Genomic DNA, 126,503 nt, shown 5'->3' with positions numbered 1-126,503 from the left:
CAAATCAATTGAACTTGAGTTTTGGGTTCAGTCTCTGAAATATTATATGAAATATCCTTTTGATACAAATTTTTTTTACTAAGAAAAGTCAGTGTGGGCAGGAGAATAATCAAGAAATTTGAACATCATACAGGGTTAGCTAACTGTGACAATGGTGTTTGAACCATGTTCTTTACTTCAAAAAAATTCATGTATAACATGATTTTAGCCAGACTGACAGGAACCATACATACATATTTTCCAGGAAAGCATCTTATTTTTTTAAACCAACAACAAGGAAACGTAAGTTTTATCTTTCACAAATTTTGAATGCATGCAGTATTGCATCATGTCCATTCAAAAAGTCCATGTGGTACTATTATGCTAGTACCTTTGTGAGGTACTTCACAGGATTTTATACATTGGCATTAAACAAACAAATGACAGTATGCAGTGCAGACGACATGTTTTGTTATAATCCAGCTGAAAATTTTGGAAAATTTTCCACTTTTTTTGGATGAAAAATTGTCCTTATAGGAGTATTTTGTGATCTTGGCATTATCTTTTTGAAAATGCTTATTCCCTAAATTTCAGTTGATTCCGATTTTGCGTTTGCGAGTTATATATGCATTACACTGCTCCATATAGGCCACTGTTGTAATTTCATTCTGGTACACCAGACATAATTCAAATTTGACAATATTTTTGTTAAACAAATTAATCTGCAAGAATTTTTTTTATGTACATTATACGTTTCCAGTGGTATAAAAATCTCAACTTTTTTTGAGAAAAGTATGGGGGGATGAGGCTGTGGATCACGAAATGCCCCTTTAAGGGGGGGGGGGGTCAGATAGAATAGCCCATTAACAAATTAAAGCAGCATCGTATTTGAATAACAATGAAATAATGATTACTGGTTCTATTGACAAAATAATAGAGCACATAAACAGGTATGTAGGCACTGTAAACATAATGCTGAAATGTACCAAAAGATAACATTTTGGAGGAAAAAAATCACTTTGTGTCCACATTTTTGAGTGAAAATGTTCTAATCGGACCCATGAAGTCATAACTGCAGCATGGCACACTGGTTAAGGTCTTTGGCTTTGGTGCAAGAGGTCCCGGGTTCAAATCTTCGTAGGGCCCACAAAATAAACAAAAATCTGCTCCCTGTGGCTCATCTGGAAAAGGTGTGGCAGATGCCTTGTTACAGTAGGTTTCGATTAGGGCAATACTTATGATTGTTTGCCGGTCCAACCAGTTGTATAGGGTGACCTCTTTCGTAAGGTCACTTGTGCCTGGCTGACGTTTTGTCAGTGTTATCTCCCAGATTCAGCTGTTAATGGCTAGATAATTATGCTTGACATAAAAAAAATATAACAATACCACCAAGTAATACAAGAGAATAGGATCTTTTCAAACAAAGACCTCAAAGTTACCAAATTATTATACATCAGGAGATGTATGTTATCAAAATGTTTTTGAGTTTTTATTTAAAAAGTTTTAGAACTATTCCAATTGATATCACAAAGTTTTGAAGGAAAGACAAAATATGCTGTAAAAATCAGATCACGTTTGATGCCTTCCATTCATACACAAGTAGTAGTATATTGACTCCCAAAGGTCACTTTATTAAAGCTCCCCGCTGTCAGCACCTCAGCGGCGTTGGAATTAAAGAGTTTTTTATGCATTTTTTAAAATTAAATTCAACTTATATATTCAGGGTTGGCAGTATAATTAGGGGCAGTCTGGTTACGCCAATCAAAAAATAAATTTAGGCCTTATGTGTTGAGTGTATACAAGCGTGAACACAAAAAATGTGATAAACAATCACAGAACAAGGTTGACCATCAAGTGCGTAGAAGGGCAAAGACATCACTCTACATGCTGGAGGATCATCATATACCCGGAACTCTGAACAATAATGAAATTTAGGCCAAATTTAAAAAAAAGCTTGTCTCAAAGCTCTCCAATGTGAAATGCAGGATTTTTTTTCCAAAGATTTTTTTTTCAAATGTGAAAAAACCTCAAAGTCCTATTCTACTGTATGAAGTGTTGTATTTAACAATAAAGTGATGCTGCTATTGTATTGAAGTGAAGTAATCTAAGAGCAGGGGTCTGGTGGTTCATGTTGATGTACTTTTCTCCCCCCACCAGACCCAGGTACAGGGAAAATATGAATTCTGGAGGTTTAAAAAAATTGTCAAAACAGCAATCGATCCTATTTTTTACACTTTTTCTGGGAAAAAAGGTAATTTTTTTAAAACTATAAAGTATTGAACTGAGGGCCTATAGATAATAACATCACTGCTCTTCTCCATCTGACTCATTAGCTCAGTTGGCAGAGCATCAGTCCGGTGATCCGAAGGTCCCAGGTTCAAATCCTGGATGGTCACTAGTGAATTTTTATTTACTGGCTGTCATGTATGTGGAGACTTGTGTTAAAAAACCTTTCTCAATTTTTTTTTTTACTTATGCGGGTGAAAAAACTTATGCGGGCGGGAGCTTTGAGACAAACTTATTATAAATTTGGCCTTATATAAGCAAAGTAATGCCATATAAGTTCTATAAATTGTCAGCAATTGTATTATGCCCTTTCAATGAAGCAAAAAGATTGTTTGTTTAATTGTTGTTTACTGCCAAAAACTTATCAGACCGTAAATGGCCAGAACAGAGAAGTTATCTTACACTTCCCACAATGCATTTCTTCCATTTCAATTTTCTGTTCTGATTTGATTAGGCATTATGGGTCGATAGTGACAAAAAGTATTTCAATGAACAGCACATTCAGATCTTGCAAAAAATTGTTTATTTGTTGACTATCGACTTATTTTTAGTCAGTCTATTCCCAACATGTAAACAAAGGGAAGTGTCATTTGATGTGATGAAGTGATTCATTATGTTGCAAAGGATTCTGGGAAGGGTGAGATAGCTTGGTCAATGGTTATATAGCTGGGTAGAAAATATCACTTAGTGTGTGAATGGGCAGCCAACTAAAATATGTCAAGAACAGCTAAACATGGTGCTTGGGTAAGTTAATAATTGTCATGTTTATTTTTTATATCAATTATTGACAAGATGGGTGTAATATTAATTGGATATTGAGTGAGTGCTGGAATGTGATAAGAGCAAATTTTGACTTCTTGGAGCGCAAAAAGGTTAAATGCTGAGTACATTCAAATCATTGCCTTATACACTTATATATGTGTAAAGGGCATTGGTCATTTCATAAATGTAGTGTAGCTGATTGCAGTGCATGTAAAGACTGATCGGACATTTCAGAAATAGATACCCTTGGTTTTTTCCTTGAATTATGGGGAAAGGCGACTGGAATTATGCCACAATTCAAGAATATGAAAAAACACCCAACCTCTTTGCTCCAAGCAGTTGGAATTTTGAAAAAATTGCTCTTTTGTGGCACAACTCAAAACGTCCATTTTATTTATTTGAACTTTGTAGATATGTACCCCGGTGTCGTCACTTAACATTCAAAGGCGTAACACATGATCGTTCCCTAAGTCAAAAATACCCCCCCTATGTTGCGCGGTTTCAAGAACATTTTCGTCATTTTTTACCCCTATTGTACACGAAAACGGGTACAAATTAGCCTTAAAAAATACCTCTATTTTTTGCATTTCAAGTACACTTTTACAAAAGTACCCCTTTTTTAACATTTCAAGAACACACACAAAAACACTTGTTCTGATTCATTGTCTTTTCTGAGGAGAACTCTGTTGTCCTTTTAATATATAAATGAGGAAAATAACAGAAAAATATATACAAATACATCCAATAGGATGCATCATGTGATTTCAACATTATCATGATTCAAAAAAATATACCCTATTTTTTAATTTCGAGTACACAGTGGTAAAAAACAACCCTATTTTTTAAACATCGCAAACATTTTATTTTCGCGAACATAGTTTAAAAATAACCCCTTTTTGGCGAAATTGGGAACAATCATGCGTACACATAGTCAATGTTAAGTGACAACACCGGGATATGTACACAAGTGTGAATATTCACCACAAGTTCAGCAGTGATGTCAATTATTTTTACATTGTTTTCAGTGCTGCAAGAGTGTCAACAAACCTCTCTTGTAAACATGCATGTCGCTCTGCATGATTAACAAGGGGATTAACATTACGCACATGATTCAATACTGCAACCAACGACCAAAATATGGGAATATGTGATACGATCTGGTCCATGGGGGCCAAAGGCAGCAAATTTGAAACTAAGATAAAGGTAAAAATATGCAGTAAAGAAACAATAAAATTTATAAGAAAATAGACATCAAAAAACTTCATAACTTTAGAACCATGTATGCTAGCTAGACCTTTGATGTTTTCAGTATATGATAGCCTATTGTATGTATAATGTAATAATTACAGTAACTCAATTTTCAAAAAATGTCTCCGTTGACCTCCATGGACCAGATCGTGTCACATATGTTGTCAAATTGTATCATACAAGATTTTGATGATGTAGGACTTTTTGTATTCTACAGTATCATATATATTGTTTGAAAATAAAGAAATGAGATATATTATCTGAAGAATAATGTGTATTAAAGAGGCATGGTCCGATTTTTAGGTGTTCCATTTTCTACCTTATAAATTGGATTGAGGCCATAATGTTTCCAAATTTTGAGTTGTATTGCTCCAGCGGTTTTGAAATGAGAAGCTAAAACTTCATAAAAATGGCCCATAGCATGGTATAGTATAGTACATACATACTTCCGGTGTGGTTACCACAATTCACCACATTTTTCTTTACACCATTTAAACAAAAATGTCTTTTACAAAAAATATCTTGGGTGTTAAATTTCGCTGGAATAATGAGAAAAATATCAGCTTTCCAATATCTCAATTTTAATGAATACAAATGGGGGATGAGGCCTTTATGTGTACTTTCAAAAAACACCCAAAATAAATATGGCAAGTGTTATTTCTACTGATACAAGTGTTGTCAGTATCGTATTGCCTTTGTGCAAGCTAAGTATCAATTTTTGGAACAGTGCTTTGATCTTGAAAATGACCATTTTTGTGTGAATATTTGTTCACATATTATGATACCTACTGGTCAAAGAATACAGACATGTCATTGTTTGAAAAACACAAAATCATATTTTCACACTTCAAAAACAATTTTATCACAGAAAACTTGTTAAAAGTAAGCTCACAACGTATCGCCTAGTCTCTTACCGTAACCAATTACTACTGATTAAGCGAGTTGGACGGTGGCAGATTTATTCTTTTGCAAGAGGTTATATAAGGCCAAATAAAAAAATAAACATGTTTCACGTCCCCTCCGCTTCCTTTTTGAGGTTTCTTCAATTTTATTTTTGTTTTTTGAAATTCAGTTATAACTTTTCAACAAATATGTCTAGGAAGTAGAGATGCTTTCTATAGCCTAGCTAATATACAAGAAACACTTTTAAAAGGTTCTGTGGTAGTTGGAGGGGGCCTATCTCTCAGAACAACAAATAAAAAGAGGCCTCCTCCTTTTTTCAGGCATTATTGTACATGTTAAAACACCGATTTTGTGATAAAAAATAAAAAGTCCCCTCTTCCTCCTTTTTTTCAAAAACCCGGACGTGAAACATGTTTTTTATTTTACTTGGCCTAATAATACTTCGTGACATGCTTCACCAACCGCTTGCCTGAAGCCCTTTCTGGTCAAGCTATCAGACAAAAGAACCACATTTTGTGAAAGAAAAGCACAGGGCGCCCATGATTTTCCATACAAAATCTAGGGAAACTACTACATTCCAGGAAAAAAAGGTTGGCACACTTTGCCTGTCTTTTGGTATATTTCTTTCCCCGCTCCCCCAATTCAATGTTGAACCAAGCCATGTTGTCAACAGGTCCGTGAGACCCTCCAACATTGAAAGATGGGGAGTGGGGATGGGTGGGATATAGGGGGGAGTTTGTACTTCACATATATTGCATGCATGTTTCACTCGCCTCTCCAACTTTGATAGGGCACGCATTTCCATTGTTTAGTGCAAGTGTGCCAACTATTTTTTTCCTGGATTGTATTTATTTATTTATTTATTTATTTATTAGAACAAACGCTTTTATATCAGCGGCACACATCTACCCGACGGTGCGTTCACAAAATTACAAAGTAAAACAGGTAAACACAATAAATCAACAAAAATGAAACATGACAAAATGTTAATGAGTACAATATTATCGATCCACTAGGCACAATCCCATTTTCATGAGCGCGAGCAGAGAGAGATAGTGGTGCAATGGCTAAAAGCGGGACTGCCTACATTGTAGGTGGAGGGCGCGCATTTATCAAACAGACCAGAGCACAAGCAATCAAATATGGCAGAGGAATAAAGTGTGATTGTGACTTGTGGAACAACAAATTTACTCAGATGCAAAACAGAGTTTACAATTAATTACGCAAAATGTACATATAAAAATTAAATTACTTGCATGACTATCTTAAAAACTTAGTTTGTGAGTTCATTACGAAGTTGCCACGCCTTTTTTAAGAATGATTTACAAACAAAGTCAAAAATATTCAAAGCACAATCAATATCAATACCACCTATATCAAGAAAAAAGGTGTTAGATAAACCTAATAAGAAGTATGTCTTAAAGGCCCATATAAAAATAACAGATGTGGAAATAGGAGTATAAACTGACCAGTAGATACCAGTTGTAGTCCAACTAATTCATGGCATATTAGATGGCCTAGGGGAAAGTTGGCCCATATTTGCAAGACTATCCTTGCCTTCAAGGTGAAACAAACCTACTCATGTTTCCCTCTGGCCATGGGCTGGCCTGGTGTCAGATCTTACCCAGGGAAAGATGACATTCTAATATTGGTTTTAACATTTAAATCACTAGATATAAACAAATACCATATAGCATCTAAACGATTATTTTTCAAATTATTTTCGAGACTTTGATATTCGCCGGCTCTAATACTTTGAAGTGAATTACAAACAAACAAGAAGTGATTAGTTGGCACTGTCTGTGAATTGCGCCTCTCCCCGCTGCCGTTTGAAAATGTAGAAATATTGCCAACGCTTAATAGGATTAAAGGCATATCGGCATGCATGGCATTATTCCCATTCAAAGTTCATTTTAGTTCCTAAGTTTATAGGTTTACTATCCATGCTAACCATTCCAAACTACCAGGACATAATTTGCCAAAATTGATTCTGGCATGTTTCAGCCCAAACTTCAAACCTAACTTTATGATTTTGGCCCATTTTAGCAAATTTTCGCGCGTTTTTAAAGTCATTCTGGGAGACGGTCAGCGGGACGAATTCGCACCCCCCGGAAATTTTGACCGGTAGGCCTACGGCGCCACTGAAATCAGCACCATTTGGAAACTTTTTGAGCGAGTGTTTCCCTCTCCCGACGGGACCCCGGGACAGGACATTTCTGATTTCTCCATAATTTATAATTTGTACGAATCTGCGAGTTACACGCTTAATGATCGCATCATCGCGCTTGCTTGCATTTAGACCTATACCATAGTACTATATGACCCCAGCGGTACTGAAAATAACAGTAAGTGGAAATGATAGCTCCCCATAATACCGATCACGCAATTGTTTATTCGTTATATTGTTATTGTGCATCCAGCATAACAATATTTATCGTTGACCTTTTATTTTTATATAACGGGATAGTGGCACCATGTGGAATATACTGGTGGCAACGTCATGGTCTAAAGGGCTGGTCTATACATCGCTCCAATATCTCTTAGGCATATATACACAAGTAAGTTGAAGGTTTTTCTCTCGGTTTTTCTTTGATGTGAATTTATGGCGTAGAATTCTTTGGGGTAAATGGTGTTGGAAAAAGTTTCCTTGAAGTATAGTGAATCCAGCATCTTTTGGCGACATAACTCATAAGCGCGTAAAAAATCAGACAAGTGCATTAGTTCAAGATCCCGGTTCAAGTTTTACTGCTAGTTCTATGTTTTCATAGAGTGTGTAATTTCAAAAACGTTCGGCGCGGCGGGACTGAGTTTACATAACGTGGAAATTATTCGTATCAGCGTTATAATTATAACTTGATGCGATTGTGTTTGCGGTCTGCTAGTACAGACACATTATGCCTACTTTGGTCCAGATGCAGGCCCAGGTACGGTAAATTGTTCAAAAAAACTAAACTTATTACAATGGAAAGCACACAAATGATAACCACATTCCTGGTGTGTTGCTTTTTTGCTGATTTGGAGAAAGCTTTTGATTCCGTTGAATGGAGTTTTCTTATGGCAACCTTGAAAAAATGTAATGTTGGTCCAAACCTGCTTTCATGGGTAAAATGTTTTTATTCAAATATTAAAAGTAATAAATAAGGGGTTTTCTACTGGTTGGTTTGATTTGACCAGGGAAGTGAGACAGATGGAAGCCGGTCAAAGAATACATCAAAGTGAGTATCAGACTTACCGCGATGCTGAACAAAAGAAGTGCAGATGGGAGGGGAACAATTGAGTCAACGTGTAGCATGTCAAAATCAAAGTTCCCGCTTAAAAATCAATAGCAGTACGAAGACATGCGCTTAGTCCCGACAATGGGCTATGTTACATTACCGTAGAGCGTGACTAGTTTTATAAACCCAAACAGGTTTCATAAAATCCCTACGCAATGCTCAGAATGCTATCAGTTTCATTCATACAATTTTATTAAAGCTATTTAATTATGTGAAAAGCTACTAATTAAAGGTATAATTAAGTACGCTCTTAGATAGCAGCGACGAAACAGAAAATGAAAGGAAATAAAATTTATTTTTCCGCAGAATGTAAAGATAATACCAGACTCTAAAACAATCTCGTCAACAGCAATGTTGGGGTGGCCTGGAGCCCACAAATAGGTGCGAGATTTATTTTACAATGTAATTTATGTGTCAAATTCGCATATCAATTTATAGCAATAATTGGCGGTTTAAATGTAAATGACTGATTTCCAATATTTTAATTTTTAAAGAAATCTGTAAGCATATGGCCGAATACGATTATTTTGGGTTGATTTTCGTAATTATGGACTATAAATTTAATGTCACTGTCACTTTTTCTCGAATAAAGCGACACATTTGAAAATTAATCGAGAAAAACACAATGTTTGTCGATAATGATAAACCTGTTAATAAACAAACTGGCAGTAGGAGCGGTATATCAAATCAAAGGCATGCTGACTACATTGTTAGCAGAATAGCTTGGGTCGTACCTTCTATAGAATGTTACGTAAATAATTCAATAGATGTTGGATTGACCACTTTCCATCTGTCTCACTTCCCTGATCTAACACGAGGTGTTCGTCAAGGATGCCCGTAATCAACAGCATTATTCGTGTGTGTCATAGAAATGTTGGCTTTAATACGGTAACTTTGAAATGTAAGGATATAAATGGCATAGAACTCCCAAGTGGGGTGGAGCTTTTAGTGTTCCTTTTTTGCAGATGATGCAACCTTTTTTCTATCCGATTCAAAATCTGTGGAGAATCTTGTAAGAGAAATAGATGAGTTTGGAAAGTTATATAACATATTGTCTTTCTCGTGTGCCGACGGACAAACAAAGTATTTAAACTAATTTAAAAAATATGCACAATATTGTTCTAGTCCTATATTATAATGTAAGAGATGCTTTTGTATTTGTATTTGTGTTGTGTATGTTGCTTTTATTCTTTCTATCTTTTATTTTCTTTTTTCTCAAGTTTTTTGTCTTTTGTCCTGTTTAAAAGCAAAATGAATAAAAAAATTAAAAAACCAACGGTGTCTACCGATTAGAGCCTTCATGATCGCAACCCGGGATCGCAGGTTTAGACCCGGGGTTTAGACCATGTTCAACATAATCGGAGCAATGTTCATTTTCGCCCCTGTGGAGCCCAAATTCGACCTATGATGTCACAATGTTACCTATTTGCCCATACCTCCATAACCGCACGTCGTAGATAGGTCAAAATATACTTTTTCTGAATCCTTCCGATTTCACACCACCAAATAGTATTACACGGTTGTGCGCCCTGAATGCATTTATCAGAAAAACCCATGGACGGTCTAAAGTAAGCATTAAAATGAGCAGATTTTTGCATAACTTTGGCTAAATTTGGATTGATAGCAATATCGAGTATTTTTAATGATTTCAGTCTTTTCTATACAGAAACACTGGCCTGATTTTGCAGGTAAATTAGGTAACTCCCAAACATCATAGGCCAGCCGTAAAAATAATGACAGTCAACCTATATTTTTCCCAGTCAGAGGGAAAAGGGTAGGGCTAATTTCAACCATCATCTGCATTTGGTAGCTACTGTGTAATCTCCAATAGGATGTCCAACACAGGGCGCTGACGCGGAGCAAGGCAGCAGGCAATTAACGAAGAGCTGTCGCTAAGAACTGAGTCGCTCTTGTGAAGAAAAAATGACGTTTTCTTGAGGCAAATTTAGTACATATATCTATGGGGATTTATTTGGTGGTGTGAGATCTTATGACTGGATGAACTTATTATTGCTGTTTTAACCAAGTCCGAACAATTTTGAACTTGACAAATTGTGGGATAGGCTTTTACGAGTTCATAACAATTGGTAAGTTTTTAGCGAGTTCGCCGTTGGACAAGTTTAGAACTGCCAAGCTTTCATCAGGAGCAGCTTTACTTCTCCAGGGCAAAGTACCTAAGAATGAGACATGTAGAGCGTCCCTTGCCTACTGCCCTGGTGACTCTGAAAAGAGCCGAAAACTGTCTCCTGTCAACAGAGAACAAGTAGATCTCGCCTATCTGCTGATGTAAAAGGTTTGGTTGCTCTGAAAAGAGCCGTTCACTGATGACTGCCCCTTGTCAACAGACTAAGCAGACCTCGCCTATCTGCTAAATTTAAAAGGCTTGGTGGCTCTGAAAAGAGCCGTTCACTGAAGACTGCCCCTTTGTCAACAGAAAACTAGCAGATTAGCGGTTTTGTGATTGGTTGTTTGAAAATAGAGAGCGCGACATACGACTGATGTCTTTGCCGTCATTTATATTGATGATAGAAATTTCAATAACTTTCTAACGCTTCACGTGTCAACCTCATCCCCAATCTATTGGACTATAATGGGGAGCTTTTAGGTGACGCGGCAGCGGAATGAATGCACCAAATGTAAAGCACTTTGAAAATTTAATAAGGCACTATATAAATAATATTATTTAGAAACGGAAAACAGAATTGAGGAAAAAGAACAGGGACAACAAATCACGCGAACAATAATATTGTTTTTGCTACCAGACTTTTTCACAAGGAATGAGTTTGAATTTAGGAGGGAATCCGAATATTTTGAGCAAAAGCGAGGGGGGTTGTCAAAACTTCCACCCCCTGGCGTAAATTTTGTATACAAATACTATATTATATTAACCTATTTTGTAAAGATTCACAATATTTAAATGTCAGTGGAAGCTATATTTTTTGTTTAACATAATTTCAACCGCGCTTTTTCTTCTTCCTTATTAGTGCAAACCTAATATGTATGAGTAGTGTCGCACTGCGTACAGACAAGCTGTACTTATTTTTTACTCTGGACCCTAGAGTAGATGAGTGTATTGTTGAAGTACAGTCAACAGTACCCGGATGATCCCCTGCTCTTTTCGAATAGCCTTTAACGTGCACACTGCATTAATGTCAGAAATACATGTACACGGCCGGGACCGACGGCTTAAAGTGCCCTCCGAAGCACTAAGCAAGTAGAGTGAAGTGCCTTGCTAAAGGACACAAAGAGCCAGCCGAGCTCCGCTCAGATTTCGAACCCGGCAGCCTGCGAGATTCACAGTCCAACGCCTTAACCACTCGACCACGCTCTCCCTGCAAACCTAACACTAACACTAATTGATAAACCTGTTTGCTGCATGTGAACATTATATTAATAGTCTTGTTGAAAAAGATGAGAATTTGAAACAGGCAGTCGAAACGGCCCACCTCCTCTTGTCAGGTTTCATCATGTTTCTCTCTATAACGTTGATCAATTTTGTAGTTAAATTCGATGTGTAAAGCACATTGTGAAACATTTTTACAACGTATTATAATTAATGGTATTATCCCAAGATGTTGGAAATCTAAAGGCGATTGAAAGGAAACAGAACAAACATCGTCTTCAATGTTAACATGATCGTAAAGTAATGAATGCAAAAAGTAATTATTATTACGCCATAAGTTGTTTTGTTGAACAGAAGGGAATGTTGGACAAATGGTCCCGTCCCGCGATGTCTATGATGCCCCAAATGTATGACGAATATCACTTTGTTTTTATCTTGTTTTTCTCAACAGACTTGTAAACACCTAGTTCGGTAACTGCTTATGTACCAACAATGGCATTTGAGGATCAAATGAAATCTCAAAACACCAGTGAGTTAGTCCAACATTTTGAACTTTCCGCGAAAGATTTCAACATCCTTGTCGAACACCATCTTAGGCCCACCAATCAGCAACCAAGCTTAGACCAAGGCTACGAGAGCGCCTCCGTAACGCCGCCAGTTTGTCCGACAGCGGCTACGTACAATGATACCCAAGATGCGCCGATAGACCTAAGAACATCAGTCAGGTGTTCCAGATCGAGAAGTTTCAAAGAGCAGGAGAACAGTTTTAACCCTCAGAAAGTCTATAGTAATCTTTGTCACCTAGAATGTGATGTATCGCGCACCAGGAAACCTGCTGCTCCAGTCAATTATGAGAAACCTGACATGCTGCTATATAATGATCCTGGGATCTCTCATGACGGTGCATTTGATTTTCATGGTACACCATACCATGGATCAATGCCTTCGGATTATATCCCAATACGTTCATCGCCAGATTTGAATAATTCTATGACAACAAATGTCTGTGACGAATTGTCACGTTACACAATGTCACATGTTTATCCACGGTTGCATGCTCCTCTTAATTACAGCAATTCAACACAACACAATCTGAAGAACGTTGAATCAGCCCAGGAAACCCACCATACCACACCAAGGCGTGTTCCTGGCTTTCATCCCTTGTTACCTCACAACAGTCTTCATGTAAAAAGCACTCCAAATATTGCGAATTCATTACATCAGATACCTGCACCTCTCTCTAGTGTTCTCTCGGAACACGCGTTAGATAATCAAGATAAATCTACATCATCACTGCATCCGAAGACCACAAGAATTCCATTTACTGGGACGACACATCGCACCATTCCAACACATTCTTCCGGGATATGTCAGGACAATGTGCCAGCACCAGCAAAGAAATCCATGCCGCCACCAGATTTAAATAGATTAAAGGATTTTGGAATGTCCGCATACCCCAATGGGCCGAACAATATGTTCCCATCACGTCAATTGCTAGCTCAAAACACAGATGGTGTAAGTGCAAACCCTTACGACCATGAACTTGACGTTTCGTCGCACAGAATCGTTTCGATGCATGCGGATAGATTAAAGTCTATTGGAATGTCCGCATACCACAATAAGCCGAACAATATGTTCCCATCACGTCAATGCCTAGCTGAAAACACCTTAGATGGTATGTGTGCAAACTCCTACGACCATAAGCTTGACGATTCGTCGCACCGAATCGTTTCGAGGGATGCGGACAGTTTAAAGTCTACTGGAATGTCCACATACCCCAATGGGCCGAACAATATGTTCCCGTCACGTCAATTGCTAGCTCAAAATACCTTAGATGGTATGAGTGTAAACCCCTACGACTATGAACTTGACGTTTCGACGCACCGAACTGTTTCGAGGTATGCGGACAGATTAAAGTCTACTGGAGTATCCACATACCCCAATGGGCCGAACAATATGTTCCCATCACGTCAATCGCCAGCTCAAAGCACAGAGCTCACAGGTGGTATGAGTGTAAACCCTTATGACCATGAACTTGACGTTTCGTCGCACAGAATCGTTTCAAGGCATGCGGACAGATTAAAGTCTATTGGAATGTCCGCATACCACAATGGGTCAAGCAATATCTTCATGTCACATCAATCGCCAGCTCAAAACACCTCGGATGTTATGAGTGCAAACCCTTACGACCATGAAGTTGGCGTTTCATCGCACCGAATCGTTTCGAGGCATGTGGACAGGTTAAAGTCTACTGGAATGTCCGCATTCCACAATGAGTCGAGCAATATATTCTCGCCACGTCAATCGCTAGCTCAGAAAACCTTGGATGGTATGATTGTAAACCCTTACGATCATACCCTTGTCGATTCGTCGCACCGAATCATTTCGAAGGATGCGGTCATGATGCATTCCTTACTACAGCAGGATGATAAGACAAGAAGAAAACAAAGCATTACCAGTTCGCATTTTTTGCCTCCGTCAGTACCGCAAAGTTCTCCCTCGGTACATTCATCATTACCGTCGATCATCTTGCCAATTGTGTCGTCGACGAAACGGCAATCGATGGAGACTCCGTGCCAATCCCAATGGCATTCAGTCATTTCCCCGACATCGTACAGACAAACCTCAACTGATCAAAATGTTACCTATGAGCAGAGAAGAGTCCTGAACTGGAATCCGTCTTTTCCGACTGATACCATGGATACGGTGGCATCACAATATGAAAGTTATGGCAAAGATATAAAAGAGATATCTCAAAGGGAAATGGAATCACCTTTGTTTCAACTGCCATCAAACCCATCTAAAAGTATAGGTTACCAAGAGTTCAAGGCAGGGCATTTCAAGAAAGTCGCAGGTACAGTCGGTGCTGTCGGTGTTCCAGTACAAGCCTACAAAGAAAAGTGCGTTAACACATCTAACCAGCCAAACACGCTTATTCATAGAGAAAACAAAACGACTAATCTGACAATGAGAAAAAGGTGTTTAGAGAAAACCAATTATGATACCACAATCAATTCTAGATATTCACACAGGCTTGACCACGTCAATGTGGATGATTCTTATAGCGCGATTGCCACGAAACATAGCCGCGTCAATCTTCGCCACAGCATCAATTGCGAGCGACAAAAACGCGTCTGTCACCGGAAGTCAACTTTTGTAACACCTGCTTACAACTTACCAATTTCTGCGAGACCAAGTAGCCTGACATTGGGTAAAGGTCTCTGTGAGACAAAGTAGAATGACATTGAATAAGAAGGTTTCTGCGAGACCATGTAGCATGACATTGGATGAGAAGGTATCTGTGAGATCAAGTAGCATGACATTGGATGAGAAGGTCTCTGCGAGACCAAGTAGCGTGACATTGGATGAGAAGGTCTCTACAATACCACGTAGCATGACATTGAGTAAGAAGGTCTCTGCGAGACCAAGTAGCATGCCTTTGGGTGAGAAAGTCTCTGCGAGACCATGTAGCATGGCATTCGATGAGAAGGTCTCTGTGAGATCAAGTAGCATGACATTGGATGAGAAGGTCTCTGCGAAACCAAGTAGCGTGACATTGGGTGAGAATGTCTCTGCGAGACCAAGTAGCATGGCATTGGATGAGAAGGTCTCTGTGAGATCAAGTAGCAAGACATTGGATGAGAATGTCTCTTCGAGACCAAATAGCATGACATTGGATGAGAAGGTCTCTGCGAGACCATGTAGCATGACATTTAGTGAGACGGTCTCTACAATACAAAGCAGCATGATATTGGGTGAGAAAGTCTCTGCGAGACCTAATAGCATGACATTTAATGAGAAGGTCTCTGCGAGACCAAGCAGTATGACATTGGATGAGAAGGTCTCTGCGAGACCACGCAGTATGACATTGGGTGAGAAGGTCTCTGTGAGACCAAGCAGCATGACATTGGGTGAGAAGGTCTCTACAATACCAAGTAGCATGACATTGTATGAGAAGGTCTCTTCGAGAGCAAGCAGTATGCCATTGGGTGAGAAGGTCTCTGCGAGACCAAATAGTATGACATTGGATGAGAAGGTCTCTGCAAGACCAATCAGTATGACATTAGATGAGACTGTTTCTGCGAGACCAAGTAGCATGGCATTGGATGAGATGGTCTCTGTGAGTCCAAGTAGCATCGCTTCGGGTACAAAGCCAGTATGTAAACTAGAAGCATGTGAACATATTATTTCTTATAACGATACACCTGGTCAACTGACAAGGACGAATGCTACACGAAGCGAGGTCTGTGACAAAGACTGCAGTCAAAATGTGAGTATTTGGTGTTGCCAGTTATCTGTGAGCAATTCCGGACCGCAAAAGGAGAGCCATCAACACAATAGTTCTATACTGAAAACGTTACTACTAAAAGAGAAAAGTACTACTGATACACTACCTTTGACACGCAATAAAGGAACAACTCCTCCGATATCAGGAACTGAATTTGCTGATCACACTAGCGATCTTGCAATAAGGATGCCGGAAATAAGCGATCTTGCAAAGTTAGGGTTTAGTGACTTGTTTGGTTACAAAAAGAAAAACACTTACCAAAATGGACACGTTATCACTGATGGTAAAAACAACACCGCTGCAAACTATGACACAAAAACAGAGTCCAGCAATTTTGACACCACAAGTGCCCTTAACCATCATGCTCGAAGAGAAAATAGTGCGAAGTCGATATCACCGATATCCGATATCACCCCATGCATTAACGATAACACATCAACATCACTGGTTAAAGTCCACGAAAATACAATAGTTGAGGAAAATGAATCTTCTGGGACCTCAAGACTTACTCAGCCAAAAGAATGCTCAAGGTCATTTCAAGATGTATTCATTGATAGTTTGTCAAAAAAATGATTCAGATGCTTTTTTTTTTTTAATATTTAATTAATGGTGATCATCATCAGCAGCAGCAGCAGCCGTTGTCGACCCACTGCAGGGTTAAGGCCTCTCCATGGTGACGCCAATCTGATATATCATGTGCTTTCCTCATTCAGGTTAAGCGCAATACAGTGATTTATAGTGCGCTACGCACAGGTACAACGCCTAGACGTTGATCCACAACTCAGCACACTTTACAGGTTATCGCTGACCACTACGGCCCCACATCATTCCATAAAACATTTAACAACAAATCAGGGACTTTGCTGCTTCAAGAGCGCACAGCCTAGACATTCCACAAATAACCTTCGCAACCAGGATCAGCTCCCCAAGTTTCGTACGGGTTACAACGAGACAAATAGCCCACTTTACATCTTGCAACTGCTTTATTTCATATCCATCTTGACTTTCTGCCTTCCTGGATGACTACCAGATACCTATTGCATCCGTCTGCACAGGTACACCGTCGCTAAGGTATACTTGGCTGGTTCTGTGAGTACCAGGGAAAGTACCAGTATGCTGCATTGGTACTGTGAAGGTACTCTGTGTGTACCAGTCAGGTACCTTGGCGACGGTGTACCTGTGCAGGCGACCGTAATAGAAATATGACTTATTAATGACTTTTTAATAATACTTATTAATACCTTATTATCTTCATATGCAGTGTGATATTCTTGTGAAATGTTCATATGTCTAGCCACCCCACTGTGAACGTTTTGACATCTACATCTGGCGGACACTTTTGATCTACTGTTTACGACAATAGACAGGTGTTATTCGAGCAACACGGTTGCCAGGTGTCAGTTTGTTTTGAGGCAGAATCATCCACATAATGCACAATGAGCATGTGATTTATTGGTCTGTATAGCCCGGTCAATCATGAAATCATTAACCACGTATTGCACTAGAATCCATTTCACACGCGTCCATCTCCCAAAAGCTCACACAAAAAGATATCAAAAGTGCCTAATTTGCATAAAATGGCCACTAATGCAGGGGGTGAAATTTCAAAAGAAAAAGGTATAGTTTGACCTATCTCCGATGTATGGTTCTTGAGCTACAGTGGAAAAGGTCAAATGTCAACATTTTGATTCCACTGGGGACAAAAAATTAAACATTCTCTGATTTCGATTTTTTTTAAATTGTCTCAGATTGCTCCGCTTGCAAAGACCTTTAAAAAAAGAGAATAGTTTGCAATATCGCAGGTGGATTGTTATCTTGGTAACATGTCCAAAAAGATCAAAATACATTGAACTCTGTTGACCTTGACCTATTTTGCGATGTTACCAATGTAACAAAACATCCAATACAATTTTCTTGATTTACTTTTACCAAAGTAGATTTTGAGACCAGTTGGGTTAAAATTTGAACATTTTTCGATTGTAGACGCCTATGGACCCCAAAATTTGACCTTTGACCATGTGGCCTATAATAACTCATGGATTCTAGAGAGATGGACGCATGTGAAATGGATTCTAGAGTCAGAGACAGGTCAAACTATACTCTTTTGGAATCCTTATAATGAGATCAATACATTGGTATGGTTTTAACAAGATTTGACCGGCTTTGAAATTTCACCTGCTGTATAAGCGACCATTTTGGATTTATGCAAATTAGGCACTAATCTACTATTTCGATTTTGATGTGTTATTTAAGAGCTTTGCTGGAATGATTAGTGATTAAATTGATTCTGTTGCAATAAGTCCAACCAAGTCAACCCCTTATTTGTCTTAATTTGACTGGGCTAGTATTAAAGCTTATAAATGACTCGGACACCCACCTTTGCATAGTATTTTTGTAGGACCTGAGAGCACATCTGATTACGAGGAATATCCTTCTGGTATCAACTAATTTTGATTTTTTTTTTTAAATTCGCAATACAATAAAAATTGTATGGCAAATTATTAAGAATTGACGTTTTTGACTTTCAACAACACTCGAAGTAAACTTTAAAAATCTAATAATATCCCGGAATAATATGTACGTACTTGAAGTGTATCTGGGAGGACAAGCCGTCCATCATATGAAAATGTTGATTTTTTGTGTATTAAAGATGTACATGAAATTAAACGACATCCAATGTGGCACAATTGGGTATCACGAATCGTTATATATGACGTGCAGTAAATATTCATATATTCTTTTATACATATGATGCTTCAATTTTGACACAAAAAATATTTCATTGAAAACACTCTCACTCGGCTATTTAAAAAAGGTAACCACGCTTCCCTAGAATGTGCAATAAATTAGCATTCAAAGTTTTCTTATTTTAGCAGCATTTCAGAAACACTTTGCGTTTGGCGTGAAGAGGAGTAGGCAAGGTCCGCAGAGCTGGCATAGTATTTGTGACCGTCCACCACGAAACGCTCGTAAAGTCGGACCATGGTCAATTTTGTTTTCTTTTGTGTTTAGAAATATTATCATAAGCTTTACAATGATATTTCATTTGACTTCAAACGATATCCAGAAGCGGAGTTATGGCTTGTTAAACTTTGCTCCTTCAGTAAAAGGGTACATTATTTTGGTCCTACATTATTTCTCTTTTTCCACATTGCTGGTATTAATATCAAATGGCCATAATTGGCGGTCACTTCAAATCATCCCCAAGTCAACGAGGTTCAGGAATGTCCTCACATTGGCTAACCCACCATTTGTACAGGATTTAGCCAAAGCAAACTAAAGCCGTGTTCACACAGTCGGATTTAAGTCACTTAATACCGGTAATAAGTCACTAATACCTGTTATAAGTCGCTTATTACCGGTAATAACTCACTTATATCCGACTGTGTGAACACGACTTAAGACTAGAGCTATTTACTAATTCTATACGTAAATATAAGCTTATTATCGTCTTCAACAATAGGATTAAAGATTGGTGTTTGACTGGCACTAAAATCTGGAGGCGGTTTGTGATGGACAGTCACATTTGTTCGCGGGCAACTCAACCCAAACCTCCACGTGGTGTCGGATGGGTAACGCAAACTTGGGCAATGGGGAACAGGCTTAGATGCAATGAAGTCAGCTAGCGGAGGATCATGTAAAAGTTTGGCCACATTCTAACCCTTCCTCGGCTGACTCAGCCTGGTGTGGCTCTGAAAAGACACCGTTTGGTTTTTAAACACGCCTGCAAGGAAACGAAATCATCGAGACATATACAAGGTGGCATCAATCTGATAGAAAATAACTAGGATGCAGTGAAGCATATAACGTTTTGTGATTGAATGAAGATATACAGGTGCAATTTGACAAAGGAGTGAGTACTTGCGCAAATAACCATATGAGTTGAAAGCGCCATTCAAATCTACAAAAACGAAACGTATAAGGTATAACATTAATATCAAAAGTAGAATATATATTATGTTGTGTCAAATTACATTGAGGTTACTGTTTTACATTAAGGTTACTCTTGCTTTCTTATCCTGCGGGGCCCTTATATCGTGGTCCCACTTGGAGACTCTCATGCGATGGCAAAACACTCCAAGTGGGACCGGACCCCAATATAAGAGCCCCTCGGGGCGAGAAAGCAAGAGTAATCTCAATGTAAAACAGTAACTTTAATGTAACATTGCAACATTTACCTTAATGTAATTTGACATTACATAATATAATTCTATTTTTGATATTTTAATCGAAGAGGCAGGAAAGTGCCATTTTGTACGCTTGCAAGCGGCTTTGCCTTCACCTTATATAGTGCTTATAAGCGTAACTTGTTCGTAAAACTTCTAACAGGAGTTAACGATGGGGTTTGGGCATTTTGCAATCCATTGTCTAGTATTGACCCTATATTGACAAGCGCTATAGTTGTGATAAATTTATGCATTAGTTTTATTATCCTGATTTGGGTGCCAGGTCAAATGGCATGGTAAGGTTTGCATTGTAGTGTATTCACCCGTGGACGGTGGACTACTGCGTCCTATTATATTGTTATAAAAGATATTTACGAATTAATTTTAGGTAGATGTAGCGCACAAAAGCATCAACATATCGGTTTTATATTTGGGATTTGGCAGTAGAGTATTATATGCTCGAATCTATGCACACTACACGAAAGTATTGCAACAAGAATTCGGCAAACTGTAAGTTGAACATTCATCCAATATTGATATAAAATTGGATCAGTTAAGCCCATATTTATTGGTCGAGCTATGAGTTTTAAAATATTGGACGAGACGTAGTCGAATCCAATATTTTACATCTCATAGCGAGACCAATAAATATTAGCGTAAAGCATCAATTTTATCATTATTATGTTTTGGATCCAATATTTTTACACACTTGGATCCATCAAAACATAATAATCTGTCTAATTAGATGGTAAAAAATGTTGCATGATATAATCGCAGACACTATAGAAAGAAGGTCTGTGATATAGTTATGATTGGATAGGAGATGTGCTCCATGCTATGGTGACATCATGTGCGTTTTCCAGTGCTTTCAATTGCGGAAATCCATTTGAACGCACATAAGAAGAATCTTTAAAAAAAAATGAAGTCCAAAAAAATGTCCAGATGCATTGAGAATGGTAAATGGTTTATTTGGTTTCTTCTTCTCAGTCCCCAGACCCTGAAGGACGGACTTTTGTCTTCTAAGGATGTTGCTTCCGTGAATCATTATCTCGCCACAATTTCCCTGATATGTTGCCGAACATAACATGCACAATCTGAGGCTATTGACGAACGTGTTGATCTCTCTTCACAAGAGTACGCCATCTCACTCGATCTGATGACAAGTGCGTTGCACCTTGCATTCCTTGGTTAGAAACCAGCTTCACGTCATTAGTCCAAGATGTTAGTGGACGTCCCCTTCCTCGTCAGCCTTCCATAGCCCATTGCAAAATTTGTTGTACACCTCCAAGGCTCCATGTTTCCTAACAATATGGCCAAAGTACTTCAGCTTTATCTCCATTATGCCGTTTCTGATAGTTAGACTTGTACAAATCTTGTCGAGGATCCAGGAAGTTGTTCTCCTGTTTTTCCATCTCACTTGAAGAATCCTCATGTAACACCACATTTCAAAAGCATCAACTCTTTTCCTGTCATTCTTGGTCACAGCCCAAGACTCACATCCGTAAGTAGCAATTGCACGAAGTAGGCGTACCTTGAGAGCAATGGATAGGCATTTACTGTAATCTATGAAGCACATGTAAAGAGGAAGTGTATGCTCTCTGCATTTCTCAATCAATCACATTCCTGATATTGACAATTTGGTCCCTAATCCCCTTCCTTCACAAAATCCTGCCTGCTCATCAGATATTTCTTGCTCCATTTTGTTCTTCATTCTCTTGATGATGATCTTCAGAAACCTTGCATGACAAATCAGGCTGATGGTCCGGTGATTGACACTCTTTCAAATTTCCCTTATTCAGCAGTGGAATAAATATTGCCCTGCACCAGTCTCTCGGCCATTTCTTCTTTTTCCAGATGATACAACATAGAAACCACATTAGGGATATCCCTTCTTTTCCAGTTGCCTTGTACAACTCGGAAGCTACATTGTCAATGCCAGGTGACTTAGCATTCCTCATTTGTTGCATAGGAAGTTCAACGTCAGATCTCAATGGTGGATGTTCTTCCTCACTCGTTTCACACTGTACATACACCTTGGCATCTTTGTGCCCCAAACAGCTGGGAACTATACTGAACCCATCGCCTCTTGATATCTTCACTTTCGGTAAGAGTGTTACCCTTCTCATCATTTATAACATCCATCCTGGTGGTCCACTTCTTAGTAAGTTCTTTGGCAATACCAAAAGCTCTATTTTGAGTCACCTTTACATCTTTCAATTTCCGCACATTTCCTTTCGATTTAGTTTATTTTGTCCTCCTTAGGGAACGTTCATAAATACCTTGGTGGGGGGGGCTGGAAAATTTGTAGGGGGGTCAAAAAAGTTTTGACCTTTCAAAAAGGGGGTCAAAAAGTTTTGACATGGCAAAAGGGGGTCAAGAAAGTTTTGACACCCATAAAAGGGGGGTCCAAAAAGTTAAATACAAATTTGTGCGCGCTACGCGCGCACATTGTCACAATAAAGCTCTTTTCATCCCGATCATAGGCGTAAATAGAGTAAAATACAAATTTTTTTCGCGTTACGCGCGCAGTAAAGCATTTTTTTAAAGCTCCGGTATAATGTAAAGCAACTGCAATTGTTTTTCGTCTGTGCCGCAAAATGTCCCCCCCCCCCCCACACCAAGAAAGCTGGATACACCCCTGATACATCCATGCAATAACTTTTGAGACCTTATTTGAAAGCAATTTATTTATATTTTATGATGTCCTGACAATTTAGGCCTAATAAGGCCTGTAAGAGTGACACTGATAAATGATTAATTTATTGCGGATCTGTTTGCTTGAATTTGTAACAAGGTTGAAACTGTATAAGTTTAATCCACTGTACTAGTAAAATAAAGCATTACCTATAGTGGAAACAAGAGTGGAGTATTTTAAGTACTAGTATACCTTCATTATGTGTGTGTGTGTGGGGGGGTAAAAAGTTTGGGTGTTTACAAAGGGGGTCAAAAAGTTTTCAGTCCATAAAGAGGGGGGGTTCTAAAAGTTTAACATACAGACAGAGGGGGGGGCAAAAAAGTTCTGACATACCGAAATCAAAATTTTCCAGTCCCCCCTACCAAAGTATTTATGAACGTTCCCTTAACACTTTTGGAGACCTCTTTGTTTAATCGTGTCCATTCTTCCTTTCCTCCATCTGCCTTTGCACTCTTCCTGTCATAAGCCAGATTTAAGGTATGCTGAGAGATCCATGGCTGTTTCTGTTTCTTCTTTCTGGGGATGTAATACTTTGCTGTGCTCTGGACTGCTTCTTTCATGTCTTCCCACAATTCATTTCAGTAATCGACAAACTTGTTCTTCACATTGAGTGGGGATGTTGTAGTTGTTGTCAACATCATACCTGGTATGTGGTGCATTACACCACATTTCGCCATAATATATTCTAGAAACGCTTGCTGTTAGAATAAGAAAAATTTTAATTGTAATTATTGCACAGGTCACGGCGACCCTGTGACCTTTCCGGAAAAAGCCGAGTGGCAGGTTTTTCAAATAAATATTTTCTGTGTAAAAACTGTACCATCAGATAGGTAATGGAATATATGAATATTAACTGTACATCTATCACAACAATTTTTGATAACAACTTGCGTCACAATTGATCTAGTATAGAAGGTAGATAATTTATTTCAATCTTATATACTCCATTTTTTTTTGGAATTAAGTGAAAATTAATTCTGTAAAAACTGTATTTTTTTAATGTAATTTTCACATTAGACCCGACAAAAGATTACCGTTTTGTTGTTATGATAATCTAATCTTTTGATTTTGTAAATAAAATTAGGGGTCTAATGTGGATTTAGGATGCAAACTGGAACAATCCAATGCCTTGTCAAAATCATTTGCTTCAAAATGGAGTTCGGATGCACTTCGTAATACAACTTCCGCCACTGCGGGAAACCACATGCACAGCAGAGCACATGGCCGATATCAAAATCGATTTTATGTATTGTGTATGTAGGCCTATTCATAGGACCCTCGTATTAATTGTCTCTATGCGCTTGAGAATTCAACAATATAAATAATGGTAGCTTTATTATAATACACATTAATGTTTTAAGCAGATAAAATTCCAAAATATGATGCAGTAATGAAGTTGCGATTTATTAATATTATATGTATAAATTTTCACGATGACACTATCAAGTTCTTCGTGGTCGAGCGGTCTAAGGCGCTAGATGTATGGTATACGTGATACTAGCCAAAGCGGTGAGCCGTGAGTTCGAACCCCGCCTCTGCCAAACTTTAAAAGAATTAAAATTAAAATTTTACTTTTTAAAAATTTCATATTGGGGAAATGTGACTGGGAGAATTTATGTATGGCGTGGAGTGGTGTGGTGGTGCATTGTCTCTCTTAGCTTTCTGTCTTAGTTTCACTTTGGCTACAAGTAGCTGATGGTCACTACCACAGTCAGCGCCCGGTCGTGTCCTGACATTTTGGAGTGATGTTCTCCACCTCTTCCTGACCATGATGTAATCGACCTTGTTTCTTGTTCTATTTCCGGAAGTGATGTGAATGTAATTATTCATCTTCCATTAATGATGAGAGTGTGATCCTCATCAATCTAGAGCAGGGGCATAGGCAACCTAACTCGCCGGGCAAGAAATAACCAATAAAATAAAGGGCTGCACATTTTTATTTTCAAAATACACTATAACAAGCATTTCCATAGCTATAATACTTTTCTACCTATTTTGTCTGAATATATGTTTGCATGTTTGCTTAAATCTGTAATCCTTGGCCCAAATCTGTGGTTATGAATTTTGAAAATTTGATGACTGCAAAAAAATGTAATAGTCCTTAGTCTACCTATAATGAACTTAATCTAAGCTTTATATAATTCATGGGTCATTGGATCAATGCAAAAATACAAAGGAAATTAATCAATTGAATCAAGTACCCATGGAAACCCTTGAAAAAGTCATGTATACATAAATCCTGAGGATATAAATCATTCGCTGTAAACAATTGACATATTATATGTCAATTCAGATATTTGCCCGTTCTGTGCCATAGTCCTTTTCACTCGTACAAGGCTCCTTTTACCATACACTTTTTCGCTTTAAAGCGTAGTGTTCCTTTTAAAGCCTTGATATACGATTACGGTCACATTTAATTTGATCATTCTTTGCCATAAAGGCATATAATATTATAGAGGTTATCCACTTCACTCCTGTGTGACTTTTAACAAAAGGCACTGGTTCCCGTAGTATTCCTCATTCAAACTAATTCAATGCACGACCTCGGAGTTACCTGCATGACTTTGGCGGGCTATTTTAAAACAGTCATGGTTGCACATGCAGGTACTTCTTTAGAATGTCCTAAACAAGGTATAGCAGTCGTTGATAGGATATGCAGCTTATATAACATGGATAACCTCTATTATGTTTTCTGATTCTATTATTATGTTTTTTTTTCATTTTATGCCAAACTAAGGAGGTAACATCTCAGCAGCTTAAGTGTGGTGTTCTAACGGAGGATTTAAAGTCATATGACTTTAATTCAAACTTGCTCTGTTTCCTAAAAACACAAGGAATTTGGTTGAATTCAATTACATGAAAGTTGGGACATGCATGTGTAAACATTACAATGCCAACAAATCAGGTTTGAAAAAAATTGATCAAACATTTTAAAAGATCGTACATTATGGCTTTAAATATCTCAGAGAGTCTCGCGGGTCGTACAAATTCGCCGGCTGGCGGCATGTGGTCCGCAGGCCGTAGTTTGCCCACACGTGTTTTAAAGCAAGTTACAAGTAAATCTGTGTTCTAAATAAATAATTCTCACGAATTTGCAAGTTGCAACCCAACTATAAGGAATTAAGAAAACAAGTCTGCGCTAAAATTGATTAAATATAAGTCTGAATTATTTTTGACCTTGCACTTCAGAACTTTTCATGGTTTTCTCTTTTGTTTATAATACATTTCTTCCTATGTTTATGTGTTGTTTCAGTCCAAGCAAGGTAAATTTTAATATTAAGCAGTATCTAAGCTTGAACACATGTCATTTCTAATATTATTATAATATTTGATTTAAAATAATTTGGAAACAACCACTGTGGTACGCACAACGTGATCATCCCTATATCAGAAATTGCGATGATAGTAGGTCGAATTTTGATTTCATCCTTTACCAGCTAAATTTTCAACATTGTGTTACGTAACACCATGGTCATGCACACCCGTATAAATTTTCTGACGAACAAAAAAGGTCACGAAGTTGCCGTCGCACTGGTATGCCACTATCCCAAAGTGGTCAATGCATTGCGTTCACACCGTGATACAATGCGTAGACACAATAGGGATGAGGCTGATGCGCGAGTTGCGTTAAATTTCGCGCGGTAACCACTGGGGGCCATTAAAGGAGCTTACATGTACATGATGTAAGTGTTTTTGAAATTTTATTACATTTTTGGTCTTGGTAAACTATAAAATTAAGGGAAAACTCGTAGAACTCGGCGAAGCTCCATTGATAGTCGATATTTCACCTCATGAAAATATTCTTACTATAAAACTCATAAACATGCAATATTTTATACTCTATTATGCATGCCATATGCTGCTGAGCGCAGACCAAAACCACAAAGTGAACATTAAGAACTTCGATTATTATGAATACGGTAATATTTTCAACAATTCCTATACAAATTACTAAAGAGTAGATCATGCATGTCAGTCGCACATTTTGTAACCATGATAACATCATGCCTCGTTGCCAAGTCCAAGTTCAAATTCAACCTCCATTCAACCTCCATAAATCAAAAGCTGACCTCACATTGTGGACTATGAGTTTTGTCTCAAAACATACAAAATTTATTCTATAAGTGTATAAACTTATTGTGGTAAAAGGACTTTGTACTGATGGATGAGAGGGTTTGAAATCCTATCACATTAACCCTATCTGTGCAAATTTCGAATACATTGTCACAGACGACATTTTATTTTCAAAATATTGCTAAAATGTTGAAATTATATTTTGTCGTACATGTCGAGTAGTAGTCCAAATATTCCTGTTATTAGTTGTTGGTAATATTGTGCTCTTTTGTGATATCAAACTGAAATAATTTTCTACAGATAATCCAGTGATCGATCATGCCACACACCTTGACCTTCCGTTTTTGAGTAGGTTCTCAAAATAGTTGCTACTTCCATGATAATTTTATTTCTTTGTGTGGCGCAGATTTGTATTCTGCCTACATTTTGGTGAATGTGGTGAAGCACGGGTGAACATATTGAAAGGCTCTCATCGACCATTTTATGTAACATTTCAATCACTCCATTTATGCTATATACTCAAACAGGTGTATATGCAATACATGAGTATTGGTGTCGTTTCGATCTCAAGTGGAACGAATCATGAATCACTTCTACGGACATCACCACTCTAATAAGATCCACGTGTTGTCGTAAAGGAGTTTGGAAGTGAATGGTTGGCTTGGATTTCTTTCTTGAACCCCTCGATTACATTGAAGATATAACTTTATGTAAGTTTGCTTTTTGCTCATTAACACCACGAACTTACGGAAAAGGTAGTTCATTCCCACAGCCGGCAGCCCTTATTTAGATTATGTGTTGGTAGTTAAAGAAAATGATCTACAACAGGATCCTAATGATATGTAACATCGACACTGGATTATGTGAAGTATTACTTAACGGTATTCATGTCAATAGTAAAACTACATTGATTCCTAGTAATGGTAAAACTACATTGATACTGGTATTCCTAACAATGGTAAAACTATATTGATGCTTGCCTTGATGCGGACAAATACTCCGGGTGACGTGGGGGTGTAGGGTGTGTTTCGTTGCCATACTCTATCATTGTAATGTATTGTAGAAAAGTGAAGTATTTAATGGTATTCCTAACAATGGTAAAACTATATTGATGCTTGCCTTGATGCGGACAAATACTCCGGGTGACGTGGGGGTGTAGGGTGTGTTTCGTTGCTATACTCTATCATTGTAATGTATTGTAGAAAAGTGAAGTATTTAATGGTATTCCTGGCAATGGTAAAACTACATTGATGCTTGCCTTGATGCGGACAAATACTCCGGGTGACGTGGGGGTGTAGGGTGTGTTTCGTTGCCATACTCTATCATTGTAATGTATTGTAGAAAAGTGAAGTATTTAATGGTATTCCTGGCAATGGTAAAACTATATTGATGCTTGCCTTGATGCGGACAAATACTCCGGGTGACGTGGGGGTGTAGGGTGTGTTTCGTTGCCATACTCTATCATTGTAATATATTGTAGAAAAGTGAAGTATTTAATGGTATTCCTGGCAATGGTAAAACTATATTGATGTTTGCCTTGATGCGGACAAATACTCCGGGTGACGTGGGGGTGTAGGGTGTGTTTCGTTGCCATACTCTATCATTGTAATATATTGTAGAAAAGTGAAGTATTTAATGGTTTTCCTGGCAATGGTAAAACTATATTGATGCTTGCCTTGATGCGGACAAATACTCCGGGTGACGTGGGGGTGTAGGGTGTGTTTCGTTGCTATACTCTATCATTGTAATGTATTGTAGAAAAGTGAAGTATTTAATGGTATTCCAGGCAATGGTAAAACTATATTGATGCTTGCCTTGATGCGGACAAATACTCCGTGTGACGCGGGGGTGTAGGGTGTGTTTCGTTGCCATACTCTATCATTGTAATGTATTGTAGAAAAGTGAAGTATTTAATGGTATTCCTGGCAATGGTAAAACTATATTGATGCTTGCCTTGATGCGGACAAATAGGCATCTTAAGTTGATTTTAATTCCTGATGTTTTTATTTTCTTATTATATCTCGATTTCAGGTTCTGACAGATCATGGCGTATAACAGTGATCAAGTAAGAGGATTGCCACAATCTGGTTTATATTACATAAGTGATTTACCAAAAGAACTCATCGACAAATTCGTCGTAAATCCACCCGTCTCGGTTGTTCAAGATGTGCGTAATATGGACGTGCACATGAATGACATTTTCAACAACAATTATATGTCTGGCAATACATGTGCTACATCAACTTATTCCAGTTATTTTCCTAACATACCTAAAGTGAACGAAATGATATATGACTCTAGCTTGAATTACCAACAAAGAGCCATGTTTATGGAGGACAATGGCGAGGCAGTGTCTCTTGCTTACGATAAACCATTGAAACAATTGTGCAATAAACCTAGTAGTAATTCATTGTCATCTCTAGAATGTACTCCAGAGAACAACGCGCCACTAGATCTTACAATGTCAGGTAATCAATACAGCTACAAGGATAAAATCGATAGAGTGGATTTATCAGCAGATACTGCCATTGAGAATGAAGATTGCCCCATGGACCTTAGCCAAAAGCAGTCACGTAATGTATTTGGTTCATCCAAATTGAACGACGGGCAGAATCCGTCGGATACATTGGATGTAGAGCATCAAATATGTGATGACCTTGATTTCGTCAGTACCCCGGTCAGTGCTGCGTTGACACCTGCTAGGAAAGAAATAATAAATAGCGGGATCGATTTAGACCACATAGACGCGTCTCTTCTACAACCTGAAACAAACACTCCATTCCAAAGCAAGTCTGTTACGAATAATATCCAACAACTCCAACCCGTGATATCAGCACCAAGATCATATTTCCTGCCAGATTATTACGATAGTGGTCATGAGAAACAACTAGAGCCTCTCAAAGAAATGACGGTACGTGGTCAACGCCAAGAACCTCCTTTCTGCTATACCTATGATCAAGAAATGTCCAACATTGTGGAAGGCTATATAATACCACGGAATTCTTACATACATGACAAACGTGATAATCATGGAGAGACCGATTTGAACTATCAGCTACCAGCGCGTCGCGATTGCTGTGACACTTCCCAAATGCATCCCAGTTCCAGCAGTGACTTTGAGTGCCCTTCCAATACTAATTCCCATACTAAAATATACGCTACTGAAACAAGGGACTCGATGATGATTCCACCTCCACTAAGTCATCATAAGTCTGAAACATTTCAAGCCTTTGACGATATGAATGTTCTCTCTTCACAAATAGACGCAGATCCCCAAGGAAGTGATTCATTTCAACAGAAGCCCAAGTGTGAACTGGGTTACTTGGACCGATTAAACCAGGTTGTATACGGTCTTGACCAACGCTTACAATTACAGTGTAAATATCGAGACATTGCTGCTAAAAAACGTCGTCAAGGTCAACGCTCCACGTCCTTGCCTAGAAACTTGACTACAACTAAAAGTTTCCGTCCAAAACGTAACTTGAAATCCAGGAAAGTTGTTGAACCTCAGTATGTTGGAAATGAATCGGACTCTAAACCAATTGATAATGATACCGATATTGAACAGTCCAATGGTACAGAGATCAGTAAACGTACCGAGAATAAGGCAGTGCAACCAAATCAGTTGGAAAACTTGCCAGACCAACGAAGTAATACATTAATTGAGCCAACTATTGGAAGTCTGTTTTTGAGATCTTTTGTGTATGATCACGCTGTGAAGAATCCATGTGAAAACAATACAATCAATATGGTGTTTCGCAACGCCAATCAAGACAACACCGTGACAGAAAATGACGTGACAGAAAACGACAATCAAAAGAGCATCAGTGAACAGATGACGAAAGACAGTGGATGTAATACCTTGCTTACCAACACTGGTGACCTTATAACGGTCACTCTTAACACTAACAAAAACGATATCTTGAATCAAGATGGTGTCCCGATCACTGATTGCACTACAAACAACGACAACGGCAGCAGAGAAAGCAAACAAAGTCCCCATGAACGCTATGCTACTGCTCCTACATGTACCGACACTCTGTCCAATGGTAACACCATCAAACAGAAAAAGGAAGAAACGAGCTCCCAATGTACAGAACATAAAACCAAGATCCGAGATTCAAACCTTAGACTGATATCTTTATTACAGGAACCATCTCATTTGAATATGAATTCTGCGACGATGAAGGCAAACTACTACAGTATCCGTCCAAATATGTCCAAGTCCATCGTCGTAAAGGATTCGTCAACTGGCAAACACCTCCCGATCTTTAATAGATCCAAGCCATCTTTACTGATTTGAGTATATATAATTTTGAAGACGTGTCACCTATGGCGAAGTCTTCATTGCACCAGCCGGCTATCAATGCAACATATGGTCCGACTTTTGATATCAAACATTTGAACGATAGACCAGAACCACCAGATATTCCGCCTTATTTGCCGCATTTGCCTATCTATGCCAGATCTGAATCAAGTGACGGTGAAACTAAAGATGGCCTAGAACCACCAGATAATCCGCCTCATCTGCCGCGGCTGCCTCTCTATACCAGATCTGAGTCGTGTGACGGTGAAACTAAAGATAGACCAGAACCACCGGATAATCCGCCTCATCTGCCTCTCTATACCAGATCTGAATCAAGTAACGGTGAAACTGCATCACATTGCGCAAACTCATCACCTCATCAACCTTCTTCTACTAAGTCTGGACCAATATATCGCAGTACAAATGAAAGCAATACGCAAAATGACGCAAAACCTTGGACTCATCGGCATATTGAAGCTATATCTTTATCAAACGTTCCCACGGAGTGTGAATACGGTAAGGTTATCACTACGGTTCGGTCGTCTGACGCGTTGACTTCGCTGACGAAATTGAATAAAGATGGTAGTGACGTCAAGTGTAATCATCTGGAGAAAGGAAGAACCAGCTTGAAGCGCGCAAAAGCAACCCCCGACGGTGCGTGTAAATGGAAAAAGGCAACATCAACACCGACAAATCACAAGGGTACATATCACGGTTTTGATCCATACCTGTTTTCAGTTGGCAATGACAAACAACTATCGATAGAAAACAAGATTGTAGAAACACAAAAAGAAGATGCAGAGGAGAAGGGTCCTCTTAATCTTGCCGATGGAGATGCTGAATGTGGGGCCCAAAAATGTCAATCATACAAGGTCATTCATACAGGATTTGGACAGATACAAATTGTATCAGCTCCCAAAGGTAATTTACCAATCGCGAGTACCACAAAGAAAATGACAAGTCAGAAACAAATCTTATCGACTCCCGAAGGTGAATTACCAATCGCAAGTACCACAAAGAAAATGACAAGTCAGAAACAAATCTTATCGACTCCCGAAGGTGAATTACCAATCGCAAGTACCACAAAGAAAATGACGAGTCAGAAACAAATCTTATCGACTCCCGAAGGTGAATTACCAATCGCGAGTACCAAAAAGAAAATGACGCGTCGGAAGCAAAAAAACTTATCGACACCCGAAGGTAAATTACCAATCGCGAGAACCACAAAGAAAATAGCGCGTCAGAAACAAAACTTGTCGACACCCGAAGGTAAATTACCAATCGCGATAACCACTAAGAAAATAGCGCGTCAGAAACAAAACTTATCGACACCCGAAGGTAAATTACCAATCGCGAGTACCACAAAGAAAATAGCGCGTCGGAAACATAGAACTCCTATTACCGAGATACCATCTTCACCTAATCCATCTGGATTCAAAGATGTGGCACCAGAAAACACACGGCTAAATAATACACATTCTTTGCTAGATTCTTTCGATAGCATCAAAGTGAAGAAATTGAGAAGAAAACGTAAAGAATCCACAAAGAAGTCGTCAGATAAATCTCCATTGTCCGTCGCAGAGTCAACACCAATGCCTTGTGAGACACAAAAACATCTCAAAACATTTCAAGACGTGTTTCTAGATAGTCTTAATAAGAATACCAATAAATAAACATCTAAAAAAAGCAATTACCCCATTAAATAATGACCATTATTAAAAAGCGGGCTATTGTATTACAAATCTGTAAAATGCGTCGGAAGCAAAATTTATTTCTGCATTTGAAACGATAGTTCAGAAAACAATAAAACACCGGTCAATTTAATGTAGTGAGGTCAAGATTTGAAAGTTGCACTTACAATAATACAAAAACAGTCAGATATCATTACACAGATTTCCGGGCAGATTTCCTTCCATCATACTGAATACAAATCAAGTAGAATTTACTGCAACTTGCAAATCTTGGGTTACATTGATTTAAATGTCGGCTATGACGTCAATATTTAGTCAATTGCTACAAATGAGGTGTCAACATGTGCAGAAATAAATTCTGCTTTCCACGCATTTTACAGACTTGTAATACAATAGTCCGTTTTTGAATAATGGCCATTATATAAAGGCCGGGGGTAATTACTTTTTTTAGATTAGGTATTTAGGTGTTTCCCATGGATATTGGACACGATAGCGAGGAGCAATTAAGAGACTGAATGTGTAGCAATAACTTTCAATCATACAAATTGTTTAAATTTAGAAAGCAGTGCTAATAGAATGCAATGTGTTGCTGACACTACGTTCTCAGATGTGTAACAATTTCCAACAAGATTAGAAAAGTAATCTGATTTGTGCAAACTGTGCCATATTCTTAAAAGTTGTTATAACAAAACGAACAATTGAGACCAATTTTTAATCAAAATCAGACACTTTTACACACTCTAAATTGTAACGGATAACGTAGTTGTGAACAAATGGTTGAACCGATTGTTGCAATGTCTTGATGCTACGTACTTTGAATAAACATGTGTACATAGAGTGCCTATATGACAATACAAATCCAATAATAGGTGTCAATTGTCTTTTAGAAAAGAGCTCGTAATTGGTAAAAGTAATATTTTGGCTATTTATATTGCACTAACACATAGTTGTCCCGAAAATACATGTAATTCGTATAAAGAGTAAAGAAATTGTCTTCTGACAATTATTACGAGCCTTTACCAAAAGACTAATTTTGACACATGACTATTTAATGATAATCATATCATATAAGCACTGCGTGTACACAGGTTTATTCAAGGTACGTAGCATCAAGAGAGTGCAACAAACGGTTCAACCATTTGTTCACAACAACATTAACTGTTGCAAAATTTAGAGTGCATGGGTTTTCTGTTTTGGACCCGTCCGTGTGGATGCCTATAATATTTCCCTCTGATCTTATTTACAGCAGATATAAGTCATGTAAGTCGTAAAGAGGTTAAAGAACTTCGGAGCTCTTAGGTAACTGTATCCTAATGACACGTGGAACATTTTGGAATTTACGCAATAATGTCCCCCGTGATAAAACTAAATCTGAAGTGCTTCAATTACAATATATTTTGAGAGTTTTTAATCAACCCCAGCCATCCCCGGGGTTTGTACGCCAAATTCCCACAGCTCAAAAGCAGCAAGTGAGGTTTCTCTCATTTTTCCTCACTAAAGATGAACAGAAATAAGCTTCTGGCAGTCATTTTTGGTAAAAAGGCTTGGAATTGGCCGGTAACTCCCCTTGGAATGACACATCATTTTTGGTAAAGAATAACAAAATTAAAATTGGACGGAAATCGTACATTGCTTTAACCATTATGATGCAATATGCAATTACGAGCTCATGCAACAGGGTGACAAAGTTTAAAGGCATGTTAAATTTATTTAACATGTTCACGGACACTGCACTTTGTGAATGAATGAATGAACAAAGGAACATCACAGTCTGGCAAATCTATTGTGTTGTAGGAATAGATTTAGATCTAAACATGATAAAAAGTATATCCAAGTTGAAATCAAATTACCGGAGTCTTTTGTGACTCTATAATTTATATAACTGCGCCAAAAAAGTACCCTTACACTTGGAAGAACTAAACCATATTTGGGTAAATTTATTCGTTTAACAGATGCACTATCTAATCCGGCAAATTATGACATCCTATTGAATCCAATGTGACTTCAAGAAGCAAAGTTACAAGCATTTGATCAGACGAAAGTCCAGTTTTAAAAGTGATAAACTGGCCTATTCTTATACGGACTAGACATCTGGTTTGAGAGTGGTGAATGGCTCTGGTGAATTTATGCGTGTCTATAATTTAAAACAAAAGGAACAAGAGAAAACTGAAACAAAAGAACTGACAAATAAAATGAAAGTTATGAAAAGTACACAGAGAAGTAAAAACTGAAATAAAAACTGCTTTAAATAAAGCTTCTTTAAAGAAACTGTGTTGTCTCTTTGTTGCGCTTGTTGGAATCTTTTTGCGCCTTGTATAGGCCAGTTTGTCACTTTTAAAACTGGACCTTCGTCTATTCAATTACTTGTAACTTTGCTTCTTGAAGTCACATTGGATTCAATGGGGTGTCATAATTTGCCGGATTAGATAGTGCATCTATCAAAAAAACAAATTTACCCCAATATGGTTCAGTTTTGCAATTGTGATTATTTTTCCAACTGTAAATACCTTCTTGGCGCAGTATAGAAGTGATTACGGCTCCAATTTTACCGAGATATCTAAAAATAAACGTTTTTCCGTTTCATACTAATTGAAGTAAAGTTGATACATCTGTTTTCGTTTGCGCAAAAACTTGCAATCGCGAACGTCGTGACGCGAGTCTGTATAAGGCCCTGTATCCATAGGCTGTTCCCTTGTGGCGTGTGCCCTTGTTCCGTGTTCACTTGTTCCCATGTGACCTGCCACACAGACAACCTATGGATACGGCCACTACGCAAAACAAAGGTTCGTATAAGCCCCGTATCCATAGACTGTTCCCTTGTGGCATGTGCCCTTGTTCCGTGTTCATTTGTTCCCATGTGACCTGCCACACAGACAACGAACCTTTGTTTTGCTTAGTGGCCGTATCCATAGGTTGTCTGTGTGGCAGGTCACATGTGAAGAAGTGAACACGGAACAAGGGCACACGCCACAAGGGAACAGCCTATGGATATGGGGCCTAAGAGTGCCCTCTAAATGTAAAAGAGGAGTTGAACGAAGGACAATCCGTTTTTGAGTGGAAAACACCCTAAAATGAAAGAAAGTACATTTTCTTTAGGCAATATTCACTCTTTTGAGAGTATACAGACTACTTTTTTAAAATCCTTTTGGAGTTAGATTTTCCACTCAAAAAGGGGTTGTCCTCCATTTCACTCTCTCACTCTTTTTTCACTCTTTCCACTCGGTGTACATTTATAGAGGGGGTCTAGGGACCCGCCTTAGGGCCCTGGTGGAGTCCAGGGGTGGAGGCCCCTTGGCCCTTGAAGCTGATGGATTTGAGACTCTTCTCATAACCGCGTTACGGACCCTCGTGTACATAGAGGGTCTTTACTTTTCAACATATGGGGCATTATGCTACTCAGATGCTATCGATATTAACGCAGTGTCCTGAAGCCGCTTTATTTGTTATTAAGCGGCTAGCCTTTTGTTAAAACAATTGGGGCCCTGTCGCCCATAATATTTGACATACAAGGCTCATGTACCCGTGTTATTGCTCAAGCGATATGGGTACAACTCAGAACCATGTAGCTGCTATATTTGCATTAGGGCCCTGGGGTAAGGCATTTAAATGGGCCACGGGTCCTTTGTAGTTTTAGAGCTAGCCTTGTCAATGTGATGCCCTTATTTTTAACATTTGCGGCAGTGGAACCCATACTAGATAACCTACATATATGGGCCTATTTGTGAATGTGTAATGCTATTTCTGGCTGAGAAACAGTATTCTCCGTATATATTATTACATTTAGGCCCCTGGGCCCTTGACCTTTGACCTCCGGCTAAAGCCAAAATGGGCAAAATGCACATCGTCGGGGTAGGTGTGTCGCATACCGGGCCTGAGACTTAGCTTTAGTAGTTGTAGAACTACCCACTGCACCTTTGAACACGGCTTTAACTTGATTTTTCTAAGGCTTTTGACGTTATCCCTCACCAACGGCTGCTTTTAAAGCTAGATTATTATGGTATCCGCTCCAAAACCAAAAGTTGGAGTGTGTGTATGTGTAAACGGTAAATGTTCCGAATGGCGTCCTGTTTTAAGTGGAACTCCGCAAGGCACAGTTCTTGGCCCACATCTCTTCCTGCTTCATAGAAATGACATTCTCCATAGCGTCTCAAGTACAACCAGATTATTTGTAGATGACTGCCTTCTTTATCGACCTATAAATTCATCTGTCGACGAAGATGCACTCCAAGAAGACCTTAACACCATGGTTCAGTGGTCTGAAGATTGGGGAATGAAATTGAATCGAACTAAATGTGAAACAATGCGTGTTTCTAGGAAGAGGCACTACTTATTATAGCATCACTGGAGTCAAATTAGAGGAAACAAACCATACCATATACCTAGGTCTCCACATTGAAAAAGATCTCCGATGGAACATTATGCTGCTGGCAGGTGTATCATGTGTATGCGAACTCATTTTTTCCGCGCACCATTAAGACATGGAACAAGCTTCAGAAGTCAACTGTTTCGCAACCAGACCCCTTCAAGTTCAAGCCAATACCAAGTACCAAGAGTCTGCTTTGTTGTTCATCACTGGTCTTGAGGATGAAGCTACAGTTTAATAATAACTTTACGATATAGTGTACCATGAGTCAGGCAGATTCCGTAACAGTAAGTGTCAGGCCTCGATGCCATACTGTGTCGTATGCAGCAGTAATGTCAACAAGGACAGCCCCGCATTCTCATTTGCCTCAAAGCAGTCGGGGGTAACGTCACTTAGTCAGCGGTTGAATGACCTTGGCGGAAGCCAGCTTGCTCATGGTGTTGCTTGGGTCCACTGATGGGATTGATGCGTCCATTGATTTGCAGTCCGGGGGTAACGTCACTTAGTCAGCGGCTTTGATCGGCCTTGACGGAAGCCAGCTTGCCCCTGGGATTGCTTGGGTTCAATGATGGGATTGATGAATCCATTGATCGGCCTTTCCAGAAGCTTCTATGATATACACAGTAATGATTATGTCTATTGCTCTTTATATCGTCTCTCGACTTGTTGGGCTTATGAAGTGCGATCACCTACATTGCTCTGTGCCAGATCTTCGGAATTTTACATCTTTTCATAGAAATTTGATATGAAGTTGCAAATCCATTCAGCGGCAGCTTCGCCTGCATGTAGAAGGTACACTGTGTGAATGCTCTCTGGCCGCTGAGTTACCGGCCAATTCCAAGCCTTTTTTACCAAAAATGACTGCCAGGAAGCTTATTTCTGTTCATCTTTAGTGAGGAAAATGAGAGAAACCTCACTTGCTGCTTTTGAGCTGTGGTACATTGCTCCTGGCATGAATTATTGATTTTATAAGCAGGTATAGAAAATCACACCATGTTGACTATGGTGTCAGAGTAAAGCACTAATGAACGAAATTGATTGTTGATTGATATGTTGATTAATTGATTGACTGATTGTTCGATTGATCGATTAGTTTCTATGTGACTTCTATTTCATTTGTTCTTACATTTTTGTGGCATACATTTTTTAGGCATATGAAATTCAAAAGTTTTAGTAGTCTATATAAGGAGCAATTTAACACTTTACAAAGACCTGCATGCAAAATACAAATGTCACGAATGATGATTAGAAAAATATAGCACACAATTAGCTGTTTTAGTTCGTGAAGTGGCAGTCTCCGTATTATGCAAGATGCAGTAATACTGTACCATGAATAGCCTTTTGTTCTCTGCTTGCCCATAGCAACGACAGAGAGCGCGGTACAAACAAATGAAACCCAATGAAACATTTGGAATCTTGCTTATTCGGAAAAAATAGGGTTTTTGTACTCAAAATTTGTAAATCCATAAATGAAACTTTGAAGGTGTTGATACTCTTCAAAAATGTGCAACAAGTGAAAAATGTCGTCGCTAATCTCCACGATCAACGCTAGATCTGTTAATACCGTGATTCACACCCACAGAGTCCCGCGGGTTCGATTCCCAGCTTCGCCTGTTTTTGTTCTTTTCCAAGACTGGGAAATAATTCTGAACTGCTAATTTAATTAATCCTGTTCTGGTGCCTGTGTCGCTTCAGACACCCTATGTCCGCCCTCTTATAGCACTTTTTACTCACCCTGTATAACAAAAATTATGAACTCGTCACAACCCCGAGCATCATACGAGTTTTAATGTCGAAATTTCACACAACTTTTTCACACAACGGTTTAATGTTTAAAGACACTACGTCTGTGAATGCACAAAAGAACAGCACAGTCTATTGTGTTGTATCTATTAATAGTTGCGAAAATAGATTTTGAACAATAGAAAAAAACCGGTACAAAAAATAAGGACAATCAAGGTGATGCGTTGCGTGAACTTGACCTGAACATACTCGTATGTCCCAGAAAAAACTGAGCCCTCGGATGTAAAAATGGTTGCAAGGTAAATTTGTCAATTTCTATTGACTTCAAGTCACACAATGCATAACTCATGGAGAGTTTTTAGCCTTACGTGCGTCTGTCTGTGGCTCAATGTGTCACACTTTTCTAGCTTTTTCTCAATAATTAAACCCTCTCTTTTGTGTAAAAAGTGAGACATGTATCCAATAAAGGAACTTCAAAAATGACAAAATTAAAACACCTACGGAAATAATCCCCTTTTGCAATTCTCACAAAATTTCCTATATGATGCATAAGTCACTCTTGTTCCGATTTTTGATAAAAAATCAAAAATTGATTTTACCCTTAAATCTCCTACCTCCCCCCCTCTGAAATGAACACTGAAAATTTAACACAATGAACAGCACCACTGAAAATAACACTGAAATAGTTCTTTTGTTATTCTGTATGCAAATAACCATTGTCCAACCACACTGAGAAATGGACTGAAACTCCTCTGAAAATCATTGGCCAGTCATTAATCCCACTGAAATGGATTTAATCACACTGAAATCAGCTGGCCTGTTCTATTGTTATGGAAATTAGTGCTCTGGATCATTGCTCATTATAGCAGACATTACAATAGCCATTTGTTATACCACTGAAAAATATACTGAAATACCTTTTGAAACAGATTCAGCAGGATCGTTCATAGTTCATTAATTTTGATAAAGGTTCTTTTTCAGATCCAATGAAAATGATACTACTCACTCAGAAATATTTCAGGAAATACCACTGAAAACAATTATTTCAGTCTAACAATTTCTCTTGTTTTCATGATTTTCAGTGTTACCCTGTCATTTTCAGTGTGAATTTCAATCTGCAAATGTCAAATTCCCTCCGCTACTTGTGGTGCTAAACATTATTAAATATAACTTGTGAGGTAACGTAACTTATGGTCACAAATTAGTCACTAAAATGTGTGATTTCTATAAATCTCCTAAACTTGAGGGGGAAAACACCCCTTCAGCAACCCCCTTCCTGCAAGCTCGTCGCGGCTGGTTGATCGCCGAGATTTTACATTTGCCAACGTGCAGTGACATTTTTTTCCTAAAATAGCTCCCGTGTTTCATACTTAACCTGCAAAGTCCACTGTAATAGACTCCATATATCATTTGCGTACAAATCCTCGCACAGACGACAATTTCCAAAACTTCACCATTCACTCCTTTCCATGGGAACAGTTACCATACACACTATTCCACTTTCATTAACAGATATGTCCCTTCATAAATCAGACTTCAGCAAGTCATAGGAAGATGTACAAATTTGCTTTTTGGGAAAGATGCCCCTTTTGCTTGGCGTACTCCAAATCTCCTAAAATAGTAAAGCTCTTTAGTTACGCAAAACAATTGACTGGTTTGCAAGTGCTCTTATTTGAGATGATTTATTTGTAATTTAAATTGGTTGTTATTAAAACTATTACGTTATTACCTCATACCCAATCCAGAACATAAGAAAATATTGTAAAGGATGATGTATCTGTTACGTCAGTTTCGGTACTTAATTCACTCGATAAAGGTTACCTGAGAAAACGAAAGCATAAATGGAAGTTTGGAACTTGTCTTACGATATATTCGATCATGACAGCCAATCTTGCACATTAATGTATGGTAGTATGGTATAGGGGTGGTAGTCACCAGTGGTCTAATTCTCTTCTTCTCTCTGTAGGGTCATAAAAGCCAAACTTTTGAATCATAGAAGCCTACATTTGTACATGTAATTAATGTAACGATATACCTGTCACAAGTGCCTTCTTAACCTTCCATTTTACCCGAGAAATCTAACACCAACCAGAAAGGCGGGAACAAGTGGACTAAACAATAAACGCTTGCTATTGCGATAGTGAAACATTTTCTCAAATTATCGTATTTGTACATTTCTAGGTGAAATGGCAATTATTACAAACACAACGGTACAATGTCAATAGCATGACTAAATTATGTAGGGTAATTTTGAACTTAGCACTGGATATGCGACTGTGGTGGATATAAAAGTGTGAAGTACACTCGGTGGCACCGTGTGGACAGGCAAACATTTACAGAAAGGTGGCAGTTTATTCTTCAACTTTAATATAGAAGCTATACTTCCACACGATGGTTTCAAATCCACTTCAATTCGAACTATCTAAATGTCTCTATCAAGTACAGAGAACTTGCGTGCCCGGGGACACTCACTAAAAATGGGTGACAGGGATGTGCGGCCACATTGACCCCATTTTTCAACTCCCTCTCACCCAATGACCTCCCTTTTTAATTTTACTAATTTCTGATAATCTATCACTGAATGACTCAATATTTTTTCAAAAGTTTTCAAATTTTGATGAATTTGTGAAAAATTTGTATCAACTTTTTTTTCCCAGTCTCACTGAATGACCCCCCCCCCCTTTTTTTGGTACGATTTCCCCAGTCTCACGGAAAGACCCCTCCCCCGGACCTTCTCACTGAAAGACCCCTTTTTCGGTGTCTAGGCTCTCACCGAAAGACACCTAGTTTCGAACAACTGACCGCACATACCATGATCCCCGTCACTTCCAAAGTCGAGTGCCCCCCCCCGGACCCAGGTACGTGACCGCCTATAATATGTATACGCACATTTATATTTGGCACTCGTGCGCATCTCACATACTTCGCGGGCATATCAAGTTTGAATTGGTTTCCTGGTTATCCGTACTGGATAAGGCCAATTAATAATACCTCGGATTAATCTAGTTTAAAATGTTTTGTTTGGAAACACCGTTGTCATCCAGTCACTTGTAAAATATTGACAAAAGGGTAGAAAGTGAAGGTCAATTGATATTCAAATATTTCTGCTGCTGTAACTCTTTCCTTGTATTTTAACAAATGGTAGTTTTTATTTAAATAAAAGTTTGTAATAATAATATACAATTTACAAAAAAATTACATTAAAATTAATATAATGCATATTTTATAGAATTGGTCTACTAAAATGGTATTTTATAATAAACAAATATTAGCCGATTTTTAAATATAAACAATACAATATAAATCCTTGTAAGCATTAACCCACCAGTTTTTCAAACCATTGAGCAATTCCGTTTGAACACAAACTGATCACAATATATTATTTTCATGCGTACTTAGCTTTGTTAAGATTATTGTATTCTATTCAACATATAGTTTTGTCTTATGCTGCAAATTTTAAGATTTCTCCGATAGTTACCTAATGTTATTTCCTTTTTCCTAATACCTTTTTTGTTTGGCTAAGATGGACTGCGATTTCAGATGACATTATCCTGGACATGATATGCAGCCAGTTTTGAAGTTAATTGCATTACGCATGTTAACGTAAGTATACCATTATTTACATTCAATGAAATTATGTGTGTCCGTGTCAAATGTAATCTCGGTCAGTCATTATGGCACAAAGGTGAATTGAAGTGCCATCGTCGATCTTCTACAAAGATATGATTTAATTTGAAAGCTGGAAAGTCTGGAAGGTAGGCAAGATGATGGCCAATTCATAATTGCAAAATCTGTAAGTTCAACTCGTTTTTTTATTCTTATTTTAAATTTTGTAAAATGTAGAAAAAAAAGGATTTTATATAGATTTAGACTCAAAAAAGCACGCTGCTACACTGCAAAATTAGCACTGCCCAACGTTGGGTCTAATATCATGTTAAACCTAAACAAACAATTTATTGGGCAAAATATAAAAAAATTTGGTAAAAAATTGCCCAATATTGTGTAAAACGTGGTAAAATTTGTGCCTATTAATGTAGATATATTAGACCCAACGTTGGGTAACATTTGCCTACTTTTATTTATTTAGGCCTATTTATTTTTTATTCATTAATTATTTTGCATTTCAAGTTGGCAGCACATAATATCATATAAAATCTACAGCTATCTACCGAGTTCCCCATGCCACCACATTGCTTCACACTAAGATTCACAAATATCACATTCCCAATTACAAAGTCCTGTGACCTCCATGCAACAATCACATCTCAAAGGTTGACCTCAAGTTAATGGAATACGAGTTTGCGCTCCCAAAACCTCCAAAGGTCATTTTGTGAATGGACAATCATGTTGTGGCTGAAGAACTGCGTCATGATAGATGAGTATGTTGGAAGTCCTGGCGTTAACTGGAAGTGACCACAAGTCAATCACGAACCAGTAGGATAATCTTGATAATAAACACCACGTAACACTCATATCAATATACCTTTATTATTATTATTATTATATTAGCAGAACTGAACTGTTGGTCAATATTTGATATCAATATACCAATCAATTTGCTAAAGAGGATTGGCATGCAGCATATAAGAACCAGTTTTATTTCAATTGCCATTTTTAGATGAACAGACTACAAACCAGGAATCCGAAGTGGTGGAACTAAACGAACCAAACAATCATGATAATTGTAGTCGTCGAATCAGTGATAAATAAGGGGTAACCCTTTTCGCTATAATATGCTGAGCAGGTAAGAATATCATACATATAGTATCATGACTTCTCTTTACTTTCCACCAACATCTTGTCGATTTTCATTATCTAAATCAATATATTATTGAAAAATAACACTTTGATGTTTTGCAAAAGTTCATTCTACAAATCATATACTTTGAAAATTTGCTTGATTCATTGTTGTTAATGAGTTATGTATACGTTTTACAAAAGTGTTGTTGCTTCAACCCTCTCTACAACATAACTCAATTTAGAACCACAGGACCTACAAAAGTATATCTGTGATATTTGAATTCTTCTACACGCTTATACGTTTGAGGTTTTGACAAAAACCAATCACAGGTTCCTATTTTCCACTAGATCTCACACAGCTTTTATGATGATATGCGTTCAACCGTGTAGTATAATCACAGACTGCAAAGAGGCTAGACTCGCTGTGCTTGGAAACATATCTGTGTATTCTGATGTATCGAGGTGGAAACTGTGCATCTGCAGATGCATTTATAAGAGAATCGTTTTTGTAGCCAAACCTTTTCATATGTGGGGGTAGTGTGGGGAGTGGTGGACCAGTGGGGAGTTTTGGTGTCATTAAATATTAATGAAGAGTTGATTTGCGGGGTCATTGGCATGCATTAAACCTGTTCAATAATTAAATTGGTCATATGAATAAGTGTCAGATGGCGTGTTATGAAGAGAATGTAAGATCATCATTCTGTTCAAAACACGCCATCTGACACTCATTCATATGACCAATTTAATTATTGAACAGGTTTAATGCATGCCAATGACCCCGCAAATCAACTCTTCATTTATATTTAATGAGATATTAAAGATATTATCATATGATCTGCAGCATACTGCCAGTGATATGTTGTACGTTAATTACAAAGCACGTACTATTTCCTCGCAACCTTCTGTCCGGTGGTTATAATATAAAATAGATCATCAACTATGCCGCATGCATGACATCATTATTAGATGCGTACCCTTCAAGGGTCGCGGCGTCGACGCACATACCACACATAGAAGCCCCTTAACATTAATGCTGCTTTTTCCCACCTTACAACCGTATGTCATTTGATGTGATATTTTGACAGAGCGTATGTGTAGTCATCACTGATCAAGTCAGGAAATAAATATGGAATAAAATGGCAGCCACGGACACACACGTACAAAGATGAAGACATATAAAGCGATGAGTTATGGACCGACCTGCCCGTGTTATCTTCAGTAGATGACGGCATTGCCGTGTTTGGATTTATACGTAGGATAGGCGTATCGCAGTCACCATTTTTTTGTAATTTATAATATCTTCGACTTAAGCTATATAAGGTGGGTATTTTATGATTATATGTAATGTAGCCATTTGTTGTAACTGTTCTAAAACGATTTATGTTATATTTTGTTAAACAGACCCATTTTGAAGCACGCTTTATCACCGTGTGTATGTGTGCATATTACATCGCATTGTTTGTATGTATATGTGTGTGTTGTCAGGTTAGGACATGCATGGATTTAGTCAAATATGAATTAAAGCAGCAAGAAGCACATATACACAGGCAAATCACAAGAATCAGATGGTATAAACAGTCATTTAAACCGCGTCATTTTCAATTATGCTATTATAATAAGGCCAAGAGGTTTATTCCCTCAATATCAATCATCGTATTACAATAAATCGGGATTTTTAACGCGTCCACAATGTCGTATGTCGAATGATACTGTGAACAAGTTCTTCATAATCGTACCAAATAGAAAATATGGTAGTTGTAGTGACGTTTCTCTGATAATTTAAAACTTGCCGTTATAAAAGCAAATGACAATTATTCTAATATTAATACGATATATAATACAGCTGTGTTCAGAAAATAGTAGCCATACTGTTATTTCCATATGCCTGAAGTGTTTTTGCTGTCTTTTTTGTTGTTATTGTTGTTTGTGGTGTTGACGATACTTTGTTTTTTAAAACCAAGACATTGTTGCTATCTTCAGTAGATAGTAATGTTCATTCCAGAAACAATATTGTCATTTTTAAGGTTTTTAAAAGCTTTTTTAGAGTAATACATTGTTGCTATCTCCAGGAGATAGTAATGTTCATTCCAGAAAAAATATTGCCATTTTTAAGGTTTTTTAAAAGCTTTTTTAGAGTAATACATTGTTGCTATCTCCAGTAGATATAGATAGTAATGTTTATTCCAGAAAAAATATTGTCGTTTTTAAGGTTTTTTAAAAGCTTTTTAGAATAAGACATTGTTGCTATCTCCAGTAGATAGCAATGCTTATGCCAGAAAAAATATTGTAATTTTTAAGGTTTTTAAAATTGCTTTTTTTTTTAGAGTAAGACATTTTTGCTATCTCCAGTAGATAGCAATGTTTATTCAGAAAAATATTGTCGTTTTAAGGTTTTTAAAAGCTTTTCATGAGTAAGACATTTTTGCTATCTCCAGTAGATAGCAATAATGTTTACATTTCAGAAAAATCCTTTACCACGTTTTTTAGAGGTTGTTTTTAAGACGTCGTTATTATCTTCAGTAGATATCAATAATATATATTTATTTCAGAAAAATCTATCGTAATTTTTTTAGACGATATTTTTTTTCAGAGTAACAGATTGTTGCTATCTTTAGTAGCCCTAGATAGCAATACTTTAGTAGATAGCAATATTGTTTATTTATTTCAGAAAAATCTATTATCACGTTTTTAGTTTGTTGTTGATGTTATTTTAGAGTAAAGAGATTGTTGCTATCTTCAGTAGATAGCAACAATGTTAATTAATTTCAGACAAATATAATATCACTTTTTTTTTTTTTTTTGTTTTTTAGAATAAGACGACGGTGTTATCTTCATTAGATATAGCAAAAACATCTATAGGCTATATATATATATATTTAAGAAAAATCTATTTTTTAGTTGTTGTTTTAGAGTAATACATTGTTACTATCTCCAGTAGATAGCAATAACAAAATATTTATTTATATTTAATAAATATTCTCATTTCACTTTTGAGTTGTTGCTGCACAGTTGTTTTAGAATAAGACTTATGCTATATCCAGTAGAAAGAAAGTAAAAAGAAAGAGAGAAACAAAGAAAGAAAGAAAAAAAGAAAGAAAGAAAGAATGAAAAAAAAAAAAAAAAAAAGAAAGAAAGAAAGAAAGAAAGAAAAAAAAAAGAAAGAAAGAAAGAAAGAAAGAAAAGAAAGAAAGAAAGAAAGAAAGAAAGAAAGAAAGAAAGAAAGAAAGAAAGAAAGAAAGAAAGAAAGAAAGAAAGAAAGAAAGAAAGAAAGAAAAAAAAAAAAGTACAATGACTCAGTATTCGATTTATTTCCCGATTCGATTATAAATTGCCTGTCACACAGAAAAAAAGCAGATGGATAGAATCAAGTGAAGCAAATGTCAATAAAGTCCATTAGCTAAAACATTGCGAAACAACAGTGATTCTACTAGAATGAATAGATGACATCAAATATAAATTACGATAACACACTTGCATTATGGTACTGTTCCTCATTGACCATTGCAAATCGCCAGTTTAACTAATATTTGTAACATTAAAGTCATAATGTACGATCTTATAATATGAATTTGGTTATTTTTTTCAAACCTTTGGCCATTTTTTTGGCATATTTGTAATGTTTACACATGTCACAACTTGCACCTAAATGGAATCAGCCAAATTTCTTGTGTTTGTATGTAAACAGAGCACTGAGTTCGACATAAAGTCATAATTCAAAGAATTATGACTTTATGTCCTCCCATAGAACTGCGTGTTGAACGGCCAAAATAACAAGCAGTGTTTCTTTCACTTTACCTCGTTATTTCAGCTCAAAATTAACAGAAACCATTCCCGATAATTATTACTAGTATTATTTCAGCATTTTGAGTATATAATGACAAATTTAAAATTTGAAGGAAATCGTACATTAAGCCTTTAAGGAATATTATTTTGTATACATGTAGGCTATTTAGTGATTTAAACAACCTGTGTAAAATCACAGTCTTTCATAAGGCACATTTCCAATTAAGGGTTCGTACATCCTCGGATTTAAGAGAGAAAGTCCTACTCATCAATTAGGGTCTACGTGAAATGGACTGAGTTAATGTATTCAATCTAGCTTTACATAATATTCGCCCGAGATGCTTACATGGCGTAGAATGCATGATTCTGAAGTGTTTTGATCGGCATAACGTCAGTGTACTGATTTTATCATTGCGCAATGTTGTGTTTTAAGACAAAACTGAACACCGATAGAAAGAAACTGGCAATGTTCTAAAAAGAATTTATAGCCAGATTCTTAAATTCTGTCTTTAAGGGATCGTATAGCAACGTTTGCATAGTATTTTTTGTGGGACATGCGAGCATATCAGACACATCATATTGCATTCTGAATGTCCTTCTGATATCAACTAATTTTTTTTTTACATTCGCAAATTTTATGGCAAATTATTAAAAATTGACATAAATTTTGACATTTAACAATCCTCGAAGTAAACTTTATAAATATAATGGTATGTACTTAAAGTGTATGTAGCTGGAATGAAAAGCCGTCCATCGGTTGAAAATTTTGACCTTTCGTATATTGAAGATACACATTTTCCCAAAAAGAACTAAAAACATTTAGGTCTTTTGGTGGAAATGTATATTTTCAACGTATATATCTTTACATTTACAAAGTTAACTTCGAGGACTGTTAAATATCACAATTTTTGATATTTAGGCCTAACAGTTTTTATTTTGACAAAAATAAAAAAATATAATTTTTTATTATATCGCAAATTTCACAAAATCAAAAATTATTTGATTTCAGTTCAGAAGGACATTTCTCGTATTCAGAATGCAAAATGCAATTTGATGTGTCTAATATGCTCTCAGGTCCCACGAAAATGCTGTGCAATCGTTACTATCCGATTCCTTAAAATCACTTTAATTTAATGGAATCAACTAAGGCATAGAAGAATATAATGCCAGGAATGCGTGACCATGAAAATTGAGTAAATTATTGACAAAGCTGTTTTATTTGAAGCGAACTTGAATCAATGTTGGCTATTGCAATGGGAATAATATCATTGGAACTGCATGATCTGTTAGTGTGTTTATTACTTGTTATAAAACATGTTGTGTTTCCATGGTGCAGCTGCTTTATTTTTAGATTCTTTGTATCTTAAAAAACAAAACGTGGAATTGTTCTGAGATGAAATTCAGTGTATGAGTAAATTTCATCACAAATTAAAGTTTTGGATCATCAGTTTGAAGTCCTTTTATGTATGAACTTGCTATCTACCGAAGATAAGCTTGAAAATGTTGCTAGTCTGGGCTTGTACGTAATTATATATGGTTAAGATCACATAAGAATGGATCACTAATGGGTGAGGATATGGTTTATATTGTTAATTTGAATATAATATTTCAAATTATACGCTTTTCCAATTGGTATTTGTAACACACAACAAATAACCGTACAGCTTTTGCTACGATTTCATCACGCTGTATATATCTCCTACGTTATAACGTTTGAAGCCAATAACTACTCCTTGCACTATAAATCAGTTAACGTTATACTGTATACTGTCAAATGAAGTATTATACTGTCGGTGTTCAATATTAAACAAAAACCTTGAAAACGGTGAAATGTCTTGCCAAACCGTTCGTATCATATGAAACGTAAAATAGGCCTATATAGGCTATTCGCTATATCACAATAAGGGCGCCGCCAGCGGCTTGCGATGTAATCGTGATGTATCATGGGAAAAGGTCGACATCCAAGTCCGCGCAATACGAATATTACCATGCTATTACATAGGAACACGTGACAATATTTTTTAATTTGTCAAAATAAAGGTGTTACACGCGAATCGATACTCAATAATACTTAATAATGTGATTTGAAATGGGCACAATTAATTTTTTCTCTATCGATTTGCGTGTAATACCGTTATATTGACAAACTAAAAAATATTGTCACGTGTTCCTATGTAATAGCATGGTAACACACCACTCCACGCCATACATAAATTCTGCCAGTCACATTTCCCCAATATGAAATTTTTTTAAAGTAAAATTTTAATTTTAATTTTACTTCATTAAAGTTTGGCGGAGGCGGGGTTCGAACTCACGGCGGCGGACTGCTTTGGATACACTATGAACCCAGCGCCTTAGACCACTCGGCCACTTGTCTTCTTGGAATTTATTTGAAACTTATTTGAAGATATAATCGCAACTTCAACATAGGCCTACCACGTGACAAGCAAAGGCAGAAAACGTACCATATTTTGGAATTTTATTTGCCTAAAAACATTTATGTGTATTATTAGCGCTCAATTATTGTTAACTGCGTGTTTTATACAAAAAAAATCCAATAATAAACATGTAATTGGGCGTCTGTATGGACAATACATTATATCGATTTTGACACGTGCTTGTGTCTCAGTACATTTCCATGGTCAGTAAAATACTATAGAGGAAAACCTACCATTTTCTTGTATACACGTTCGATGTTTTATCAATTACATAAAAAATCCATTTTAGACCCCAAATGTTTTTTTCAGGAAATAAAAGATTAGATTACCATAAAAACGAAACAGTAATCTTTTGCCGGGTCTAATGTAATATTCACATAGGATTTTCAACGTTTTTTCTATCCTTATTTTTGCTCAATTAAACAAATATTTTGGCGTATATAAAATGAAATAAAATTCTCTGCTTCTTAAACGACATCAAATGTGCCACAATTGGGTATCACGAATCGTTATATATGATGTGCAGTTAATATTCATATTTTCTTTTATACAGAGGATGCTTCAGTTTTGACAGGAAAAATATTTTCTTGAAAACCCTCTCACTCGGTTATTTTAAAAGGTAACCACGCTTCCCTAGAATGTGCAATAAATTAGCATTAAAATTTTTCTTATTCTAACAGCAAGCGTTTCTAGAATGTATTATGGCGAAATGTGGTGTAGCATGGTAATATTCGTATTGCGCGGACTTGGATGTCGACATTTTCCCATGATACATCACGATTACATCGCAAACCGCTGGCGGCGCCCTTATTGTGAATAGCGAGAATTATATAGGCTATGAAATGCTGATGACATTTCTTACTGTATCAATTTGAGAAATGCGTTTATTTAATTCAAATACAAAATGATGAATTTTCTTGTTATCTATATTCTATTGTGTCTTAAATCTTTTAGCTGTTTAACTATTTTGTTTCAAAAACATGTCTTTTATGTTGTATTTTGGCTAGTAGGCCTATAATGGAAATCTGAAATCGTTCCTTTTTTGAAAAATTTCCCAAGTTTTGTTGGGTTTTTGCTTGCAAATTCAGAAACACTCTTTGCATTTGCAGTATTTATAAGACTACAAGCAAGAAAGTCATAACCTTCTTAGCATCATTCTTCCAAAACTATAAGACTATAATAGAGCTATAGGCTTACATTATGATCGATTGGCTACATTTAATTTGCTATCTTCATGATCTTCTGTAGATAAAAATTGCACTTCAATTATTTTAGAATATAGGTTTATACTTTAAACCATACACGACACTCTGTGACATGATTGTTCGATGTCTAAACATAAATGTCTGCCATTCTGTCCTCCCATAGCATATCTGTCTGTCCGCCCATATCTGTCCATATGTCTGTCACATACATATACACCTTCATTTTTTGTTCTGTTGTGTGTATGTCTTTCATGCCTATCTATCTGCACAAGCATACATTTTGTCGGCGTTCGGTATTTTATATACCAGAATTACATATGTAGCCTAAGTTAAAGCAGGACCTGGTTACAGCATAAATGTCACCAAAGAAGGATGACTCATATGCCTGCCTAGCTGTCCTAACGTGAATACACTCAAATCAGGGACAACCTCCTTACGTATAGCTACGTAGTGTACCCTGAATATTCTACATTATACTGAATATATAAAATATAAATGTAGTTTGACTCATACAAATAGACTATCTATTCCCATGCATGCAAACCTGTTGGTTAGGAATTCGTTTAACCCGGCGACAGGTTGATAGTTAAAAACCTGGTTATAGGTTGAAAACCTGGTTAGGCTACAGGTTAAGAACTTGGTTACAGATTAAAAACCTGGTTACGGGTTGATATAGTCTTAAGGATCATTATTCCAAAAACCCGATAACTTTAATATAGTTATAAACCATAATTATTATCCTAACACTAAACTTCACCATATCAAGCCCTAATCCTAAACCCTAATAATCTTAACCTATAACTGAGGCTAATCCTAGGATAACACTATCCCTAACACGAACCCTAAAGCTATACTGCTAACCCTAATCCTAACCTATGCCCTAAATCCTAGCTTTGTGGTTTATTCTTTAAATCGTACACAACACTCTGTCTGAACAAATAATCTTAAACCTTTTTAGACTTTTGGGGCTAATGGCCTGTTCCCCACCCCCACCCCACCCCAAAAATAAAACCATGAAAACCCCCATTGGTTAGAGCCAGTATATAACTCCAGAATCATTGCCAGAACTTAATAATTGTATAGACATTTAATTCAGATGAGTTGAATGGCAAGGAGGCGTTAAATGGCAATAGACAGGCCTACATCATTATACACGTGCTAACATCTGGTATAGCATGTAACATAATCCAAAATGGATCATATTTGTACATCCTTTCAAAATTATCATACTTATATGTACCCCTTTAGCTTAAAGAGTGTGGGGGTGCGTTTGTAGGGGTCGTGTGAGGGATTGGGAGGGGGAGTGTATGAGTTTCAGGGCTAATATAAATGTTGTGTCAAGAAACACACAAGTGTCTACAGCAATGTAGTTTTACCACTTCTCGGGAGCCCAGTTTGAAACCAGTCACAACTTACCATTTCATATATTATTTTGAAATATTTGTGTTTATTTGATGCTATGTTAATTTCACAAATCTTTAAATAATTCCTCTTTTCTTGTTTGTTTTGTTTCTTTATCTCTTATCTGTTAAATCATATTTTTCCAGACTAAAGCCCGGTTTAATCACTTCCCTGTGTTATAAGTATTCATCTTACCGTGTAAATACCTCAACAGATGTGTCAGTAATGGTGTTAGTTAATCCTATATTAAAAACAACGAAATATATCTGGATATTTTAAGGTACATTCTTTTACGAAATAATGCAAAATATAATATACAGCTGGCGTTTTTTAATTTTATATGATTTTATATATTCATTTTGATTTGTAATCAATTAATTAGTTTATTGAGTGTATATATCCATTTATTTATTATATTTAGTTATTTATTTTTATGTTATTTGCTTACGTACGTGAAGATTTCAATCATTCGATCTTCTCCAGCGTGCCTCTGCGGCTCAATCGGTTACTCGGAGCGCCGTGTTATCACACCACTCCACGCCATACATAAATTCTCCCAGTCACATTTCCCCAATATGAAACTTAAAAAAAGTTAAATTTTAATTTTAATTTTACTTCTTTTAAAGTTTGGCAGAGGCGGGGTTCGAACTCACGGCGCACATTATTTCTTATGTTATTTTTTTATGACGATCTTCCCTTCATTTATTCGTTCCTTAACCCCTTCCTTGCTTACGTAATACATTATATAATTGCTTGCTTTCTTACTTGATCGTTATACGGTCGCTCAATGCAAAAACACCCTTGGGTCCGGATAGGACCACTAAATGCTCAAACTAAATGCCTATAATCATAACCATAATGGTCTATATGGAAAGAAAAGAGAAACACTCATTGGAATCTCGTTTTTTTCCTGCCATCCTTGTTTCTTTTAAATACTAAGGACCGTGGAAACCAGCCTTTATATTTAGGCCTTTTGGGCTAACTGGTGCTATCAGCCATGCTTTTAATATTGTATTTTATATGTTTAAAAAAAGCTATGCACAAGTCATAGTGTAACGTTATTTCAGACATATACTGGGTTTTTTTTTTTTTTCTATTTATGGGCTGTGTGTTGCTGCGGTTTTGTTGCAAATGCTTTTTATTGTATTTATATAAGTGGTGATTATGTTTTAATAAATTAGCATTAATGCGTCACCAAAATAGGCCTAATGACATCCAACTTCTTTTTGAAAAGTGCTGCGCCCTTCATACTTCCGTCACTTAAACATGAGAGCACATCCCAAGTTAGAAAGCATAATTCACTTCGTCATGTTCGTGACTCACTCACCATGGGCATGTTTACAGCAAGGGTGTATTTTGGAGTGTTGCTGAAGTTAATGACGCTCATGAATTTAGAAATACAAGTTAAAATCTGAATATAGGCCTGAGATTAGAATAGGTATATCCAGATAAAGTTATCAAAACTAAAAATTTAAAACCAAAAAGAAACTTGATACTTAACCTCGGAATTGCAAGTTGTATATACCCCAACTCCGCCTCCCTTCTGCATACAAAATGATGCGGGTTCTATAATATAGGGACGGAGATGAGCCCCGGAAGCTCGTAAGTTTTTAGACCCTTCGCCTTTGAGAGCTTTCCTGCGCACAAAAAAATGCTTCTTTAAAAACGTTAAACGTGCAGTGGTTTTGGTCAAAACGTTTTAAGCACATTTAGGCTCTATGTAGGGTTATATAAAGGTCACGAATACGTTAAAACCATAGACTCACTGTATTCAGACCTATGTTTAAACGTTTTATATGAAAACATACTACAATGACATTTTAGAAAAGTGTTATCAAATGTTACTGTCAAATAGCCTATGTTTTGGCAAACATTTTTTGCAAAATATTTTGTCCAAAAAACAACAACATTATGTTAGAATGTTTAGCAGCTAGTTTTCAAAAATGTTTTTGAATGTTATTAAAACGTTTTATACCCTTTATATAACCCGACATTTAAAAGTTTTCTGTAAAATGTTTTGTGTTTGCTGCATGGGATTACCCATTTACTTATTGTATTGGCAAAAGGAAGCTTCATAACAAACACCCTTTTAATCTATTTTAGTATAATGTCCAAATTTTATTTATTACCCCACACATATTTGGGACCCTCCTTCCAAAGAAAATTACAGCCCCAAAAATACGCATGTTCATTTGACGTATTCCTGCGCACTTTGAACTTGTTACTCATATCTGTTATCAAGATTATGAAGATCTACATGTATATAGGCGAAGCTCCAAATTCCAAAATATCATTCAGCTTAAAAAATGGCTGCCTCTCGCGATACTTATACTTTTCTAATTGATTGAATAAAATTAATATTCATGATGCATTTCAAAATATTAATCAAACCGATAACAATGAATTAAAAGTTGCTGGCAACAGGTGCACATTGCAATTTGAACAAAATATTAATTTATTTTGTAATTTAAAGCATCAAATTGTAAAAATTACATATGGCAGACATGTTTTGTTTTGCACTATACACTAATACACGTTTCCTGGAGTTGAAGCCTCCATGTAAACATATGATGTCATATAAAAACATAATATCGAATATACCTAAGTTGAAAGTCAGATTGGGAAAATATCTGCACTGGGATATTACAGGATCGACTTAACTTTTGGTAAAAATGAAATTGCTTACTTGGGTACGCCCTGGGGTAAGTATTTTTGTATAATGTTGTACGGTACTCCTCTATTTCACCGGTTGTGCATTCCGCTCCAAACCATAGTCGAATCATTGTCGATGTCGTCACTGTAGAGTTGATGTCAAAGAATGACGATTGGATGTTGCGTTCAATAGCAATTTATAGCCCAGTATTATTTTGCTTTACGGTATAGGGCTTATACATGTTATAGTAAAATCATCAATATTTAAGTGTTTCACTTTCAGTTTACTTGACTTTTTTTCAGATGCGTAATGGGTTGGGTGACGGCAAAGTGTAGACATCCTCTCAGTAGGAATTGTGCCACTTGATGGACGCGTGCGAAATGAGAATATATAGGCCATATTGCTTTTGCTTGCAAGTCACGCTGACTCGAAACTCTTATCTTGAGACCATTCAGAAACGCACAAGTGGCCAAAACATTTTTGAATTACTTTGCCAGACACTATATCATATGAAACAAAACATGTCTACCTCATGAACAAGATGCATAATGCCAATGCCGCAACATTAAACAGTCCAGTCCGACTGCCTGCACAGGAAACATTGCCGGGCCTGGCACCATGTTGCCTGTTAAATATAGTGATACTGCGATACCACTTCGAACATTAGTTCTTCTCGACATTCTTACAAGATGGGCAGAAGAAACTTGCAGCTGTAGAGTCACAATTTATTTGCGACTTCTTATAAACCATGTAGAATGTCGAATATGTTAAAGAGCGGCCCGAAAAACATTATAACATCAATATTGGTGTCATAACGCAGCCGGCAGATGTTGCGTCTTTCTGATGATTTCCGCTACCTTTTGCGCACACCCCATTAGACTACCGACGGTGAAAGACCATAGACGCCGCGTTTATCGCAGCGGATGAAAGAATACATCAGGCTGTTCACAAACTTCCCTTCAGCCACTCTGATGAGGATCTTCAAAATACCACTCCGACATATACTTCATCTACTCTGCTTGTTCGATAACCCAAATTCGTTAACGGAACTTGACAAATTTGAAACGATACTACACGTAGTCCTTCCGCAGTAACTGACTATCTGTTCAGAATTATGGGTAACAGTGTATAAAATTCCGTGATATTAAAGAATGCCCATACTTTTACCAGTGTATATTTGGACAGGATTCGTCAAAATACAGTGATTGTTATACGTCAATTTACAAAATAGTTTTTTTATAATAGTAATTTTATAATCCAAAACGATCTTGACGCCTTGCAAGAATGGGAAAGGAAATGGCTTATGGAGTTTCACCCCGAGAAATGGCAACTTCTTCGCATTACCAAACGCCGCAAGCTAGTGAGTTTCACATATTCTATCCATGACCATCCTCTGGAGAATTACTATAGGTGTTGAATTCACTGACAACTTATCCTGGAACAGACAAGCAGACTGCACCAGCAAGAAAGGCATGAAATCCCTTGGTTTCCTACGGCGCAACTTGATGTTGTCCTCGTGACGTGAAGACCCGTTGCTACAACACATTTGTCAGACCAGTTGTTGAGTACCGTATGCCAGCTGCGTATGGTATCCTACCACCAAGAGAAATATCACCAAGGTCGAGTCTGTGCAACGCATTGCTGTCCAGTATGCCATGAACGACTTTTCCCGTGAAAGTTGCGTTACATCCATGCTGAATAACCTCGGATGGAAATCTCTACAACAACGAAGAGCAATCTCCAAAGCCATCATGATGTATCGAATCGTCAACCATCTCATTGACATTCCTGGCAGCCAGCTGATACCTTCAAAAACCACCATGGCAACTCTCAGAGGTTCCATGTTCCATTCTCCCGCACAGCTTTACTGCAAGGCTCTTTCTTCCCCGACACTATCCGTCTGTGGAATTCATTGTCCCAGGAAGTTGTTGAGTCACCAACCCTAGACGTCTTCAAGTCCAGAGAGTGTGTGGCGTCTCCTTCACCTAACCAGTCCACTTTCAAGTCATTTTTTTAGATGAAAATTCACCTTGTATTATTGTTTTGGATCAGCACCAGTCCTTGTCTGCACTTACTTGAATATACCACAACTAATGTGCGAGTATACTCCAGGGGTCCAGGGGTGGGGGGGGGTTCTTGCACACTATTGTTAGAAGAAGATGATAGTTATAACGCTTACCTTTAAATTACTCTTGTGCGTGTTTTTTACATTAAATGTCGACGCAGTTTATTTTCTATTTTCAAAGCTATATGTACTTGCACAGTCTGTGATATCTGAGGTTTAGCGACAAGGATGATAAATCGGCCGAAGTCTCCTTGTTGATAAAAGCTATCATTTCATTTTTACTTACCAATTGTTCTTTCTTCTTGTTCGTCCATGCAGGTAGACCTGAGGTATGTCTAGAAGACCCAGTACCAAGAAGTCCCGGGCACCGAGACAAGCCTCGACGATGGACAGCCGTTCTCCATCTCGAACATCTTCAGGTAGAGGTCTTCACGAGCGACTCTCAAAATCAACTCCCGTATCACCCGTCCATAGCGCCCAATCATCTCTAAACAGGCGTGCATATCGTAGTACGCGACCATCAAGTGCCACTACAACTCCACCAGGATCCCCAGCCGGATCCGGTTCATCGGGTGGTGGGGTGCTATCTCCTCCGCTGAGTTCATATCGACGCAATAATCGTCGTCCAAATTCTCCTGGAGCACGCTCTAGCACGTCTACAAACAGTTCGGGTAGTACAGACTCAAGAGCTGCCCCACGAGCAGGCGCAATGTTGCAAAAACTAGCCGAGTTTAAAGACGATGATCGGCACGTGGATCTGATTCTGAATTTTCCACAAGGTGAAATTAGGTGTCACCGCATTGTGCTTGCGGCGAGCAGTCAATACTTCTGTGATATGTTAGCTCACACAGGGCCAACCGCGCGACAAGAAATCATCAAAATGAGCGGTGTTGATATGCACGTTGTAGGTGCCTTAGTGGACTATGCTTACACATCAGTGATAACAGTTGGTCGAGATAGGATAAAAACATTATTAGAAGCAGCTACTTTGTTTGGATTCCAATCAATCAGGGATGCTTGTATTGCCGAAATTGATCGTCGGTCACGAAGGAAGACTAGACCACGATCTACAAGCAGACAGCGAGATATAAACGGGATCGAAGGCGGTCCTCTCAACGGAAGTGGAGTACATTCCAATCGTCTACGTGAACGCTCCCATAGCTCGACCCCTCCTCCAAGATTCACGAACACTCCACCACCTATGTCCCCGCCTCTTACCCCACCTGTGACACCACCCGTCTCTCCTCCCAAAGCTGCCATTACCACTGGCACAGCTGATCGAGATTCGTCTTCCGATCTTGACCCACGTGATACGTCGTTTGGATCGACCGGTCGGGTGTCCATCTCAGATGCTGATCATTCGGCCTTAGAAGACAGTGTCCCTGAAGGGTCAGACACAAAGGGACTCTCTCCAAGTGTGGTCGGCATACCATCTCCGGTAAGCACGAATCGGCCACGATTACCCGACGCTGACGGGGCCGCTGGTGGAGATAGTAGTGGATCCGACAGCTTCCGCTCAAGCCCCGGGACAAGCGTTTGTTCCATTGAAATCAAGACCAGATTTGTGTTCCATGACACCAAGCATGCATCTCGTGCTATGAGACAGTGTAACTTTCTTCGTAAAGAAGGCAGATTGATAGACGCTGTGCTCCATACACGGACTAAATGTTTCCCTTGCCATCGCGTCATCATCGAAGCTGCAAGTGAATATCTTGCGGGCCTCTTTGCTGCAGAAGAGGTTGACCAGGAGAAAGTTATGGACATTCACATCAAAAAAATATCGGCAGAAGTGATGCAGAAACTGATGACATTTATGTATTTGGGTAAAGTTCTGGTTGCCGAAAGAGAGGCAGAAAAAGTGATGCGGGCGGCGCAAAGATTTGGGTTGGCTGGTCTCGCAGATGGATGTCGCTCGTTGCTTCCAACAGAACATGGTAATACAAGTAGGGCGAGTAGTACGGCTCACAGCACCGGACTGAGTTCTACCGAGGGGTTGGACAACGTGGCCTCTAGTCCACCTGTATAACTGGGGAATATTACCGGTATCTTAATAGTAGGATAAAATATAATATTTATTGCCAAAATATAATATTGCAGGACTTCGTTTATTCGCGACGCACGCTTCTAGAGCTATATAACATGTTGCACGTACAGGCTAGCAGTTTTAGACTCATTGAGTAGTTGGTATATAGAAGACGTGACTAGACGGAGTATTATGGTAATTATTTGACTATTTTAAAATGTGATGACTGCGAAATATACGTGTAACTTCTTCGACGATATAAATATATACATTATACAAAGATATATACAAAGATAATACATATATGTATTGTACAGAATTATATTTGTGAAAACGATGACTGTGAACTGAGTATTTTGCAAACCGTATAGTCAAACTAATACAAAGGGATTCGGACGTGAACGGTTTGAAGTTATATGTTATTTGTCAGTATATATGGTGATCACAACTGGTTTACGCTATCTGTGTTTGGAACCACGATCAAAATGATCACAACACAAAGTCAATGGGTTGCTGTGTGCAAAAGCGTGAACCAGTAACTAAACTCACTGCGACGGCGAATTTGGCTAGTCCAGTTGAAATCCATACCCCCCGATTGAAAACATGACCTTAATCTCACACAGGGGGTGTGAATTATTTTCAAATGGAATCGCCCATTCAGGTTAACCCATTTGAAATTCACACTCTGTGTGGGAGATTAAAGCCATGTCTTAAGGGACGGTGTATGTGGTCACTCTTCGGGATGAGTTCCAATAATGTTATAATCTACTGTCGTGGGTTGACTTATATATTGAGACTTGTGCTGACTATAGTTTGTATAAAGCTTGTAAGTTCAAACGTAGATTATAAGTAAGTTGTGGGAGCATGTGATTTCAAGAATATACTCCAATTCACCATACTTAGCAAACTTGTTACCAGTTGACTCCTTCATTTTTCTTGGAATTGTACAAATAGAACTACGTTCATCAGTTGAAACTAATATAACTAATTAAACATTTTGCTAGGCAAATCCAATAAAAAGTAACTCACAACTTTAGCTTTCGCCATCTGGGCTGATGGCTTGATCACAAGTGTCTTGGTCCACTGCTTTTCCCGCGAAACGGCTTGTTGACATTTCCCGGAAGTGATGTTGTTTTTGTTTTGAGCAGTGGATCGTATACGTGATCGAGAGAGACGATACCTTCGTCGCGGTTGATTGCTTTGGCCCCCTTTTTGCGGATTTGGATGGCTTCCCTTATTCTTCTGGTGAATGCGTTTGAGTCCCTGTCAAGTACTGTTGCCCCTTCCCATTCAATGACGTGATTTCCTGAGCGATGTGGTCAGTAATGGCTGATTTGTGTTGCTCAGAAGCCGGCTCAGAAGTTGATTCTTTTCGGTTTGCTCTTGTGAATTTTCTTTCGGGTATTGTTTCAGAGTCTTTCGTGTGTTCTTTGAGTCTTGTCCCAAACTGTCTTCCTGTCTCCCCTACGTAGGACTTGTCACACCCTTTACACGGGATATTGTAGACAACGTCACTTGTCTGCTCTATGTCCTTCTTGTCCTTAGGGTGGACTAGAAGGCTTTTAAGCGTGTTGGTAGGCCGCATCGCCGTGGAGATGTTGTGTTTTTTTAATATTCTTTGCAGCCTCTCTGCCACGCCTTCCACGTGGGGTATGACCACCATTCCTTTTGATGGTGTGTCGTCCTTCTTTTTCTCTCTCACTTTCGGTTGCTTGTCCTTCACTTGCTGTTTAACTCTATCCAAAGACCATTTTGGATAGCCACACTCTGCTAGCGCTGTTCTGATCTTTATTTCCTCCTCTTTCTTGTCTTCTTCCTCTGTCACGATGTTATCCATCCTATCCATAAGTGTCCGTATTACCCCAAGTTTTTGGTGAAGGGGGTGCTGCGACTGAAAATTCAGATACTGGTCCGTATGCGTTTTCTTTCGATAAACCAGCAGCTTCAAGGACCCGTCTTCTTTGCGGACGATTAATGTGTCCAGAAAAGGGATACCCGGATTTTACCCTGATCCTCCTCTTCAAAGGTGAATTTAATATTCCCAGTCGGGTCGACGGAATTTAAATGGTCAGTGAGTTTTTGAGTGCTATCCTTCTGTATGATCTCCAACACATCATCCACATATCTTCTCCAGATCTTTGGTTTACAATCAAGGGGCGCTGTGGCAACTGCTTCTTTCTCTAACCACTCCATGAATAAATTGGCGACGATAGCACTGACTGGGCTGCCCATGGCAGCTCCGAAAATCTGGCGGTAGTTCTGTCCCCGAAAACTGAAATATGTTGTGGTGAGAACGAAGCTGAGAAGTTGGATGATGTCTTCAGCATTCAATTTGGTTCTGTCCTTGAGAGTGTTGTCACTTTCAAGCCTGGCTTTAATGACGTCCAGTGATTTGTCAATTGGGGTGTTCGTGAAGAGCGATACGACGTCATGGGAGTTCAAAATATCACCATCGTCTATCATCACGGCTGTCATCTCTTCTGCTAAGGCTTTGGAATTTACCATATGATGTTCAGAGGTACCGACTAAAGGTGCAAGTATTTCTGCGAGGGCTTTTGATGTCTGATACGCAATAGAGCCGGTGTAGTCAACTATTGGTCTGATAGGATTACCAGGTTTATGTATCTTGGTAGTGCAATACATCCTGGGGGTATTCTCTGCTGCATGTTGGGTAAAGCAACCTGTATTGCCCCTCATTGGTCTTGTCCTCAGTCCTAAGCCTCTTCAGAATCTCGACAAGCTTTCTTTTGTAAGAGGGGTAGCCTTAGGATGTTAGGTGTGATGGTATGAAAATATTAACCTTATTGGAGTAAGTCAGGAGGAGGGGGGGGGGGCTGTGGATCACGAAGTGCACATTTAGGGTGTTTAATATCATTAGAACCCGACTGCTACAACTTTTACCCGTTGTTATACGTGCTCATAACACAAAAAAGAACAGAAATTAATTGTTGATATACATGCATGCTATGTATAAACATTGTAGACACGAGGTGTCTACTATTTTGAATGTTAGGTTGGTCCACTATAAGATGACAATTTTGATGTTCATAATGCGGCGAACGATTGGTTTTTGACCAATGAGGTAACGTGTGTTTCCCAACGCAACAAAAACGCTCTACCGCATTGGTTAAAAACTATTCGTTCGTCGCTCAGCGACTGAAATACAACTAGTGATATATTAACTTTCTGTGAGACTGAGGATATTATCGTACACGCATGAGTATGCATCCATGTTGTTATCTACTGATGATTTTGACTTGTAGTGTGATTTATGAAACAACAAATTCCGCTTACTACCCGGCAAACACGAAACGTTTTTAAAACATTTTAAACAGGTTATATTTTGGGTTTTTCGTTTTTCGTTTTGGTAAAAACGTTTTAATAACAATAAATGTCGGGTTATAGGCTATAAAGGACATGAAAACTTTTAAAAAGCTTTTGTATGAAAACACACTACAAAAATATTTTCAAAATGTTATAGCAAAACATTTTGGAAACATTTTTGGCCAAATATTTTGACAACGCTTAAATAGCATGATGTTAGAATATTTTGCAGTGCGTTATCAAAAATGTTTTTGAATGTTATGAAAACGTTCTATACCCGTTCTATAACCCGACATTTAAACGTTTTCTGGCAACCTTTTCCGAATAATGTCGAAAACGATTTGGTTTAAAGGTCCATTCAGTGATTTGCTCATCAGGAAAATCGTAAGAATCAACTAAATTCATCAAAACTGTCACTGTCAGAGATGTGTTTATATTTGAAAAACATTTTTGTGTTTGCTGGGAATCGTCAAGTAAAACGGTAATGGAATGTTATTTTATCTTCAAGATTATACATCATGTAATATAAGACCATTCCTCACGCACTTTCTGATTTCAGCTTATACATATTTGGCATTGTGACTATTTCATTCTCAATATTTGGCTTTATGACTATTTGATTCGAAATATTTGGCTTTATGACTATTTCATTATATAAATATTTAGCATTATAACAATTTCATTGTAAATTTGTTACTAATATTATGAAAAATTTGATTATATAAATATTTGGCATTGTGACGATTTGATTATAAATATGTGGCATAATAATTATGACGATTTCATTGTTTTATCTGCGCTGCTTTGAAGTAAATATATATTAACTGTATATTCATATAGACGTAATAATATTGTAAGTTAAGAAAATGTACTGGTAATATTATATTACACATTTAACAGACAACTAAGTATATTGGTCATTATTTTCTTGTGTGCAACATATTGACAAGTTATTCGATTGCATAATTGGACAAAAGATTAATTAAATTGGCAGCTGGTATACAGTTGCGTCGCAATATATTGTTGTCACTTGTCACCGTATATTTTTTAATATACTTTTTTGTTTGTTTGTTTGTATAGTTTTTCACTGTTCAGCAAAGGCTTCATGATGCACATATTATAGCTACAACTAGTACCCAGAAAGCTTCAATCAGCAAGTGACATTTCAGTTCCGTTAGGGACTGTGCAATAATTATGAGCCCCCCCGGTAAAATTTTCAAATGGCATGCCAAAAATTGCTCCCCCTTTAGGCCTACCAAATATTGCTTGTCCCCCTTCTCGGCATGCCAAAAATTCTTTAGAGCATGTTATTAAAAAGGAGTCCCGTAAATATGTGCCAAGAATTGCTTGCCCCTCTCGGCCTGCCAAAAATTGCTTGCCCCCTCTCGGCCTGCCAAATATCTTTGCCCCCTCCCCCGGGCTCATAATTATTGCACAGCCCGTTAGTGTATGTCTATTGGCCCCAATTTGTAACCAAGTTTTCAAAATTTCAATGTATTGTTTATTCTAATTTGTTTTCATTTATATAAATGCATATAATTAATCATCTGTTGTAGACATATAATTTATTATACAGCTCTAATATAACCACGGATATTAACACTCCTTTGCAGCTCTTTGCCGACTGATGGGAATAGGGCTCTACACTCTCAAATCTACATCATCAAGTTTATCTCTCAAAATGAACCATGTGAGTGCACCATCCTTTGAAGAATGTACACAGACTACATGTACATATGTAGCTTCCAGACAGTTACGATAAGAGTAGGGTTCTCACATGAATGATCCATTCTGGTCCCGGAATTTGTTCAATCAATCAAAATCCACATTAGGTTTTCACAATAGTGAGTGCATTTGCACTGCAATAGACAAAAGAGAGAGGATCTGGTGTTCATAGTCAAGGTTAGATATTGATGACCCACTACTGATGCAATTTTTGTGCTTCAAGTAATATAGGAGGGTATGTAGTTTTAGGTCTAGCTCAAAATAAAACATTAAATATTCCAAAAACATTTTTGAAAACTAGATGCAATACATCTTACACAATGTTATTAAAGAGTTGACAAAAATTTGTATACAAAAATCTTTGCTAAAACATTTTATAATTACAGTTTGGCAACTTTTTAAAATGTGTTTTCATATAAAACGTTTTGAAAAACATTTTTATGACCTTTATATAATTTTAACGTTATCAAAATGCTTGAATAAAACCATAATAACACGTTTATAACGTTTAAAAAACACACACAAATGTCCTTCAAAAAAGGACATTTTTGTGTTTACTGGGCAGTGTTCATGACCTATTGAAGATTCTATCATAATAGTTTTCTTCTAATCACTACAAGGTTTTATGGACCATGGCGATACAGATTTCTAGCCTGTTTAAAACGATCATCAATCATACAAAAAAGCAGGTTTATATTTCATTTGAGTAAATGCACATGCCTATTTATAAGCGATTATAGTGAGGCATTTCAAGTTGACAATTTTGTTATTCGTTTACTAAATTTATTTCTAAGAAACAACATAAAAATCTTTGTTCAATAATGTGTGCAATATTACAGTATCAAATACAAAAATAAACAAAACTAGAGTCAACAGATTCTGAGTACAAGCCGCCGCAGTTGACCTTTGACCCCTAAACTTTGACCTTTGGAGTCATAAATATTATTATATTTTTAACATGTTTAGAATGTCGTAAGAATAATTCCTGTTGAATTTGAGCTCGATTGGACCAATTTCGAAATGTGACCTTTGACCCCTATAACTTGACCCTTGGGTCACGGATGGGGTCAACTGCTCTTGCATTGTGCTTAGGAAGTCATAAGAAAGATTCCTGGTGAATTTCAGCTTAATCGTGACGAAAACATGGATTTTGATTTTTTAAAAATTTTTATTGACCTTTTGACCCCTTAATGACCTTTGACTTCAATGGAAAAAAAACCTTACGTACACCGACAAAATGTATTGTTCCAATTTTAATAAAAAAATTTCACTATGTTTAGTTGTTGAGATAAAAATTCTTAAAGTTATTTAGCTAAAAACAGAAAGTGACCCCTTAATGACCTTTGACCCCCAAAATAAAAATACCATGCATACATCAGGTAGCACTGATTCATGTATGATGGTTATATTACTCTGGTCTGTTTACATTTTGAGATAAAATTTTTTTGAACATTTTTGGTTTTTGACCGGAAGTAACCCCTTAATGACCTTTGACCCCAAACCTGTAGGCATCCTAAAGACCCTGGCTAGTAGCAATGCATGTGTGCTAATGGCTACTCTCTGCTATATATTTTGTAAAGACAGTGATTTTTTGAATATTTTTAGCTTTCAGACCGGAAATGACCCCCTTAATGACCTTTGACCTCAATTCTTTTTAGGAAGTTTTAAGCACTGCCACATGTTGATTCATATGCTTGAGTCACATGATCATTGCATGAAATTTGTGGAAGGAGTAGCATTTTTTGTGAAATCAACATTTTTGACCATAAGGTCAAGGTCAAAGGTCACAGCCAGGTCAAAGTCAAATGGAAGGTTTTGCCTAACCCAGTGGTCATTTGGGTCACATATGGTTGAAATCTGTCAATGCCTGGCGGAGCTAGAGCATTTTGATTGGTTGCCAGAAGAAAGAAAGAAGAAGAAAGAAGAATTGGAAGAAGACAGAACAAGCCGACGTTCGTCGTCGGCTTGTAAAAATATTATTTACATGATGTTGAACGTCCTACTCAGTAGAGATTATATGTTTATCAAGGCATCAATTTACAAAAAAAGGTTTTTGGCTGTCCTGTATTTAGAACCCTCATGAAAAAATGGTTAAAATTGGAAGAACCCTAATTGGTTAGTCTGGCATTATTGTTCTTTCTTGCTTCTTTGTAGAACCATAAAGGTTCTACATACTGGACAGCTCAAGAACCTTTGTAGGGTCTAATTAGAACTTTTTTCCAAGAGTGTCTCCTGATTCACAGATATATCTAATACAAGAAAAGAAACTCTGATGAAGAGTGGTGCATTTAAGATTACATACAACAAGAACTAGCAACCCAGCATTTTGGGTGTGTATATACTATAATTTTCAACTACCGGTACTATTAAAGGGCAATCAATAAGTCTGTATAACAAGATACATTTGAGTTTTCACCTTCATCGGTAACAGATTCCATAATGACCTTCTGGTAGTACCTTAACTGCACAGTAATGTTGTGAAGGAAAAAGCTTTCAAATGAAACCAATTCATTACTCCGGAAACAAAGTAACATACCTTGTTCTACAAACTTATTGACCACCCGTTGCATGTGACATGATCCGACCTAATCAGACTACAGTCAGCAATTAAGGATGTCATCATGAGTAAGTACTGGGCTAGCAACTTTGGTCAGAATGGACCAGATCAAGTCACATGTACTAATGCATTTGTTGACAAGGTTATTGAATACTTCATCATCACAGAGCTTCATTTTGATTCTTCATGGATACCTGCCAACATTGGGAAGACAATAACCTGGATACCTGAGGTAAGCCTCATCAAATTCATCCGAAGATAAATTTTAAGAGCAACTTCCCTGTACTGAGTGGCTGCTTTGCTACATAGTACAACCATGGGCCATGACAGTTAGCCAGGCAGCTTCCCCCTTAGCTACACCACTGTGCCATGGCTGCAACCCCATCGGCTCTAAGAGAATTATACAAGAATCTGGCCCCAGGCTCAGACTAGTTTAGAGATACATTGTATCCAGAGAAGATGTAAAGAAAGGAGGGAGAATGGAATTATATTCTTGAGATAATCCCGTAGGTAATCCTGTCGCAACTATTCATAGTCCTTTATTCTCAAGTAGTTATGTATCTACTTGAAAGTAGCCTTTGATGTGATGTGTGTTGCCGACTACGGTTGATTAATTTTCACTCCAGAATTGAAACCATATCCAATGTTTCTATAGAGAATCCCTTGAAAGTATGACATGTGTGTGTTAAGTACCTGATGTTGCTCTGAAGGGATACCACACGTGGATACTATAAGAAAGAAATGTAGTTTTGTAAAGATTCCAAAAAAATCCGCCCATTTTGGAACATATATTAATTATTTAGGAGAGTGTTTTAGGATTTTGTTAGAAAAGGGATGATTTTTGATCATGTTTATTTTATTGTTTTATGTATTTTCCTGTAATTTCCTGCAAACCTAATAAAGATATTTTGATAATTAAAAATAGTCTGTATCATAAATCGTAGAGGTTAAAAGAGTCAACAAGCGTGCACAATTATTATTTGCCATGGAACTTCGGTCATATTTTATTTGAAATAAACTGGATGTTAGGATCTGCATGTATGGTATCCATAGTATTGATGATATACAGACACTGACCTTTCTCTAAAACTAGTAAGCAGCAACTTGTGTATCACACCCGTCATGGGTTCGAACCCTTTTGTTGTATTTTATTGTTAAACCTTAATAGCGTGATTGCTTTTGAATGAGCGGCAACACACATATTTTGTTTGAGGATAGCTGGATCCTTTTCTTAACATCTTCTCTGATTGTATCATACCAGTGGTAATTAACTGACAAGGCTTCTATAAATTCTTAAAATGAGCATTTCCAGATCAGAACCCACAGAAACATGAATGAAGATGAGTGATACATAAGTGAAATATTCCAATTCAGAATTCACACATATTTAAGTTTTTAATGGAAATAATTATGCAGGTTTTGCTATGATTTAAACAAAAACATGACCGGCTGACACTCTACCTCAGTCAGGTGTTTAACAAACAAGAATTTTGTTCTTGGCCTTAGCCTCAACAAGTGAACTGCCCCTCATTTTGCGAGTGACAAAATAATTTGACACTTCTTAAAACTCTCCTATTGTACTTCACAAAAGCTTTCGAAAATGATGCAAGTCTTATAAATAAATACAAACAGTATATAAAACATCTTTCAGTTTAATACAAAATTCTACAGTGATTTACAAATGTACAAAACACTTTTTCTACAGTATGACTTCTAAATTTACAAAACACTTTTTGCTTTTTTATGCAAAAATTCTAGAGTGTGACTTACAAATTTACAAAACACTTGATTGTTTTATACAAAATGTTACAGTGTGACTTATAAATTTACAAAACTCCTTAGATTTTTTATACAAAATACTACAATGTGAAATTTCCCATGGTCCTGTCATGGATTATTTTCATTCAAACTGATCATGATAGTATGTATAAGGAAACAATTATGATACTCCCATTTTTTTTGGGGGGTACTTTTTGGACGGGGTGCGAGGCTCCAGACTTGACCATGGACAGATACCCATGTCTCAAGGATTTTCTCAAAAATATTGACCCATGTCTAAGGATTTTTTTTCTGGAGGCTAAAATATCACAAAAATCTGAAAAACCTGATTTAAAAAAAAAATAATGTTCAGCTAAATTTAATCAATTTGTCCCCAAAATGGCCTATTTTAGCAAATAAAAAAATGTCTAAGGGTTTATGTCAAAAACGGACCTGTCTAAGAAATTTCCAGCAAAAAATAGGGACCCATGTCGGAGGATTTTTTGTTTTTGCAAGAGAGCGATCAACTGGAAAAACCGCACCTTACACACCTAAATCAGACTCCATTGGGGGGAACTGAACAACCTACCCCCCTACTTTCAATGTGCTGCACACGCCATTGTTCTTTCATGCTTCTTTCCAGTATCTATGTTCAATATGTGAAGCTAGGCTTAAATTTCAAATGAATTTTTAATATAGTATTATGAGTTTTTTGTTCTGCCAAAAATCATACCTCAAAAATAGGAACAGAAAATGTAAGGCTGTGACATTGTGACAAGTCGGTTAGTCTTTTGTAATCTCAGTCCAAAATAAACTGGTCTTAGAAATAAATATAGCAATTTTCAATTGCCCCATTTACAAACAGACACAAAAATCATCACTATCATTTACAAATCATGAATGATGCATGACCGCTAGTTGTAATTAAATCTCAAAAATAAAACATTAAGTACGTTAAATAAACAGCAAAAAAAAAACGAGTATATTTTTTTCAATACTAGGAAATACAATGTCATAAAATAATACATGATAATGTGAGAACATCCTTTGTTATATTTATTTGTTTTGGCTGAGATCAGAGGTAATAGGGTGCTGAATCAGAAGAAATTCCAAGCGCATAAATGCTTAATAAAAGGGATTGCCATCATGATCATAGCAAAACTTTGTGTCCTTGTCCTTTTTTGGTTTTCAGAGGGCAGAGAAGATATCTATCACTTCCCACAATGCATTTCTTCCATTTCAATTTTCTGTACAGATTTACTATCTACTTCAACCTGGGTCGATAGTAACGAAATGTACCTCAATGAACAGAGCACATCCAGATCTTCCAAAATATGTTTATTTTTTTTTTACTATCGACCCATGTTTAGCCAGTCTATTCTCAACATGAAAACAAAGGGAACCTGTACAAAGTAATAGGAGTGTCATTTGATGTAATGAGGTAATGTTGCAAAGGATTCTGGGAAGGGTAAGATACCTTCTTTAGTATACGGGTAATGGCCTTGATATGTACAATCAAATCAAATCATATGATGTTTGACCAACCGTAGCAATCCACATACAATACTATTAAATCTTTTATTTTGGATCTGCTTCTTTTTAGTATTTCAATGTATATTTCTGATTGAATCACCCCATTCAGGTAGCCCCCATTTGAAATTCACACTCCCTGTATGGAAGATTAAGGTCATGTCTTCCATAGGGGGTGTATGGATTTCAACTGGAGTAGCCCAGAATAACATGATTTATATCTAGGTACCACTGAAAATGTACTATTGTATAACAGGTTATTTTAATTCGTGGGTTAATTTTTTTGTGATTTTACCTGTTTTGAACAGTTGTGTAGCTTCTTTTAGTCAGTTTGAAAGAGCTACATATTGAAGCCAATGAGTTATAACATTTTTGCAGGGTTTTAAATTTGTTTGTGAAAATTAAATTTAAATTCCCCATTATACAGTACTCCTACTTCAGAATAATACAAAACTAGCTTTTTTTAAAATAAAAAACTACATTATTACCTTATTTTACCAGGCGAAACATAGCTCAATCCTAATCCTATAGTTTGGCCTAGTTACAATTCCATATTCAATCAATTTTTGAACAAAAAGACCATACAAGTTACTCACCCTTATATGGTGAAATTTGTCTTATCCAAGTTGTGGGTGCTTACAACAATCAATGACAGGGATGTGCTGCCACATTGACCCCCTGTTATTCAACTCCCTCCCACCCAATTTATCCCTTTTTTTGTTTTACTGCCAGCCAGAGCCCCCTTTTTTCATGACTTAATTGATGAACTCTCATTGAAGGATCCAGTTCTTTTCACGAAAATTCACAAAACTTCGTAATTTTTCTTCAGATTTTACAAAATTTGTCCCAGTGTCACAGAGAAACCCCTCTTTTTGAGTTTTCTCACCCAATTACACCCTTTTTTGGTGTCAAATCTGTCACCAAATAACCCCTAGTTTCGAACTAGTGTTCGCACATCCTCCTCACATCCAAAGTCAAGTACCCGCCCCCCTCACCAAGAGGTGAACCCTCCCCAATCAAATATCACATACAACTCATTTCTGTATTATAAATACCATTGCACAGACTCGGTAAACACCACTCATCCACTAGCACGTCTATTTCTTCTTTTTCTGAAACAAAAATACAAGAAATCAAATTATCAATATAAAGCATTTTAAATTCGAGGTGGCCACAATTTTGCAGGGTATATCCTAAAAAAATTCATGTGCTGATTAAAGTATAATTTATGCACAGAGTTAATTGACTTCTCTTGAATTAGCAAACAAGAATCAGATCGTGTGGCACTGTGCCTTTTAACAATATTTAGGTGAAAACTTTTCAAAATTGGGGATGGGACTATAGTCAATTTTTTTTCGGTTTTGGAGTGTCCCTTAATGCTAGGATCATTCATAGTTGATTTTAAAAAATAGAAGAAGTTTTTTGTGTTTTTAATATATGCAAAGTTATTGTTTGTATTCACGTCATACTCTATTAATGATTTCAAAATGTAAACAATTTCAATTTTTAAATCATTAATAGAGTATGACATGAACACAAACTATAACTTTAACACATTTTTTATTTTTATTTTAAAGTCAACCATGAATGATCCTAGCATTTAGTTCTAGGTCCAGGGACACTCCAAAACTGATTTATGGGCATCCGACGGATGAGTTTTGGGCGTTCGTATGCCCGGATTGCCACATAAATTGAACACTTCTGTATGTCATCCTCTGTAACTCACTTGTTATCCTGAATAAATAAAATTCACCATTAAATAATCAATATTCTGCCCTCTGGCTCTCCATCTTATCTGTGGTTCTCTAATTCAAGAGAATTTATGCGTAACAGTCTAACAGAAGACTAATAACTATTCCGCATTCTATCAAACTCTCATGAAGTCTAATCTTATTTGGAAAGTTTTAATGCAAAAATTGATAAGCACGATAGTGTCTTAAAAAGCTATTCACTGTAGAAGTGACGAAAGGCTTCCATAGCATTAGATGAATACAATTGTTGACTATTTCGCCCTGCACTACAACGTTCACGCGGTACCTATGCATTGAACCATATCATGCCAATCACTCACACCTGTAAGATTAGTATCTTTGAAAAGAGTGGTATTTTATTCAATCTATGATTGCAAACATACACAGGTGATGAGTGCAACCTGCATGTGGCTGTGCATGTGTGCATCTATGGCTATGGTAGTTAATCCGATTATGACGTAACTTCTACAGCGAAATGAAACCATATAAATTGTCACCTTTAAAATTCACCTTGTGCTTCAAAGGCTAAATAATGTCCATCCTTATTCTAAAACATTCGGGCCCATAGATGGGCTAGTTACAACAGGCTAATGCTCCCCAAAGTGGAGAGTCTGGGTGCCATCTCATATTTTTACATTTGGGCAGTCTAATTTGAACCCAATGATGCGCTGGACAAATATGTTGTTATTATTTTTCTTTTATTTATACTTTTTTGTTTATTTATTTTGTTTGCTGGTGATAGATTACAGTGGCGTAGTCAAGAACCTGGGGGCACAACTTGTAAATGTAGCGACGGAAATATTTGTTTGCCGACGGAAGTTGTTAATTGTTAACCCAAATTTTTTTTGGCCCAGTGCGCTCAAGAATCTAAAAATTACGGGGCTGTACAGCAAAAATTTCCGCAAAATTTTTTAACACGCTTTTACATTTATATATCAATATCATTCAATTTAGCAATGTTAACAGGTAAAGAGAGAAGGGTCACATCTAAGATTTGAAGGTTTGGACTACATGTACTTTTTATTTCATCACCCTCCACACAAAAAATTGGCTATTGTAGACCCAATTTTTTTTTCACCAACGCCCTTCGTTTACCGACGGCCTTACATGAACCGATGACCCATGATGAGCGGGGGTGGGGGGGGGGGGGCTATGCCACTGATAGATCATAATCTTACCTTTTTCTTTCCTTTCTTCTTTTTCTTCTTCTTGAGTCCAGCTCCAAGCTTTACAATACTAGCAAACGTATCACTATTCATCTGGTGTGTCACTGCCATCTTGATACCAGGTAGATCAGCTTCACCACGTGCCTTCAACCCATCCATGATCTCTCTGCCTCCTAGATCACCAATGGCATTGTCATCTAAGTCTATCTCTTGTAAGCACATTGAATGCTCTATTAATCTGAAACAGATAGGGTGAAATGGGCTTTACAAGTTAAAATCCATATATCCCTTATGGAAGACATGATGTTAATTTTCAACACAGGGAGTGTAAATTTCAAATGGGGTTACTTAAATGGATGATTCCATTTGAAATGTGTGGCAGATTGCTCCCAATTCCAGAAAAATACAGCCCTAATGTTTTGGGATTAAAAAATATTATCCTGTTTTGTCAAATGATACATAGATTAATCCTAATAATTCAGTTAGTTCTTACTGGCAATAAAAGTCAAATTACTCACGATTTGGCCCTTATTTCCAAAACTTTGTCAAAATTAAAATTTGACTTTTATTGCCAGAACCAACTAAAGTATTAGGATTCAGCTATGCTTCTTTTGGATGAGTTCATTTTTCTTGTGGGTGGATGCATTTGTATTTGCTTGCATTTTTCAACATTTTTTGTAACAAGTTTGTTATAAACATAGCAAAAATCACAGGATTTTTTTTTCTCGTGTATGAAATAGGTTAATATAGGGTCCACAACTTATAAGTTCCCCTCTAAATACTTTTTAAAATAAATCAAAAAATATTTGACAAAATGCAAACTTGTAAAAAGGTATTTGTTTTACACATATGGACCAAATCACACGTCATTGCGTTCAGTCACAATGGTTCATTATGTAAAAAAGAGACCATTTTAAACAGTGTTAAAAGTTGCATCTGAGTCCATAGGAGTCAACTCTCAAACAATACAGTAGGCCAGGTCTATTCATGTGTTTGTTAAAGAAAACCTGACTGCTAAGGACTCATGTGCAACTTTTAAAACAGCCTCATTTCTAACACAATTAACCACTGTGACTGAACGCAATGATGTGTGACGCAATAAATTGGTCCACATGTGTAAAACAAATAGGGCTATACATACCTTTTTACATTTTTACATTTTGTAAAATATTTTTCGACTTATTTGAAAAAGTATGAGGGGGGACTTATAAGTTGTGGATCCTATATATGTGTTATAACTTGTTGCTCACAAAATTGTACAAAATAATGCACTTGTACTTTGCTCCCCCCCCCCCTTGAACATGTCTAATTTCACACCCAAAAAGTGATACACATTTATTAACCTATAAATATTAAAGTACAGCACATTATGTGGTTAGAAGAAGGCTGAACCGTTTGTCTTCCTGCTACATAGTTCTATATACCCTACAATAGATGTTGACTACAGTTTAATTTAATATATTAACAAAATGCAAATTTATGTATCACAACTTGATGTATAACTTACGTTCTGAACAGTCTCATGGCTATAACTGGTGCATAAGTAGAGCCTCTGCCATGTGCATCTATGCCATTATCAGCCACATGTAACTTATAGATCAGAGGGCCAACGGGTGGTGGCCCTGGGGGATCTTTTGTCTTTCCCTTCTTTTTCTTTCCTACAAATAAGAGGACAAGAAATTAGTAACAAAAATGATTTGATTATGAACAACTGAAAGGCAAAGTGATAAGTTAATCAAATTTACTTAATTGTGCTTCAAGTTATGCAGGAACCTCTTAATTAATGACATTATACCAATGAGCCAATTTTTTTTGCAAAAGTATTGAAAAAGTAAAAAAAAACTCAATTTGCGAAAGTGTGGCGAGTGAAAAAAATCAAAACATTTCAAAAAGGTTTTTGGTTTGTGCTCAAAGAAGGTCAACATTTTCGGAAGGTTCACTTTTCACAAAATTGCCCCCCGCTGGAAAAACGTTCACTTTTTCAAAATCCACCCCAAAAAATTCCTGCGCACCGGACTGCAATGAGCTATGGTGCATTTGCCAAAGACCAGTCAATGCATATCAATGCACATTTCATTGAGAGTACATGTAGCTCTAAAACGAAAGTGTTCACCCAAAGCACTATTGTTCAATGTTCATATTCAGGTGTTTAGAGATGCTGCATAGATGCACTGGTTGTACTCTGCCAACTGTCTGAACTACAGACACGGAGTCCCAGAATAATTAGTACCCATCCTATGTGACCGTTGCCATGGTATTTATCAAGATTCACATGACCATCAACATGGTTAAGTTTACTGTATGTTTTTTTGATGTGCACAACACAAGAATCCTTCTTTTCTTTAAACACAACATTGCAAAATTAGACAATAAACTTTGTATTGATACTGATGTCTTTGAAAAGGTTGTGGTATGTACCGGAGCTAATTATTGATTATTCCGAGATACCCTGTACTGTAGTTACAAACATTGTAGATTACTATTTTAATTTTACAACCTGCTTTTTTTTCAAATACTTTATGAAGTGCAAAAAACATTATGTACTTATAATGATGTATATTTATATATAGCGGTAAACGTAAATAGGAAGCAATTTTAAACTTCTACACTACTCAATTTCACTCACCGGAGCGCTTTCACCGGGTCAACCGGCGTCTTCAGCGGATGTTATTGCTCTGAGGTGTTCCAACAGCATCACTAGCAACAACAAATCTTCAGAGCAATAACATCCGCTGAAGACGCCGGTTGACCCAGTGAAAGCGCTCCGGTGAGTGAAATTTGCGTAGCGTAGAAGTTTAAAATTGCTTCCCATTATGTACTTGTTTAAAATATATTGTATAACAAAAAAAAACAATTTGACATTCATTACTAAATTTGCTCATGAACACATTCCTATCAAAGTATAAGTAATATGTGATTGAGCACCAAATGGGCCAATTAAGTCCAATTAGTTTCTGTATTCAATCTAATATGAAACATATTCTTTTGAGACCATAACCTTGACTGTCTGCATTCATTCATTCAAGTTTGTTGAACTTTTCAGAAGGTAGTACACCTGAAGACAAAATGTATGTTACCAGAGCATAAAATGAATTATACTCATCAACAATGTTATAAATCATTTTAATAGCACTGTCAAGCTAAGTGAATCATACACATTCCCCAACAATACTACCGTATTGCATTAAAGGTGGCTAGTCCAATTTGTAACACAGTGCTTCATACTGAAGCCCATTACCCACATATTCTTATTCCAAGTTATATTGCTCCGGCGGCTTGCATTCTAGAAGCAAAAATGTGTATCATAGAGTCCCATGGAACAGTACGGGTGGTAAAAACCAAACGGCATAGCATAGTTTCGACTTAAAATCTTGATAGAGTTATCAAAAATATATGGGCTTTCACCTGATACCAAAATCTGCATTTTGATGGGGTAAAGTTTGTGGGGGATGATGCTGTGAATTGGGTCATGCACCTTTAATGTAAGCCAATTCAATGCATCACATACTTTACAGTATGTGATTCAATGCATCACATACTGTAAAGTAGGATATTTTCACAGCATTAAAATTTCATGTTTTGGAGAAAACCAAAGAAAAAATATGTGTGTGCAACTGTGCATGAATATTTTGTGAATCAACTGTATTCAGTTTTAATTAGAGAATAAAGGTACAATATGCATTGTTTTTAGGCTCTGCCATGCACCTATCTTCTCATATAACACAGGTGACATCATTATTTCAAACAGAATAATGAGGCAAAACGAGTTGTTTTACGCCAAAAATAATGGTGTCGTCCATGTGAATTGAGAGTCGATAAAGGCACACACCAGCAGCTAAAAAGAATACCTTTATTCTCATTCTTAGACAATTCAATTCAAATAAAAATATTAATCACATGTATACTGAATTTTAATCAAAATATATCCTACAGTTTTGTAAGGAATTACCTAGGGCTTAGAATCGATCAGTCCTGTCCTGTTGTTGCTATGCACCTCTGATTGGTTCAAATAGCATGGACTGAACATTATATTGTGTCTTATATACCTCATATATAGATTCCTGTCACCTGATTGGTTGAAAGTGCAGTCATTGAATTAGCTATGCCCTCAAAATGAACTTTCTCAATTTAAGAATTTGGCATTAATTTGTTATGATATTGAAGTGTAGTTTGTAAATTAAGCAGCAAAACTATGGCCTATATAGACCTATATAAACAATTAGATGAGATTATTGTTATCGCTGATATTTATAAGGTGACACCAATCACACTATTAATTACCTTTTTTCTTTTTCTTCTTGCCACTTTTGCTGCTCTTAGCTGATGCTGGTTTCTCCTCATCTTGTTTCTCTGTGTCAGAAATAACACCTCTCCTTTCCCTTTTCTCTTTCTCTGTTAAAAACAAGAGGCAATAACAGCTATCATGAAATAGGGATACTTTCAGTTCTCTATCTGTTTATTTAATTTCAGAACAACAGTAACAATATATAAAGTCGAAATCTCATCTCTGGAAAGGAAAACAATGTTTGTTTTTGTTTTTGAACCTTTTTTTGGCATAAGCAAAACAACAACAAGATAAATTTACAAAATTATGTCATGCTTTTTTTATTTGCATGTTTTCATGTTGTTGTTATTTTGGTGTTTAAAACTACCCAAATGGGAAACTATTACTATCAATGTGTATTGAATTATTCATTTACAAATCTATTGTATTCCAAATACCGTATTTCATCAAATAGTCGCCCCTTCCTCAAATAAACGCCCCCACCACTTTTTTCAACCAAGATGTTTCAAAAATGCCGATATTTCCATGCTATCTTGTGTAGTAAGCTTACCAAGTTGCTCACATGGTCGATAATAGCGTCAATAATTGGCGAAAATCTGGATCAGAAACCCGGAAGTGAACCAGAAGTCGGTGTTTACAGTTCATAGTTCGTCATTTTAGAGTGAGTTTTAAGTTTACCTAATGATTTTAACAGGAATTATTGTTCTAAAATTGACCTTGAATAAACACCCTCCCTTGGGAAAATGCGTTTATTTGACGAAATACGGTAGATCTGTTCTCCAAAGCCTGGAAGAACACTGTGGGCCTATCTGCTCGTACAATGTCCTATGATTTTATAGTATTCAGCAAGGTCCTTCAACAGTGTCCGACTGCTCTTCCTGATTATCACATAAAAAGAACTTGGTCACACATTGGTCAGCAAATCTGCTGAAGAACCTTGTCGAAAACTATAGGTATATCATATTTTGATACTGGGAGAGCTTGGAAACTGTTGACTACTGATTCTACTAAGGGGCTGTGCAATTATTATGAGCCTTGGGGGAGGGTATAAAATTGTGTGTCCCCTTTTGGCGATTTTAGGCACATGTCCTTAATGGACACATAGTGCAAGAAGTGGGGGTGAATGTGGGGATATCTGTGCAAATTTGTGTGTGGGTAAACACATATGACCAATTGACCATCATATGTGGGAATATGTACATGCATTACTACCTTGTAATAAAGTCAATGCTTCAGCTTCAGCAGCCTTTCTAGAAGCCTCTTCTTGCCTCTCTCTGCTCTCAACCTCAGCGTGATCCACTGCCATCTTGATCAACTCAATAACACCTTCTGCTTCTAAATTGTTACCATTTAAGTAGATCTCCCTAGGAAAATAATGATATCATATATAATCAAGCCTTTGTAACTCCTATACCAGTGCAATACTAGAAGGTGGGGACAATGCAACTCAGTACCTGTGTATTTCACAAGGCTAATCTTACAGTTCAAAGGTCATTTGAAGCAGAAAAATGTTACTGCCACAGAGAGGCAACATCTAGGACTTAGTTGAAGACCAAATTCAAAAGACTCAGTTTGCGTCTGACATCATGGCAAAGGCGCGATGTGATTGATTACTGACCTGCACAGTACGACATTTTTGGTCTGGTTAACAGGATGTCATACGCAAACTAGTCTTTATAATTCTGTCTTTAATTGTAATTCTATTATTAAATAGATAGTATTCTATCTTGCTTATTGTTCTTTCTTCAGGAATTAGAAATATACTAAAATATATACAATGAAAACAAGTAAAATGTCCACTGTGTCAACTGCCATGGGTCAGGCAAAAGGGATTCTAATGTAGGCAGAAATCACTACTTCCAATTAAGGAATATATCTGCTGTTTAAAAAATACTAGGAAAGGAAAACTCAACACAACAAAACCAACAAATTAGACTCGACAGTGCACTCATCATCATCAAAATTCAGCTGCAGAGCAGGTGAATCTGGACGTCACCTGCTCTGCAGCTGAATTTTGATGATTGCACTGTCGAGTCTAATTTGTTGGTTTTGTTATTTTGAGTAAGAGTTTGATAGCTGCACTTGCAGCACTCAGTGACAGTGTTACAATTATTGGAAGTAGAAAAAATACACATTTGTGTTTCACTTTGGGATCACAAAAAACTAAGAAGAAATATGGAACCTATTAAATATGCTAAAAAAATGTAAATATGCTCTTCAAATTTTAATGTATCTACAAATATCCACCTTACAGTCCACAAAATATATAATGTTTAGAAATCATTAATCATTTGTTAAACATGTAGAACATATAATATTTCATTCAGTTATATATTGCTTGTTATAAGCAAAACTCTGATATTAAATGTTTACCTGATGGCAGTTTTTGATATGAGATCTCCCAGCATAGCACCACTTTCTACACCAAGGTCACAATAGCAAAGACTCAAGCTTAACATTACTTTATTGCTGGCCAGACCTGCACACAAACCCTTCACACCTTCATCACCAAACCTGTTATTGAAGTTTGAAAGAAAAGGATGTCATAAATAACTAGACAAAACACAAGCTCTTAAATCCAAGACAGGGTTTTTCCAAGCAAACAGGGACATGACCCAAAACGTGGGAAATGCTCAGAACTTTAAAACTATAAGTGCTACAATAGCAAATTTGATATCAAAGGAAACAGGTTAACATGCTCTTTAAATTAAGTCCTCTTACAGTTACATTGGTGCAAGTTTACCATTAATTTTCTTAGAAAACCCTTTTTTTGAGTGAAAATAGACCTACATTTTGGGTTTCCTTTGCACATCTGTATCAAGGTTTTATTTCATGTTTTTGTTTTAAATTGCTCAAGGAATATTGAAATTGACATATTCTATGATGCTTTTCATGTTTTTATATTTTGTTATGTATTTATTACTAATTTGCTTCTAATTTTGGAGCCATTGATCTACCAAAAAACACAGTATGTGAAGCACACAACGATTCATGGCCACATAAAATTACAAGTACATCACTCTATACTTTACTTACTCATTGTAATCTAAACATAATGACGTTACTAGGCTAGTATTCAGAGATAATGGTCTGGAAAAAAGCACAGAAAAAAGCACGAAATACAGTCAAAATAGAATTGCTCTTTAACATTTGTAATTCCAACAATGATCGATGGTGATGGGAAATAAACTTGTACAGGTAAGAGGTATGTACCATTTGTTTTTGTGTGGTACGTTCATAACTTCACATCTTTTGTTGAAATAGAAATGAAGAGCTTTGGGAAAACCTCTTACATCCACTTGAGCAATTTTAAGAAAACATCAAAAAGCATCAAGAAAATCACTGATATAAGGGGTCTGCAACAAAAGCAGTTTTTGGCGGGATGCTAATCCTACCCAGGCATCCCACCAAAAACTGCTTTTGTTGCAGACCCCCTTATATTAGTGATTTTTTTGATGATTTTGTGATGTTTTGTCAAAATTGCTCAAGTGGATGTAGGGGTTTTGAAACAAATCTCTTAAGTATAATATAAATGATTTGTTACAAGTACAACCAACAATCAAACTGTAAGAGAATATTTTGCTTTTTAAAATTAAGTTAGATATTGGCCAACTTTTCTAAGTTGACTATTTCCTGTCAATTTGTCTCCATATTTGCCCAAATTACACACTTTTGACTCAATTATTCATATGGTGTCCGTGTGATCTACATATAATCAGAGACAGAATTAAAAAGACTAGTTTGCATTTGATTTCACCTGTCAATCAAACTCAGAAACAATTTGTTTACGAGTTGTCATGATGATTGAGTTACTCAATGTGGTGGTACAACAGCTTGTCAAAGAAGCAGTGTGGGTACGAGCCGAACAACCGTCACTCAACAGGAGCGTTAGAGTGAATCTGTCACATGGTTGGGATCGGGTCACAAGCAACTTCCTCATCGATTGACCTCGGATGACCCTAAATCATCCACCCAGCTGAAGGCCAAAGGTTTTGGCGAAGCGTCGGTGATTCCATCTGACCAAAAGTGAGTTTTTCTGGTTGACCAGATTTAATTATCTACTAATTGATCAAATCCCAGATGACTGAAAGTATACACAGTGTTAACTTGTCTTAAGGTTAATTTTGCACCTTCAAATATACAAACCGCTAGGTCTTAGTAATTTAGGAAACTTTCTTTCCTGAAGGCACCATGTCAACAATGCCTATAAGATCTGCTTTTTGCCATGTATAGTACCGTAATATTTTGCCATTTTCTGCAATTCCTTTTCTACAATTAAGGCATCAGATGAATCAATCTACCTTTTATGCACTACTAACCAATCAAGGGCCATAGGGAGTTTAATTGACAGTGACGTTGGATACAAACTAGTCTCCTGAGCTGCTCAGTAGGAGAGGGCCATAAATAGGTTACAATAATAGTGAACTGATACTTACTGTGCTATTCTTGCTATTGAAAATGGAACAAGTGCACAGTCCACTAGCTCTATTCGTATTACTGGATAGATTCCTGTTTCTAACATAAGGGCCTGATTAAAACAAAACAAAACAAATGTCATTGTTAAATTATTTAGTATGTTGCTAATCTGCATGGAAGCACAAATAAAATAAATCAACAAATTTGTTATGAAAAAACAAATATAACGTTTATAATACCATTCTTAAATTTGATATACATTTTGTATGTAAAATACTCTGAAGGGAAGCAAAGAAAAGTATTTAAAGCTGGATTCCCATCGACAAGTCTAGTGTTCTACAATTTTTTTTTTACGACACAAAAATTCCATATTAAATCATGCCTTTCTAAGGAGTAATATCAGGGTTGTAGCTACGGTGGGGGCAGTGGGCGGTGGAGCCCACCACTCACTTCTGGAGCCCACCACTGAAGGTTCATTTTGATGCTAGAGCCCACCACTCAAATTTTACAAAATGTATCCTTAAAGTGTCTACATTTGTTGAAATCTTGCTAATCAAGCAAATTCTGTAAATTGCCACCCAGCACTTATTTCTGCTCGCTACAACCCTGAGTAATATCTTTCTGGTTGATAGGCTTTTATGATGGTTGTTCATGATACAGATTTAAGTTTCAAAGGATTACCATGAGTCTAAAATTGTCAAATTACATTGAGTAATTTCTTACCAAGTTAGCAACCGTTTCATGCTTGAGAGGGATATCCCAAACATGGAACTCCTTCACCCATTTATATCTCTCATGACGTATTGTCATGACAACAGTATCCAGACTGACGTTAGACAACACCTCATCTTGAAAATCTGGGACGGGCTCGAGGATGAACTGAAAACAGAATAAATGAAGAGGTAAGAAAAATAAGATAATGGTGTATTTTAGACCATACTCATAGGTAATGTTATAATATCAATAATGTGATAAGTGTTTAAGATGCTGAAATTTGGATAGCTGGTGCCAACTCTTTTCCGGATCAACCCAAATCAAGTTCAACTGTACACTTTAAAAGTTGCTTCTATGGATTTTAGGAGAAATTGTCACTAAAATATCAATATGTTTTATTTCTCACCTGAAGATTCTTAAGACATACTTTCTCATACCCAAGTGTATTCAGTTGAAAAATTGTCAAAGTCTTAATTGGAAATTTAAGATGTTCATTTTCAGTGAAGATAAGCAAAATATCCAACTAAGATCATATGTACATCCATATCAAAACGATGCACTTGTCGGCTGCTACATGTGTCTCATTTAACATAATAGTTAAGAATAAATACCAGACACATCTCAAGTTACAAAGTTTATAAAGGTTGTCATTCATCCAAGTATAAAAAATATGAAATTGGAATCATAAAACTAATTATCTGGACTCACATTTGTGATGTGATCAAGCTAAAGAGTCTGATGTCGATCAAAATCAAAATCCAGTTTTCAATTTCATTGCATGAGCCATTCACAGAGCTTCATTTTGCTGATAACCCCATGGTTCATGAGATATGGCCATTTTAATATTGCTCAGAACAATGAAATACAAAGGAAGTTGAATACTTGATCACATCACGTTTATCTTCAGAGGCTATGGTATCGTACCTTATCCTAGGTGCATCTTCAGGATGTCTGTTGATCTGGTGGTAATTTGTCACTGACCTGTGACAAGGTGGTGTTGCCAGAGGTTGTTGATTTTGAGCCAAACTGCTTTGTCAAACTCCCAAGGATAAGGTGCGAGCAATACTGATTAGTTTTTATTATGACTCCAATTTAATCAAAATGAAACAAAAGTCCCAAACAATGAAATAGTCTTGTTCAGAAAATTCACTAGTTTACAAAAAATTCCATTCTGACTTACCTTCACTATGAGCCTGTCATTTTCATAGCAATCTTTCAACATGACCTTCACTCCTGGACATACTACATTTTTCTTCTTTGCACAATTATCAATGTACAATTTAGACAGCCTCTTCACAACAACACCTGGGTCTTCCAACATCCCTTTGGGTTTCTTGGGCTTCTTCTTCTTCTTTCCTTTCTTGCCTTTTCCTTTCTTTGGTGGCATTTTGAATGCTGTATTTTATCCCACTCTCTACTGTGGAAGACAGATCTTGTTGAAGGAGTTGCATAAACGGCAGTAATCGTTGTATATGTACATCACATGGTGTCTAGCATTGTATATCAAGTTGTACTACAGCACACTATCTGGTAAATTATACAAACGATTGATATCAATTATTATAACAGCTTTCCCAGCCACTTGTCAAGATTTGAACCAATCCTTTGAATGAAGCTTCCAAAATGTGGGTTACAGATTGATAACTAGTCTGAAGGGTTATTAGTCCAAAAAATCCAATATATATATTAGTTACAATTAGAAGCTTCACCCAACTTATAAACTAGCCCTTAATCTTAACCCTAAGCCATAACAATATCAATATACCCCGCCCCGGGTACATAATACTGAAAAGCTTATTCATTTAAGCGAGATGGACCAGCAGTTTGGTCCTAAAGATTGACAGAACGTAACCAGAGACCATGAGCCATCTTCACAATCCTATTAATTTTTATTTTTAATCACAACATGATCATGGTCCCTCACTGTGACAATTACATGTACCGTATTCGTTCCAATAAGCGCCCATGCCCAAATAAACGCCCACCCAGGGTATTTTCAATTTGTTAAGGGGGTACTACACCCCTGGCCAATCTTGTGCCTATTTTTGCATTTTTCTCAAAAATTATAGCACATTGGTGACAAGTAAGATATGTATATTATAGGGGCAAGGATTACAACTACTGTACTGAAAATTCAGCAACTCAAAGCAAGTAGTAGTTATTGATTTATTGATCAAATATTGGTTTTCCTTCATTTTTGACTGTAACTCACAACTGTTGTCTGTGCTGAAATAAAATTTCCAGTGCAATAGTTGTAGTCATTGCCCCTATAATACATATCTTACTTGTCCCCAATGCGCTATAGTTTTTGAGAAAAATGCAAAAATAGGCACAAAATTGGGCAGGGGTGTTGTACCCCCTTAAAGGGTACCGTACCATCAATGTTGAAGTGATGGATATATACATCGATACAGTGAAATAGCTGGAGAAGTCCTGAATAAACTTGCAATACATTTTCTGCATCAGAAAAGCCACTAGAACGTCTCAGGACTCTTTTATAACATACATAAATTTGTCTCTAATAAACGCCCCTTAAGAAAAAAAATAAACGCCCACCCCAAATGACTTTGTTAAGCGCCCTGGGCGCTTATTAGAATGAATACAGTACACATCTTTAGCGATCGTTTTGAGTTCAAATTCCCCTTCACAAATCGGGAGTTATTGTTATGATATTATAACATTTCTGTAAAAATAGATTAGTATTTATTTTCCATAAAATGTTAGCTTTTACTGTCAGATATGTTCCTTTTAATTTTGAGCCGAACAAGTGAGGTAAAGCATAGAAAATTGGAATATACTACTAGCGCCCATGCATGTTACTCCATGGGGGTTGTAATATGGTACGATCCTCGGGGTGTGTGTGTCTGTGTATCCCGCACGCCGTGTACGTACTGTGCATACGTTTTCAACTAATATTTCCATCGTAGTAATAAAATCTCGGATTTTGACAAAACTGCAGCATCTAACTCTAAGTCTTGATTTTTGCAGAGTATCTTTATTGACTAAAGTACATTCTACATTCTACAGGATTTTATGGGTAGACAACCTATGTACAGTTGTATCGCGCCCATCTTGTCCTCTTGAACCTAGAGGGTTGAGTGCAGATATCAGAACCGGGGATGATCCCCCTTCTCTTTTCGAATAGCTCCGACACTTTTACGTGCCAGGGATGAATCCTCCTGAACACGGGACCAACGGCTTGATGCTTGACGGCTTTACGTGACTTCCGAATCACGGACGAAGCACATACACTACCTATATCTGCACGTGCTAGGCAGTGTATGGGGGCGAGAAGAAATTCTTCAATTAAATTCTGAAATTAAATTACTGAACTTAATTGAAGGATTCCCGACCATATAGGAACTTTTTGGGAGGGAAGAGAATTTTCACCTAAGGCAAGCCCAAGGCTCGAACCCTCGTCGATCGTATCTCCCGGCCGGCAGTGCAACGCCTTAACCACTCGGCAGCGCAACGCCTTAACCACTCGGCCATCTTGCCCTACATTACAAATACAATCGTGTAAAACCAGAATTTCAATTTTTTTGAGGTCGTTCTCCTCAGCAAATGTTATAATATGGCTTTATGTTAGCAGTACACTTAATTTGTAACTTTATGAAATAAGCAAAAGATGATATGTAAGCTTACTGCACAAAGACAAAGTCCGTGACAATCATTGCAAACTGAAGTGAAGTGTATGTATTTGAATGAATGATTACTGTAACGTCATGAAGACGAAGTTCATGAACGTTAATAATAGAGTTGGGCGACTAAGTCGCCAATAGTCGTTAGTCGCGACTATTACTGGTAGTCGCGACTACGACTATTGAAAACCAAAAGTCGTCAAATGGAACTATATTTAAATGTTACAAAATCATGTTAAAAGCGCCAGATATCTGCACTAAAACCAACCAAATACTTACATATTAAACTGTGAAAATGTGATAAAAACATTAGTCATTGTCTTACCAATAGCAACACTATACAAACAATAATCATAAAGTCTATAAATCATCATTAGATTGGTCTTGTTGACTTTTTATTGTAAATTTGCACCAAACTTTCACCCGATTTTTTGGTCCAATTCTAACCACAGATAGTCGCGACTATAGTCGTAGTCGTGACTATTTGCTGCCGACTAGTCGACTAGGAAAAAAGTGATAGTCGCCCAACTCTAGTTAATAAGTAGGTATGCTAGCCTAGGTGAATTCAAATTTGCCAGCAAACTGCATCATTTTATATATCAAATTAAAGCCCTAAGAAAGCCAAAACTGGAAACCTTTTTTTCATAGCACACTTTCCGTAGCAAAGTTACATCTTGCCAAAGATTGACTTTCATCAACAAGATTCAGCTAGCAAAATTCCCCAAAACAGCATTTCGGTGGTGTTTCTAGCAGGGTTAGCGGTGACCTGCTGAGTCCAGGGGTCCAAATTGGCAAATAAAGGGGTCCAGGCATCTAATTCTACACAGGCGTACAAAATTAAGGGGTCCAAATCACGGGGACCTGCCAAATCAAGGAGTCCTGGACCCCAAGACCCCTTAAAACGCTACCCCTGGTTTCTAGATCTTAGTCTCATGATGATTCTCTTGGTTGGGCTGACGTCACAAAGGGGAAATAGCCTTGTAAAACCAGTGTGCGCATGTGCAACGCATGTGCAGTTCCTCTTTCTCAGCTGGTCGGGGACGAAGGGGACAATGTTCCCGGATGTCCGACCGAGTGAATAGCAGCTTGTAAGTCTCATTATGATAGCAGCTTTTTTTAATGGAACTGCTATCAAAATCCCTCTAAAATTCCATGTGTGATTGTCTTATCACCATAAAAAATCATATTTGGGTCAAGTGAAGTATAGAAAACGTAATTTATGTAGGTTTCCTTGACTGGCCAGTTCTTTTAAATTTCTATGTAAATATGCACTACAGCCTGTTCTAGGCTAGTCCTGCCAGCAAGACTTCAGTCTTTATCATAAACATAATGACATATACGGACCTGAAGTCTTGCAGCGGTATATAGGGATGCACTGTACGTTTAAGAAATCCAAACTTCAAGCATCAAGAAATATACCTTGTATTTGTCAGTTTTACCTCAGAGATGCTGTAGACCCTCTCTACACAGTGTAGAAACATCACAAGTAGAATGCTGCTCAATATGATAAATCCAAATCATGAAAATCAAGACATTTTGCAGAGCAATATTTTGACCACTTTTGCACTAAGTAAATTACTCCCATGAAGATTGCAGGTTTTGCCAACCCTGGGAATTTTGAACCCACCCAAAAGATGAGATCAATGTTGATCAATTACCTCAACTTTGGGAGTATAGACTAGTACAGTGAGTGGGATTAAAATCATCCAAGCACGCCCAAACCCTGGTACAATGAGATTAAAATCGTCAGTGCATGCCCAAACTGTCCTTGAGAGAGTTCCTCAGCTGCATCCTTAGAGCCCAAAATGAGCCCACATATTGTGATGTGTTTCTTATTTGTGGAAAAGATAATAATAGAGTGAACTGTAACTCTAGGTACGACGAGTTACAGTTACTGGAACTAGTTCTAGGCGAATTTGGCTGACTAGCAAATGTGTTAACTAATGCTGGTTTCATACTATCCTGCCGCTTGCCGCTGAGCGGCATGGCGCACGCGCAATGCAGACAAACGGACCCAATAAAGGCTTGTCATTGGTTGAAATGCCCTGCCGCTTGCCGCAGCGGCAGGAAAGTATGCTGGAGGCTTAAGGTTTGCCTGGCATACCCATGACATGTACCTATATAAAGTTTTTTTTTTAAACTTCCGTGGTCGGGGTACGCGCTGGTGAATTGCGATCGCGTAAAAGTGTCAAGAGGCTAACAAGGTCGCCTACTAGTACGCGCCGAACGACAACCAATGGGTCAACCGACTTGTTGTCAAGTGCGTTGATCAGCCAATCAGCGTGATTGCTTATTTTTTCTGTGTGTACGCTCGTAGACGCTTGGCGCACAGCTCGGACCACGGAAGTTTAAAAAAATTAACTTTAAGTAAGCTACCTTACCGCTTTAGTTAAGCTTAACTAAAGCCCCCGGCTTAAGCCTTAACTCACTGACACTGTAAGCTTTTTATACTACACAGTTTAATTAAAGTAAAATCATATCATAGATACTTCAATGCATACCGTGATACATTAGTGAGCTTTCTACATGATTCTCTTTCATTTTCATGATTTTGCCTGAAAAATACATCTGATTGAAGTCCGATCTGAATTCTGCACAGCGCTGAAGTTGTTGATTGTTGTCAAGCCGAAAATACCCCAATGCTGCTACAAAGAATATTTACTGCACGAAAATAGTTGCGGTACAGCCACAGAGTAGCGCTTGGTTTGGTTGTCAAGTGGGGGGGCACTCGAATATGAAAGTAACGTACCTATGCCCACCAGCGTATGAAACTAGGGGTCTATTGGTGTGGAAATTTTAAGAAAAAACGTCAAAAATGGGGTGATTTTGATTTTGTATGTGTAGGCCCTACAATGTAGACAAAACTCGCTCATTGCTGAAAAATGCGCGTGTAGCTCGTTGAAATCCCGGGTTTTTTTTTAGGACTAATTCAGTGTTCAAACAAGAAGAGTCTTTCAAAAAGACACAGTTCACGGATCAGGTGTATAGAAATTTGTTCTTCCATTTTCATATCTAACCTGTTCTGCACTGATCTTACAATAAATTAGTGATTTGAGGCATAGTGACTCCTATACATCCTCTGGCTATATAACTCTCCATCCAGCAAGAAACTCATTATCACTAGGCCTATCATAGGCTTATTGAAATTCAATTAATATACCATGCAGATAATAACCTTGGCCCAATAATTATTTGGGATCCAATTATGATAAGCAAACATTACTGGGTAGATAACAGGAATTAAGTTTTGTCAGTTGGAAGGAATTGAGTAAACAGCCTGTATCAAAATAGCAGTGTATTTTTCATATATGCAGTAATATGCTCAGCCTTATCACAAAATAAACAATAGCATTGACCTTTACACCAATCAGTATAAGCATATTATAATCATATGTGATGGCTCAATCCAATAGTAAACATGCTTAGAAAAAAGGCAAAAAAATAGTCCTGGCTGCCATTGTCTCAATACAAGATAAGATGTGCTAAAAGGTCCTTGTCATGTGGGGCCGGATTAGATAAAGGGATACAAACCTGGGTATGAGGCATTAGGAATTATTTCCTAGCCTCATAATCACAAGGTTGATGGGCTACAATAGTTATTCAAGACACAGTGTATGTAAGGGATAAACTGTGAGCTACTGTGCATATGAGATATGGGTTCAAGTGGGGGAAATGTTCACTGACTACCGTGAACAAAAAGGGGGTCCATTCAGTGTAAGCTGCGCGATGCGGGGTCATTGGCAGTAGTAGGCTATTTGCCAAAAATACCTTTTCATGGGCTGTATGGGAGTGCCTCCCTCGCCCGGGGTTGTCATAATGTGCCGGATTAGATAGTGTGATGTGATTAAACCAATAAATGTATCCAAATGTGGTTTAGTTTCAAAATTAGGATTTTTCTTCCAAGTGTAAGGATACTTTTTTTATACTTTTGTTCTCGTCCCTCCTTCCTCAATTTCTGGGAAGTTTGTTAGTTGTTGTTGGGTTAAGTTTGTTGTTTTTTATATAAATTTTTTTTTTTTTTTTTAGACATTGGAAGTGATTTATGAAAACTTCATACATAGACCTACAAATAAGTTTATTTAACAAGGCCACAAGTGTTCCCTTCATACAATTAGCAATTTCTAAAACTAACACTTCCCCCTAAAACTAATAAAAGCACCACTTTTTCACTAGGTCAACAGATATGGCAATTCACTTGAAATGTTTTCAAGGCGAATGTGGTAAATCTGCTGAACTTGAATGACCTTTATCCACTCAAGCACGTGTTTTGACCAAAATGTAGGTTTTCAGTCAAAACCTCAAGTGTTCCTCCTTACAATATTTTTCAAATTTTGAAGAAAGCCTTAAATAGCCTATAATTATTGTCCATATAGGGCCTATATACCGGTATACTCTAGCGCCATTTATGATGAGCAAAATGGCCAGCGCCAATTCGCTTTAAATTGCAAATCTTGCCCAAAAAGTGACTATACTGTGATTACAGTTGTAAATTCAATGAACTTTCAATACAAATTGATATGGACACAAAAAACCCTCCCTCTCTCATCAGTTCATGAAATTGATATTAAACCGTTCACAAACACTTGTAAGGGGGGGGCTGATGCAAAAAAATTTCATCGCGAAAATGTTTTACAGACCTCAAAAATTTCAGGGGCCTCCTTTTTTGACATGAAAATTATGGATCAACACCATAGAAAAGCCCCAGAAAAGCATATAAACTCAATTTTCCCAGGAAAATCAGTGGTCATTTTTCTTCAGGGCCCCCCTTGGGAGGGTAAAAATATTTCAGGGCCCCCTTTTTGCATCAGGCCCCGGCTAACAAGTGTTTGTGAACGGTCCCTAATCTTAAATGCACGGGGAGTTATGGTGTCTTCCTCATTGCGGGACGGGGGGGTACTCAGTACAAATGACCATACGGGGACGTGCCGCAAACATGGGTAGCATTTTCAGCCTTCTGGTATATCAATGACCCCTTTTTCAAAGCCTATTTTGGTATAGTATGAACGGGTCCTTTTTTCAAAATGTTCTCAATTTTTTCGGAAAACAGCCCAATTTTTCCTTAATCTAGCCAAAATAGAGAAAATTGGTAAAAACTAAGACAATTTTGGGTAAATTCGGCCGAAAATTTTGACATTTGGTATATGTGACTCCTCGCCACAACTGAGCCCGGATGTCGCCAGTGCCACTATTGAGATATGCTCCATCGAACTTAACAATAAACAATATGAAAGAAAGGATTTATTGACTGTTTTATTGATTTTTCACTACTTAAATGTCAAGTACTATAGACATGATATACATCATTTTAAAGCTAATTTCAAGCAGAATATTTTGGTTGAATATCTCAAAAATGATGATTGGCGACATCCGGGCTCAGTTGTGGCGAGGAGTCACATATGGGTCCAAATTTCTTGAAAAATTGGTATATTTATGGGTACTTCCAAAATCTCAGCGGCACGTCCCTACCAAAACCAAACTTGAGTAGGCCTACCCCCCATGCAGTTTGGTGCATCATTTTTAGTTTCTTACACTTTCAAGCAAAAAACAAAAAACAAAACAACACACTGAATCAAAACAGAAACAGAGGCCATGCAAAACACTACTGACTTTTTGTACCGGGGCCAGCAAAGCTGGCCACGGTACTTATTAATTGGTTGAAGTTTGTTGTTGTTTCTAACTTTCTATTTGATAGTTTATGAATAAAACAGAAAATATTGTCAAAAAATGATCAAGTTGTCATAGCAAATAGAAATACCAAAATTGGTGTGTGAAGAAAGCAGAAGTTTTGTGTTGATTTTGCATGACTAAGGTAAAATCAGTATATATTTTAGGAACTTTCTTTCTAAATTGAAAATTGGGCAAATTCGCTGGTCCTCTTACCATGCACATTGACCTTTTTAAGAGTATAAAGTGCAGGGGACAATAAAATACTCAGTAAATGTGTCCGATGTGTGGTCATCATGTCATAGTGCTTTTCAAGCAGGGTCAAGGTTATCTAGCAGCGATCTTGCTATAGGTTAATGAAAATGTTTTGATGTCATTACACATCTATTCCAGAAAACTTACACATGAAAATTAATTGGCAGTTGGTGGGAGATAGAGAATAATTGGCAGGACAATTGGTTCTACATTTAGGAGTTTCACATGATAATAATAATATGTTAGGATAGAAGTGGGTGTATGTTATGCCCTTAATCAAAAGTCTGGTATCAAAAGCTATTTGCACACATGATAAACAATTACCTTCTTTTGGATAAGTTGATTAACTTCATATATTTTTGTCTATAATATTATGATGATATACAGAAAAATCAGAAATCAGTAGAATGTAGCTTTGGTGCAGATGTAACGAATTATGTTCCTACGTTTATATCACTAGTCTTTAACCATGCTATAAACAAAATTAATACAATAGCATTGGGTTTCAGTATGTGTAGGCCTATAATATATTTGTTATTTATATATTCCAAAAATAATTATTCTTGATATAGTGTTTAACATTATGTGTGTTTAAATTTTCAAACCAGATTGTTATGAATTAATCTATACTAAAAGATGCGAATGTTGTTTGCTTTTACAAATTTCATTTGTGCAATCACAATTATACTATATATAGACAGTTTTGACGTAAGTATAGTGTGAGAGAGAGTACAAAACAGAGTGTAACATAAACTATTGGGCAAAATCGCCAATGAATTAGCTTCCGAAATTCTTGAGGATGTAGAAGGGATCACATTTGGTACCAAATGTTTGGAATCTATTCCATCTTTTTTCAAATTTATGTAACAACGTAAAGACTGATGTTGAAATAATAGCAACAAATGGAACTTGGCTCAAAATGTTCAAACAACCACAATCTTTACACTTAAAAATTATTTTTACTGTATATTTATATTTTAAAAAAGAAAATACAATAAAACAAATATTTCTGGAATGTTATAAAAGGTGTAGGTGAATTGATGGCACAAACTTGGATGAGTTATTGGCAATGGGTACATTGTAAAGGAATCACTGTGATCTACTTTTTGTTATATATCAAATCTTCACATGAAATCATTCCTGTCCCGGTACATCCCTTTTTAAAGGGTTTTTTTATTTGTTACTGATTTTAAAACTTGCCTCTCTATTCAAAAGGTTCTACTGAAAGTTTTATAAGGGCATGAAAATTAGTCCACCAATCAATCAATTATCTGACCAATCAAAATACAACACATCAGTCGAAATGCATTGTGGACAACCCGGAAGTCACCGTCGTCTGCTTCAGCGTTTTTAAAACACGTTTTACGTTACTAAAAGTTGAAGTATTTTATGAACATAATCTTTCAAAATTAACCAGTAAAATAAAACAATAATGTCCCAAGTTAGTAAAAATAGTAATACCCTGCTTGATCTTCTATATTAATCCCAATTAAATTGGAAATCAGTGTAATTTTAGTATACAATAGGGAAATTAAAAATTAGATCTAGTAACTCTACGCAAAATAAATAAATAGGAAGTACGTGACAGCGAATGACCTGATGATCCGCCGGGTTAGGAAACGTGGATTTGTTTGATGAGTTTTCGTAGTACAAACATGACTTGGTAGATGAAATAGGGCAGAGTTTTATTGTTTACTGATCCTGGTGTCCACCTGTTACTCAGGCAAGATGATAAATATATATCGAGTTGTTTCATCTTTGCCTCTTCTGTTTGTTACACTTTCTGTACAGTATGAAGGTAAGTCATGCGTCACTCATTATTTTATACGACACAAGTCATGGGTTATGTTTTGTATTGTAAGCTTACATGTACATATTGTTGCACACATATCATGGCAATTGATGGTATCATGAAATGCATGAATAAATTAATTTAGATATAGTTTTCATAGGTTTTGCCTTGGTTGAATACCAGTCAATGCAATTGGTCATCGCTTGACCGTCCATGCTATAATATAGTACGAGGAACCCATACCGCGGGTATACCGTACTTAGTTAGATTAGCTCTCTGCTAGTACGGTATGGGAGGATCTGTATGCAGAAAGCTAACGCAACGTAATTTCAATTAGAGTAATTACGAAAACATACACAAGGCTCCAGAAGCTTAAAGGAAATCTGTACCATAAACTAATCAATGGCTAATATAGTTTATACCCCTAAATTAAACATACCAGTACCCTGAGTAAAGATAGTCACTTGTGCTGAGTATGAAATTGGTCACTAATATCGCTCACTGTTCAAAATGTGACATCTACACCAATTACAGTCCCCGAAACTGTCTACTTTTTAGCCGACCTCAATTCGAAACATTTAGTGATAGTTAAAAATGCGATCCCCAACCCTTTGGTTACCTTTGGACGAATTTGTCGAAATCTCCATGAGTCTCTGTGTCTGAAATTCCCGGTACAAACATCGAAAATGTCGCAATTCTCAGTTCGGTGATGATACTATATCCGCATCGCTGTTTTCATACATGAATATATGCATATCTCTGACCCTGTAAGGTCAAAAAGCGTGGCGTTGATTTCAACCAATCCGATCCACCGTTTAATAAGCAGCTTGATACTGACGTCATATCTGAGGTGACCAGGAGGCCTGCAGGAGCTACCATTTTGGTAAACTGAACTCGACTCGTGCGTTCTTTTGGTTCACATAAATCGAACAAAATTTTCAATAACGGGTAATAGTATGATTTCAATTTTTATGCCTCCACCGCGAGGCATACTGTTTTTGCAATGTCCGTGCTTCCGTCCTTCCGTCTTTCCGTCCTTCCGTGCTTCCGTGCTTCCGTCCGGATGCCATATCTCGGGCATGGATGGGCGGATTGACTTCATATTTTCAGGATAGGTGGGTCATGGTCAAAAACTCTGGCTACTTTTTTTGGGTGAGGTTCAAGGTCATATACTGAGGTAAAAGGTCATTTGAGGTCAGGGGACTCATTTTCCTTATTTACCTCTTTTCTCAGAGACTAGGGGTCGCATGTTCCTCAAACTTGGTGGGTGGGTGCATCTTGACCCCAGGCAGAACAAGTTTGTATTGGTTAGTGGGTCAAGGTCACCTGAGGTCATGCAGGGGTCATTTGAGGTCAAATTAGCAAAAACTGTCATATAGCCATGAAACTTGGTAGGTATAGTTAACATTTAGAGCCAAATTTTTGGGAGGTCATTTGGGGTCACCCAGGGGTCATCTGAGGTCAAGTTAGTAAAACTGTCGTATGGGAATGAAACTTGGTGGGTACAGTCAACATTTAGAGCCAAATTTTTGGAAGGTCATTTTGGGGTCACCAGGGGTCATCTGAGGTCAAATTAGTTTGAACTATCATATGGGCATGAAACTTGGTGAGTACAGTCACATTTAGAGCCAAATTTTTGGGAGGTCATTTTGGGGTCACCCAGGGGTCACCCAGCTTTGTATCAACTTGTGAGTATGTGCCACATCACTCCCTTTGGTGGAGGCATCACGGTCGACGCTTTGCGTCGAAAACCGCGACATCCGAGAACCGCGGTCCATCTAGTTTATTTGAGTTACTTGTAGTTTTGAGGAATGACAAAGTTGTTTTTGGAAACTTAGATGTTTGTTTCAACTGATGATGTAGGATCGCAAGGTGAGTGAATTCGTGAAGAGATTTGCTTGTTTGAGTGATAGTAGGATACGGGATGTAGGCTAGTCCTCTGTGTTTGACCGGCTCCGACGTCTCAATTCACGACGTCTCAATTCGTACCTGCTTACTGCGTATTGCTGTATGGAACCAGATATAACATACCAGACGATCTGTATGAATTTCGGAATATTCCTAACAAAGAAAAAGCACTTTTAATCCTTCGTTTCTGTGATTCAAGGAAGCCGCCATGATAGCTCAGCTCTGCTTGCGAATCCTTTCTGCCACAAGCGGTAGCGTAACCTTTCACACAGACCCACGGCGAGCGTGTGTTGCTGTACATGGCATTCGCGACCCCACAGCGAATTTTGGTTTTTAGTGCTGTTTTTACTTTTCGTTCTCAAAAGACATTTTTGATCATAAATATGACTTAAAATACATTTTTTTATGTTCTTCTGTTGTTTTATGGGTAAAAATTGTCGCGTTTTCTTTTGAACGAATGGTGAATCAGAACTTTGGTAGTATTCCCTTTGTGTTACCAAAGAAGTTCACGAGGGGCGATGCTTGTGGCACAGATTTCGCTGGTTCCAAAATCGGGGTACCGTTACAGCGTAATAAAAATACATCGGGCATCAATATGGCAGCCACCATGGATTGCAAAGTGACCGCTGATCGTCGTAAGGAATTAAGAATTTCTCCTTTATTTGCACGTATAAGCTTGGGACTTTTACTGTTTGTCGTTTTTATTATTAGTGCAACTGTATAGCCATTGATTAGTTTATGGTACAGATTTCCTTTAAATATCTGCATGTTTGTCTACTACTACCAACATGGATTTAGGCAGAAGCATTCAACGGAGTCCCAGTTGATAGTCACCATGGAGGAGATAGCGAGGGCGTTGGATAATCACCATCAAATCGATATGCTGATACTCGATTTTTCCAAGCAAGCCTGGAAACAAGCAGGCGCCGAGCGATTTTTACCCTACGGTTACTGAGTTTTAACGCCTGGATCCAGCCAAAATTACACGCCCAGGCGCCAGAGAAAATCTGTATTTTGCGCCCGGTATCAGTGCTCAGGAAATGGCCCAGTAAAACTTCGTCAGGCAAGTTCATTTCCGCTCAAAATATTAGCCATTTTTCAACAAAATGCAGTGCCAAAACTTATCTTTTACCTAATATTTCACCAATTTTCCTTGATATTTGCCTTCAGGGCTCATAATTTTGGCAGTATTTTGCCTTGTTTTCAGGTTAGGTGATCACCACGATCGCTAAACATGAAGGCGGCCATCTTGAATTTTGGCGACATTGTTTCTAAATATTTAAAATTTTCCTAAAATCACAAAATAAAAGGCCAAATTGAATAAAATAAAAAAATGAATTAAAACTAGAGCGATAACCGCACCATAGCTGAACCATGTGGCTTCGGCAGTATATTGTGGTAGGCCTATACCACTGTCATCATTGCATTTAAATTTCAGCTCAATTGAAGCATTTTGAAAACTTGACATTTGACCCCTTTATTGCCCCATTAAAATGACCTTAAATGAATTTTAAAATATTTTAAACATGTTTAGAATGTCATAAGGATCATTATTTAAAATTCAGCTCAATCGGAGCATTTTGGAAAACTTGACCTTTGACCCCTTTTGACCCCTTAATGACCTTAAATGAATTTTAAAATATTTTTAAATGTTTACAATGACATAAGGATCATTGCATTCAAATTTCAGCTCAATTGGAGCATTTTGAAAACCTTGACCTTTGACCCCTTTATGACCCCTTAATGACCTTAAATGAATTTTAAAATATTTTTTTAATGTTTACAATGTCATAAGGATCATTGCATTTAAATTTCAGCTCAATTGGAGCATTTTGAAAACCTTGACCTTTGACCCCTTTATGACCCCTTAATGACTTTAAATAAAATTTTTAATGTTTTAAACATGTTTAGAATGTCGTAAGGATCATTGCATTTAAATTTGAGCTCAATCGGAGCATTTTCGGTTAAAATGACCTTTTTTGACCCCTATGACCCCAGGATGACCTCTGACGTTTGGAAATATTTTCATTATATTCTTTATGTTTTCCTCTTTCATATGACACCACTCATGGGGTCATACCTTCGTGGCATTTAGAGATATGTCCATTTCAGACCAAATGGTTAGTCAGTAAGCTAGTAAGTAAGCTAGTAACATTCACACATACATGTATAGGCTGATACCATTTCATGGTTCAGCAAAAAAAAAAGAATAAAATAAAATAAAATAAAATGAAATAAATTAACAAAATAAAATAAAATAAAAAACAAAAATAAACTAAAATAAAATAAAATAAAATGAAATGAAAAATAGAATAAAATAGAATAAATAGAATAAAATATCATAAGATAAAATAAAATAAAATAAAATAAAATAATAAAATAAGACTCAACTGGTCTGTTCAGATAATAACATTCATTGTATAACTTGTTATATGTTAACTTGTGACAATAATTAATAATATAATAAGTTAAATAACAAATAACATGGATCTAAAAGTCTCAGGTGAGCATCGAAAGCTGTAGAAATAACAAAAATAAGCATTTTGATACTTTAAGAAAAATGACTCCTGGCTCTTTGAAAATGGCTCCTGGTTCACTAGAAAATTACAGGACCAGGAGCCGCTTTTCCAAATGTTTGGCTCCTGGTTCAGACCGACTTATTTCCAGGCCTGTTTCCAAGGCCTTCGATACTGTGCCCCATCAGCGACTCCTTGGAAAGATTGACCACTACGGAATCCGCGACAACACCAAGAAATGGATAACAACCTGGCTCACTACAAGATCACAACGAGTTGTTGTAGATGGAGAGGCATCCGAGTCCATCCACGTTCAATCTGGAGTGCCGCAAGGCACAGTCTTGGGGCCCTTGATGTTTCTCTTATACATAAATGACATCGGGAAGAATATCAACTCATCCATCAAGCTCTTCGCTGATGACTGTCTTCTCTTCGAAAGATCAATACAGCAGAAGATACCAGAGTGTTACAAAATGACCTAAGCAACCTATGCAACTGGACTGAGAAGTGGCAGATGCTCTTTAATGCGAAAAATGTCACACCATGCGCATACATAGGAAGAAGCAGCCTATCATCTCTAATTACACCATGGGAGAAGAAGTACTCACCACAGTTTCAAGTCAAGCATACCTAGGAGTGGAGATCCATGAGAAACTCAGCTGGAAACCACATATAAAGGCAATGACAGCAAAAGCCAACAGAACCCTTGGTTTCATCAGACGAAATCTGGGCAGATGTTCTTCCTCCATCAAGCAACAAGCATACACAACTTTAGTCAGATCGCAGCTTGAATATGGGGCAACAATTTGGGATCCTTACCGGCAGAACCAGATCGACAGCATTGAGAAAATTCAAAGGAGGGCAGTACGCTTCATAACTGGCAATTATCAAAGGGAAGCAAGCGTCACAGCTTTGAGACTTGACATTGGACTACCAACCCTTGAGGATCGGCGCAAACAATCACGCCTGGTGACAATGTACAAGATCCTCAACCATCAGGTAGCTGTTCCCCTTCCTGACTACATCACGCCTAAAGGAAGAGCAACCAGAAGTCAACACCAACACAGATTCACTAGACTGAGCACATCTACAGATTCATACAAGTACAGTTTCTTCCCCCGGACCATGAAAGATTGGGACGAGCTTCCTCACAGCACCATAGAGCTGCCCACCTTGGAGCAGTTCAAGGAAGCCGTCAGCACCGAGTAGTTGGCATCACTGTTTTACTTGCACCTTGACTGTACATATTTGGCACATGCACGAGCCGTCCATCGTCGGCAGCACCCTCGTCTAGATGCTGAAAAGGCTTTGACGAGTAACCAAGTAGAAGTAGAAGTTTGTCATAATATTAATTACACGGGTTGCTGTACTTCTTACCTAAACGTTCATGTTTGAAATTGTAATTAATACTCCATTATGAATCCAGAAAAAAAAGTTTTCCTGAGCACACAATTCCAATGCAAGTTCAACTTTTAGTGCCGTAAATATGAAATATCACATGATGAGGTGTCACGTGTATGTCAGCGCTACGTCATTGGCTCTGTGGCAAAGCGATGACGTCACTCTGTTTAGGCTGTTTTTATGACTTTGATTTTACATGTAGTGCCGTAAACTACCGTGCGTAAGCTTGCACGTACCGTTTCATAAGGAACGCAGGATTAGTTTGATCTGAGACTAGTATTACTACTAGTCTCAGGTTTGATGAACAATTTAGAGTGAGTATATGTGCAATTTACTGACAATCGACGCACTAAAACTGAGATGCCTCTTCTGTGCAAACTTAAAATAGGGCAGCATCAATAATGAAAATGTCATACCGATAAATGACTCGTCTGTTTTGCCAGTTTTTTTAAAGTTTGCCTTGCGAACTACATGCTATAAATAATCAAATTAAGTAATTCTTGGCCAATGTAGAAAGCCCTGCTCGCCAAATCTGTGAAGCCGGTTTGGGTCCCGGTTTGGGTGCTGTATAGATACACAAAGTTGAACAAATCGTGTATTAAAACGCATTAAATTTCCCAGTATACCATTGTTTTATCAAAAAATTGCTGAATTATAAAGGCAAATGCACCTGGTATTTCATCAGTGTTGCCACACTAAACAACTCTACCACTTTACGAAATTCCGCCTTCAGTCGCCGTTCCTGCAGCGCCCATAGACATACCACCTAGTCCTAGACCTATGACTGCCCATCCCTGATCGTGGCAGTAGGTGAAGCCACATATCCAAGGTGATTTTGGTCGGGTGGTCGGACGCGGAGAAATAAGCGTTCATGTCTGGAGAGAAAGACGCGCTCGTTTGCATGATTGTTACGCCATTATCGCTCGCATGAAATGCAACATGTTCCATAGACGCGAACATATTTGCTTGCTTGCGTCCTTGTCAAAGTCGTTGCTAAGCAGTGTCGGCTTCACTACGCGAACCAAAGTCACTGGTCTAGGTACTTGTTTGTCTGGGGTAGCGCCCACATGGCAACGGGCGAATGAACTAGATTTAGGAGCGTGCTTGCCTTTATTATTCAGCAATTTTTTGATAAAAAAATGGTACACAGTAAAGTTGAATATGCTAAAACAAGTAATTTATTTAATTTTATTAATCCATACATGCTAGAGTAAATTCAGTTCCCATTTTAATTGTATTTGATGCTGATTTTGTTAGGTCTCTTCATTTCATAATGGCTTATTCAGTGTGTGATTGTCAATGAAACGGCAACGTACCAGCTCGAGCTCAGCGATCTATGTTTTTCTATGTCATTGTTCTTGGCCAAACTGGAACATGTGCGTTGCATCTATGTAGTGTACTAAGCGTGTACGCTGTAAGGCGTGTGTATACTTCCCAGTCCCCGCACTCCGTGCATCCGCGGGTATTCATGCTTGTCGGTGAACTTTAAAAACACCCCCTTAATGCATCTCATTTCGCGAAGTTTTTAGGGGAAAAACACCCCTTTTTTTAGCGATTTCGTGAATTATTTGCCCTTCGACAATGCCCCTATTTTCGCTAAAAACGCGAACTATATTTCTAATATACCTTTTTCTGTCAGAAACGTGTAGGCTGCTCGATGAAAATACCCTTTTTATTCAATTTCGCGAACACGTGGGTTTGAAAAAACACCCATTTTCTTGTGTGTTTCGCGAATCGCGCTTCTTCATCTGAAAACACCCCTTATTTCGCGAAATTTTCGACGAGCATGAATACCCACGGATGCACGGAGTGCGGGGACCGGGGTATACTTTCTTCTGTACCGCGCTATATTCTCGTGCGTTTATCGCGGAGCCACTAGCGTTCACAGTGTTCCAGTTTGGCCAAGAAATACTGGTACTTAATTTGATTATAGCTTGATTGAAGAAAGTGTTTGCATTGTGTTTATAAATAATAACCTAGAACTTCTTAACATGCCTTTTCATCACAACAATTTTAGAAATAAAGTACGGTACCGTAAGGGAGCAAATAAGAAAAATAAGAAAAATATTTGAAAATCTCCAAAAATCGGTGAGGGCGGGGACGATATACATAATATTTATTTTACTTGGCATGTCGAGAATGATGAGAAACCAATCCATGTTTGAAAGAGTTGAGCAGTACATGAGTATGCTCCAAATTTAGTAATTTTACAAATATTAATAATATTTTGCAGACTTTCTTTTGGCAAGCCGCAAAACAAGGTTCTATACACACTTGATGTCATACACATGATGTAGTCCGAATAATCAGACCCAGAACAAAATATTAATTTCTGACATGATCCTGTTCTGGGTCTGAACTGTTTCCATATGAAATCTTGATGGCAAATAGGACAAAAGAAGCACATGGTTCTACTTGACAGCTTTTTAATCCCTATTCATGTTACATGAATCACGCTATTGTGGACCATCCTTCTGATACTTGAGTGTTTGGACAAGCGGAGCGGTCTTTTGTCTACCTCTCTGTTTGTAAACAAATCAGGAGGTCGAAATCGTCCTCCTCGCCGAATCTGAAAGTCAGCGTAAAAGCAGTATACAGACTTTTTATTATGCGTACAATATTGTATGTACAATATATGCGTTATTTAATCTATTGCCATTCTATTTCAGTAATGTTTAAGTTCTAACGAATGTTTGGTGACGTAAAATCGTTAATATATTTCTGCTAGATATTGTATGCAACATATTATCGATTTTTCGTCATCAAACATTCGATAGAACTTAAACATTACTGGAAATAGAATGGCAATAGATTAAATAACGTACATATTGTACATACAATATTGTACGTACAATACTCGGAGTCTGAAGCGCGCTTAATAGTACGGCACTGCACATGATGATGGTTACCGTAACACATTAAAAGGGACCTTCATTCAAGAGATTATGTTGAATGCAAATTCATGATTGCATGTTATCTGGAAAGGGTCCTTTTGCGATAATTAATGACGATTTTTGGTGAGCTGAAAGGGTGGCAAGCAATTTTTGGCCAACCGAGAGGGGGGGGGGCAAGCTTAAGGAAAGAGGGGGCGTGACTTAATCGACTGAACTTGTTCATTGAAAGTAAACAATGAATAGTAGGGACATTTTTTTTTCCTTTTTTCTTGAGACAATATTCATTGTCTGATTTTATATAGAAATGAAACGAAATGAAATGAGTTTTTTAGTAACATTTTTGGGTTGACATGTCATTTATTTACATTTACATGTATGACTGCCAGTATATATTTATATTCAAAGCTATTTTCATGACTATCTTGATTGATATTTTGTTAAGTAAAACAGACATGATAAAACATCTTTTTTGCAGCTGTTTAATTAGACAATCCATTTAAACTCATTAAAACTCAAATTCTCATTAGTCAATGTACATTGACTCCATAAACATTCAATTAATATTGGATGCAAAAATAACAACATGTTGGTATAAATGTGGTACTACTACTACCTTGAAAAAATTGCTATGCAAAGTATGGGAATTGCTATACAAAGTAAATGTTGCATATCAATTTTTGCTATGCTAAAAAGAAAAATGAGTTAAGGCAAACCCTGCTCTCAATTTATTTATGCTTCAACTAAGCAACTCAATAAAATTGTATATAATATTAGTAAACATATCATACAGGGTCCACAAAAAGTAAGTTAATTTGAAAATAATTTTTGCAACTTAAACATTTGGCTATAAATGTTTTATATAATATCTCTAATTTTTTGAAATTTCAGTTCACAAAATGTATACTTTTCTTATGGTAGGGTGAGGTCATTATTTAACGTTTTATGGTACCGGGGGGATGTGTATTTTGACTCAAAATATAATAAGATTAAGATACATAAGAAAGTAGTAGTACCACCGGTGCCAAAAGACATGACCAAACCATGTTGGAAATTGTTTTTTGTTCCTAAATTATACCCAGGCATATTATTGACAATATATTATTATACATTACCAGCCCGATGCCCTATATATAAGTTATGAAGATACGCATAAAAACATTGCTAAAAAATACCATAACCACACCCGCCTGCTCCGCATCCGGCTGCTCCTCCCCCCTCCCTGACATTTTTCACTTACATTAATGTTGTTTTTGTTTTTATATTGAAAACTGCATTGTTGTAAGTTGTAGCACACTGAAAGAATATAAAATTAGGCTTAAAATGAATCAACCAGTCCAGTAGGAAATTGCAAAATGCCAAACAAAATTGTGTCATGTGTGGTACCTTTTGGAAAAATATAATCCCTCCACATTTTTCTGGTACCCACCTTATGACATGCGACCATTTTTTAAATCAAAATATTTGTCTTGACAATTTATGGAATGATGCATACCAAAAGCAGTTGAGTAGATATCGTAGTTTATTAGTCAATTTATATTATAATATTAAATATTTCCAATTTTATGTAATTATCTTGATCCTCATAAGTCATATTGTTGTAAGATATTTGATAACATTTATTGCTGGATTCATCTGTGTATGCATCTGTGTCAGTCAGTCAGTGTTACATGGGAGATTGTTTTTGATGCCAACATCTGCTCATGTACGCCAGTTAAAACCATTCAAAATCACTCTAGTGTAACTGATTTTTAATGGATTCATCTGGTTAGAAGTGTAAAATCACAACCTCTCAGCTGTTGTGAATATAATAAGAATCTACTTACAATAATCATGTGCCTGCATCTCTTTAAATAATACAGACATGTATGTGTGAGACTGGCAAGAAATACAGACATAACGTACACAACAAAAATGCATTTTGTTTTCTACAAAACTCTACAATTTGTATACATGGAATTAATTTATTTGTGAATGTGCATCAAAGAGAGGCAGCATGTAGCTTGACTATTTGTATTAATCAACAAAAATATTTGCAACTTAATTTTCAGAGGCAGAGTCTAAATCGGAAGCAGAAGCCAAGAAGTTCTTAGACAGGGGTAATTCTTTGTTAGGTGCTGGTCAGCTCGTAGATGCATTGTCACAGTACAACTTGGCCATTGGTAAGTGTCACAGAATACTAAATTGTCATATGTGGGACTAGTTGTTTCTTTGGTTTATAAATCAAATGCTTTGTATTATTAGTAAATGAACCAATGGTATTGAAATGTATTAGACGTTTTCTAACTAATCCAAAGAAAACATGATTGCATGACAAAAGGCATATATATGACCTGATGCTGATCCAAACTCTGCTTCTTCCCATGATGTAAATTTATGATATTTCAATTTATACACACTAAACTTTTCTTTACTGCAGAGAATGACCCAGATAACTATATGGCATATTACAAGAGGGCAACAGTATACCTTGCTTTGGGCAAATCAAAGGCAGCCTTACCAGATTTGGAGAAAAGTATGAAGTTGAAGCCAGATTTTACAGCAGCTATCGTCAACAGGGGTAACATCTTGCTGAAAATGGGAAAGCTAAAGGAGGCTAGAGCTGCTTATGAACACACAGTAAGTGATGCGTTTCTTTCTTGGTATGTTTATTTTTGGGGGAAGGGCCATGAAAGCTATGGTCAATCCTATTTCTGTTTATTCTATTTAGAAATAACAAACATTTGGCCAACTTTTTTTTTCAAATTAAATACTAAAGCACTCTATCTCTATCCTGTTGATTCAGGACTTGAGGCAACTGGTAAATGAAACATACACATTACACAACCTTAATCCTAACGCTAGCACTGAAGTTAAATGTGTATGAATTTGTTAGAGATTGAAGTGTATCTCTGTCCAAACAATAGTAAATGAGTGATTGATGACTCTAGGACTAAACACTGTCGCTAAAATTGCATTCTGATCTTTTTTGAAAGGATTTACATTGGATCCATTACAAATCCAAAACAAAAACCCTGAATTATTTTGTGACTTCCCTCTAGTCCAAAGGGTCGCTAGTCCAAAGGTTCTCTAGTCCGAAGGTTCTTTAGTCCAAATATAGAATAAGGGTTAGGGTTATGGTTATGGTTTGGGTTAGCAAGCCTTATTATATATTTGGACTAGAGAACCCAATATTCGGACTAGTAAGCCTTTTTCAGAATTCAGACTAGCGAATGGTAAATTACGTGTTCGGACTAGCGAACCTTCGGGCAAAGGAGCCATCGGACTAGGGAACCTTCGGACTAGAGAGTTATCACCAAATTTTTCTTTGTTTGACAGTTACAACATGTAAAGCAAATCATCAATACCTTAAAAGTTATTGTCTAATGTTTGTATCTCTCTTATCATTTATAGCTCAGAGTAGACCAACAGCACAAGGAAGCACTGGATAAGATCCAGACACTTGAACCGTTTGAAATGCTCCTTCAAGAAGCCGATAAACTAGTTACCCAGAACAAGTTTGCTGAAGCCGCAGACTTCTACTCGAGAGTTATCATGGTGAGTATGTTTAGATGTGTATGCATTTACTAGCGTGTGTCACTGTGTCCGTTTGACATAGGGTGTTATCATGGTGAGTATGTTTAGATGTGTATGCATTTACTAGCATGTGTCACTGTGTCCGTTTGACATAGGGTGTTATCATGGTGAGTATGTTTAGATGTGTATGCATTTACTAGCATGTGTCACTGTGTCCGTTTGACATAGGGTGTTATCATGGTGAGTATGTTTAGATGTGTATGCATTTACTAGCATGTGTCACTGTGTCCGTTTGACATAGGGTGTTATCATGGTGAGTATGTTTAGATGTGTATGCATTTACTAGCATGTGTCACTGTGTCCGTTTGACATAGGGTGTTATCATGGTGAGTATGTTTAGATGTGTATGCATTTACTAGCATGTGTCACTGTGTCCGTTTGACATAGGGTGTTATCATGGTGAGTATGTTTAGATGTGTATGCATTTACTAGCATGTGTCACTGTGTCCGTTTGACATAGGGTGTTATCATGGTGAGTATGTTTAGATGTGTATGCATTTACTAGCATGTGTCACTGTGTCCGTTTGACATAGGGTGTTATCATGGTGAGTATGTTTAGATGTGTATGCATTTACTAGCGTGTGTCACTGTGTCCGTTTGACATAGGGTGTTATCATGGTGAGTATGTTTAGATGTGTATGCATTTACTAGCATGTGTCACTGTGTCCGTTTGACATAGGGTGTTATCATGGTGAGTATGTTTAGATGTGTATGCATTTACTAGCGTGTGTCACTGTGTCCGTTTGACATAGGGTGTTATGGTGAGTATGTTTAGATGTGTATGCATTTACTAGCGTGTGTCACTGTGTCCGTTTGACATAGGGTGTTATCATGGTGAGTATGTTTAGATGTGTATGCATTTACTAGCATGTGTCACTGTGTCCGTTTGACATAGGGTGTTATCATGGTGAGTATGTTTAGATGTGTATGCATTTACTAGCGTGTGTCACTGTGTCCGTTTGACATAGGGTGTTATCATGGTGAGTATGTTTAGATGTGTATGCATTTACTAGCATGTGTCACTGTGTCCGTTTGACATAGGGTGTTATCATGGTGAGTATGTTTAGATGTGTATGCATTTACTAGCATGTGTCACTGTGTCCGTTTGACATAGGGTGTTATCATGGTGAGTATGTTTAGATGTGTATGCATTTACTAGCATGTGTCACTGTGTCCGTTTGACATAGGGTGTTATCATGGTGAGTATGTTTAGATGTGTATGCATTTACTAGCATGTGTCACTGTGTCCGTTTGACATAGGGTGTTATCATGGTGAGTATGTTTAGATGTGTATGCATTTACTAGCATGTGTCACTGTGTCCGTTTGACATAGGGTGTTATCATGGTGAGTATGTTTAGATGTGTATGCATTTACTAGCGTGTGTCACTGTGTCCGTTTGACATAGGGTGTTATCATGGTGAGTATGTTTAGATGTGTATGCATTTACTAGCATGTGTCACTGTGTCCGTTTGACATAGGGTGTTATCATGGTGAGTATGTTTAGATGTGTATGCATTTACTAGCGTGTGTCACTGTGTCCGTTTGACATAGGGTGTTATCATGGTGAGTATGTTTAGATGTGTATGCATTTACTAGCGTGTGTGGGTGTGTCCGTTTGGGTGTTATTACAACAAGGAACTTTGAGAATGTTATGCCTTTCATCTCTTTCAAGAGTACCTTTTTAACACAGAATCTTAAAAAAAAAGTTGTAACTTATTATTATATGAATATGATAGCATTGGTGATGACCTTTAAATGAAATGAATCCAATAATCCAGTTTAATAAAACCCCTTTTAAATTCCACAGAGTGTACCATGGGATGCAACGTTACGAGAAAAGAGGGCCAAAGTGTACATGAATAGCGGGGAGGTGTACAAAGCATTGGATGATTATAGGGCTATAACACAACTTGTACCAGATAGCACTGATGTTTTCTACAAAATGAGCTCATTACATTATCAAATAGGAGATTTAGAAGAGTCATTGACGTAAGTAATTTGCATGCTAACTTCATGAGATCTTTTTAATACGACAGGTGGATCAGTATTATAATTTGTCATATTGCTCATATGGTGAGTGGCTTTCACTAAGTAGATACCGTATGTAAACAAAGTATTTAATCCCTAGTCAATAACATCAAATTTTCAAACTACAATAGCAACAAGAAAGCCGTTTTAGTTCTACAAATTTGGTTACCTCATTTGTCTGAATAGCTCAAAATTTGTAGCCATGGTGACTCCTTGAATACAAAAAGATACAGAATCAAAAGTTGCACCAAAAAGCTACTCTAGTCGGTGCACCATAATTCTCTACTTGAGTGGTCAAGGATGACCTGCGGTCACAATCAGACAACATTTTCAACTTTAAAGCTGCATCTTTTTCATTCAATGGCAATACATTTTGGGCTATTAAGACAAACGAGGCATCGGCATTTGCAGAAGCCAACAACATATCTTTTTGCTATTTCACCTTTAAAATTTGATGCATAGATTTTGAGTTGTTGTCTTGTAATGAAGGGGGGTAATTACTTTTTGGTATGTGTTTGTATATTTCAATGTTTTTGCATGCATGATGCACATGGACAAAACTCGCTGCGAATCAAAGATTGCAGCTAAGAAAGAATACATGCAGCGTTGCATGATTTGTCTCAATTGAAATGTTATTGTGGCATCATAGATTCAATGCATATTATAGAAAAGTACTTAATCAATGGCTAGTCACAAAATTATGACTCTTCTCCAGTGAAATCATGAGAACCTTCTGTATGATGACACTGTACCACCTAAACAATAACATGCAAAATTTAACATAACAATTTATATTCTTCTTTTTTTCACTACAGTGATATTCGAGAATGTCTAAAGCTAGACCAAGATCATAAAGTGTGTAAACCTCACTATAGGAAAGTAAAGAAGCTCACAAAGCAACTAGGGATGGCACAAGATTTTACAAATGAACAACAGTAAGTAAACAATTCACACCTATACTCTGTCTCATGTGAAGTTTTTATTCTATAGTATTTGTTTGTTTCATATGTTGTGTGAAATAAACATGCCTGTCAAAATTAGAACTTTATATGAGTCTGATGTGCCCACATGGGCAGTTATTTCAGGGAAACCTTTTTCTTGCAAGTTGACCTTAATAAAATACCATGCAGTAGCAATGAAAATGTTATTTCTTTAAAAGTTCCTCTGTGTGTTAAAAACAGACACACTTATCAAAAAATGTCTACTGTAAGTCATAAGTAAAACTGTTAAATATAGTGTGCTGCCAAAATTTTGACATACAATTGGACCAATTGAGCTCTTTTGTAATTGGTTGAGCTATGAGTTTTAAAATATTGGATGGGTCATAGTCGAGTCCATCATCTTAAAACTTACAGCCAGTCCAATAAATATTTGGTGTAAAGCATCCAATTTTATCATTATTATGTTTTGGATCCTATTTTCACGCACTTGGATTCATCAAAACAATGTAAAAAGTTGTTTATTGGTTCTTGAGTTTCAAAGCAATGTTTTTTAATGTTGTAAAAATAAACTCCTACAAAACTTATTTTTCATATGTACATACATTCATTGCCTTATAATTTATTTGCAGATATGATGATGCCATAGATAAATATCACCAAGCTTTAGAAACAGAAAGCCAAAATTGGATATATACGCAGAGAATAAAAACAAAAATATGTCATTGTCATTCTAAGGTGAGTTGTAAACCACGAGTAAGTTTAGGTAAAAGGGAAGTTCTTTACACTACTGTATATCCTCCTCTATATGTCAAATTCTTATCACTGTTTTTTGACAAGATAGGTAGAACTTTATTAGCCCAACTGATACGTTTATCAGTTGTTATTATCAAATGATCTGGAGTGTGATAATTGACAGCACAAATCATTTCACTAGCATCTATTAATGTTCACATGTGCAGTCATTGCTAGCTTATAGTAAATATTTGATTATAAAAACTGATGAGTGATGAGTAGGTTTTAGAACCAGAGATTGACAGCAGGTGTTTAGATTTGTGAAGCTAAGGTCAGTATGCACAAAACAAGTTAGCCAGGTCTAACGTTAGACCTGGGCTAAGTATGGCGGTTAGACCTATGGAGGGATCATTGTGCTCCTTTCTTTTCCTCCTAGCAAAGTCCAAAAGTTAAACTGCAGTCATCTAATATTAAGCTACACTACATGTATTTGCCCTTAACAGGATCTACAATAATATAGAATAAGGTATGTAAATCAAAGAGTTTCTGCTCCATAGAACTAATCTCTATAGTTAGACCAGTCTAAAGCTAGACGTGGTCTAACTTGTTTTGTACATAAGTACCTCAATGTCTAGAATGTGCAAATTAAAAGCGAACTACAGCACAATCTTTTGAAACAATCTTTCAAAAGATCATTGAATAGTACTGTTTTAAATATATTCAATGATATTGCAGTGATTTTTGGTGGCTAACATTTCCTGTACACTGAACCAAGAGGTATGAAAACCTCTGCCAGTATATTTTGCCTCCATAATCTTACTCAGAGATTTCAAGGAATGTAGTGTAGAGCATAAAGCGCCAATCCGGCTTGAAATGTGGGGGGAGGGGGGCATTCGGCCTGAATTGTCAAAAAGTGGCTTAAAAGAAGGGAACACGTTCCCCCCAGGTTTGATGCCCATGGTGTAGAGTGTGCCTTAAATGGCAATTCTAAATCTTCTTATGCTGTCTTCTGCACCCTAAAATATTAAATTGATTTTTTTACTATCCTGTTTTTCTTCACAGGCGCAACACACGCAAGAAGCATTAAAATTATGTGGTGAAATAATAGAAAAAGATGGTAATAATGTAGATGCACTTATAGATAGAGCAGAGGCACATATACAAAATGAAATGTATGATGATGGTAAGTATCTTATTGTTGTTACCGCATATTGTTGTTTCCATGCACAGATGATTTGGGGTCATGGTTTTTGATGGTACTGACATGTACGTACGGGTACTTATATTTGCATGGACCGCGAGGCTTGGCACAGACTGCCTTGACTCAGACCATTTGCATGGACTTATATGGATTGCATGCCTTATATAACAGGTTGATCGGAATAGCGGAATCAGCTAATCAAAAACCGCATACGATGTTGTGGTAGAACAGCCATGATAAGCCATATACAAATTGGTTCGAAATATTGTCCATGTATTTTCTAATTGTATATTTAGTTTTATTCAAAATAAAGTCAAATTTAACAAAAAGAAGAAATTGGAGCCCTCCCATAAACCAGTGTGGACGGTTGCATCACCTCAGTAAATCAAATTAGCATCCTGTTCCTGAATAGATGGTCCCTGTGAAATATGCTTTTTTTTATTCATAATAAACAGGGTTAACAGATATCACAAGTAAATATGTATCCTATTATTTGCAGGAGCTTTGTCTGCTCTTTGCGATGAAATTCTTGTTTGCATAATTTATTCATAATGTAGGAAAAATATTACAGTAACCACTCGGGTATAAGCCCACCCCCCTAGATGGGCAATTTAACTTCAAAAATGGGGGTGGGCTTATAACCGGGGAGGGGCTAGTAGTTGAATTTAAAAATAAGAAAAATCTTCCCCATTTGTACATGTGCCCAATGTATCAGTATTTTCTATCATCTTTGTCAATTTTTTTAAAATTTTAAGTATGGAATGTTAATTTTTTACTGATATTTTCTTAAATGTGAAAGAAAAGCATTGATATGATTTAAAAACTGACTACTGGGCTTATAACCGAAAGTGCACCCTTGTTCCCTGAATGGTTTAAAAATAGGGGTGGGCTTATAGCGAAGGTGGGCTTATACCCAGTGGTTACGGTACTTTGATAGCTGTAAAAAGTTGGAGAAACCAGCCATATTTTAATCATTATACTTTGGGCTTTGCATTTGTCCATGGTGTTGGTACTAAAGGCCGATGGTCAGACTGGGCAGTATAAATGCATATGACATGGTGGGAGGAACAACATGTTAAACACCCACTTATTATTCTTGGTGTTACTTGTGTTTTGTAGCTATAAATGATTACCAGAGAGCTAAAGAATTAGAGGATACACAAAGAACTCAGGATGGTTTGCAAAGGGCACAGAAACTACTAAAACAATCACAGAAGAGAGATTATTACAAAATTTTAGGTGTAAAAAGGTGAGTGACTTCAGCTTTACTGCAAAAGATTAAAATACACAAAAAAAGGACAACAGATTTTTATAGCACATTTATTACATCATGGGGCTTTACAGCATCATTCCAGTGAAATTTTAGGCCCCAAATATATTCCGTTTAGATGTTATGAACGAAAAAGTGATAGCCTCATCCTCAAATGTGGTATACCACACATATCGTTCTATGGGCTGTTGTGAAACATGTTTTACTTCTAATATCAAAACCACTAGTGCAATTTACCTCAGGCATCAATGTGAGGTACAAAACACAATACGAAAAAATCTGATCACCTACCTTTAGGTTGTGTACATGTAGACCGGGACAGTTGACAGTATAAAGTTTCTTGTCTAGGGGAATTACAAGCTACCTATTTTACCACAAGAACTGAATTATGACACCTTGGGATGTTTGAACTCATACCGTCACACATTGGTGTCTAGTGCTTTACTAATTGAGCTAAGTGGGTAAAGTTCAGATTACTAGAAAGTAACTTTTTCTCTTCAAAATTTGAATGTCCACAATGAGCACAAAAATGCAGCCTAAAAATATGTGAAAGATTTATTGTCTCAATGTTTCACTCGTTCATTTCATAGAAGACCAATTTGCAAATAATAATAAATGGATTTTGTTTTTCAAGTGTCCATATGCTTAATGAACACTAATTATTTTACGCCTGAATAAATTAGTCATGTCATTTGCATCTTCTGAGAAATGGTCAAAATTGAGTAGTCAATGTCCCAGGGAGTCAAAGACATTTAAATGCACAATTCAAGTTATTCTAATCTGTTCATCTTGATGTTGAGGGCGAGTTGGCACAGCGGTATTTCCTCGCTTTGCACCACTGAGGTCCCGGGTTCAAGCACCGGCGCGGCCCAAGGACTCATGTGCACTTGGTTTATCCCGATTCTATGCTCGCTCTCGCAGGTTTTCTCCAGGATCTCCTGTTTCCTCCTGCTTTCAAAAATCGGTGATTAGTTTGGTTATCAAAAACTTCCTTCACCCAATGGAATTTGGGGAGCTGCATAGATAACTAGTGGATGTTACGATCTAAGTGCGGATAGGGTTGCGCCAAGTTTGGCTGCAACCAGCCTAGTTGATGTGATCTGATTGTGATGATTCACCATGGCAGCAAAATTACAGCGCTTTGATCCCTCTGAGATCTGGGAAAAGGCGCTATATAAAACACTAAAATTTATTTATGTTCATTTGGTTAGTTTTTTTTCTTTTGGATCAGTTAAATCGTAGGTAGCTTAAGCAATCATATAACACTATTTTTTTTTCAGAAATGCAAGGAAAAAGGAAATCAATAAAGCATATAGAAAACTAGCAATGGAATGGCATCCAGATAAACATGAGGGTGAAGAAAAGAAGAAAGCTGAAAAGATGTTTATGGACATAGCTGCTGCAAAAGAAGTACTAACAGATCCTGGTAAGCGGCTTTGAAAATCTCTCTCTCTCTCTCTCTCGCTCTCTCTTTATCTCTCATAGCATACACATAATATGCAGGTGTGGTCCTCATGAGAGCTCGCTATCAAGTTTGGTTAGCAGCAGTCCTTGTTGCATCAGTCACAAGCTCATGCCAGTGAACTTCTTGATATCATCTAACCAGCTAGCTGCTGGTATTCCTCTCTTCCACCTGCCGTCCATCATCCCATCCACAAGTGATTTCTCAAGGCTTGAGTGTCTGGTAACATGTCCAAAATAGGACAGCTTTTGTGACAACATTTCAGCACATCGTGTCTTCTGTGATCTAATCTCTCGTAGGATCCAGTCCTCTTTTCTGTCCAAGATTCTGTGGTAGCACCAGAGTTTGAATGAATCCTATCTTTTTATCAGTTTACTTCTTTGTCCATGATTCGGAACCATGTGATGCTATTGCTAAGGCTGTTGCCTTGACAAACCATATCTTAAGGGGAGTTGGAAGTCTACTTTTCCATAAAGTGGAAAACTAGCTATGTTCGTTTTATTTGGAGGCATGTATATTGCATTGCAGGATTAGAATTTTGATGAGAATCCGTTAAATTTCCTCTTCTAATGGGTATGATTGTAAATATTTTTGGGATGAGTCATTACCCACATTGCTAACTGCATATGATCATGCCTTCAATGTTTATACACTACATATAATCAATATCAAAAAGGATGTATGAATTTGATTTTGATCAGAGCATTTTAAAATACCTAACAGGGCAAATTACCAAATTGGAATTCAATTGTCTCTCAACCATTTGCCCTTTTAAATAATTTTCATCCACCAACATCACTAGTGTGAGCGAGTGGGGAAACTCAAATTCTATTGTCTTGTTTGATAGATAATAAATCAGTGTGATGTACGACCTGTTGTGTTTTCCTTGTGACCATTTACCTCTGCAACATTGCAAGAACTGAGATACACATAGTAAAGATTGAAACTAAAATATAGATGAATGTCTCTAATCAGTGGCTTCTTATTGAATCTTAATTTGTTTACAGACATGAGGCAAAAATTTGACAATGGTGAAGATCCATTGGACCCTGAGGAACAGCAACAAAGACAACAATGGGGTAATCCGTTTGGCTTCAACCCATTTGGAAGTGGCGGCGGTGGTCATCATTTTAAGTTCCATTTCAATTGATGATAAGTCTATCCATTCATAGGACTTGGGTGCTTCATTGGGGGATAGCAATTTTCTAATATGATTTGCAACTAAACACAACAGAAAAAGAAAGTGCTCACTCCAGTCATCCATCATAAATATAAACCTGATTGGGTGATACTGATTTCATTGGATACGGTCGTATGCAGACAGTCATCCATGATAAATCTAAACCTGATTGGGTAATAACAATTTTATTGAATACGGTCGTATGCACAATTCTGTCCTCACTCCAGTCATCCATCATAAATCTAAACCTGATTGGGTGATAATGATTTCATTGGACATGGTTGTATGCAGAATCCTGTCCTCACTCCAGTCATCCATCATAAATCTAAACCTGATTGGGTGATAACAATTTCATTGAATACGGTCGTATGCACAATCCTGTCCTCACTCCAGTCATCCATCATAAATATAAACCTGATTGGGTGATAATGATTTCATTGGACACGGTCGTATGCACAATCCTGTCCTCACTCCAGTCATCCATCATAAATATAAACCTGATTGGGTGATAATGATTTCATTGGACACGGTCGTATGCACAATCCTGTCCTCACTCCAGTCATCCATCATAAATCTAAACCTGATTGGGTGATAACAATTTCATTGAACATGGTCGTATGCACAATCCTGTTATCACTCCAGTCATCCATCATAAATCTAAACCTGATTGGGTGATAACAATTTCATTGAATACGGTCGTATGCACAATTCTGTCCTCACTCCAGTCATCCATCATAAATCTAAACCTGATTGGGTGATAATGATTTCATTGGACACGGTCGTATGCAGAATCCTGTCCTCACTCCAGTCATCCATCATAAATCTAAACCTGATTGGGTGATAATGATTTCATTGGACACGGTCGTATGCACAATCCTGTCCTCACTCCAGTCATCCATCATAAATATAAACCTGATTGGGTGATAATGATTTCATTGGACACGGTCGTATGCACAATCCTGTCCTCACTCCAGTCATCCATCATAAATATAAACCTGATTGGGTGATAATGATTTCATTGGACACGGTCGTATGCACAATCCTGTCCTCACTCCAGTCATCCATCATAAATCTAAACCTGATTGGGTGATAATGATTTCATTGGACACGGTCGTATGCACAATCCTGTCCTCACTCCAGTCATCCATCATAAATCTAAACCTGATTGGGTGATAATGATTTCATTGGACACGGTCGTATGCAGAATCCTGTCCTCACTCCAGTCATCCATCATAAATCTAAACCTGATTGGGTGATAACAATTTCATTGAATACGGTCGTATGCACAATCCTGTCCTCACTCCAGTCATCCATCATAAATCTAAACCTGATTGGGTGATAACAATTTCATTGAATACGGTCGTATGCACAATCCTGTTATCACTCCAGTCATCCATCATAAATCTAAACCTGATTGGGTGATAACAATTTCATTGAATACGGTCGTATGCACAATCCTGTCCTCACTCCAGTCATCCATCATAAATCTAAACCTGATTGGGTGATAATGATATCATTGGACACGGTTGTATGCAGAATCCTGTCCTCACTCCAGTCATCCATCATAAATCTAAACCTGATTGGGTGATAATGATTTCATTGGACACGGTCGTATGCACAATCCTGTTATCACTCCAGTCATCCATCATAAATCTAAACCTGATTGGGTGATAACAATTTCATTGAATACGGTCGTATGCACAATCCTGTCCTCACTCCAGTCATCCATCATAAATCTAAACCTGATTGGGTGATAATGATTTCATTGGACACGGTTGTATGCAGAATCCTGTCCTCACTCCAGTCATCCATCATAAATCTAAACCTGATTGGGTGATAACAATTTCATTGAATACGGTCGTATGCACAATCCTGTCCTCACTCCAGTCATCCATCATAAATCTAAACCTGATTGGGTGATAATGATTTCATTGGATACGGTCGTATGCACAATCCTGTCCTCACTCCAGTCATCCATCATAAATCTAAACCTGATTGGGTGATAACAATTTCATTGAATACGGTCGTATGCACAATCCTGTTATCACTCCAGTCATCCATCATAAATCTAAACCTGATTGGGTGATAACAATTTCATTGAATACGGTCGTATGCACAATCCTGTCCTCACTCCAGTCATCCATCATAAATCTAAACCTGATTGGGTGATAATGATTTCATTGAATACGGTTGTATGCAGAATCCTGTCCTCACTCCAGTCATCCATCATAAATCTAAACCTGATTGGGTGATAACAATTTCATTGAATACGGTCGTATGCACAATCCTGTTATCACTCCAGTCATCCATCATAAATCTAAACCTGATTGGGTGATAACAATTTCATTGAATACGGTCGTATGCACAATCCTGTCCTCACTCCAGTCATCCATCATAAATCTAAACCTGATTGGGTGATAATGATTTCATTGGACACGGTTGTATGCAGAATCCTGTCCTCACTCCAGTCATCCATCATAAATCTAAACCTGATTGGGTGATAACAATTTCATTGAATACGGTCGTATGCACAATCCTGTCCTCACTCCAGTCATCCATCATAAATCTAAACCTGATTGGGTGATAATGATTTCATTGGACACGGTTGTATGCAGAATCCTGTCCTCACTCCAGTCATCCATCATAAATCTAAACCTGATTGGGTGATAACAATTTCATTGAATACGGTCGTATGCACAATCCTGTTATCACTCCAGTCATCCATCATAAATCTAAACCTGATTGGGTGATAACAATTTCATTGAATACGGTCGTATGCACAATTCTGTCCTCACTCCAGTCATCCATCATAAATCTAAACCTGATTGGGTGATAATGATTTCATTGGACACGGTCGTATGCACAATCCTGTTAGCTCTAATTTAATATCACATTTGCTACCAAAAGCTTGAAATTAACAACAATTGATGCCAGTATTTAGTATTTACATTTGGTGAATTTTCAAAAGTTGCAAATCAAAATGATCATGTAAAACTGCTTGGCGTGGTCAAGCTTGTTTGCCCGTTATTAGCCCCTGTTGCCTATCCCAGTGCCCGTACAGAGCATGGTATATTCAATTGTTCATTTGAGACACATGCCTAACACAACATTTCTTGGAATTAGAAGAGCTATTACCTAGCGATCATTTCTGGCCATGACATGGTCAAGCTTTACAGAATATCTTTACATGCTCCTGTTAATTTGCAAATTTTGACATTTATCAGTATAAAATTTTGCCAGTTTCAAATTGGAGGTAACAAGTTCGTGCACACAACCGCATCAATCAAATTGTTGTATAAACATGACCAGGTTTAGATTTATGACGAGTCAATGGAGTGAAGACTTTCTTTTTGTGTTTATGTTGATATTACAGACAAGCTATGTCTTGGGAGGGTTTTGACTGGAACAGAAAGAGACTGTCCACTTTGTTGTAAAAACTCCAAAACAGAATCATTTACATCACAGAAAATTAAGGACTTGGAAGCCTTTGAAATGTCATCAACTAAACTTGAGTTGGAAACAGTTATTTAATTGACTTATTTGTGAGTCAAGACTAGTTTGTCTGTATAACCACCAAATGTTTGATATATATATATATTCAGCAATCGACATCACCTTTTTTAACTCCTAAATTACTATGTATGGGTTGACATGTCTTTCTGAATGTATAATTTTATTACAGTTATATTGTTATGCAAGACTGCTGGCCTCTGTAGGCCGGTCCAGTCTATAGACAAATCTGACGAGCCAAGTGATAGTCAGGATAAAGTCAGCCATAGCTGGGGGCCATCCGCACCAAACTAGCTTAGTTCGTTTGGATTGCAATCCAAGAGGCCCACTATCGGGAGCGCATCGGACTGCGTAGCACTTGCGTCACGTCACGGGAGCGGTAAACGCTGCACGCCTATGATACTGGCGTCGCGTAAAATAGATGGATGGCCGCCAGTGAGGTTTAGGAATGTGGCTCGTCGGATTTGTGTATACTACTGGCCTGTGTAGGGCAGTAATCACTTGGTATGGACCTCTCCTAAATATAATGATAATTATGCTATTCGGTTTTAAAAGTAGTGACAAGATTGATCAAAGTTCCTTTACCAAGGAGTATGCTTACACCAAACTTTGCCAACTAGGGGGAGTGGCTCATGAAGTTGGACACTTCCAACGAACTGTGTTACTAGACAATCAGTGGTATTCCATAATTAGGATTATTACATGATGTGAGTATACTTAATCCCTTTATAAGGGATTTTTGGTGAACATTTTAGGCAGACATATTTGTTATCCTAGTTGAGACGCCTTTCACACACGTTTACACAGGAAGGGGTGACTGTAATGCAAGTATATGTCCTTTCTGACCATGTACCTTCATTGTGTGTATAAAAGTGGATAGTCCATTCAGCAGCCTCATCCACACTTCTCCACTATCAAAATGTAGATTTTGGTATTGGTAGAAAAACTTGGGGTCAAATATTGGGGTTGAAAATATTTTGTTGGATTTTATTAGCCAAAATGCATCAATATAGTTAAGTTGACCCATTCATCATTCAAACAGTGTTCTATAATGCATGTATTTGTTTTGAAGTTGGAAATTATTTCAGTTGCATGCACAAAATAGACTCGAGTAATTTGTCATTTCATTCTCGCATTATCTTAAAGCCAAATAGTTAAGGTGTTAAGATATAAAGAAGTAGAGTAAATGCATTGTGTATATGACATCATACGGTATTGTCCTGGACTTGATTGAGTGGACTTTGGACTGGGATAAGACCAGACACGCATCAACATAGTGCATTCACTCTACCTCTTATCTAAACACAATATACTTCAATAAGGGTGTGATGTCAACAAGTTCAACTAGACTGGATCCTTCAGTCTTTCAACAAATATGCACGGTCATTGGGTTGTGGGTAATAAAGATGCCACAATGTGAGGCTTGGCAGGATTCAGGCTGAAGTTCGACCATCAGCTTATGTCAATCACTATTAATCCAAAATAACCTCAATCCCAATGACATAGTTCAGTCAACCCATTTGACAATCATACCTCAAAATTTAACCTCAATTTGATGAGTATGAGTTTTTGTACCCAAAGCATCATCTAAAGGTCTTCTATTAATGCACAAATGTAATGGGGTTGATATGTCCCGACTTATGAGTCATAATATGACCATGCTTGAGACTCAAGACATTGCTGTTGATGTCAAAGGTCATTTGGTGTACATGCTGAAGTGGTCTTGATTTAGATCATTTTGATCCCATGTGTTTACTGCACATACAAATATTTGACAATTCTTATTAATAAGTAAGGTTTCAAAACTAGCTGGTTACATTGCATTTGGTGAATCAGTCAGTTGACATTTGCTGGTACTTTATTTAGTATTTATATTAAATAACTTAAAGGAGTATTTCGTGATCCTAGCATCCTCTATTTATGTCATTTTTCATTAGATATCCACGAAAAAAACCTATTCCCAAAATTTCAGTTGATTCCGATTTTGCGTTCGCGAGTTATGCATGATTCTCCATAGACAATTATGCGTTGTAATTTCGTTCTGGTGCACCAGAACGAAATTCAAATTTCACGATATCTTTATGTAAACGAATTAATCTGCAAGAAATATTTTGTACATAAACATTATGTAGCCAGAGGTTTCCAGTGATATAAAAATCTCAACTTTTTTGAGAAAAGTGGGGGGATGAGGCTGTGGATCACGAAATGCCCTTTTAAGACATTTATTTTGTATTGCGTATTTTACTTTAAAGATGACGGAAAAGACTCATATCTTTGGACCTAATGATTTTCCAGGTTAAATAATTAAAAATTTGAACACAAACATCAGAATCTATTCAATTGTTGTCAATGTTTGAAATATTAAAGTTTACAAACATTAGGCACCAATTGTTATGTTTAAGATAACAATTAAGATTTTTATTTTACTGTTGCTGTTGCTTGAATAGTAAAATATGGAATACATGTTAGTTCTCAGGATTGAACACTTTTTCCATATTTTCAACTAAAAAACCAATTAAAGCCGTGTGTCTGAGTTAAGTGAATACATTGTAAAGTTGGGATCAGAAAATAAGTGATAACAACAGGTGTCTCTGAAATGCTGCTATATAATAACTAATGTAGTTGGTGTTAAACTGAAATGTAATAATAACCCTCCCATTATATGGGAAATTCAAAAAGATGTGGGCATGCATCCTTCCTTTATTCTTCCAGTACTAGGACGATGCAATATCTCAACAAGATTCAACTTGTGCAAATTTAATGTGCTCTAGAGGTAGTTTCACAGACCTGCTATATAGAAAGTGGGTGTTTTTTTCATACTGTTAACTTCTCTGTTATAGTCAATTCAAAGTTTGAGCAAAGACACAGGCTATATAGAATTGGACCAAACAGTTTAATTTAATGTTCTAGGTGATACATGTTAGGAGTCGCATAATTTAGTTTATTATCATCATAAGGAAAAAGTGCCTTTTTGTATGTTTTATTACTTTGTACATACACAAAAACAACCCAGGATTTATCTGTATCGAAGTTTCCTTTCTACACATATGTCGTTGCATTGAAGAAGATACTCATATTTTATAATACATGGATTACTTCACTAAACAGTAAACACTTCTACATCACTCAAAGAAATTAAAGGATCATTCGTCTTTATTATCAAAAACAGATATAAATCATATGAGTGTCATTTCATTGAGAATGTTTAGGCAAGAGAACACTAGCACAAGCAAGAACTGATGTCCTGTGACACTAAAAAACACATTGGTTAGCACCATGACAACAAAAATAGAAATCAAGTCAAATCAACATTGTCACATTATGATCCTTTAATTGTTTTGAGTGGTGTATATCTTTGTTTGTGTCTAAATAAATGATCCAGTGATTTGGCACATCAAAGTGGATCATTATAAAGTCGTGTGCGTTAGTCTGAGCAAGGGAGTGCCGTTCTTTTCTGAAAAAACTGTAGCTCTTGTTGGACATTCAAAAGGGAAGAGGACACCTTGCAATAATCATTACTTGTTATATTGTAAGCTTTGAACCCACTTTGGTTTATGTCTTCAAATAGTTTTATACCAAACATACATTTGGTAAGACTAGTCCTTTAGGAATATAAATTTGGTAAGACTAGTCCTCGCTAACTTTCTCCAAGAGAACAAAGATAGTGACAGATTGCATTATATAGCTTACACAATAACCCTCTTAACCAGAAACGCTGTAAAAATCATCAAAGATGAATAGGATTCTTCTGTTTTCAAGAGAGGTATTTGGTGTTAATTTAAAGAAACATATATTTTATATCAAAACAAATCAACATTTCTGCAGAAATGAAACATTTGACATGGGCGAGTAACAGAAAACTAATAATAACCACAATAAATACACTTTGTGAATGTGAATGTGGAATTTAAATGTAAGCGATGTGATGCTTCTATTACACTGTCCAATTTACCATGATGATACTTGAACAAGAGTTCAATGTAATCATGAAGGGCCCAGGATAAATAAAAGTACATACTATGTATTATTAGGAACATTACATGCAGTCTAACCTCGGTTATTTGGCAATGATGGGACTAAGTGAAATATCCAGGTAACTAAAGTGTAATTTTGAACTGAAGTATTTGGGGCAACCCAAAAGTAAAGATGGTTTGTTTGGTTGCTCCAAACCACATCAAATGATATTTCTACTCAGGACAGTGCTGCAAACAAGATTAGAAACTACCACACTATATTTTCCTTAGTTAGAGATATCTGTGCTATTAAGGGATCTAGAATGGCGTTTATTGCGTTTCGACAGTATTTTTGTGGGACATGAGAGCACATCAGACATATCGAATTGCATTCTGAATACGAAGCATGTCTTTCTGATATCAAATAATTTTCATTTTTGAAATTCACGATATAATACAAATTTTATGACAAATTATTAAAATTTGATATTTTTCAAATTTTGATATATAACAGTCCTCGAAATAAATTTTATAAATCTAATGATATATTCTTAAAGTGTATGTAGCTGGGAGGAAAAGCCGACGATCAATTGAAAATTGAAGATATGGATTTTTTTCCCAAAAAGACCTATTTTTTTTTGGTGTTTTAGGAAAAAAATCCATATCTTCAATAATGAAAGGTCAAAATTTTCAATTGATCGTCGGCTTTTCATCCCACCTACATACACTTTTAGTATAAATCATCAGATTTATAAAGTTTACTTCAAGTACTGTTAAATATCAAAAAAAATATCAATTTTAATGATTTGCCATAAAATGTATTACATTGCTAATTTCAAAAATCAAAATTATTTGATATCAGAAGGACATTCTTCAGTATTCAGAATGCAATTCGATATGTCTGATGTGCTCTAATGTCCCACAATAAATACTGTCCAAACGCTCATACCCCAGCCCTTAAGGCAATTTTCCATTACGACAAAAATTGTGTTTCTGCTTCCTGCTGCAATTTTCAATTCTCTGGTGGGATTTTCTCTTCTGTTCTGCGATTATCAACTCAAACGATCATGTTTGTATGGAGCAATGTTGCTCTTCTCAACATTTTGTGGAGCCAGCATTCAGCAAACTTTTTGCCGTAGTGGAAAAAATCTTGTTTTTTCCCAAACCTAAAATACAAGTTAGACACTAGACAAAGAGAGTCCATGCGTATAGAGAGGTTGAACCGTATGCAAGTTATTGATCTGTATTCTATGTGGCCATCTGGCAGGCAATTTGATTTGATTATTGTGTACAATTCTTATAAATTTATGTACTATATAGATTCCCTTTGGAATATATTGTAACTTTTTGGGGAATAAAATGGTGTGGAATTGAACCACACAGTTTTCATATATTTATGTGTCTAATATGTGTGTATGTTGTTGCAGTATCTGTTTTGTTCAGTATAGAGGACATGTACACTACAAGATTCTTATTGCTGTCACCTGCACAGGTACACCATTGCCAAGGTACCTGACTGGTGTGCACAAAGTACCTACATAGTATTGCACAGGAGGCACCAGCAGTGGTACTGCACTGCTACTATACTGGTACTCCCCTGATACTCTAAGTACCAGCCAAATACCTTGGCGGTAGGCACCTGTGCAGGAGGCTCCAAATAGGAATCTTGTAGTGAAGTAGATGAACCCTGTGGAACATGAACCCATAATAATAGGGTTGGGCGAATCTGAACTTTTTTTACAAAACTAATTTCAAACAAGTTGTTTCTATGGCCAAATTTAGCGTAGAATACAAATCCGTCAAAATTTTTGACCTCTGATAACGTTTGACCCCTGTACTATTCAAAAATTCAAAATGGCTGCCAAAATAGCATCTTTTTGCATGTTTGTGGCATATTTTAATAGATATATAGCTTCAATGCGTCTTTTTATTTTGTTTTTGGGGTTGAGGAACACAAATTTGACACTTTTGAGATGATTATCTGTACCCTGTACAAGTTTAGTTGCCAAAAAATTCAAAATGGCCGCCAAAATGACGTCATTTTGCTTGTAATAGCATATTTTAATAGACATATGGCTTCAAATAAGTCTTTTTGATGTTTTTGGATTTGGGAGCCCGACTTTGACACTTATAAGATGATTTGGAGTACCTGTACGAGTTATCAGTTGCCAGAAATTCAAAATGGCCGCCAAAATGACGTAATTTTGCTTGTAATAGAACATTTTGACAAAAACATGGTTACAAGTATGTCTTTATTTATGTTTATTTATGTAGAGGAGTACAAAATAAACACTTTTAACATAATTAGCAGTACCATATACAAATTATGTGTCGTCAGCATTGAATATCATCCAATTTTGTTGAGGAAAACAGCTGAAATCTAAGGTGTTATTGCATTTGTAATTTCTAGTAACTGTGAGCGACTGCATTTTGTATTACACTAGGATATTTTTCAACAAAGCATCAATATCTGCTGACAAGGTTGATTCTAGTTTCACACCATTTTGAATGGACTGTCATGGACTGTCTCAGTTCTTTGCACGAAATATTCACCACTTGCTACAATGCGAACATCCAATTTAGCAAATGCTACTTCACATCCTAGATTTTTCATTGGAACGAATTCCATCTTAGCCTCATCAATTTCTAAAGCTGTGACAGAATGCTATTTCAGATAACTCTCTCTCCAACATATCAATCACCTCATTATAAAGTACTGCTCCATAAAGTCTGCTTGACTGGCCATCATCTGCAACCATGGAATCATCTCTGATTTGTTTCAGTTCAGGTAACCTTTGCTCAAAAAATGAATGTATCCCATTCTGTCCACTCATTTGTCGACATGGCATCTATTTCCAGGAAATCTATCAGTGGGAAAATTAAAGCATCATCCAGTTGAAAATAGATCTCAGAACAATACAGGAACCAACCGTTGTGCATGTACGTGGACAGTGGACACTGCCAAAAGTAATTTATTGTAAGTTGATATCAACGAAAGCATAAAAGACGTCTATGATATAAACTGCTGACGACACAAGAACTCCTTTGCAATTTCAGCAATTCTACCAATCTATTTGCAGTGAACCCTTTGAAGCCAGTATGGTCGATACCTGCTGTCTCCATCCATGAAGTGTATTCAATCTAGAGGAATATGCAGTGAGCTGCATGACTTGGAGATAGTAGCTTCGAAATCGCAATAAGGGTCAATGTATAGGCAATAGATGTGGCTTCTGAACTCCCAATTTTCTGTTCAATATTTCTGAAGACTTCATCAGATGCATGATATGAGCATTGTAGCAAGTGGTGCATCCACGTCAGTCATGTCAGTTCAAACCCATTCTCGTAAAAACATAGTCACAATGAATCGGCTGGTGGTGGTGGACCAGTCATTCACTTAACAATGGTGATAAATGCAGAAAATAGAAAATGGGCAAGAAGTTCTGACAGTGTTTAAGATGTTAAGGAGACAGGGTCCAATTACTGCAGACAATTAAAATATCAAAGCGACTCACCCTAGCAGAACTGAAAAGGAAGAAACTTTCTAGAACCATGAAACTTCTAGATGCATATATAAGAGCCACCAAGGCCCTGTGACACAGGATTCTATCAATATCATTGCACACTTAACTGAAAAAGTACTACTTAGCAAATTTGGCTAGTACCTCAGGGGTTCAAGTAGCCCCAGATACTCACCAAATGAAAGTGAACAATAGATTCAAAATGGTAAAAATTTCTGTGCAAAGAACTGAGATAATCCATTCGAAATGCTATGAAACCAGAATCAAACTTGTCAGCATATTGATGCTTTGTTGAAAATATTCTAGTGTAAAATACAAAATGCAGGTCGCTCACAGTTCCTAAAAATTACAAATGCAATGACATACTATGTAAATACTTGTAAATTATAATCCTGTTTATATTTCTA

General features: G+C 37.1%; 5 protein-coding genes across 9 annotated transcripts; 4 read left to right on the top strand and 1 right to left on the bottom strand.

The window, feature by feature from the left end:
• Nucleotides 1-27,327: 27,327 nt before the first annotated feature.
• LOC140155441 (uncharacterized) lies at nucleotides 27,328-35,599 on the top strand. The gene is made up of 2 exons (XM_072178298.1): nucleotides 27,328-27,729; nucleotides 29,051-35,599. The coding sequence occupies exon 2, from the start codon at nucleotides 29,064-29,066 to the stop codon at nucleotides 31,320-31,322; it is 2,259 nt and encodes a 752-aa protein (XP_072034399.1). The 5' UTR covers nucleotides 27,328-27,729; nucleotides 29,051-29,063; the 3' UTR covers nucleotides 31,323-35,599.
• On the top strand, nucleotides 31,352-35,599 carry LOC140155442 (uncharacterized). The gene is made up of 2 exons (XM_072178299.1): nucleotides 31,352-31,559; nucleotides 31,638-35,599. Exons 1-2 carry the CDS (start codon nucleotides 31,352-31,354, stop codon nucleotides 32,996-32,998), a joined length of 1,569 nt encoding a protein of 522 aa, XP_072034400.1. The 3' UTR covers nucleotides 32,999-35,599.
• A 9,157-nt stretch (nucleotides 35,600-44,756) lies between these two features.
• Nucleotides 44,757-60,764, top strand: LOC140155439 (uncharacterized). Of its 2 annotated transcripts, none has more exons than XM_072178293.1 (2): nucleotides 44,757-45,182; nucleotides 57,726-60,764. In XM_072178293.1, exon 2 carries the CDS (start codon nucleotides 57,739-57,741, stop codon nucleotides 59,431-59,433), a length of 1,695 nt encoding a protein of 564 aa, XP_072034394.1. In that variant the 5' UTR covers nucleotides 44,757-45,182; nucleotides 57,726-57,738; the 3' UTR covers nucleotides 59,434-60,764. The 2 variants fall into 2 exon arrangements, with proteins under 2 accessions (XP_072034394.1, XP_072034396.1); XM_072178295.1 differs by lacking the exon at nucleotides 44,757-45,182 and adding an exon at nucleotides 55,282-55,391.
• Nucleotides 60,765-70,790: 10,026 nt separating this feature from the next.
• LOC140155437 (uncharacterized) lies at nucleotides 70,791-89,000 on the bottom strand. 4 transcript variants are annotated; one of them, XM_072178290.1, is made up of 11 exons: nucleotides 88,787-89,000; nucleotides 83,837-84,183; nucleotides 82,666-82,821; nucleotides 81,963-82,054; nucleotides 80,563-80,616; nucleotides 79,900-80,040; nucleotides 78,739-78,890; nucleotides 77,523-77,633; nucleotides 74,749-74,899; nucleotides 73,254-73,479; nucleotides 70,791-71,436 (listed from the first exon to the last, which is right to left on the bottom strand). In XM_072178290.1, the coding sequence occupies exons 2-11, from the start codon at nucleotides 84,041-84,043 to the stop codon at nucleotides 71,422-71,424; spliced, it is 1,305 nt and encodes a 434-aa protein (XP_072034391.1). In that variant the 5' UTR covers nucleotides 84,044-84,183; nucleotides 88,787-89,000; the 3' UTR covers nucleotides 70,791-71,421. The 4 variants fall into 4 exon arrangements, with proteins under 4 accessions (XP_072034391.1, XP_072034390.1, XP_072034392.1 ...); XM_072178289.1 differs by having other exon boundaries at nucleotides 88,799-89,000; XM_072178291.1 differs by having other exon boundaries at nucleotides 83,837-84,179; nucleotides 88,799-89,000.
• Nucleotides 89,001-93,798: 4,798 nt separating this feature from the next.
• LOC140155436 (dnaJ homolog subfamily C member 3-like) lies at nucleotides 93,799-115,261 on the top strand. The gene is made up of 11 exons (XM_072178287.1): nucleotides 93,799-94,014; nucleotides 104,776-104,886; nucleotides 105,144-105,343; nucleotides 106,118-106,261; nucleotides 108,109-108,290; nucleotides 109,145-109,264; nucleotides 109,900-110,005; nucleotides 111,065-111,185; nucleotides 112,323-112,452; nucleotides 113,754-113,899; nucleotides 114,943-115,261. The coding sequence occupies exons 1-11, from the start codon at nucleotides 93,945-93,947 to the stop codon at nucleotides 115,083-115,085; spliced, it is 1,473 nt and encodes a 490-aa protein (XP_072034388.1). The 5' UTR covers nucleotides 93,799-93,944; the 3' UTR covers nucleotides 115,086-115,261.
• The last annotated feature ends 11,242 nt before the right edge of the window (nucleotides 115,262-126,503 follow it).

Source organism: Amphiura filiformis, chromosome 6 (assembly GCF_039555335.1).
Source record: "Amphiura filiformis chromosome 6, Afil_fr2py, whole genome shotgun sequence".
Lineage (NCBI taxonomy): Eukaryota > Metazoa > Echinodermata > Ophiuroidea > Amphilepidida > Amphiuridae > Amphiura > Amphiura filiformis.
Note: the sequence above shows the minus strand (reverse complement) of the source record. Positions and strands in the feature narration are given on the sequence as shown.

Coding starts and splice junctions, on each gene's coding strand:
- LOC140155436 (XM_072178287.1), top strand. CDS start 93,945: ATGATAAATATATATCGAGTTGTTTCATCTTTGCCTCTTCTGTTTGTT. Junction 104,887..105,143: donor ACAGTACAACTTGGCCATTG/GTAAGTGTCACA, acceptor TCTTTACTGCAG/AGAATGACCCAGATAACTAT. Junction 112,453..113,753: donor AAAATTTTAGGTGTAAAAAG/GTGAGTGACTTC, acceptor TTTTTTTTTCAG/AAATGCAAGGAAAAAGGAAA.
- LOC140155441 (XM_072178298.1), top strand. CDS start 29,064: ATGGCGTATAACAGTGATCAAGTAAGAGGATTGCCACAATCTGGTTTA.
- LOC140155439 (XM_072178293.1), top strand. CDS start 57,739: ATGTCTAGAAGACCCAGTACCAAGAAGTCCCGGGCACCGAGACAAGCC.
- LOC140155437 (XM_072178290.1), bottom strand. CDS start 84,043: ATGCCACCAAAGAAAGGAAAAGGCAAGAAAGGAAAGAAGAAGAAGAAG. Junction 80,617..81,962: donor TCAATAGCAAGAATAGCACA/GTAAGTATCAGT, acceptor GCTTTTTTCCAG/ACCATTATCTCTGAATACTA. Junction 74,900..77,522: donor CAAGAAGAAAAAGAAAAAAG/GTAATTAATAGT, acceptor TCTTATTTGTAG/GAAAGAAAAAGAAGGGAAAG.
- LOC140155442 (XM_072178299.1), top strand. CDS start 31,352: ATGGCGAAGTCTTCATTGCACCAGCCGGCTATCAATGCAACATATGGT. Junction 31,560..31,637: donor GCCTCATCTGCCGCGGCTGC/CTCTCTATACCA, acceptor CGCCTCATCTGC/CTCTCTATACCAGATCTGAA.